This window comes from Syngnathus typhle, linkage group LG4 (genome assembly GCF_033458585.1).
Source record: "Syngnathus typhle isolate RoL2023-S1 ecotype Sweden linkage group LG4, RoL_Styp_1.0, whole genome shotgun sequence".
Lineage (NCBI taxonomy): Eukaryota > Metazoa > Chordata > Actinopteri > Syngnathiformes > Syngnathidae > Syngnathus > Syngnathus typhle.
Window position 1 is genome coordinate 17,766,584 of NC_083741.1, and position 109,772 is coordinate 17,876,355.

The 109,772-nt window shown below is 41.9% G+C and overlaps 6 protein-coding genes and 1 non-coding gene across 14 annotated transcripts; 5 read left to right on the forward strand and 2 right to left on the reverse strand.

The window, feature by feature from the left end:
- Nucleotides 1-41,031: 41,031 nt before the first annotated feature.
- styx (serine/threonine/tyrosine interacting protein) lies at nt 41,032-43,977 on the forward strand. 2 transcript variants are annotated; one of them, XM_061276935.1, is made up of 12 exons: nt 41,032-41,271; nt 41,528-41,560; nt 42,062-42,115; nt 42,191-42,288; nt 42,358-42,418; nt 42,523-42,559; nt 42,628-42,667; nt 42,909-42,959; nt 43,108-43,180; nt 43,254-43,344; nt 43,429-43,478; nt 43,804-43,977. In XM_061276935.1, the coding sequence occupies exons 1-12, from the start codon at nt 41,053-41,055 to the stop codon at nt 43,879-43,881; spliced, it is 885 nt and encodes a 294-aa protein (XP_061132919.1). In that variant the 5' UTR covers nt 41,032-41,052; the 3' UTR covers nt 43,882-43,977. The 2 variants fall into 2 exon arrangements, with proteins under 2 accessions (XP_061132919.1, XP_061132920.1); XM_061276936.1 differs by having other exon boundaries at nt 43,429-43,977.
- A 212-nt stretch (nt 43,978-44,189) lies between these two features.
- On the reverse strand, nt 44,190-47,188 carry gnpnat1 (glucosamine-phosphate N-acetyltransferase 1). Its single transcript, XM_061276937.1, has 6 exons — nt 46,993-47,188; nt 45,808-45,975; nt 45,658-45,720; nt 45,400-45,527; nt 45,203-45,264; nt 44,190-45,002 (listed from the first exon to the last, which is right to left on the reverse strand). Exons 2-6 carry the CDS (start codon nt 45,959-45,961, stop codon nt 44,855-44,857), a joined length of 555 nt encoding a protein of 184 aa, XP_061132921.1. The 5' UTR covers nt 45,962-45,975; nt 46,993-47,188; the 3' UTR covers nt 44,190-44,854.
- An 819-nt stretch (nt 47,189-48,007) lies between these two features.
- On the forward strand, nt 48,008-54,119 carry LOC133152832 (E3 ubiquitin-protein ligase AMFR-like). Of its 3 annotated transcripts, none has more exons than XM_061276741.1 (14): nt 48,008-48,171; nt 48,604-48,915; nt 49,119-49,211; nt 49,294-49,458; nt 50,152-50,304; nt 50,427-50,467; nt 50,652-50,784; nt 50,880-51,013; nt 51,101-51,211; nt 51,297-51,493; nt 51,570-51,673; nt 51,740-51,880; nt 52,310-52,509; nt 52,604-54,119. In XM_061276741.1, exons 2-14 carry the CDS (start codon nt 48,661-48,663, stop codon nt 52,761-52,763), a joined length of 1,887 nt encoding a protein of 628 aa, XP_061132725.1. In that variant the 5' UTR covers nt 48,008-48,171; nt 48,604-48,660; the 3' UTR covers nt 52,764-54,119. The 3 variants fall into 3 exon arrangements, with proteins under 3 accessions (XP_061132725.1, XP_061132728.1, XP_061132726.1); XM_061276744.1 differs by having other exon boundaries at nt 51,740-51,856; XM_061276742.1 differs by having other exon boundaries at nt 48,009-48,171; nt 52,334-52,509.
- Nucleotides 54,120-55,319: 1,200 nt separating this feature from the next.
- On the forward strand, nt 55,320-56,764 carry si:dkey-148a17.6 (uncharacterized protein LOC108190685 homolog). Its single transcript, XM_061276746.1, has one exon. It carries the CDS (start codon nt 55,397-55,399, stop codon nt 56,438-56,440), a length of 1,044 nt encoding a protein of 347 aa, XP_061132730.1. The 5' UTR covers nt 55,320-55,396; the 3' UTR covers nt 56,441-56,764.
- Nucleotides 56,765-57,361: 597 nt separating this feature from the next.
- On the forward strand, nt 57,362-70,704 carry esrp2 (epithelial splicing regulatory protein 2). 4 transcript variants are annotated; one of them, XM_061276740.1, is made up of 17 exons: nt 57,362-57,523; nt 57,703-57,855; nt 58,265-58,393; nt 61,996-62,109; nt 62,635-62,749; nt 62,869-62,964; nt 63,298-63,352; nt 63,578-63,688; nt 63,781-63,913; nt 64,482-64,524; nt 65,401-65,702; nt 65,768-65,995; nt 66,066-66,264; nt 66,784-66,970; nt 67,359-67,554; nt 69,017-69,117; nt 69,986-70,704. In XM_061276740.1, the coding sequence occupies exons 2-16, from the start codon at nt 57,724-57,726 to the stop codon at nt 69,101-69,103; spliced, it is 2,127 nt and encodes a 708-aa protein (XP_061132724.1). In that variant the 5' UTR covers nt 57,362-57,523; nt 57,703-57,723; the 3' UTR covers nt 69,104-69,117; nt 69,986-70,704. The 4 variants fall into 4 exon arrangements, with proteins under 4 accessions (XP_061132724.1, XP_061132723.1, XP_061132722.1 ...); XM_061276739.1 differs by having other exon boundaries at nt 57,364-57,855; nt 69,967-70,704; XM_061276737.1 differs by having other exon boundaries at nt 57,365-57,855.
- Nucleotides 70,705-72,642: 1,938 nt separating this feature from the next.
- nfatc3a (nuclear factor of activated T cells 3a) lies at nt 72,643-109,541 on the reverse strand. 2 transcript variants are annotated; one of them, XM_061276735.1, is made up of 10 exons: nt 108,991-109,541; nt 98,293-99,472; nt 95,294-95,456; nt 85,354-85,553; nt 84,794-84,966; nt 84,463-84,603; nt 82,203-82,258; nt 81,438-81,564; nt 79,043-80,140; nt 72,643-72,867 (listed from the first exon to the last, which is right to left on the reverse strand). In XM_061276735.1, exons 1-10 carry the CDS (start codon nt 109,079-109,081, stop codon nt 72,785-72,787), a joined length of 3,312 nt encoding a protein of 1,103 aa, XP_061132719.1. In that variant the 5' UTR covers nt 109,082-109,541; the 3' UTR covers nt 72,643-72,784. The 2 variants fall into 2 exon arrangements, with proteins under 2 accessions (XP_061132719.1, XP_061132720.1); XM_061276736.1 differs by lacking the exon at nt 108,991-109,541 and adding an exon at nt 104,869-105,013.
- trnas-cga (transfer RNA serine (anticodon CGA)) lies at nt 99,740-99,821 on the forward strand. The gene has a single exon. It is a non-coding gene; the product is annotated as a tRNA-Ser (tRNA).
- Nucleotides 109,542-109,772: the final 231 nt, after the last annotated feature.

Consider the following 109,772-nt stretch of genomic DNA (forward strand, 5'->3'; position numbering starts at 1 on the left):
TCCACTTTGGCAGCTTCTATATGGTCCAGAAAGGTTCCTGTGGTGGCCCAATGAAAGATGACGCCGAATCTGTGAGCTGTCATCGTTTGTATTGATCGGGTGACAGATGAGTCCCAGGAGGAAGTACGCAACGCCAGATTGGGTTTGCTTCTTGATTTTGCTCCCTGCTTTCTTGGCATGATGCAATTGACACAGAATCTATTGATCGGGAAATTAAAGGAGTGAACCGGCAAGGAAATATTATAGATCCCCTACCGGACCTTGCAAACGTTAGCTTGGACGCTCCGGAAAACCAACAAAGGCTTTAACTGAGAACATCATGAAATTGATTTCTGCTTGTCCCTAACAACTAGCTCATTAGCTTGCGCAGCAGCGGTGGTGAGCAATCCACTAGCACATATATGTATCGATTGGCGGTGAGGATGCAGAGACTAACCCACAAACTACTTGTTAGGACAAGAATTAACCGAGAGCTGAATTGTGTTGTGTCACTTGGAATTCTTTTCGATTATCTCAACGCCCTGTTGTCCAGCTGCTCAGCATTCAGGTGACCTCAATCAAAATGGCGAACGTGGCCACATATTGCAAGGCGAGTTGGAACAACATGGGGGCAAAGATTACTTCTAATGGTGCTCTTAAATCAGCCCGAGTGTCAGGGTGAGGGGCTTGTGTGGGCGCGACATCCACCAAACCGCATTACTCACTCTCCAGAGGCCCGCAGTGAGGGGACAGCGGCGCCATATAAAAGCCGCCTTAACTGGACGCTCTAATTGCCTGTTGTTCTTTAGTAACACTCGAGCTGGCGGAAAGGCGTTTAAAGACAAGGATTATAGCTTTTAGAAGCGCGATCGATGTGGGGAGGAGGAAGCAGGCACCTCTCATGTTCAGCGAAACCTGAGAATATTGACGCTGTCAAAGCCTGAGAGGTGTCCAGTGCAACTAAATTTACCTCGACTGGGTGAAGTTTAACAAGGTTGTCTTGGACTGAAGCAAATATTTTCCTGCGGTTGTAGCTCTTACTTACCAAAACAGATCATCCATTTTGTTGGACTGGGGAGAAGTGACACGTAATGAGAAAATAATGAGCGGCACAAGTAATGAGCCTTGCTCCAGCCATTGTGATCTTGTATATGAAAAAATATAAGTATTGACGGAGACGTGGTACTTTACTCACAAATAAATGACCCATCTAGATTTATAGCACCAAGAAAAGATGGAGTACATGTGCTAATTATGAACAATTATTATTAATATGTGCAGTGATTTAATGACTCTTTATTAGTCCTATTATGGGCTGGTAAGGTATGCCAGTGGTGGGAAATACAAAGTGCCAATCAGATGTTGATCACAATAATGGTAAGAGGGGAAGTCAATATATCTTAGGTTTTTTTTTATTTGAAATTTGCTCCAGAGTGCAAATCGTAGCATCAAAAAGTCATAACAGTAACACATTTTTGCCTCTCAGACAAGAAGGTCGACTGCATAAGCTATTGTGTCAAACTCAAGGCCGACGGTCAAGATCTGAACATTTGTTTTTTATGTGGCATGCAAAATCATGTTTGTCAACTATTATCCTTTAAGTTGATGTTTACACCTTTAGGAATAAAAGTTGAACTTTTCACATACACCAATGCATGAATAAAGATTGACCACTACAACATACATTTGAAGGGCGACAAAGAAAGACAGAGGTAACAGGCCATGGCCCCACACACTCACACACGCACACCTAGAGGCCGTGCTCTAGACATCCTCAAGAGTACAATGGGGGCAAGAGAGACAGTGATGGATTACAGGCACATCTGGGTTGTAATAAGTAGGTCCCACATCCCACCTGCATGCTGCAGGAGGCAGGAACCCTGCATAATGGCTGCACATAGTAAGGCCAGGTAGCCAAGGCTCTCTAATGCCTTGTCAGCATGCAGGCACGCATCTTGTCACGGCGGGATTTACCACTCAAAGAGGGCAGAATAAGGACTTGGGGTTTTTCATACTCTCTCTTTTGTTCAAATCGGAATTGAATTGAAAAGATGGTTTGAAAAATGTTTTGTTTAAGAAATGTAAGCATGTGCAGGGAGCCTCCAGCCTCATAATAGGGAAATATTATTATCATTATTAATTATTATTATCATCATTATCATTATCAGGTGAGCCACGCCTTCATCCATCAGCTGATAAAGACGCGTCACAACCACATCAGTGACACTCGGATGAAGGCGGAAGAACCCGCCAAAACATGTCAGGTAAATAAACCTAAAACAAATTGTTTGACATAGAAGAACCAGAGAAGTAATTGAAAAAGAAAAAACAAGATGAACCTAGTACAACCATTATCATTACCATTATTATTATTATTGTTGTTTTAAAATCATCCCTGTGCTGGCCAGCTCAAACAATCAGGAAATGATTTCCATAAAGTCTGACAATTGATATCTCTAAACTTTTTTGTGTTATTCCATCTACTCTGCTCTGCCATTTGCCTTAATTTCACCATCCATCCATCATCCATTTTCTATGGCACTTGTCCTCATTTAGGGTCACCGGTAATTGGAGCCTTTGCCAGTTGACTTTAGGCAAGACATGAACCTGCACTGGTTGCCAAGCGCAGCATAATTGCATTTTTATTTTTCCCTGTGCAAAACTCATCGACCCCATTAGTTCCTTTTACAAGCAAACTCATTGGCCCCATTAGTTCCTTGTACAAGCAAACTCATCGACCCCATTAGTTCTTTGTACAAGCAAAAAAAAAAACGCTCATAATGAAATCAGTGGCTGAACTATGACGAATAAAATAAATAATAAATCAAATATGATTTATAATGACAACATAACAATAAATAAATGAGCCAGGGATTTAAATTCATAAAGGTTAGTGTCGCCACATCTAAAGTATCTTCCCAGTGAGCTATTACCTTTCTCGCCAGAGAAGTAGAACAGACACCGTGTGTTCACGCTTCAGCACCCTGCTTGCTTCAGGAGCGCTGACCCCGTACGGCAGCTACCGGCCGGTGCTGATGAAGTGCTTGACGGCCGGTTGTAAGGCAGCTTGGATTAATTAGCACCAGGGCCAGATGCTGCTGTGGTCGTGTAAAGCCCTGACCTTTTTATGTTGGGGTGAAGTCAAACAGAATTGATCTTGCTGGGATCCCACTATCTGCCAAGCGTGGGTGTTAATAGATCTCCATCAGTGTTGTATGTCTTTGGCAAACAAAACATGGCCTGTTATGAACCATGATGACAAAAGTAGGCTGGAGGAAGGACAGGAATTCAACAGCGGTTCCATAATGCAGAGCTTAGACTTCCTGGAGAGGTGTTCATCTTTATTCTCTGCTCCTTCATGCTGGCAAGTGAGGGAGTCAGTGAGCTCGCCGCCGGTGGGAAAATGTACATCTCCAAGTTTGACACATTCCGAGTGAGACCCTCAACGAGCCTCCCACTCGGGAGCACAAGCACAGCTCTTGGCTACAATATCCAAGCTAGCATCACTCTATCGCGTTTGCAACAAGCCTTGTGACCTGAACTCAGTAAACCTAACACTATCCCAACTTTTTGGAGTGTCGATGCAGTGGGTGGCTGAATATTTCACCTTTTGAGGCGTCTCTTGCAAACTATGCAGTTAAAAAATAAATAGTTGAGCACTACTTCAATTCAGTTAGTCAAAAAGCCCGAAAAAATTGGATAGCTTTAAGGTCCCCTCACACCAGGACATTTCTATTGTAGTCTACCATGCTTCAACATAGAAATGATCCAAGTCTCTTGCCGCACCACATTAACAGTGCCCTAAAAATAAATGACAAAGTAAACAAACAAACAAATAAATAGAATCTCCCACCATGCTCAATCAAAATTGTGTGTTTTTGTACGGGCACTGTAGCTGATGTCTTGTGTTGGCTCTCATAAACTGTATTGGGTGTCTAATCCAATTTCCTAATTTACATGACATGCCGAATTGCTCCTGCAATATGCTACAAAGCAAAAAAAGCAACCAGGTGACAAATAGGTTGTGAACTTGTCCATCACTCTTGGACGTGTGTTGTTGTTCTACTTCTTCTTATGACTGAAGTCATATCAAATGTGTGCCATTCTCCATCTGGCCTGCTGGCTACAGATGCTGCTGCCAGATTTTTTTTCGGATCGGGCCATCTGGACCTCCCTTTGCAAGAGGAAAGTAAATATAGCATTGGAGATTTCTAGCCTCCCTGTTGCTTTTTTATGTGCAGACATCGAGAACTTGAACACACTTAAATGGAAGCCACGGTCAAATGAATACAGTGCTTGTCCTGTGTCATAGGGATACTTTGAATGAGTCACATTCAAAAGGAGGTCATTCGTTGAGGCCATACCATAGGAACTCTTTTGAAAGGATTGTCGAGAACTTTTGTAACTTAATCTTGGTCAGTCAGGGTGACGCCGCACCCATTCCTAACCTGAGAGTAAGCCCTGAAATTCTGCATCTTCAACCCTCAACGATTAATACATTGAGCATGACCTCAGAGAAGGACTTGCTGACTTTCAATCTGACATCTACACAGCCTGAAGTTTGAAAACCTTAAACTTGTATAATTTTGAGCTTGACTTTTTTGTAATAGTATCAAACCGATATCAGCCTTACTTCAAAGAATCGAGTACGACCGACAACACACGATACTTGTCACAGATACCAATGCGCCCTCATGTGGCTTTTTTATTATCAGGAAATAATGACGTGCCTGGCTGACAGAATTATTTTCTAAGTGGATTGTATCTCTATCAGTCATCTCTATGACCATTAATATTGTGAGTTCAGTCAGTATATGTATCTTTATAAGATTTATATTGATGCTTAGTAGGAATTAATCTAGATGTCTTGTTTTTTTACACACAACCTCAAATGTAAGTTTTTTTATTACATTGAGATGTCCATTCATGCTGACCCACCCACGATCATAAACATAAACATGCTGATAAAAAGCTCAATTTGGCTTGCTTTCATTTCCTGCGCAGTACATTTCATCCATCATTTCATATTGCTTTTCTCGTCATGACAGCCATTATTGAAACTTTACCCAAAGATGCAACGTGTCTGTTGAATTTGCGTTAGATAAACATGACGTCACAACTTTGTGACTTTGCTGAGAATTTTGCATTCACGCTATTTGTTTTCGTCACAATATTTGCCCTATCAGTGGGCAGATTAAGAAGACAAATTGACCAGATTACCACTGAAAACATATCAGGCACTTACCTCAACATTGTGGGAATATAATTCACTTGAGGCTCAAATCCTCCAAATAATCTCTAAACCCTGTGGCCAATCACCCCAAGATGCACTGTAGTGACCAGATAAGACGTGTGTGTGGAAAGTGTTCAAAAATAAGATTGGAGGGGGGGGGGGAGTGAACTGCACATCCTAGCAGAGAATCAAGTCCTTAAAAAAAGAATTAGTGAAGGAAAGAAGGGATCAGAGCAAAGTGCCACGGTCAGTCAGTTGTGGGAAGCTGGGTCGAGCAAAGCGGAGACAGATGGGAATGATGAGAGCTCGAGATTAGAGTAGTCATTAGCCACAGCTAGTTCTTTCTAAATGCTTTTTTTATTGCATTTCTGCTTTATCGCGTTGTGGAAGTTTGGATTGAATCAAAGAGTTAATAAATGCTCAATTCAAATACGTGAGGTGATTGCACAGGGAGCTTGCATGGCAGGAATTGCATAAATAAACAAGTTTTATTTAAATGCGCAGAGGATTTTTTTACCATTTATTTATTTATATATTTATTCATTTGTGTGGCAATGAAACCTTGCATGCTAATTTGCTTAGCATTTTTAATGAACCATTCAACAACGCCATTCACAAATGCATTCTACCAACACCAAGCTAACCTTAGCCCAGTGGTTCTTAACCTTGTTGGAGGTACCGAGCCCCACCAGTTTCATGTGCGCATTCACCGAACCCCTCTTCAGTGACATTTTTTTTTTCTTTTCAAATTTAAGACATTGATAGCCCCTCTCTTCCTGTGTCTACTCACAATCATGTAGTAATCACAGTCACCTACCTCTCGTTACTTGTATTTAAGTCCTGTTTTCCTGCAGTCCTGTTCGGATCGCTGATGTCTTGATGTCTTCTTGTCTCACGTCTTTGTCGGTCAGTTTCGTTTCTGTTCGCCAACCCTGTCGGTCGGTCAGTCCTGTTGTTTTGTTAGGAAGTTGTTAGTTTACCGGTTCTGTTGGTCTTGTTCCCCTCATCCTTCCTTCTAACTACCTTTTCCCTCAATTAACCCTGGTCCAAGCTGCATTTAATCCCCCTGCTCAATTCCGATCCGCAGTGGAGGCTCTGCCAAACCCCTGAGACCGACTCACCGGACCCCTAGGGTTCGATCAAACCCAGGTTAAGAACCACTGCCTTGGCCCATCCCATATTCATTTTCAAGCAACAATGTCAAACTACTTTGAAATCGAAAACTTCTCACGTCAACGTTTCAGACCATTTCTGATGTCTCCATATGTTCTGTTGATGTTGCTGCACAGGCTCACTTGAACTGCTGCATTAATGTTGTTTAGCACATTAGCACGGTAAGATCGCTAAAGTGGCTATTTCTTTACAAATGAGAATTAGTATTAAATCCCTCACCACATATATTGTAATATTTCACAAAAGGAACTTGGCCGCAAACCAATTTGCACTTTAACTTGAGTTCAGAGAAGTGCTGTGTACAAAGCAATTGTGTGCATTTCGGCATGTTATTTACTCGTGAATTATCTTCACACACACACACACACACGCATTGGCGCACGGCTACGAACATGGATGCGAACACACGCGCACACACTCAATTATCCCGGTCAGTTTGTGCAGACACTTTTAGTTGCGCTTATTAAACAAGAAAAACAGTTGCTTGTTTGATTAACATCAACACAAATTCTGCTTCTCATCTAACTAAGCAAAGCGACGGGCTCAGTGTGTTCCTGTCTGCCTCAATTTGAATCTCCACGCTTCCACCCGGGCGGCATCCTTTAATAAAGGCGCCTTGCCTGCTTGTCCTGTCTCTAGTGAGATGGTTAATAAAGGCGAGATGCTCTGCCCATATCCACAGGCTTTGAAATAAGAGGTGGGGTTGAGGGAGAGGGAAGGGTGTGCGGGGGATTCTTGACTATTATTCAGTCAAGAAAAACAAGGGGCTTTACATAGCGTCACCGCTGTAGGGGGGGCGGAGGAGGATAGCGCTGCACTTTCTTCCTCTTCCTTTTTAATGTGTTTTTCTCTTCCAGAGTCTAATAGCTTCCCTGGACCCAGACAGCTTCACATTAATTGGCCAAGGAAGCGATGCCAAGGCTATTCTGCTCAGGTCCTCTGGCGCTGCTGCCGCCAACTCGATATAGACCTTGAAGTTTGCTACTGTTCTCACACACACACAAGCACACACAAACATTTGCAATGCTTTCTTCTTCCTTTTTGTCTATGTATATATAGAAGATAGATGTATCACAGACTGTATGTGATTGCTTGTTTCCATCTTTGTGAGCAAACTAACACAGAGTGACTGATCGTTCCCTCCCTCTCTTCTTCTCAGTCTCCTTTCCTCAGGAGCATGTAAGCGAAGGGCTTCAGAGCGAGCCATGACTAATTTGGAGCCGGGACCCAGCGGGACTTGCTCTGAGGTCAGCCTAGCAGGACATGAGAGGCACCTGAAGCACTTCTTCCTCTCAGTTTCCTCTTGCTCTGCCCACACTTTGGTGTTCACAAGTAGAGAAGGTCTACAAGCAGAGCTGTGCAGGTGAGCTGACAGAGGTTATTTGGAGATGGGTTTTTTTCTTCATCATTTTCTGCCCTGCTGTGACCCGATCATTACTTAGCTAAATGCAGAATTCTTGTGTTTATACAAAAGTCACTATAAGGCGGTAGCAAAGAAAGATGCTGATGACTAGAGACAATTTAGTCACAAATTTAAAATAATGATGTTCCTTCTGCCATCTAGTAGAAGATAATTTAATTGTTCTGCTTGTAAATATTTGTCAATGGTATAAAAAGGTGAACAAAGAAAAAATAATAATTATCAGGCAAATTAAATGAAATTACATAACTGCCTGCTTGTTACCGTACTGCCTCCTTATGAACCTTTGCTATTTAAAACTGGATGTGGAGACAGTCACGCTGTCTGGACCCCTGTCCCACAGTGAGTGACGTCATGTTGGGAATGAAATAAATAACTAATGAAGACATATCTCGCTCTTCCTGCTCTTTGACCCGGTCTTTAAGTGATGCCTTCGAGAAAGTCTGCAGCTCCCGTCCGTATCCGGCTGCAACTCTGAGTCATACGCTAAGCAGAATACAAATATAATAATCGAATCACTCTTTTTCCTACAAACAGATGGCTGCTGAGTTAAACATCGTGTTCAGTTGGTGTTTCAGTCTATTTAGTGGAAACTCGACGACCCTCCAGTGAGTCGACAGCTATCGATCAAAGCGAGGCTGTCGGATGTTTGAGCGAGGAGCTTCCTCTGAAAGCTCTGCTAACGAGCTCTGTTTTCTAGCCCGCTGACATTTTTGATTCATTGGCAATTTGGGAGTGAGAACAAGATGTAAGAAATGTTCTCTGGTAAATGCTCAGCTTAGTGTCAAAATCAATGAAAACACCAAAGGCTCTCTAATTGTTGGAGACACACAAACACGCTTTGGCCAGATGAAATCGTTTTTGGGAGAGGAAGCAATAGGCTATTGAGATTTATTCGAATACCCTCAACGGGAGAGCCTCTGAATTGACCGTAATTTTGCAAGGTAAAATTAAGCAGATTTCTTCCCAAGTTAGCTCAGTGCAATTTAAAAATATTGAAGAACTTTACTCTAATACAACAGCTAACTTTTGATTATCAATAAAGTATGTAAACTAATAATAAGAAACTCTTGGACTGCTAATTCATACATCATCCATCCAACTGTTTTCTATAACGTATCCCAGATGACCATTAGACAAAGGCAAGGATAATATTTTATTCAAAGCTGCTGACAATTTAAAGCCTTGAATAAACCTAACAAGTACACAAAAAAGCCTAAGCCGAGATTCAAATCAGGAACTCTGAGCTGTGATGCAGACATGCTAATCACTTGACGAGGCCACCTTACATCACAAATATAGCCATTGTATTTTTGATTTTACTCATTATAATCATAATCAGTGATTGTGTCGTAGTACATAAGTCTCCTGATTTTGGCGTAGACTGGCGTGTTTTGAAGGAATCCCGCGGACATTAGCCCCCTGGCACATGTATGTGTCACACTGAAGCATTTTGAGGTATGGACGAATACCATTCAAAATATAAACATTTTATATTACCCACTTAATCATGAGTCTATCTCTGTATTTTGTACAGCGTTCATCCTCAAATGTGAGCCATAGGCTAGCCCATGTGACTTTGGGGTAGTGGCAGCGGTTTAACCTAGCATGAGAAAACCCACCCAAGCAGAGGAACAAGATGATAATCAATAATTAGAAGAAGAATCATCGAATCATCATTATAAGAATCATGTCCAACCCTATTGTTAAGTTTTGTGTAACATCCTTTTTTAATCATTAGCATTTGCTTGCTCCCTCATGCACACAACAAGATGAGTTCCACTGACCAGAAATGATGCGCTTGTGTCAGGCAGCAGGACAGACCTCCAATTAGCTTCTCTCCATCTCTTGGGATTTGACTGTGTGGGGGGTGGGGGGTTACTCTAAAAGGCTCTGGCTGCCTCCTAATGAGAGCACTGGAGACCACCAAGGCAAACCGTCACGTTATGCGATTTTGCTTTCGCACAAGCTTTAAACTGTTTGTCCCCACTGGCGTCATTTTTTCACCGATGTCATCTTTTCTCCAGGTATCCCTCCACTCAGGCAAAGCAGCACTATCAAAAAGAAAAAAGAAATAAATTACTGCTACTTGGTAAATTCCCAGAGAGCAGGTCTTAATCTGGAGTCATAGCAGGACTAAAAGTAGTAAATTACTTTAATATCTGAATGTCCAAGCCATTAATGTCACAGTTTGAAGGGGAGCAGCAGGTTTGTTGTGTTTTGATTAAACAACAGCCCTCATTAAAAGCTTCCCTCCAGTTAGTAATCAAGACCGTGTCGATATCTGGGAATTAGCTTGCCAAACAGTCTTCTCCTGCTGTTTTTCCACTCGCTTTGCCGCATCTCTACCGCTCATCCTCCCATCTCTCCTTTCCGCCTTGGTCATGTTTTTTCCGAGTTTTATTTAATCTCATTTTGCTGTCAAATTAACGGTGACGAACTTGTCCCGGTGGTGCTAGTTCAAACTCATCTGGAACAACAGGGTCGTCATAACTGCAGAAACCAAAAAGCTGCTAACTTTACTTAATTACTCATTGCAGACATCAAAATAAGTGCAGGATACTTAACTGTTGATCTAGTTTCAAATAGTTTGGTGAAAGCTTTTTAGATTTGTCTTGACAATGCCGACATTTAATTCATCCCGCTGGGAAATTATTTTGGGGATTTAATGTGGAAGCAATTGACAGACACAACAGAAAAGCCCTGACCTTTAAAAGGAATAGTTGATGATTTACACAAGATACTGTCGTCGAAGTCAGCTCATTTTTCAAACGCAACTCTCTGGTGAGGATGGTGCATTTTGAATTATGTGGATTTGGTGGGAAATGATGCAAACTTGAGTTGACTATTTACTAGCAATTGTTCGATTAACTGATTATAGTATCATATTGAACAGGGATATACAATAAATGTCAATAACTAGCAGCTTCTGATTGCAGATGATTACATTTATTACGATTAATGCGCATAGCCACGCTTACTTCGTTCCGTGGCTTTACGCGAACCTGATGGTCTATTTTTGGAAACTCAGACTTGAACTTCCAGCCTGCAACAACGTGCCGAGTAACAAACAGAAACATCAAGAATGCTGATGTGTTTTGCATCTATTAGCTGAAAATGTATCTGCCAGTTCTGAAAATGACTCATTCGGCTCCATTCCAAGCATTCCCGTGGCAGCCTTTACATTATATCAGTGTGTTAGTCACTGCATTGACCTTATCTTGTGTATTCATGAAAGCGCTCTTCCAAATTCCTTTGTATATTCATGCCCTTTGCTAATCACAGAACACCGAGCTCCATCGGTCCCATTAGAGACTCCCTCATCACTCGTCCATCTTTTTCACAGTTTAAGAGCGAATCGGCGCCATTGCCCCCTGGGGGGACTCAACCCCAGCCACTGTCTACTCATCCCCATCCTCTTGTGTAGACGTTGTTTTTGTGGACTGCACAAAACAACTACAAAGGGTTTTTTGCTTCACACTTTGTTGGCTAATTGCATCAAAGCTGTTGGAGGCCGCTGTCTCAGCTGCCGTGTTTGTAGCGGCATCAAAAGGGGGAGAGCTTCAGAATGCAGTGCCAGATATCTATCGAGGATTGAGCAGCACAGAAATGCAAAAGATGGAAAACCGTGATAGGGATGTGTGTGTAGCATTATTAGGATTAGCATCTAAACACATGACACTGATGACAGCCAGAGAAACTTGAAGAAGAACCATCAGGTAAGTATTCCGCGAGTCTCAAACTTCTATCAGTAAAGATAGCAAAGACAGTTTGAGTGACTAAAATAAGCGAGAGGTTGAAGGAGTTAGGAAGTGACAAGCCATTCAACAAGTAGCAAAAAGGCGAAGGAGAGCAGATTGAGACCGAGAAGAATGTCAACATCAATGCGTTCAGGTGTAGGAATGATGGCGGGAGACAGATTGTGTGTAAAACCCGACCGGGCTTGTTGAATATTCATGAAGGAGACGGCAGCAGAAGGAGAGTTCAAAGTCCGTTAGATGGACTCGGAGAGGAAATTGGAAGGGACATAGTCGCCCGTCTGATGAATAATGACGGTGGTGCCATCCCGGATTAAAGCCTTTGACCACCACTTCCTTGCTAAAACCACCTTGGGGAATTTGGACAATCAAAGCAGGAGAAAGCAAGGTAAAGCAATAAGAGTGCAGAGGGAAATTGCTGCTTGAGACAATAAACAGCCTTTGCAAATCAAGATGGCAGCGTGCTGAATAAGAATGAGAATAAGAGACAACTCACTCACAATCGGAGATCATTTCACCCAACAGTATTCATGTGGTTCATATCAGTAGTTATGAGGCAAACGTTTTGGAAATCTGTTACAGACCCCACACACAAAGTAGCACAGATAGTGTCGGGAAAATTAGAGCAGTGAGTTCCTTCTGGCAGGGATCCCCTCTTGGTTTACGAGAGCAAGAGAACAACATCTGGACAATACCATCCCACTGCGCCCAATACTGGCAACTAAAGATCTGGGTCCCTGCTGTGTCTAAGACGAGAGAACGGTAGAGCTCACTGCCCAGAATTACACATCAGTCGAGACAACTGGGGCCAAGTCACATGTCCAATCTAGTGGCACAGATACAGTAGATGGAGGACAGAGAAAGTTCAATTCCCGTGTGGAGAGAAGTTTTTGTACGTAATTTCCATGATGTTTCTTAAGTCAACGTTAAGTTTTCAGGACTGGAAGCAAAACAGGAAAATGGGTCAAACATGCATTGTTTTCATTGCCCAGTGGAGAAAGACCAAAACACTCAAAGCAATGCTCAACATTGTTATCCTCTTATGCTACCAGAAAAGAAACTCCCTCACTTGCCAGCAGTCTTTGTTGCACAGGCTCCGCCCACAAACCAGTTCACCCAGTCAAATTCAGACACTCGCCCATCCAAGCACATTCACTTGACACTTGATGTCCTCGGAGACAGCAACATTTGAAAACTTTGTGTCTGGTCTTATGTGTCGAAAGTTTTTTAAAGCATTTCCTCCTTGAAATACTTTGCAATATGTATTGCAGCACACCTGCACTTGTGTTACGTGGATTATTGCGAGACTTTACGTAATTGTCTTTGAGACCTTGAGCGTGTCTTTGATTTGTGATTGGATGACTGAGTCTGGGGTTGGGCCGATGAAGTAGGAAAAAGATTGCCAGCGAGCGTCTGTGGGAAGAAAACTGACAGTTTTCTTCTGTCCATTGACCATTTTCACTTCGTTGAACGCTCACTGCTTGTCTTTGTTTTATTTTCGTCTTTTGGTTGTCGCAAGAGGTCAATTTTCTGATGGGAAATGGCCTTTCGTATTTCTACCTCAAAGGTATTCAAAGTGCTTTAACACCGTCACCTCATTCACATATTGATGACACGCAGGATCAGAAACAACTGGGAGTTCAGGATATTGATCAAAGGTCGTTGACAAAAAAGTTTTTTTGTCAACGATGCTAATCAGCAATGTCTTTGGCGGAACAAGATGGCCCTATGGTAGTTGACTATGTGGAAATTCGCAAAAAAGGATCAATGAGGATCAATGTGAGCCTAATTCAACTGGACTTGGGTGTGCGATCCCTGAATTAACCTCACCGTTTAACGGGTTGCGGCAGCTCTCGAGCGACATATCACGCTCTGATGTCCAACGTTACCTTTAATTATCTCGCGGCGTGCGCTGCATATTGTTATCGGAGGATGATTAATTAGCTCCTGGCTGTCTGTCCCCCAGGTAACGTTGATGTCAGAGCTCCGTTGAAAATCGTCGGCGCGTTCAATCGTTGCCATTTTATCATCTCCCCCACTTTGCATGTCATGAAAGCTTAAGCGGCGCAAATAACATTTTCTGAAAATAGCTTTCTCTGTTTTGCTATTATGATGCGCTGCTCTCACAGGACATGTTTCTTGTCGGTGCGCTTCACCACAAAAAAAAAAAAAAGAGAACATGTAGTAAATATCTGCAGAAAGCCGGTTTTTGCTGTTTTTTTCCTTCCTATTTCATTAAAGCAGCACGGTCCCGCGGGAACCACAGAGCTGGTGACTGATTATAGATTCTGTCTGTTGACAAGCTTAGCATCAGTGTGAAATGTGCGGTTGCATAATTACCCATTTCATTATCGTCCATCAGTTGCTGCAACACAATATTTGGCTGCATCGCAGGAAGCCTTCGTGGGAGGCAGAGTTGTCACCGAGCATTAATGGCAAAGCTATTTAAAAGGATTTTGTGATGCTGACATGCCAACATTGCTAGTAAATCAAAAAGTTTTTTGTTTGCTCCCACATTTTTGGTGTCTTTGTTCAATGGTTTGAACATTTACTATGATTTTAATTGCGAGTGACGCGGTACTTGTAACAAATCTCACGAGTTAATGTCTGAGACGGAAATTTATATCGTTGCTCAAATTTCACCTTATTAACACACTGAGCACTTTAATTGGGTCTAAAGCTTCAATTAACCCTTTGGTCAAATCCATTTTACGCACTGTGCCGCAGCCTCATCCCCTCTTATTATGCAAATACATTTGCACAAGTCCTACAAGACAAATATGTAATTGACATCATTTTAATGAATATTAAAATAACCCCACTAGTCCAAACATTGTATTTTGAATTGTGTTATGTGAATAAGCTGATTAAACCGTGCATTTTCAGCTATCCCAAGACGCTGACATTTTATGCAGCACCGCTGACTAAGTTTAAAGGTCAGGATCCCATTTTGAAGTGATTACCATACACAAACGGCCATACACAGGCCAATGGGAAATTAAGCATAATTTGAAAGTGATCCAATTTCAAGTGTCACTTGTCAGACGGAGGAATTGGGTTTTTCCACGCCTGCCTAAACAGCACCTTAATTAGTCTTTGTTGTATCTTTTAATAAGGGCCTTTGAATGTTTGGCTTGTTCTCCACTAAAATGACTATGGATACAAGGCCTGTGTACATAAATGACTTGGTTTCTTAAAAGTAAACTACTGCATAACTATGAGTAGTACAGTAATATTTCTCTGTATTGGCTGTTCGAGGGAAGAGAGGATTACATGTCTTAATACTGAGGCTTAGCCCCGTTCTGTTTGCCAGGTTTCTGGGATTCACATGTCCTTGCATTATTATGAAGTGGCCTAAATGATTTAAACCCTTCCTTGGTCTAATCAAATAATTGCTTGGGGAAGATAACCAGTTTCTATGATTGCAAAAAGGATTTTATTTTACCCTCCCCGACATGTCCCGGCTTTACTCTCCAAGAGCTCTTTGCTCACCATATTTTCTGATTATATGTGGAGTGGAATAAAGAGGCTGGGATAGTTGATAATATTGGCCGTTTGGTTTTGTTTCATTCCATTTGTTCTAATGCATGGAACGTTTTTGTTATTGTTGCTGTGGGGCTAATGAGGCTTGACTGCAAGTTACTTGCTGCTTTATTGTCATCATCTGGAAGCTTATTTATAAAAGACACAGCGTAACCAACACGCTGACATATCTTTTTTTTTTATTGTTGTCTTTGTTTACATTTTTGTTACATTTTTGTCATGGGCCACATCAGTTAGGGTGCCGTCATGGCTGTGAAACTATATGTTAACCTCATATTATTAGGGAAAAAAAACAAATTGATGGAGAACTAGTTTCAAAATCAAAAGCATGTAAGTATTATTCATTTTATTTTAAAAGGAGACCAGGTAATGTTATTCTTGGAACATGACTCAAATGCCCACCCCTCAATGAAACACACCAAATCGATAATCCTAATTCACATTCAATGAAAATAGATTTGTTGTACTTCCTGTCATTTCCAAAGAAATTGAGTGACTAAATGTCACACATCAGCAAAATGAATAACAATGATTCCAGTAAAACAAGAATCTTTTTTCGAATCCTATTTTAAAATGTCTTTCATCGAGCTGTCGAAAAATGTCATCCCAAACGATGACTCAATTCCTTGACTCATAAATTAGCCGGGTTCATTATGCGAGTGTATTTGAAGAACAGCACGGTGGCGCATATCATCAACCTGAGCGCACAAGTGCATCTGTAAAGCAGAGGCTGAGATTAAAATGGCACCTCTGTAGAGTTTCATTGCAGTTATTCCCTCAAATTTACTTGCACAAAAAATCCAACCCCCCTCAACATGCTCCAAACTTTGTGTGTACTATTATTGTTTTCAAGCCTTTCCCTCTCATACCATCCTTCATTCCTCCCCATCATTTCACCTGAGAATAAACGGGCTGTCCCGATGTCAAAAAAAGTGACGCGCCTGTTGGCGATGCGGGCTGACTGTGACACGGTGTGTAATGAGGGACTGCCGCTTGAGCGGCGAGGCTAGACGGCGGTGACACGTCAGCATGTGAAATTCATCTAAATCCTATTACCAAACAATGGCCTGAAGGCGCGCATGGCTGGCTTGTCTGCCGCTGTTGGCTGGTAATAAACATTATAATCAAGCCCACCGTGCTGAATGGCTTCACAAGAAAGATGACAGTAAAGAGAAAGATGGGGAGGAAGCATGCTAATAATGCTGAAAGTTAAGACTGTACTGTACTAAGAAGAGGATTCAGACATGATAAAAAGATTTTTTTTAGTCAGATTAAATTAATTTAGTATTACACCACTTCACTGTTTATTTAATCTCTACCAGTATTTGACATTTCTATGTATTTTTTGTCTCCAAAAAAAAAAAATGAGAAAGTTTTACAACAGTAAGGAAATTTACGGATCACAGGATTCAGATATGATAAAAAAAACATTTTTTTACTTCACCACTTCATTGTTTATGTGATCTCTCCCAGTGATTATTGGACTTTTCAATGTATTTTTGTCTTCCATGAAAATGAGAAAGTTTTACAACAGTAAGAAAATTGCACCAACGTCATGTTCTTTATATGTCCACTTGAATATCTTGAGTTCTTTGAAATTGCCTTGATTCTAACTACCCTCGCAGCTAATAGCTCTAAGCTGCATAATATACTTGTCAGTGGCACTGACAGCGCAGTGACTCAGAGGAAATGTGACAGCAGCAGCAGGAGCCTGTGTTGACGTTTATACCACATTAGCACATTCAGCTTTCTTTCAAACACACGCGCACACACACAAAGTTCAAATCCAAGCTGGAGAGCGAGCGAGCGAGAGATAATTTTGTCCTCAAGAATAACATTGAGCATACCTGGAAGTTCACTCAAAGGCAATATCTTTTATATAACTGAATGATAGCTGAAAATAAAAATTGAAAATAAGACTAGAAAGTTGTTTTGACATTTTGTCTATTTCAGAGAAATGCGACTATCAGGAAATCCAACAATGAAAAAAATACAGACATCATCTGTTGGCGAGACTCCGGAAAGTCGCTCATAAATAACTTGTTTTTTCTTTCAAGGAATACTTCCCACCTCATTGCTGAGCTAAAATGTACGTGCACGATCTTATCTTTTTTTTTTTCTGCAGCTTTCAAATTCATTGGACCATTTAAGTGCTTACACAACTGGGAGATAAACATCACAGCCACTCAATATAACGTCTCTTTCTCTTTGACTCGTCTTAAGCCACCAGAGAAACTGAGGGTTAAGCGTGTTGCCCTCAAAAGCCTCTTGGCAAAAACACACGGGGTCAGTGAGTTTACAAGGCGGAACTCTCTAGAACCTTCTGGACAGGAATGAAATGAATGTAAAGCAGTGTGCCGTCCAAAGAGAATCACGATGGGTTTCCACAATGAAAATGATCCATTGGTAGAGTCATTACTTCAAAAGCGCCAAGGGTGTTTGCTCATTGGCGGCGCATTAGGATAAACGAAATTCATCTTTGATTGCTTGAGATGTTGACCTCTCCCTCAACCTCTATTCCCTTAATTCCAAGTGAAAGCCACTAAAGCCACAAAGGCTGAATTAAAAGTGAGATCTATTCAATAGTTGGGCCCACGCTTGGGGAGCTTGCAACCTCCTGACATTTAAGACCGGATTATGAAAGCCAAGACATATATGCCTAGTGACTGGTGTTAAGTGGAATGAAGCCCACAGAATCTGGGCAGGTTCTAACCCTTTGAAGCTGACAGGCTGGCTCCCTCCTGGCATGCCATGACTCCACTCTCTGCTTTATAGGTAATTTATTCAGCTGAATAATTAAAGGCCATTTGGCAGCAGAAAGCACGAATAGCAATAAGGTTCATTTTGCTTCTGCAGGTACAGTAAAGGCAGAATGCCCGCAAGCAAAGTTGTATCCAAAATGTTATTTGAGTCGATCCTGGGTGGTGATTAGAAAAACTACAGGGTTGTGGGGAGACTGCTGATGGGAATTAAAAATAAATAAACCACAGCAAAACCTAGAAAGTCAAATACAATGTCAAACATTTTCCAAAAAGTTGCATCATAAAACCTTACCTAAGCATACAGGAAACAAGTATAAACACAAGTTACCCTGGGTATGAATATAAAAATATAATATAATATAATATAATATAATATAATATCATATCATATCATATCATATCATATCATATCATATCATATCATATCATATCATATCATATCATATCATATCATATCATATCATATCATATCATATCATATCATATCATATCATATCATATCATATCATATCATATCATATAATATAATATAATATAAAAATATAAACAGCATTTTCACCAGCTGACAGCAAGTTGGTGAAAGGTGTCATTGGAGCAAACAGTATCGTTTTCTTGCATTTCCAATTTCAAAACTCATTTTCAAAACTAGAGTCGCTCTCAGTAGGGAAACAATTCTATTTCACAACTGCATCAAATTTAACACCTACAAAGATAAAACCATCTCCTTGCCATTCAAAGATGTGAGAAAATGATGAAAGCCTCAGACCTCATGCAGTGTGTGACATTTTAAAATTTTCATGACTGCCACTGTTATTTAGAAAGTCACGATAATAATATGGCCTGATGGTGTTCCAATGTCAGAATTTGGTGACATTGTGTCTTTCTTTCCCTTCTAGTAATAACATTTTGTTGATATCCTCGATGAATGATGCAAATTCATTATGCCATATCTTTAGATATCCACATTTCAACGTCTTTACCGCAATTTCATTATCACTTATAATTGTCAAATCAATGGATGAAATGGTCTGATCTGAGTGCTAACCCATTCTCGGATTATGACAACTTTGAATCCGTGTAAAACACATTACCCGTCTAATTCTCTCTGTTCCCCTCTGCGTGGACCTCGGTGAATATATCTCAACATTAAAAAGGCTTTGATCCAAGTCTAATCAAATCTAATAGAGCATTGCATCGCTCTTACATTTTTTTTGATCTTGTGGAATTCTCTTCATAATACTCAGTATAGATTTGAGACACGCTAGCAAGCTATCCAACTTAAAGGTCGGTTGAAACAATGGTCCTGTTTCTGTAAACAATTAGAGTTTCACTTCTTGTTTCATAGTTATTGTATTGCTTTGCCAGGTTGAGAATGACTCATGAAATCCGTCTCTCTTGCTGGTTATAAAAGTGCAGTGGAGGATAACCTATTACAATCCATAAACACTTCCTCATGGGTGTGATGTACACGAATCGAACGGATGTATACGTTTAGCAGGACAGAAAGCAGAAGCTTTGAGATAATATTGTCAATAAGTACAAAATGATAAAAAAAAAAAACCAGAAGCGGTTAGGTTAAATGAACCAGTCCATGACAACTTATTTGACTTTTGACCTGTTGGCCCTATTGGGTCGGATAGCCTTTAGGGTCGTACTTATTTTTGGCAGTAAATTTTAATATTTCAGTAGCATGAGAGAAGAAGCATTGTGTGAACATATTTTTTGTGGGTGACAAGTAACTAATGCATGTATGTGAGGGGACAGAGAGAGAGAGCGAGAGAGAGAGCGAGAGAGCGAGAGAGAGAGAGAGAGAGAGAGAGAGAGAGAGCGAGAGAGAGAGAGACAGAGAGAGAGAGAGACAGAGAGAGAGAGAGAGAGCGAGAGAGAGAGAGAGAGCGAGAGAGAGAGAGAGCGAGAGAGAGAGCGAGAGAGAGAGCGAGAGAGAGCGAGAGAGAGAGCGAGAGAGCGAGAGAGAGCGAGAGAGAGCGAGAGAGTGCGAGAGAGAGACAAGCGAATGATATAAATTTTTTAGCTACATCCAAGACTTCATTGATTTTTAAATATGTCCTTGTGGGCCTGGTTCACTTTGATGTGGTGCTGGTTGTGCCTACAATGCAACAGTAGTCTGCCAGAATAGTGAGGAAATAATTGAAACAGACACATGGATGGATCCACACATACACCCACACACACGTACACACACGTATACACCCACACAAAAAGTGTCTGCAATCCACGGGCATTTGTTCCCAGAAATTTCACTTTTCAATAAAACTTGCGCCGCCATTTCCTATTGTATGACGCTAAAGGAAAAATCCTCATTTTCTAAGACCAAGAGGAACGTATAAATATTATAAGTCGACATATCAAGACTGTCAAGAGGTCTTGGCCGATCCAAACATACACGCTGCCGCAATGTTGGTGTTTCAACCCACATACTGGCTGCTTTAAAGTGAGTTTTGAGTTTTTTGTCAAAGTGAGAAATTTGTTTCCTTCGCTTATGACGTTTTGGTTCAAGGTCTTGTTTTGTGACAACTTTAATGTATTTTAGAGGGAAAAAAAACACCTTGAAAGGAGAAATAGAACTCCCCAGGAGAACTCTCTCCTTCTCTCTCATATATACTTACACATATACACACTGAACACCGCTGCCCCCTATTGGTAGAAGCTTAGCTGGAACTTGACTAATACGTTACAAATCCACACCAAAGACAAAGAAGGTGGATAAGCAGTACGTGAAGGAGAGCCGCTTACAATGATCCAATTAAACAAGAGGAGCCTGAAGCTCAGTTATTGACCCGACATTTGCACATGTAGGATGTGGACATGATAAAAACAAATTTACCCCCATGCACTTTATAATATATATATATTCATAAACTGAAGGAAAAAGTATTTGCAATAATTTAAGCAACACACTTAAGCAAGGAAATAACTACTAAACAAATATGCCCTTTGCAAAACTGCGCCATCTGTTGGAAGTGTTGGGTCAGTGTCCAGTTCTGCATTTCGCTCCATAACCAGCAAGGCATTATTAGAGTTAAGCGCTATGTCTTACATTAAATTGGGAGTTTATCCATGTCAGCCTTCCAGAGACAGACCAGCCACAGGGATGAGCCTGTGGCTGTTAAATCTAAAAAAAAAAAAAAAAACTCCATCTGCCATATCTCAAGATGCCTTGGCCGATCGCGGCCCAATCCATATCCTCCGGCCACCATATCCTAGAGTAATCTTTCTTCCCTTCTTTGTAGTTCACCCCTATCCTGATATTCTTCATTGCCTCTGCCCATTTCCCCCCAATTCTCATTTCTCCACCGAGCTCCAGTGAAGCATTGTCCTTGCCCGGGTTTTGATGATGCCCCTAAATCACACCGTCACCTGGTCTGTTTCCCTGGCTCGCTTTGATATTGTGAGTTTTGAGCCCACTGGCGTTGGCTCGCCAGTTTGTTTACGAGGGTCTTTTTTTGCTACCATGAGCACGCACATCCCAAGATTATCGTCAGCATGCCTCGGAGAAGATAAATGGATGCTCTGTTGCATGGCCACGGGCTGGGAAAAGAATGTGGGATTGATGAATGACACAAGTAGAGGCAAACTACAAATTAAAGCCAGTCATGTTTACAATTATAAACCGAGTGTTACGACGAGATGGGCATATTATTAAATCATTTCAAATGAATCATATTTTCCTACCAATGAGTTAATCATCACATACCACAGAATCTAACGCACAAGTGGCGGATCCAGGTCTTCATTCCACTACCTGACCAAAGCTACTAATATTAACATAACCACGGCGGAAGCAATGCTATCAGTATTCTGCAGAAGAGCTTATGAGTCTGCAAGGAGGCCAAACTCTGTCTAACCCTCTCAACAAGTGTCTGTTCTCTTAATTGGAGCTGGGTGTTTGGAGGTCAGATCAACACTTCTGCACACACTCCAGGGAATCCTAGTAAATCAATAATTTGGTACGGTATGTTAAAGATCATGTGAGATTGCAGTTTCACAGTATTAGTCTGCTCATCTTCGTTTAGTTATTGATTTGATTATTCTCATATTAATATGGACTTGCATGTTAATCTCAAATTCTGCTATATATTGTTTTTTGATGTGGTGATGTTAAAGACCTAGGGGATAATAAATACAATCATTGACAGTGTATGGCTAAGTAATTTACAGAGAACGAGAGAGAGAACATGTCAGGTTGAAGAGAGGCGAAAAGACGTTTAGAGATTCATTAGTGTTCTCCACTCGTTCCATTCGTATAGGCAGATGGGGCTTTTACTTTTCCCATTATATTTCTCGGCCGCGCAATCCGAGCGGCACGGCTATTTTTTTGGTCTCTTTAGTTCACCACGTGTGAGACCTTAATAATAAGTAAGAGATAAAAAGCAAGGTGTCCAAATAACAAAAAAGACTTGAATAAAAGGACAGCCCAGCAAGACTCTATGTTCTATTCTAATGGCCTTAATGGGTTCTACGGATGGTTACTGATGATATTCCTTTTTATTCACACACATTGGGGAATCGTAAAATAGGACGAGCTTGCACAACATGCCCTCAAACCTTTGCTGTGTGATAATAAAGCACAAAGTTTCAAGCCAATAATTTTACGTGACCACTTATCACTTAAACCACGGGTGTCAAACTCAAGGCTCGGGGGCCAGATACGGCCCGCCACATGATTTTATGTGGCCCGCGAAGACAAATTGTGCATCGAATTTGTGTCATTACTAGAATTGCAAATTGTCTTCACTTTTAATAATATCTGTTTTTTCGAATACTTGACCATTTTTTTCTGATTTGAAAACGAGTTGTCAGTGTGTTTTGTAGCTTTTACTGTATATAATATGAGGTGCTCATGGTTGTCTGTCAGCTGACAAGACGCTTCCAACAGGAACTCGCCACCTGATCTGAAGTATATTCTGCTAAAGGACAAGTGAGCGAAACACCTTCTCAGACCTCCCACTGTGACATTTTCCCCCTGAGGTATGTAACCTTTATCAGGAAGCCGAGTCCAGTGTTGCTTCAGCTAACTACCGATCGCCTCCCAGGGAGCTCATTATCCAGTCGCACTCTCAACGGCCGTTCCCCAGACAGTCGAGCAATTAGGATCTTCACAAATAGAAGCGCTACCTGAGGACAGCTGGCAGCCGGGGAACGGCCGAGTGGCCGAGTGATGAAAGTTGAGTGTGACCCTTGGATGACTCACAGTCTGGGTCTTTTTGTGGGAACATGTCTGCTGCTTCAGGGCCTGTGGGAGCTTTGACTGTTTTTTTGGAACATTTTGCCGGTACTGTTCTGTCAAGGGGACATCATTTGGGTAATTTTAGTCGTTGTTTTTTGTATACAAATCGTATCTGGAGTATTAAGAGTGTGAAATTAAACAGTCAAGCAAATGTTTTGTTTTACGCCTACTTCTGAAAATGTGTCTGTCTGGCAAACCATTCAACTCTCTTTTACACAACGGTGTTTTTTTTTTTTTTTTAATCGTCCATGGATGGAAGCGTGTTAATTTTAAAGTCACAGCAATCTAGGTGGGACCGCAACCTACTTTTCAACTCTGTCATGGAGGGAAAAGTTCATTTTGCTACATGAAAAAGTCAGAATATTAGAAACATTGCAGACATTTTTCATTTGATACAGTCTACACCAAATTCATCTTTGTCTTTGTCTTTCAGGTATAAAAATAAAATGGAATAAAAGTAACTTTTAAGTTTTGATAAATAATAAAACAATAAAATAAAATGAAAACCAAAATAACTAATACAATGAAAAATAAACGGAATAAAAATAACTTAAGTTTTAATAAATAATAAAACAATAAAATAAAATGAAAAATAAAAGAACTAATACAATGAAAACAAAACTGAAGTTTTCATACCAAGCTGTAGATTCTTTTTTTCTCTTGAGATGAAAACTCGCCAATTCCAGACCAATTCACTGGCCCATTTAATGGAAGCTGCTCAGTATATAAGCGCAAAGCATCAGAGCAAATGACAGGTCGCCGGGCAGAAGTCAGGTGTCGCTGATGGCTCAGTGGGTTTTAGTGACACCCTCACCATAATTGCAGCAACTTTGAACTTCTGACAGCAACTTTTGCTATTACACCAGCGAATATGAAGCATCCAATTAGATGAACACGTTGAAATTCTGCAACTTTTAAATTGATGTTTTATTTTTTAAGATAAAAGCTGGACAAGACAGGTCCCTTAATGACAGCGTCAAAAGGCAAATAAAGTGTACGTATATCTGTCACAAGTCTGCACTATTAAAAAGTTGCCAAATTCTAAAGCCGCCATTAAGTCTTTTGGTGTGACAGAGACAAAGGCTGAAAAAAGAAGCGAGATAATGAGGGATGGATTTTAGTGAGCGCCTCGTAGGGACAAGGTGAGCTGATTGCCCCAATCCGACACAATGTGACATTCTTCATTAGGCCAGCCATCTCATTAGGCACACAGTGATGCACCCGGAGGCATGCGCCCTTATTAAAGGATGTAAGGCCAATTAGATGATTCTTTGTGAAGGAGTTCCTGCAGTCTCTACAATCCCTTAAATGATCCCATGTCTCATCGTCATGTCGATCGAACATAGGAAATATGTTTACCTTCTCCAAGAGGTTGAGTTTTTGCCTTGTTACAATTGTCACTCAAGAACGACTTGACTAATTTTGCCCAAACTTAATAGAGGGTGTGTGACGTGCGTCAAGAAAGAGTGTTTTGCACCTTCCACAGATACAGGATTTGTTTTTGTTTTTAATTATTGTGACAATTAAGTTGAACGCGGCCTTTTAAACATCATAAGGTAAACTGATTTTTCAAGATTTTAGGGTGGCCCGCTGCCCACTAGTTTGGACACATCATTTGGTGACCACCTGGTAAAACACTATGATGACAAGTTCTGAAAGTACAAAAAGAGGGATCATATTCTAGACTGACATCCTTGAATCTGGGTAACTAACGACTTTTGGGATTTCTTTTAATTTCGAAGTGTTTAAAGGACAAAATGAATCAAGTGGCATCTCCTGTTGATTGGACTGGTTGAAATATATTTGAGGTTTCAGTTCAGAGAGCCAATTGGAAAGTAGCAAACTCTGCTACGAACCCTCGAAGGGATTTTAATGTTTCAAACTCAGTGTCAGAAAGTAAGGTTTCCAGATCCTTCAGTGGAGCCAGCGTGACAAAGACAAAACTGTGAGTGACAAAACAAGTAAGACTATCTGTCAATCCATCTATCTATTTATCTATCTAGCCAGCTAGCTAGCTATCTATCTAGCTTTGTCTTCTAGGCCACGGGCTACGACTGAATAATTCTGTTTGAGATATGTGGAAAGAGTCGACAGGGAAGGAGGGTTGACATATAGACTGTCAAAACAGTTGTTGCATGGTGAGAACCATTCGGTCCGCTTGAGGTTGTGTCGGTGACTGGCGGCTCCATGAATGTGATGTTACCTTTGAAATGGTGAATTATGACGCTCAAGTCACAGCCTAGTGTTGTTTTGATGTATTGACACTGCTTGGTGGGAAGAATCATGCAATTCAAGAAAACATCAAACGTGTATCTCATTGGAGTTTTAGGTTGACTTGATAAAAATAGCAAAGTTTGAAAAACGAGTGTTAAAGAAAAGTTTTTTTTCTGCCGGCGGGGGAAAAAAAAATCAAAGTACTCAAGGTAAATGAATGATGGTGTGCAGTGAGTCAAGGTGAAATATTGACTGGCGTCAACCACTTCAAAGTATAGAGCGTGTCGGGATACAGAGATACAAAAGATCTTGGTTGTTGCTTACATGCTTCACAACAGGCTTACTGAGTCGTGTTACTGGTATTTTCCCACTCATGTCAGTTGAAAATAAGTTTAAAAGAAAGTTTGGATGTGTAAAGTTTGTATTCTATGTAGAGCCACAAAACACGTTCACAAAGCTAACCTTTTAATTCCCGTGAGTAAACCGAAGTCTCATTGAACCACTCCAGTTTCTACCCATTTTGTGTTTCTTTGTTGTTGGAGCAAGGCATCCAGTGAAAAGCCAAAGATTTCCCGAGGGAATCACCGAAAAGGTGATACATTTCACCAATGATGGCGAAAAAGGAAGCTGGGGGAAAATTAGCAGGAGGGTGAAGGGATGACGTCTGAGCGGATCCTCATTATCCCTCCAGTCGCCTTGTGATCCCTATTATCCGACGCTGATCCTTCTTCTGCCGCCCAGGAGAGCGGAAGTAAGATTTCTCATATTTCCTTAATTCCCACAATGTAGCCCCCAGTGTGCCTTCAAGACAACTGGATTTTATTGTTGTTTTGTTGCTGCTTTAAAAACCTGATCTCGAGGTTCTCTATCAAGGGAGAAGCTAGCTATAAATACCACAGATGAAATCTCTAAATAAGAGACAACTATTCAAGATTATTTTGGAAGACTTTTGGAACAAAATCAAACAGTTTACGAGCTATTCGGAATGGTAGTGCGAGTTAGAGTCGTTTTAAAGCAACACAGGGGGTTTTAAGTGGTTTTTTCCAAGAGACCACCATTATAAGCAAGAAGCAACTCGGGGACCACTGCTTTAACGGACTATTATTTTATTTTCCACCAAAGGAGGATAGACCTATACAGGCTATTAATTTACATGTCTATTTTGGGACTCTTAGACACAGCTAATATAATTTGGATGAGGAAATTATTCACAAAATTACCTGGAAAATTAATCAAGTCTAAATAATAAATCCAATTGTAATTGTAAATGTAATTATTTTTCATTTGGACCACCTGCAATACCACCATGGACCACTAGACGGCCGCAGACTACGGGTTGACGATCTCTGGCCTAGTGGTTAGTATGTCTGTCTCATGGTCAGGAGGTTCTGGGTTCCTGTGTAGCATTTGTATGATGTTGCTAGAGCGCTATTAAAAATGGGAAAAAGTTTGTTTGACATATCATGAATTTGGCATGGCAGTCGGAGGACTTTATAGAAAGTGAAATGGGCCCGGAAACATGGTTCCCCGCTGCAGTCACACATACTTTCACACATCACATTATGAGTCGAGGAGCTTACATGACAAACAAACGAGCACCAATTAAAAGCAGATTGTAACGACCTCATTAAAAAACGAGAGTTCACGTGGGTGTTATTGTGTTTGATGCAACAGATTCCGTAAATGAGCGAACAATCACAAGCGAAGCCGTCGTCTGCTTGTGCTAACTGGCAAACCGACATTGGCGAGCAGATGCGCTGTTAAAACATTCTCCGGGCCGCGGAACAACGATCATCAAGGTGACGTTAAAACCTTCTCAACTGCGACCGTGGTCGAGATTTGAGGACGTCTTCTTCTGTCAGCAGCTGCGTCATAATTTTCACTGTTGCATAGCGAAACAGGAGCACTAAACGCTGCAATTATGGCCCAACATCTGTCGGCAAAAAAATACTTGTTCTAAACTGATTTTTTTTAAAAATAGAAAGGTCGTCAAATGAAACTCAAAACAGACATCTTTGTGATATTTATTTATCAGTACATCTTTCCCCTTCATTAAATCTTTTGAGTGTGTTGACCTTTTGGGAAACCCACAGAGGTTCCGATGATTCTGATAGCGCCGGTCTTTTGAGTCCAAGTCACAGTCAATCCACGCAGCCCTCCAATTTCATCATGTGGATTGTAAAAGGTAGAAAAAAAGCCAGATATGTGTTGTTTACCAGACTATCTGTTTGGCTTATCTACAAGCGTCACCATTTGTTGCCAAAAAACAACAACAAAATTGTACGGGTGGAAATGTGTCCCCAAAAAACGCCATCCCTATGCCTGCTATCTGTCCAAGCTTAAAGCGCCAGTTGTTTTCAAGATGGGCGCCTCTGGGAGAGAAAGAAACAAGTGGGCGATTACACTTCTTTTATCCTCACAAGGATGCTCCTCTCTTCCAGGAGGTCTTTGCTGTCAGCCTTTTTCTCTTCCTGCCTTTAAGGAGGTTGTATTCATCTTTGGTCTCTCTCCTGCTCCATTGTATTCATCCATGTTATCTCGTTCTCTCTCTCTCTCTCTCTCTCTCTCTCTCTCTCTCTCTCTCTCTCTCTCTCTCTCTCTCTCTCTCTCTCTCTCTCTCTCTCTCTCTCTCTCTCTCGCTCGCTCGCTCCAAATGATGGTGTTGACTTCCAAATCTACTTTTCCCCAGACTTTTATTCCCTCTTTTCTGCATCTCTCTACCTCATTTTTTTTGGAGACTATGTATTGGGATTTTACATCATCAAGGTGGGTTTGTATTTTGAGATTTTTGTACAAGGATTAAATAAATTAATCAGTCAATAAATAAATGAATGAATAAATAAATTAAAATAATAATAATAAATAAATAAATAATTATACATACATACAAATAAATAAATGCACTTATAATGGATGGATGAATATCTGTATATCTTTCTCTGTGCAAGTATTCCTAATAGTAATTCATTGTATATTCAAAGTAGAGTTAATGTTACATTTAAGGAACCCGCATATGGCGCCTATATTATTGCAATCACTAAACATTTTGAGAGCTGAGTGCTATATCACACCCACTCACACGCTGGAGAAATAGCGAGCGTGCTTATGTAAAAGGACATGCATGTGTCGCTCTTGTGCCTTTTTTGTCACTTGTTCATCAGTCAAGTTGAAATTGGAGCTCTCCCACTCACTCACACAAACACACACATGTACACATCAGCTTTTGTGAAGCATCCTTGTCTGTATACTTGATTTACTCTTCTCATTATTATTCTAGTCCAATTTTCGAAGTGATGACCTGCTGCTTTAAATTCACATCCGTGTGGTTTGTAAAGACACGGCCAATCAAAGCGCGCACACACACACACACACCAGGATAATGACACATTCCATTACAAGCAAATGATGTTTGAAAGCTATAAAAGCACGATTCACAACATATCATGTGGCTGATTATGATGCTCAGTTGTTCCATAATAAACGCTTGCGTGCATTGCTTTATGTGTGCAACTGCCAGGTGACAATAAAGCACACTCCATCAAAAAGTAACTCACATTACTTGTACAATAACTGATTAAGTTTAAGATGCTGCAAAAAATAGTAGTTGTACTAGTTATAGTGGTATTCCTTTAGTAAATATTGAAATACTATTTAAATATATTTAATGCATCAACACCAGTATTGACACCTTAAAATAAAAATATAGATAATTCAAATTCTACTATTTCCATCCCCCAATAAATAGTAATACCGCGTTTTTGACCATTGTTGTTATTATTTCTAAACAAACTGAGGATGACACGGAGTCCCTGGACAGCGTTGATGTCCTTGTGAATTCACACCATCAAATAACACCACCCGCATGAAAAATGGCTTACGATTAGCGACAGGTGTTTTCACCCGCCGTTGGGGGAATTTGATGACAGGCTGCAAACTGTTGGGGACGTACTCGAACGTCGTTTCACACGTGTTATGTTTGTGCCGTTGCGCCCGCGTGCGTGTCGAGGGAAATCAGCCGGCAGTCAACTTGGGAATGATCTTGTAAATAAAAGTAAAAAGTGAGAAAGAAAAATGAGATGGAAAGTCTGTGATTGGCATATTGTTCCTTGAGACTTAAGATTGTCGACGGAGGTTTAGAGTTAGGGACTACAGAGTTGATGTCACAAGAACTAAAAAGAGGTCAAAATGAGCTACTAGCATTGAATTGAGGTCCATCCAGTCTGAATGCCCTTTTCGCTATTTGTCTTCTTTTCATCCAGCACTGTCGGCCTTCCATCTTTTACTCCTTCAAACGCAATGTCTGCCTTCCTCCTCTTTCTCTCTCTCTCTGCATGTCTCCCTCCTCACTCTTTTTGTATAAATGCACTTCTCACCCTGTGTCAAGTGGAAGAGAGGGGACACCTGGGTGTAAATTGCTCGGCTTGCTGTGGATGAAGAAAAGCGGAAAGCAATTCCCGACACCATTTCATGGCGGGGTCCGCTTTTGCCAAGGCGCCCTGCGGATGAGACAGTGAGAGACGATGCTGCTTAATGGGCAGCCAGTCAGCATGGATGAGATTAGGAGGAAAAAGAGCGACCGGAGCCGAAAGAGAACGACATTATCTCAGCTCGCATTTGACAAGCGGTCGGAGCAGCCAGATTACTGTTATTGCCCTCCATTTTAAACAGCTGCATACATATTGTGGCTCACAAGGCACAGCATAAACGGCACTTCACGCTCTATATTAAAAATAATGTTATTTTTGTGCAGACTTTTAAAGTGAACATTGTATGGAAAATTGACTTTTAAATCCCGTGTATACAAATAGGTGCGTGGTTTTGCTATTTCTGAAAATGTGTGTGCCCCACTGTTAGTTACACAACAGCTCCTTTACCTTGCGATCATGGCAACATAGAGAATTTGTTGACCCTTGACATGATCAGCTAGTCTGGGGAAAAATATAGAGTCACTTTCTGAAACATTGGTTTCACATGGGTGCAAGGTCAAAGCCAAAACTTAAGTAGCGTTTTATGAAGATTTGTTTGCCGTACAGATTAGCATTAGCTAACAGTGTTAGCTAATTGTTTCAGAAATTTTACTCTGCTTGACATGGTAGTGAAATCAATATTTGTATGTGGGGCATGAAGAAGTCCAGTTACTCACTTCCATAAAACAGCCCCCCAAACATGAGCTGATTTCATCAACACAAAAAACAGGGTGCGTAAAGTTGGCTCTAATTTTCTTTTCCCTTGAAATTCTTTTCCAGCCCTTCACTGCAGCTCATTTTTCTCACGGGCTTCACTAGCCTCAATTGTATAGAGAAGGTCTCTTTTAAGGATACTTTACTCAGTGCTAATGCTAAATCTTAACCCAGTCGTTACCGTCAGAATAAAAATCTCCTAGCAACAAGCGCCCAGCACACAGTGGACATTCGCAATCAATAGCGGTCTTCTCAAAGTAAATTGGGGTCCTGCTTTAACCTTCTCTCTCTCTATCTAATCTTTGAGAAATACCCAGTTGGCAGCAACAAAGTCTTACAGTACATCACCGCGGGGCCTGTTAAACGAGGACAACAGGATTGTAAAGGCGACAGCGTTGTTTATTTACAGCGCCGTCTTCTGGCAGAGTTGTTACGTGGCTCATAACTTCCAGCAGCTACTCACTTAGTCCATTAGGCAAACTGCATCTGTTTTAAAAACCGAGCCAAGCAGGCACACTTTGGCCCATAACTCAGAGCTGAGCTAATACGGTACACGGACGCCCACCAGGAGTCCGTCAGAGAGACGGCGAGGTCACGGAGGAGTGAAGGCCTCACCGGATGCTTTGTGACATCTAAACAAGAGTTTGAAAATCACTCATCGAGATTAAAAAGTCAGGCATAGTAGTGTTCCTACGGGAAACAAAACAATCTTGCTGCCCTGTTAACGTAATTGCCGACATCTTATGCATTCTGTTTCTATTGCACCCAGTCTCCGGGGATATTTGGAATACTTCTAATAGCATTTTAAAAATCTCGCCTGTCTGGATCACTTAGAGTCAGCCATATTGGCTGAGGATGGACAGCCTAAAGAAAGATGTCTTTTGTCAGGCTCCTTTTAGATACAGAACAATGTAGTCCTTAGAATATTTGCTGTGTATATTCACTATTTGGCTAACCAAAACAGCTGCACCAAAGCTAACAATGGAGGAATTCATTCAATTGTGGATATCGCATAACGTTCTCTGTAATAGTCCTTGACATGAATTATTTACCAGTAACATTAATCTGGATTTTATTTTTATATTAGTCCAACCATATTTTTAGTTTTGCAACAGGACACTTTTTATAGAAATGATCGTACTGCCTCGTAAGGTTAGTCTAATAATTTGCCATCATCTCATAAAAAAACTGATTAAAGGACAATTGAGTTCACTAGTGTTGACACTGCAGGTTGATCTTATTTATAAGTTATTTTTAGCAAGACTCATATTGGCCAGGCTTAAGGCCGGTGGCTCAACTCGTACTCTGCAGCCTTCTTACAGGATTCAGACAAAGACAAACAACTTCTTCTCTAAAGTAATGGAATCATCCAAGGATCTCTTGGCAGTCTCGACCTCTCACTCTCACTCTCTCCCCCTGGTTGTCTGATAATGTCTCTCAGTCTGCCTTCTTCCCGGAGTCATCGACTGCACTAAGTTGTCGTCCTCGCCGCTCTTGTCGCCCCACTTATCTCCTTCTCCCCTCCTCTGTTGAACCTCTCCATCACTGTCAGCCTTGCGCTCTACTTCGCTGGACGGCGGCCATTGACACTTTGCACACACATGCAAGACCACGCACATTTCCCCCATATTCACACACACGTGCAGATCATTCTTCTCTTTCTCTAGCAGTCTCTCTCATTCCCAATATACACATCACTGTGTCTCTCTGTCAATGTTGTGGAACGACTCAACTCGCTTCGAGGTGACCAAATTCATCCATCACTGCGACGTTCTCCAGCGTGTTGCTGCATTTGTAAACTTCTGGTCTTATCGAGTTTTTCTATTTGGGACATAGCGGCATTTACATATGGGTGGAAAATAATCTGCACTGAGGTGTGTTAGACCACATGTTGGTCATTTAGACATGCAAAAGACTGTGTTTAAGGAAAAGAGTGGTTTGCGCCGCTGTGGGCGTGAACACATCCAACTCAATTCGCCGCCAATCAAAGCAGATGTTGTTATTCACTTTAATTGTGGTGCTTTCACATTTCATGCGGAGACATGGAAAAGTACGCTGCATCCGTCCGTGCGTGGCCGTAGAATTGCCATTGAACTTAGCAACAGAAGTGGCTAACTGCTAGCCACTTAAATATCTGTGTAGCTCAGGAATCAATCCACACCGCGGCGATGTAATGTGATTCGGATGGATTTGAGATTGGGGTAGACAGATTCATATTTCGTCTACGAAAACACCAAAAGAAAAAAAACCTCCAACCATGCACACTTAGCTTTGTGATCAACTAGTCCTCCCATAATCTTATGAGAGCATCTGTTGATGCTGTCACATACACACCGAACACAACATATACATAGAGCGAGCTGTCATGCCATTGACACATAACTCAAGCATCAGTCTGTCTCTTGCATACATACTTAATGGAAACATCTGATCCTTCACATTTAGCGTTGTCACTCTCACTATCTCATTTGCTGGAAGTGTCAAAACATCCGCGCTGTACTCTAATGATCAACTCGACATGGCTCGGCCTCCGCGGGCTCTCATAAGTTGCGCAATTAACCATGCATTACGCGTGTTAACCTTTTATTTACGACTAACAAGCAGTTAACGAACGGTGATTTCCTCCATGACCGAGCGTATTGTCGGCTCTCAAAGGAAATTCGTCTGAGTTACAACAAGTTGATGGTGCTATTTCATAAAGTGACGGGTGAGCCAGGCGCAATAACGTTGATTTAAGTCGCTGTCGGGAGCAGCCAGCAGTCCACACTGCGACGGCGTATCGCTTTATCACACTCCGCATCCATCTCCCAACACCAAACAAGCTGCGGAATAAGCACAATAGAAGTTAAGTGGCACTAACGTTAAAGAGATGTTGATTTGCTGCCCGTCTAGCAGTTTGTGTCGGGGGAAGTCATAATAAATGATTAGGAAAAGGAACGGAAGATGGAGACGGGAATGAATACAGTGCGGCGAGGGGAGGCTAACGTTGGCTTCACGTTGCTGAAAATCATAATTTTGTTTTGCTCGAAGACTTTGAACAACAATCTAAAACGACAATTGCACTCAAAAACATAACGCCATGGGTGACTTTACTATTATAGAGGCATAGTGAGGGAAAAGATGAGGCACGCAGAGAATGCAAACGAGAGGGAAGAGCATAGCAGCAATGATTGCAGTGATTTCAATTATCATTAGTGTGTGTTGCTGGCAAGCAGTCTTCTCGTTAAGGTGGATGCTATCGTGCTAATTGTGGAGGATGTCGCACGGCAGCTTGCGGGTGGTTGTTGGTGGTGTGGAGGAATTAGAGGCGCAAACGTTTAGCGACTCAGGCAACCGCTGCAAATGGTACATGCTTTTAGCTGCTAAAATAAGGAAACATTTTTTCTAAAGGAAATAATCTCATTCAAATTAAATCTTCATCTGAAACCTGTTTTGCGCCTCTTTCATTTCCTTCCTCGTCAAGCTTCCACAGTAGCATCAAGGTTGATGAAGGTCCAATTATGTACCACGCAATCAACATCTGGGCCCATTTGCTGGCAATCTCCAAGGCATTTATATGAGGATGTTGTTTGGAAACATTCCAATTTCATCAATGCTTTTGCAGACATGAAGTTCAGCGAGTAAAGTTCCCCGAGGGACTAACAACCTATCTTAAATGTTGAATGTTTCTTTCAGAGGAGGTGGTAAACGCTGAGGAAGCTGAGGATGTTGTTTTGCCTCTGGCCTACACTGAGAGATGCTCATGTTCATTAATATGTAGCAAATAAGTCAAGTGACATTTTTGCAGGTTTTTGAGCTGCCTTACCAAACATAATTAGCCAAATGCAGCAGTCAAGTTGACAACACCCAAAAAACTTCACAAACTTCATAGCCACATGATGGTCTACTTACCCGTACAAAAACTTAACGGGTTTCTTCGGATAAGATTTTGAAGTTTACACTCTGTATCTATCCTTTTGACAAAAATAGTTGTAAGCCTCCAGTGATTTGTAAGCTTTCATCTGGCGCTGTGTTACAGAGCATGTCTTTAACACCAGGTAGTAAACAATATCGAGATTTCCGCCGAAAAATCAACCTTGGACATTGTGTATGGGTCGATTCCTCCAAACACAGTAACAGTAAGTTGTAGATCAGCTAGCAAGCTGTCAAAATATTTTGAAAATGCTATAATAAAGAAATGATGGTTCGAAAAAAGAAACATCCCAGAATGCATCGCTGCACGTAAGCGACCTATATGAACAATCCAACAAGTTTGAAGAGGAACTGGGAGCTGATTGGCAAACACACATAGAGGGACGGGGCCAAAGAATGATGATGCATCATCTGTTATCCTGTGGAAAGTCAAGTATGTTATTTCTTGTTATTTCTTAACTGAGCATGTTTGGCTTCATATCATGATCTGGTTTTTGACCTGAAAGAGGGACGATGACAACAATTTTACTGATTAGGACATTTTCGCTCACACTTGATAGCTTCACGGACTACAAAGATGTTCCACCGAGCGAGTAGGCGGCCTCTTTCGCTCCCACTGAGAAGCGACGCAAACAGACTCTTGGCAACGATATTTCATTACAAGAGTCCTCTCCTGAAGCTTCATCAAGCCTCTGATTTCAAGCGCGCCAGTGACCAAACAACTGCACTGATTGTACAATTTATCTCGCAATAGTGTTGTGATTGTCTACTAGTGACATCTGAATACAAATGCAAACAAACAAATATCCCATCAGTGTTGAATATATCAAGTTAGAAAGGTGGTCGAAGCTTTTCACGATTGTGCTTGAGCAGACAAAAAAAATTGTGATTTACTTTCACGTTCTCATTTTCTGTCCATCTTCCGGAGGAATTTTTGGGTTGATGCATGTGATAATCATTCATCAAGGCCAGCGCTAGCAAGATGTGACCTCAAGACACTTGCGGGAATAAAAAAAACAAGCAGTCGTGGCAAAACTGCACGCCTCTTCCATTATTCCAGCAATCAAGTGAATCTCAGGTGGCGGCGCACGAGTGGGCGACACTAAATAGGCACAACACATCTAATTAAGTCCTCCGGTTTTCCATTTTTATTGTGCCGAGCCTACAGGACTAACTAAGGCCTGGAGTTTCTTTGATTACTTTTATTAGTCAAAGCTTCCGGATTCACAAATTTTGCATAACTCTTTTTATGCACCTTGTAATCATGATGAATTGTTTTGTATCTCAAAAACAAATGTTAGGAGGAAGAAAGCGCAAGAAAAACGTCAAAGATACCTGCAGAGAAAAAAAGAAAGAAGAGAGGAAGCAGAGAAGGCCAGAGGGAGCGTGGGTTTGTTTGTAGAAGGGCACTCGCAGCTCTCACTGTGTTCTTTGGCGGCGTCCCGCTGTAGCAAAACAGGAGCAGGAGCCAAGCCGAGCAAGAACGAAACAGCAAAAGGGTGCGATACACAAACAGGGAAAAAAAAGACGGGAGTATCGCCAGTCTGAGACCGGGGCGCTCCACTTGTCAATCAAAGCTTGGAAAGCGAGCCTTCGCCGAGAGCAGTGTGTCAAAGCGTGTTAATGATTTGCTGCATCACTGCTTTCCTCGCAGCCGTCTGACAGCAGGCCGAAGCAGGGGGAACGTAAACAGTGGAATAAAACAGTCTGTCGTCGTCTACGGATATTAAACATTCCGCTACGCAACTTTTATCCAATTACGGCGGAACCTCCAAAGTCAGACACAATTCATTCGATTGATTGGCATAAATGCTCTAATTTTCTAATTGAAAATGAATCATTTAATTCAAAGACTTTAATTATATGTGCGAGCAATGTTTAAGTCACATTTAATTCGTGCCAATTATCATTAGAGGCAGAATTGCTGTTAAATATGATTTAAATGTCAACACCTGCTATCTTATTTTAAAAATGCATTACATTTTGGAGAAATAAAGGCCTCCAGCCTATAGTCGCCATTTGCATTTGAGTAAATAAACTAAAAACGGTATTTAAATTCCCTGATGAGTTGAAGTAATTGCACAAATATTTGCAGCCACTTGGAACAGGTTGACTTTGATTCGCTCTAATCGTTACTTAGCAAGAATTTGGCAGCGCCCGTTAGCCTAAGTGCCCCCTTTACGCTGAGAAGTTAATTAGTAAGAGGAGCAGCTGCGCGGACAAGTGGCTGATAATGAGGGGAGACGACGGAGCATCGACGAGGGCAGGGTCTGCGAGCTCGGATTCATTTGAGGATGAACGGGCTCCGCAAATATGGAGGCGAGGAAAGCTGTGAAGGTGTGAGGGATGTAGTTGAGGGGCGGGGCACGGTAACAGCAGGTAAAATGTAGGTGTGGATACCATTCGCCGGGAAAAAATGTGAGCGTCAAACCACTGAAGCGTTTTCAAGCTGTGAGCGCTCCAAAATGGCTGTCAATGAAGTGGAGGAAGAAGGAGACAGTAGGAAAAGTGGGGGTGTCGAACCCTCTCACCAGGAAAAGTCTGGGTGTCAAAAGCGGGACTGCAAGTAGCATAACATTTTCCAGATGGTGGCGTCTCAAAAAATGTTGTATAGAAAACGGCTGTCACAAATTAATCTCTATAGACTCGATTATCCTCTCGATTATTCCATCAATTACCGTAATTTCCGTACTATGAGCCGCACCTGAATATAAACCGCACCAGCTAAAATTAGGGAAAATCCTTTTTTAATTAATTTATACGCCGCACCGGACTATAAACCGCAAGTGTTTTAAATGAAATCTCCTAATTTCAATCACCTGTATTTCCAAAACAAATCCTTTTACAATATCACAAAAAGCAAAGCAAAAGGAATCGACTTATAGTCCGGAAATTACGGTAATCAGGAAATCAACAATATTTCTCAAGGAATTTTCAAATTGTATTATCGGCAGTCCACAATATCATCAAAAGATTCTGGCACGTTATAAACAGAAAAACACGACAAGAATGATGATGATGAGTGATGAAGCAAGGTCCCATTCAGCAAGCGCCGACCCTAAAACAGAAAAGAAAGTCCAAGTGCATCACTAAGTGGAATATTATTTTATGTATGACCAAATTACAAATCATCAGGGGTTGGAATTGCAGTCTGAAAGCTCAGTGGAGGATCACTAACTATATCACGTGAGTGACCTGCGGGGACCAAGTATGTTAGTTGGACCCCAGAGAAGTAAAAGACGGACTGTGAGTGAAATCCACCATGAAAGACATTTGGGGAAACATTTCAAACGCAGGCGCTTGAATAATGCATCGCGTCTCGTCTCTTCTGACGGCGGATATTCATGTGCATGAACACGTCTGCACGTGGAAAGCTTGTAATGTCTGAAGACGACGTTTCTGCAGACATGTTAAATTTCCCATAATGCACCCCAACCTAATGGCTTATTTATGCAAAGGGGACTCGACTTTGATTCTGAAAGTGCGTTTAACTTTTTGCCCTATTACAGGCGATATTCATCTGATGTTGTATGTAGGGCTCATTTCCAAAGAGCCCCGCAGTAATGAGAGATTGGTGGCGAGGTTTTATTATAGGCAATAAAACATGAGGATTGTGTGTCTGTTAATAAGACCTCCAGAGGATTGGAAACGAGGGGGAGAGCTCTAAATAAAATGTCCACCTGGACAAAAGTAGAGAGGTGAGACAAGGAGTGTGTGAACAAAAAGAAAATTGTAAAAAAAAATGTAATCATTAAAACTGTTTGCGAATGTCTGGTGAACATCTTTGGAGTCTTTTGAGACCTCAACCCAAAAAAAAAAAAAAAACATTCTCTACTATATGTTTGTTAGGTTCCAAGTTTTAGGTTTGCTCCCATTCTAGTAAATCTTAAATGGGACAATTTGTGACATGTATTCTTTTTTTAATGTGTGATTTGTTTGCCTTTTAAAAAACTAAAAATAATAGTCTTGTTTTTTTAACCAAATGTGACACAAACACAGAATTCCCAGGACAATTTCACAGATATTTATTGTAAAACCTCAATTTCATCTCTTCGGATTGATCAGGAAAAATAAAATGGTCTGTGGAGCAGCTGCGTTTTATGGGAGCTGAGCCATGCCAATTTATTTAGATTGACCTTGACTGATGCATGCCTTTAGTTGTGATTCTACGGGGAAGCCAAACATTCCGGGTAAATGAAAAAAAAAAAAGTGAGAGTCCTGCTTGCAAAAACTGGAACCAGCATCTTGGAAATGTGTGTTCTCCTGAAGGTTAATGCCGATCATCATTAAATTCGCATCCTAAATGAGCTTCACACTCTCCTGCGCGGCTTTTACACAGCAAAGGAGGAATCTCCGTGGAAACTGAAAGAAAGGCTCCAACAAAAGCGACAATTAACGCTCCACTCAATTACTCAATGTTGAATTGCTTGTTTTTAAACAGGCAATTTGCGGTGCTTTTTACTTGAACGTCCTTAAAATTCCTAAAGCGTTCCTACAGCTGACACAATGTTGATATATTATTGACTCAGTGTCTTCTGTCTGGCTGAAGCTCATTACCAGCATTTCTGATAAAATGTCAGCTTGTGGAGATTGAATCATATCACACAGAATGGAGTTGAAAATGATTTGCTCAAAGTCAAAACTTTTTTTTCCCAAATAATTTGCACAATGGAGCTCAACCGCCTCACAGTTTAGAGGCGCACGGTTTGAGTCCGTCTTTACTCAACTTTGCTTTGGCGCTGCTATAAAGTATTCACAGAGAGTGTGTGTCATTACAACATGAGCGCATTTGCGATGGAGTGAAGATGAGCGTGTGATATCACCTCCGGAAATGTTGGAGATTTGATCTGGGTTTGAACTTAGCGGCCCACAGGGAGCTGACTGCGAGGAGCTTGAGTGATCTCCCCATGCTTGCTTTGGTTTTTGGACAGCAGCGGGGAGGGATCAAACAGAGATTTTGCATTCCCAAAAAGCTGCGTTTTTCATAGGAAGTCAAAACTGATCATATATTAGTTCACATATTGTTTGTTTACGAGGCAACTCGTATCCCTGGTTGACATTTTTCAGGGATTCATAAGATTTGAAAAGAGTAAAGCAAAAGTAAAAGCAGAGAACATAGCATCTGTAAATATCTTGTAAATATCTGGAAGGAATGTTTTATGTATACATGGACAGATGGACGGACAGATAGACGAGATGGCTGGATTGTATATTATGTGTAAAGTTACATTATGAAGGAATCTATGAACTCTGCTTGGCAACAAAGCATATTACGTGACCAGGAGTAATTCAATCTATCCACATTTGTGTTCCTGGTGGATAGCAACAATTGCATTTCAGGTGTAAAGTTACATTATGAGAAACCGTCATCTGTGCCAGGCAACACAAACATGTTACCTGACCACAAGGAAGAATCTGAGCAATTGAGGTGACTAAACCGACATCAGATTGCATCTCTTGCAAGTAGTGTGCATGTGAAAGGATGCTAGGGGAGATGTGGTGATTCAATATTTTTTTACGAACCTAAATCAATCAGGTTAATCAGGATTTCTTCCCTGGGTGTACTTTTGTGAAGAGACCTGACTCATAAGTGGTCTGATGTTCAATGGTCTGCGTCCTTAATGAGGCAGGACTCCTCATGAGCAGCAAGGGGACGAAGGCCCTCCCAAAAAAAATAAGCAGTAAACACAATTAAGGGCCCATGAAACAGTGCGTCATTACTAAATCCCTTCAATAAAAAATAAACAACAACCTCCTCAGTATTGTTTTATGCAAAATTTGATGTAATCTGCTTGTTAGAATAAAGTTATATTCTCCCATTTGCGCATGTTAGCAGGATTTCAAAGTCAAAGTCAAAGTCAAAGTCAGCTTTATTGTCAATCTCTCCACGTCACAACACACAAAGAGACCGAAATTACGTTTTTCTCTATCCCACGGTGACGAGACACATAACACGATAGACATACAAGTACGCGACACAATATAAAAACAAGAAGGCAAAAAATTCAAACAATCAATAGTAAGAGTGATGAATAAATAATAAATAAACAGATAACACAATAAATAAGAGGAGCAAAACGGAGCCAGCAAGCATAGCGCAAAAGTAAAAAACATCATAAACAAAAAGGCACAAACAATAAATAATAAGAGTAATAATAAATAATAAATAAACAGATAACACAACAAATAAGAGCCAGTGTGCATACAGACAGTTCAGACAGTAAAAGTACAAGACGCTACGCAGAACGGGGGAGCGAGTTCAGGATCCTAACAGCCTGGTGTACGAAGCTGTTGGAGAGTCTGGTCGTGCGGGAGCGCAGGCTTCTGTACCTCTTCCCAGAGGGCAGAAGCTCGAACAAAGAGTGAGCGGGGTGACTCACATCACTCACAATCGTGGTCGCCTTGCGGGTGAGATGCATGGAGTTTGCCCATTTTTAATGATATTAATTAAAATCCCTAACCTTGAGTCAGACACAGGGGGCACTCAAACGTTCTAAACTTCCTGTTCCACATCATCGGCCAATTCTAAATTTGGGTGTCACCCCGTGCACCTCCTACATTTTCCTCTAGATGTCACTGTTGTTTTATTTATTTCGCCACCCACGCCGCTGTCGGCCGTTTGGTCACGTGATGCCCTCGGAGTGTCAGGGGGGAACAGCATGGCGGACATGCATGTGCAGGCTGGCGACGAACTACATCGACTGTCCAGCTAACCCCGTCCGTGAGATAAGAGCCAAATTGGGTTGCGACGAGCCAGGCCCGGTGAACGTGGCCGAACGCCTCAGCGGAATGGACGAGGAGATGAAGCTCCAGTTCCCGTCTCTGCCCGCCTCCAAGGAGGAGCTCCTGGTTGGTTCTGGACGGCTAGCTCACCTTAGCTAGCCACCGCTAACTACACTCTGTGTACAAATATGTCGTTTTGGGTGAACACTATTCCTTTAGTTTTGTCACGAGAGACGAATATTGTCTGAGGAAACATGAATTATTGTCAAATTTACCTAAAAGTCTGAATTAAAGAAAACACTCCTAGCATCTTAGCATTAGCCACATAACGTTTAATTGTGGCTCAAACTTCAATGTTTTCATTTTAAATATGTTTTTGCAGGACTGGGCTTATCCAATGAGACGCGAAATGCAGGTATGTTCATCTCGACAATACCTGTCATTAAACCTGTTGTCAAAATGGCCATTTAAAAAAAAAATAATAATCTCAGGAGTAGGTACTGAAATACAGGGTTTAGGATGTACTATTTGACAGCAGCCTTCTTGCAGTTTCTGAACAAATGTGTTAATTTGACTAAAAGTCTTAAGTTTTATTTGCTGTGGAATCTCCAAGGTAGACCTGTAAGCAAATGTTCCCAACATTGGATGCTGCCATGTTTGTCATCACTTCACAACCTGCAAATGTATCAATTTTCTATTAGCTATATTATTATATTTTAGACTTAATATCACTAAGTAGCTGAGCACCAGTCTGTGTTGTGCAGATAGTTGTTACCATCTTAACTTACACCACTGCCAATATATACCTTATTTTAATCACTGGACACTTTATTTGGTATTGTTGCACAATAGATTGAGGTGCTTAGATTATTCACAAAATGGCACCTGTGTCTTGTTTTGTTTTGTTATTTTATAGGAAATATTACCCGGACTGTTTTTAGGTCCTTATTCCGCTGCCATGAAAAGCAAGGTAATGTATTATTTATTACACAGTGGCACATGTTGATAAAATGAATGTTTAGTAATAAATTGTGTTGTGGTGTAGCTGCAGTCTTTGGAGCGACAAGGCATCACGCATGTTGTCTGTGTGCGCCAAGACATCGAAGCCAATTTTATTAAACCTAACTTCCCTCATACATTTAGGTAAGAATGGTGAATTCATACAGTAGTGTCTTGTCCCTATCTGACTCATGTTTTTTTTTTTTGGTGCAGATACCTTGTGCTAGATATTGCAGACAATCCAGTGGAGAATATCATAAGATTTTTTCCCATGGTGAGTTTGAACGCTTTTCATACCTTTTATGTTTAGGTGACATCACGTATTTATGTATTATCTGTTTTGTGACATCACGTATATGATTTGTTTTCTGTCTGCAGACTAAAGAGTTTATTGACGGCTGTTTAGCAACTGGAGGTGAGATCACATTGTAAAGTCACAGCACAAGCTTAAAAGATTGAGTTTGGTTTGGTTTTCCCTTTTAGGAAAGGTACTGGTTCACGGTAATGCAGGGATCTCAAGAAGGTACTGTTTTCAGGTTTTTTATTTATTTTTATTTAGTTTTTCTGTTTTGCAATCTTATTTGACAGCATGAAGTTGTACACCGTTTGCAATTCTATATGGCTTGTATGTTGTCAATTAGATTTTTTTTTGTCCAGTTATGATAAAAAAGTTCCTCTGCAATGAGAGGAAGACATAACAGCCACATGGGGAAAGCATAATTATAGATGGAGCGATGCAAATGTCAACATTTTTCCAATTTCAGTGCTGCCTTAGTGATTGCCTACCTAATGGAAACATTTGGAATGAAATACAGGTGAGTCTTTGTACTCCATTTTAACATTTTCAAAGGATCTGAAGAAATCACAATGATGCACCACGAGTGCTTCGGGGCTATTCATGCGGTCCTAGGCGGCTAGCTCGTACCCACCATGCTGCTCTTCTCACCTGTGCGCTCACTCTAGGGATGCATTCAGCCACATCCAGGAGAGGAGGTTCTGCATTAACCCCAACATGGGATTTGTGCATCAGCTTCAGGTGAGCTTCAGTTGTTTAACAAGTGACACGTTGAGCCTTACAAAGATGTGCTGGGGCACGTTTTGTTTTGCAGGAATATGAAGCAATCTACCTCGCCAAACTGACCATTAAGATGATGTCACCAATGCAGCTGGGCCGCTCCTTCTTACAAGCGGGCATGCCAGGTCCGTACAAGCAATGAATGTGATTGTCATTGAATGGTGTTTGACATTGGTTCAACGAAGCTGTCCTGTCTTTTCTTGAAACAGGAAGCCGTAAGCGCAGCCTGGAGGAAGATGACGACTTGGGAGCAATGCAGGTCACAGCAGCACAAAATGGATGAGCCTTGCTTACATTTAGCTACTTAGCGTGTTGCACTCTTTTTTTTTTTTTTTTTTTACATTTTTAATGGGATTAAAAATGTAGACGTTTGAACCTTTTTCTAAGTGGGGGAGGGATGGGAGACCGCTCATGTCTGAGACGTGGGGGTCTGTTGGGAATGAGTAAATTTGATAACTTTGTTCTTGTTTTTTGAGCTGAATGCACTGAAAAAAGTTTTGCAATTTTATAGTATTTAAAGCATTTTTGCATTTGCAGCGGGACAGTATTGCAATAATGCACTTTCGATACTTGAATTTGTGTAGATGACCGGAAGGGGGCAGGCAGGAAAAGGGAAAGTGGCCAGGACGTCGCCCATTGCAAGATTTAACCAAGAGAGATAGTTAAAGCCTTTATTTTGGTGTCATAGGATTAACAACTAATTTCAGGCTTAATGTTGGATAGGATTAAATTGTTACATAATAAAAGTTCTGACTGAATCCATTCGATTTTTTTTCATTTCCACCTTACCTAAGAAGTTAAGAGTCAGTTATTCACTGAAAATCTTTAAACTGTATTTGGAACATTATTTAGATGAGATACAAAAGTATGGAAAGAGCATGCAAAGAAGAGATTCTTGAGAAATGAGTTTCAGATTAAGAAGCATCTGTGCTGCCCTCAGATTTCAACCACAAAAAAAATAGACTGGTGGTATGCTGTATTTCACTGCTGTTTTATTTACTTTTGTACATATTTGGCAATAAATTACATTAAATACATTCCCAAAGCCCAACTAAAAAAAAGAAAATTCACTTAAATATGAATTTACAAATCTAACTTTTGAATAATCCGTCCCACCCATCACAAATGTAATCGTCGCAGCGTTACAAAAATAAACCGTTAATGACATTGAATATTCACAAACTTCTGTTGGTTTACACCGATTTTAAATCCTATGGGATTTACACCTTCACCGAGATCATTATCATTTTTCAGATCTGATTATTGTTCTTTGGTTACTTGCCTTTCACAATGATTTATTGGTGAATTATTGGATGCTTCAAGGAAATAGCTAAATGCCTGGCTGATTTCATTCAAAGTTTGTTACCATTGTAACAAAAAAAAAAAAAAAAAACATTTACAGACATTGATGATCCCGTGTTCAGTTCTGCTGTAGTGAGGTAGCCACGGTTACCCCAAAAAAAAAGGATGGGGTGGGGCGGGGGTTCAACACATGTTTTAGTTTACTTCAGCTGTGAAGTCAGGATGTTACTCTTCAAGATGACTCGGTTATGACGCACTCCGAATCACGATAATGTTCTCCTCGTCTGACGTCAGAGGTCAGCGTGGAAAGTTGCGCTCGGAGCCCAGAGTTCCTCAGTTGGAAAAGCGACACTGCATGTAAGTCTCGTCTGAAGCGCCGTAACCGAACTTTTGATAGAAAGCAACGTTTTTGGATGCGCATTCCAGTGTGATTTTATAGCAATTGAGTTTTTTGCTGAGTAGTGTCAGTGTGGACATTAACCTGTGGGAGAGAGAAAGACAGGGCGGAAATTAAAGGAGGAAGACAAACCAAGTCCTCTTCCGATAACCAAGCACAATACTTGTGCTGAGTATCCTTCAGCAACATTGATCATTTTCTCATGAGAAAAGTTTGTGGTCAAATATTAACATTTCCTTTTGGGGCGGAGGTAACAAAAGTGTGTGACCAAGTGGTACACTCACAATTTTCCCAGCTGTTTGCCTCTGCACGCGTCACTAACCACTACTTCCTCCACTCGGCCTCTCTGCAAACAAACACCCCCGCAAATTGAGTTCAAGCTCAACAGTCCACTTGTATGGAGCATTCGCACCTCAGGGTCTTCGGTCATCTCATTAGTATGAAGGTATTTAAATGCACTTTCATAAAGTCACAAACGTACCTTTGCACAAGAATGAATGAATTTATGCTCCGTGATTAAAGTGGCCGTTGCCACTATTTGTCCAAGATTGGTGTCCTCTACCACCACCACATAGTAGTCCCCTGTTTTCTTCATGTGTTCAAACTTTTCTGAAAGATAAAAAAAAATAGGAATTCCGCTTATTACGATTTCGGAAGAAATTTGAACAGATTTTCAGAGACACTATTAAGCTACCGCTGCTCAGGATCATTTTCATTGAGTCGAGTAACTTTGACTTACTTATAAACTGGTCTGCGGTGACATCACCCGTCTCGGTTAATTGAGATAGAACCTTAAAGAACCCTGGTGGACGAAAACGAGAAACATGTTGGAGTAAGAACCTCAAATTTGTGGGCCATTTTAGCGGATGGTTCATATAGGGTCACTCACCCCTGTTGAAGTCGGCAGGGCAGAGGGGTCTGAGCACCAAGCCTTGGCCCGGGTTGGAGGGCGAGATGAGGGGGGAGAAGGAGACACTGTTGTTGCTCCAATCTAACTCCCGAAGCAGACAAGGATCAAACAATGGAGTCTCGTCCAGCAGCATTCCACAACCTTGGCCTGGGAAACCCACAAGAATATAAATGAGCTCATGCAGAGAATACACACCCATGAATGTGCGTGTGTGTATGTGTAAAAGGATGACAGAGAATTTCCCAAAAAAACAACCGTGACTTTCAATAACGACTGCTTGTTTGAACCTTGACCTGTCACACAAATTCTCAGCCTGTTTAGGGTTCATACACCTTTATTGAGGTCAAATTCAAGCACTTTAACACATATGACACTCTGTACGGTATTTCACAATTAGGCAATAATACTTTGGATTTCTGCGTGACTTGTTTTATTTTAAAACAATTTCGTAGTTCCAATATTTCCTTTTTGGTAAAGTGACATAAGACTTTTTTACAAGCTAGTGTGCTCTACAATCAGTCATAAAATCCTATTTGTCTATACAGGATATGGGCCAGGTCCCAGAACAGGATAGCAACTGGGATATGAGCCCATCCCACAAAGACCTCATTCAGCACAACCATCACCACGAAACACTCAGCCGTTGATTTGAGGTTACCATAGCAACAGAATGTAGCGTGTTGCTGTTGACTCGTATGACTGTTCCACAGATACACCCCAACAAGACCAATACGATCAAATACAAACAGCCCTGCAATAAATTATCCTCAAAACTGATGTAATTAGGTGCTACTTAATGTTATCTAACTAACTGATATCTGTCAAATAAATTCGATAAAGCCTGAACAATAAAATCCTCAGGAGGGATAGGTTTTAACTTTATTAGTTGTTTGAAAGTCCAATGTGTTCAAAGTTCATTTTGTTTCCTTTCCCTTCAAGTACTGCCCGTTTTTGTTCGATCAAAACTATTTCCAAATAAAATCATTGGACCCCTTCTAGTTTGATGTTGAGTAGTAGCAACTCTCAATTCAAATATTAAATAAGAACCCATGAAACGAGTTCTAGATTGACACTAAATCATGGCAAAAACTGTCACCACTCCAAATGCCCACATTTATTTAAATGTAGATGCTAAGCGGCTAGCCGGCTAGCTAAAGTACTTACCGGTAAACAGCAACCAAGAATAAACGACCGAGTGGAATTTCCGCAACAAATTAAGGTAGCTTCGTAGTTAAACTCTTCTACAAAATGCCGAGTAGGTCAAGCAATATAATTCGCTTGCGAAATGAAGCATTTTTGAATGGCCACACCACCACGGTGGGTGTTTGCGTCTGACACACAGTGACGTGGCAAAGTTCCCAGTGGTTGCAGTCGCACCCTGATGACGTCATTATTTTATATATATATTTTTTAATTGCATTATTATTAAAAAAAAAAGAAGTTAAATGATTAATGAAACCAACCAAGCATTGCACAATACCCACCACGTATCATTTGGTACACAAATGAAATATGTACCTGTCGGAAGGCGTTGTAGTTTATCACTTATCAATTTCACTACGGTAGTTAAAAGTGAAATAAACATTTATATAAAAAATGTTCTTACAAAAATATCATTCTTATTTCTATTTATGAGCACATGCTGGTGCAGGCCCGTCGTAAATTGCGAGGCGTCTTTCCAATTATTGAAAAATATCGGAAATGACAGTCAGTATGTGATTATTAAAAATAAAAAACTGGGACAAAATCTAACACTAAAACTCTGCAGAATTAATCTGGCATTATGAAATTTGCAAAATAATACTGACAACGCACACCACTACACTCTGCAAATGTTCAAATGACATTATTACAGTTAAAATCAACTCCTACCAATTTAACCCTTAAATTCAAACACTACTGTTTTTTTTTCTGTACACAAACAAAGCACCAACACAGAGGTGTGTATTGTGTTTCATTATGAATTCAATGAAACTGAGTTCACATCTATAACCATAAATGGCTTTTTTTTTCTTAAGATATATATGGAAATAGTTATCCATAAATAGCTTTCTTTTCTCAAGATACATTTGGAAATAGTAAACGTAAGCAAACCAGATACGAATGATCGTAAGCAATTTTATTAATACTCCTGATGCGAACACATGTTTTGTGGGTGACGAGAGACGTCGATCTCGAAAATGATGACGTAGTGTCAACGCGCAGAAGACAGGAGCGTCCCCCTTCTTTGGCAGCTGCTCGGCGAAATAAACATGACGATGTTGACAATGCTTTTCATGGAAGACTCCTAAAACCCGCTGCGCTCGACACAACGCGCAGGTTGGACATTGTATATGAGATTGTGTAAGTGAAAGTTTAATGCGTGTCAATGTCTCATCTTGAACCATAGAGTGATTAGCAAAGTAGCTAATGTTAGCCAACTTAGAAGCTAGTGTTAGCTGACGTTAGCCGTGCGAAAAGCTCAAATCCAACATTGGATTCGGTATTATTCAGCGTGGCGCTGAGAAACTCACTTAGTTTATTTGAAAGGAGTGTAAATAAATGGGCTAAATATGTTCCGAAGGGGAGGGCTTGGTGCATGGATAAACTCGGCAGGCTAGGTCGTCGTGCTAACAGGTAAACGTCTCACCTGTTTAACGTCATTCTCAGCATTCCTAGCACAAAACGTATTCGTTTATCAGAACCAGCCCATCGTCAATGTAGTCATTCAATTGCAATCTGCATTTTACAAAAGTCCTGGATGCCACCTCAGTTAACGAACTTGTGCTTTTAAAGGTCTCAACTGGGGACAAACGACAGTTTTAACAAGGGGAAAGAACGCTCGGTGCAGAAATGCCTCTGCTATTTCTGGAGAGGTTCCCATGGCCCACGCTGGATACCTACACGGTGTTCACGGTGGTTCTGCTGGCGGGGAGCATCTTCAGCGCCTATACCATTGTGACCGATCCTGGCTTTGGATCTTTGGAAGCGGATGAGTCCCCAACACCCGCGGATATGGATCTAGAACATTTGGATAATGATATTAGTAACACAGAACTGGCAACCACTGTCTTATGGTTTCTGGTGACAGACAGCATCTTTGTATGGGTGAGTTTATAATTGGCCCGACATATTACACAATCGTTCCTGAATTTGTTTTTTATCTTTATGGCTATTTTGAGCAGAAATCAAGGGAACGTTGTGGCACCCATTATAAAACATGGAGGGCTGGATATGGCCCACAGACATTTAATGCAGAACCTGTGATTATATATATATATTTAAAATGTCTGCTTTTGTTCTCCTTTTAGGTGCTAGTGAACACAGTCTGCTGGTTTTTAATTTTAATCGCAAAAATGATCCAGTATTTGGTGTTTGGCCCTCTCAGAGTCAGTGAGAAACAGGTGAGTTTTCCATACTAATATCCCCAAGTCTAAGCAAAGATGAGTGTTGTTTCTGACTCTCTCTTAACTTGAACTCCACCAGCATCTCAAGGACAAGTTCTGGAACTTCATCTTCTACAAGTTTATATTCATTTTTGGCGTGCTGAACGTACAGACAGTGGAGGAGGTGGTTATGTGGTGTCTGTGGTTCTCAGCACTGGTTTTTCTTCATCTCATGGTGCAGCTCTGCAAAGACCGATTTGAATATGTAAGTTTTTAAACCAAATAAACCAAAGTTCCTGTAGATTACGTGATTTTACATTATCCGGAATTTATATTCCATTGTAAGACATTTCAAGTGTTTTCGGAGGTTTCCCTGTATTCCAAGACACCTCCAGCTAAGCATGGCTCCCCAAGCATCATATGATACTTTGTTTTCCACCATCTGATACAGGAGCGTGTTGCCCTGTAGCCAGGGAAAATGTAGGAGTGACCAAATAGGCTGCAACATTCTGGTGCTATTAATAGTGCTCAATGGGGTTCCGTCTTAGGCCTTACAGGGACCTCTGTCTGTCTTTTCGATTAAGAGTCTTGTTTACAATACTTCCTTCAAACAGCACTGGCGTTTGTGTCATTTTGTCTTTTCAACTTTATACTGAGCTGTGCAAAAGTGAAGTGTGGCTTGTGCACATACTGCGATGGCTACAAACATCTTGTCTAATCTTTGTTTGGGAGCCAACATTCAAATGTCAAACCTGAGTTGCGAGATAAATGTGCAATCTGGCAACCCACCATTTTGCCTTGGTGTTTTCTTAATGACAGTTAAAATAGCTATGAATCCAGCGAGTTGTTGTGCACACAAACATGAAAATTTGGTTGGGTTTAAAAAAAATATATAATAATAATAATCCTGTGGCAACCAACAGTCTACCCTTAACTGTCCTTGTCATTGTTGTTGTAGCTGTCCTTCTCGCCCTCCACTCCCATGAACAGCCACGTGCGAGTCATGTGTCTGCTTGTCTCCCTGCTGTTGGACTGCTGCGGTCTAGCAGTAGTCTGTGGTCTGATGGGGGAATCTCATGGAATGCACACTCTTTCTTTTATGGCCGCAGAGGTAAATGTCTCTCTCTTTCTCTCTCGCTCATCATCGCTTTTTTTTTTTTTTTTTTTTTTTTTTTTTTTGCACTTGATTTAATCTATATGGAGCAGACTAATATGTACGTCTGTTGGCTTCAGTGCCTGATGGTGACTGTTCGCACAGGACACGTCATCATGCGGTAAGTCCCTTTAAAGCCTGCTTAAGGCCGGTCAGTCTCCACATGATATTGCATGCGTGAATTGTCTTAGGAGCTTTTTCACTTGTTAATTTGGATGCAACTGATTAATAGTGGACATTGTCCCAGGATAACGGCCTTGAGTCATTTTCCTTGTCATGTTCCTTCTCTGTTTGTTCCTTTGTAGCTACTCCATCCACCTGTGGGACCTGAAGCACCCAGGAACATGGGAGAGTAAAGGAACTTATGTCTATTACACAGACTTTGTCATGGAGTTGGCAATGCTTTTTCTAGACCTCATGCATCACATTCATATGCTGGTGAGACAATAAGTGGAACTGAACAGACACATCCGCCTGCTTGTACCTCATCCTCCTGTAATGTTGTACCTTTTCGTTGATATGTGGCCCATCAGCTTTTCGGTAACATCTGGCTGTCCATGGCAAGCTTGGTCATCTTCATGCAGCTGCGATATCTCTTCCACGAGGTGCAGCGCCGCATCCGCAGACACAAAAATTACCTTCGTGTCATCAACAACATGGAGGCCAGGTGAAAAGAAATCAATTGTCCTGAAAGTATCATTTGCTATTTTTCCCTTTGAAACAAACTATTTAATTTCCATACGCTCTGATACAGATTTGCGGTTGCCACTGCCGAGGAGCTGACAGCGAATGATGATGATTGCGCAATTTGCTGGGATGCCATGGTGACAGCACGGAAGCTCCCCTGTGGTCATCTCTTCCACAAGTGAGATTGATTTTGTACTATTTTACGAGACCTAAAGAAAGAGTCCTTTCTGAGGTGTTTTGCATGTGTATTCTTTGTGTTCCAGCTCTTGTTTGCGCTCTTGGCTGGAGCAGGACACGTCGTGCCCCACTTGTCGCACGTCGCTCAACATCAACGACGAAGGCGAGCAGGCCAGAGGCCAGCAGCAGGGCCCCCGCATGGCTGACAACGCCGGCCCCGCCGGAGCCGCTGCAGATCCGAGACCGCACATCAATCAGCACAATCACTTCTTCCACTTTGACGGTCTGCCTGCACGCACAAAAATGCGCTTTCCACACAGTGTGTGAGCTAGTCACTTTAATCGAGGATTCTCTCACAGGCTCACGTATTGCCAGCTGGTTGCCCAGTTTCTCAGTAGAAGTGATGCACACCACCAACATCTTGGGGATTGCTCAGGCTAACAACTCTCAGCTGACAGCCATGGTAAGCTTCTCTATATATATTTTTTGAATACTCCCTGTGATTATTTTTGTACCTGTGTATCACCAGGCCCATCAGATCCAGGAGATGTTCCCTCAGGTGCCCTCCTACCTGGTTATGCAAGACCTCCAGCTAACCCGCTCTGTAGAGGTCACCACTGACAACATCCTGGAGGGACGAATCCAGGTGCCTTTCCCTCCACCTTCACAGGTCTGTCAGCTGTCAAATTTGAAGTATTCTCATTTAGCAAAGGCATGCCTATTATGTTGGTATTGGTCAACTTAAAATTCTCATTACAATTGCTTTATTATGATGTCGTTTTAAAAAATTATCTATCATTTGTTTGGGGGAAATTTCGGTACTTCAAGCTGACCTGAGTACTCGTACCGGTAACGATCTGGAAAAAAAAGTAGTATCGAACATCCCAACTTCTTTTGCATGTAGGTGGCACATGCATGCACATGGGTAAGTGCAGTGCCATGAAAAAGTACTTGTCCTCTTCTCAAATTCTTACCCAACTCTGATGGAGCTCATTAAGCAAGTGTAGATACTACACGAAGATAACCCGAGTAAAAATAAAATGCAGTTTTATTAAGGATTGCTTGAAGTTTACCATGAAAAGGTTGAATATGGTTGCAGGCCATTGAGCGCGGTGCATTGCAGGTGAGTCCTGCACTCGACGAACAGGCGGGACCCAGCGGAACCGCTGCCGTCGCCGCTGAGGGTCCCAGTGAGTCCGACAACACGGAAGCCAGAGGCGGTCGCTTCTCGAAGTCTGCTGAGGAGAGGCAGACAATGTTAAAGCAACGCAAAGAGGATCTGATCCAGCAAGCGCGCAGGTACAGTGGGACCTCGAAAACCAGAGGCGGGCAAATTTTGATGCATTTAAGCATTTTTACGTTTTATGCCCACACATTCATTCCACCGTTGCAGGAGATACCTGACCAAAAGTCCAGAGGAGAGGGTTGATGATATTCCCAACCTAGAGGACGAGGAGGAAGACTCTTTCTCACTTTTCGACTCTACAACGCTGAGGCGTCGATCCGCGGCGGCGGCCGCAGAGAGACGCATGCAACAGGAACCCGAGCCCTAAAAACCAAGCTCCAAATTTCAGCATCCACCGCTAAGGCATGACATGATGACAGTGTTTTTAACTCCTCCCCCTCACGATGTACATGCAGTACAATCGGCGGCCACCATCACTTCTTCTCGAGGCCGGACAATCGGGGCGGGCCTCGACGTCACTCTTCGCAGGTAAGCTACTGGGAGCATTGTCGATCCCAATGCTCTTTGTGTACGTGCCACACATTGAAAGCAGCAGCTTGAGCAGGCAGGGAGCTACAATGTAGTTGAGCTGTCGGCAGAGCAATTTTAAGAGCATGCGTTGCGTTCAGAGAAACCAAGTCTTTGAAAAGCTCTTTGGTGACTTGTTTTTCCCCTTCCAGAATTCTTATGTTCTCTTCCGGAAAACAAAAACATCTGATGTACTAGTGTGTTATTTTATGGCTTTCAACTGTGAACTGCAGTAAATGTAAGCAAAATCCTTTTTTTTTTTTTTTTGTTTGCTTCTTACCCTCATGTAAGAGAATGTCACTTTCGTATTTTTCAGTCTGGACATGAATGTTTTAATGCTGCAAACAGAAGTATTGATGTGTCAGGTGTATCATTTCCATCCGTTGTTATTTAACCAGCAAGGGGAGTATAATTAGGTGTGTACATTTTGGGGGAGTTCTAATATCTTCTCTTGTAAGCAACAAAGAGGAAGTATTGTTTTGTATAAGTGTGATGGGTTTCCTTTTTTGAACTACTCTCTCTGTTGATGAATTATTATCAGAGTATTTGGCATCTCATGTCTGATTTTAGCATTATCAAATAGGAAAAGGGTGAATAGAAATGGTTTGCCTTTTTTATTCACATAGGAAGGGGAGGGGGACATACCAGCAAGCAACATGATCACTATTTTTTTAATTTGGAGATGTTTTATTTTTCATCGATTAGTTTTTTTGTTTTGTTTTTAAATAACCGTTCGTCTGACGGTTGATTTGTTTTTGGAATTGAACAGTGCGCTGTGAATTGAGTGCTGTGTATGGCGGACAGCCTCCAGGTTCACCACCCTTGTTTGAAATGCTGATATGGGATGGTTCTTGCTCGCTATTTGGGGAAGGCTGTTTGGGATGTGACTTGGATTATTGAAACAAGAAGCATTTGGATTGGTTTTTTTAGTCACTTAACTCTTAATTTCTAACACATTTCTGAATTTATCAAAGATTAAAAGACATGTTTTTGGACTAAATGTTACCAGTGTAAATGTGCCTACAAAATAAGATGGTTTCATCATGGGTCAACCTGTAAATTCTTTTTTTTTTTTTTTTTTTTTTGTAAATGATATACAGAATACATACATATTCAATAAAAAGAAACAAGTGGCTGCAGCTTTTTAGCAAAATAATGTAACCGTGTTCCTCATTCTTAACAGGAACTACAAACATTTTTTTTAAAAATGTAATGCGGTTCAATAGAAAAAGCTAACCAACCAAATATTAATGCTGTAGATTTATTGTTTTAACTTTTATCTTCTCGAACTACAGGTACTACACTAGTAATCCCCATTCAAAAAAATACCAATGATCTATTAATGCTCATATGCTAATAGTATTTACCAGGAGGCTGCCTTCTCAATTAAATTATTTCATGTATGCTAGAAAGATCGAGATAGCAAGATAATGGCAAGCTAGCTAATTATGTGCCAAAGAGGCCTATTCTAACATTAGATCAACTCCATTTTTGCACCTGCACTTCTTCACTTTGAGAGAGACCAGTCAGCGCCATTTTCTTCCTCCTACTTTCCTTCCTTCTTATCATTGGGAAACATTGACATTCAAACAAAAAGAGTTTGGGCCAATGAGGTTATTTAACTCACAGAAGATACTGGTCAACAGTGAAAGTTGGACTGTTTGCATTGAAAAGAATGATGACATTCCAGAGTTTTGTTCAATAACTCGTGTCCTTTTGACCGTATTTTGTTATTTGCAGAGACTTTTTGTTAATTATTGTCTTGCATTATGAGTCGTGGATGGATCAGTCAGTTTATGTATAGCGCCACTGATTTTGAACAGAAGATTTAATTCTGGTCAGGGCAAACTTTTATGGAATCAAACTAAATCTGACTGTCTCTAAGAAGATTGACTTGTCTACTGTTGCGATTTGAGTTTAAAAATGTAGTCTCTCCCATTCTTAAATATTTATTTTAAGTGTTGACTTAACTCTGGTGAGTGTGGAGCTACACAAACACTGAAGAGGTGTTCAAATCAACTCTGCAGGAGTCAATTCAATAGTGGAGTGTTTACGTGTTCTTGCTCTCATACCATGAAATTAAATTTCCCTTAATCATTATCAGGAAAAATTGGGATATCAGATTATCTGAAGTTAGCAAATTAGTACTATACGGTGAGCAATAATTCAACAGAAGACCTTACCCATGCATTCTGTCATGTGCAATTTGAGATCATTTCATAATATGTTGAGTCGATGTGCATGAATGCATATTCTAAACCAATTGTTGATCTTATGGTGAAAGCATGAGTCACCCTTTACAGGAACTTGCCCACTTTTTCATGCAAAAAAAGAGGAAGTGAGGCCTTGCTGGTGCTGCACTTTGTTTTTGCTCTTGATGCAGACGCCAGTGTCAGCATCTCACATTTGAGCGAGCTCTCTCCTCTGGATGAGATGGCCGCTGAGGAATTTGAAGGCGGAATGGTGGCGGTCTGCGTGATCCTGGGCCTGTCCTTTTTGATCGGGACCCCCGGAAACCTGCTGGTGATTTGGACCATCCTGCGCCACGTCAAGCAACGCTCGCACACGGTGGTGCTGATTCTTCACCTGGCGGCCGCCGATCTGCTGGTGCTCGTCACCCTGCCCTTATGGATCTACTCATTGGTCCACTCTTGGGTGTTTGGAGAGGTCTCCTGCAAAGTCATGGGTTTCATGATCCATTCCTGTATGTACGGCAGCGTTTTTCTCATTACCCTCATGAGCGTGGAACGTTTTTTGGCCGTGCGCTATCCCTTCGCCTCGGCCGGATGGAAGAGGCAAAAGGCCCTGAGTAAAGCCTTGATGTGTCTGTGGACTGCGGCCTTCTTGTTCAGTGTGCCCGCACTCCTCACACGGGTTGTTGGTGAGGATTCAGGAGAGGACTACTGTTTGTACAACCAGTACTCTTCAACCACTCAGGAGCTGCTGTGTGTGCTGCTGGAGACTCTGGTAGGCTACGTTTTGCCGTTCTCCATCCTGGTGGTTTGCTACGGCTGCCTGTGCAGCCGCATTACTCAAATGACCTTCAAGTCCAAACGCAAGTCTACGGTTCTCATTGCCAGTGTGGTGGTGGTGTTCGCCATTTGCTGGACGCCCTACCACATAGGAAACATACTCTCGCTGATTATCCTCGCCACGGAGACGTCCTTCCCGCAGGTCGGAGAGCATTTGGAGAACGCGCGAAACAACATGACCTACATCAGCGGAGCCATGGTCTTTATCAGCAGCTCCATCAACCCGGTTCTCTACATGTTTGCCGCCCGCTCCTTCCGCAGCTCTTTGCGGGAGACGGGCATCGGGAAGCTCTTCCAGCACATCTCCAGCACCTCTCCAGGTGAGGGCAGCAGGGAATTCTCCTTTGTGTCCAAGAGACAGAACAGAACAGATCAGACCAGCAGCTCTCACTGTGACTCGGAGACAAAAGAGCAAACTAACATTTGTGAAAACAACCCATCATAGCCATGTGAACTAATACTCTATGGAACTGCTTGTACATACCAATATATCCCTGTTTTTACTTTAATGCATCTGAAATGTAACTATTTACGAGTACATGTATTGCCATGGAAATAAAGTACAGTCATATTTTGATTCCCACCAAAACATTAAGCTCTCACTGCAACGACTGTTAACCCAAACCACCATATTGATGACATTTCAAAGTGTCAAAAAATCTGCCTTATTTTAGTCTAAGCATTTTTTTGTGGTTATTTCTATCTTTGGGTAAGTTTTACAGCACCGTGTAAGTCAGATAATAAAAACTAGAGGGGGGATGGAATAGTACCAAGTTCCTTGTCAACAATTATTCTCAACAGTGTTATGACCAGTAGATGGCGGTGTTTGCACTACCTTTCTTTTATTGGTTACTTCCTACTCCTAGACATGATGATGGAGTTTGCTTCAACGTGGTAAAGGGCACCTCTGCATATCTACTATCCAATACAAGCCAAACCCCTTTTTGAAACCCCGACTGCTTAAATATTTTATCCAATTTTGGGATAGCTGTCAAACATTGTGACCTATTGGAGTATAAACGCGCTTTCTCCATTGGTTTATCCAGGACAAACAGGTGGAGTCTAAAAGATATATTTGTGTTGAGGTAACAAAACACGGAATTTGGAAATCTTAGAAATAATAACTTTTATGCTTAATGGAAATTCTCAAGTGTGAAATGTTACATCCATAGATGGATACAAATAATTACACATTAATTATTGGTTGGAATGCCTCATGGAGCCTTCTATTATAGCCTTTTTTTTTTCTTACTACTTCCTGATTAAACGACACTGACCAATCAGATAACATAATACGTCTCATTGTCCCGCCCTCACCTTTGTGAAACAGCCAATAAGATGACGCCTACGGCACTTGCCTGGCTCAAGGGTTGAGACACACACAGGTAACTAAGAAGAAAAAAAAAAAAAACCTGAAAAACCCTCCAAGGCTTGTTATGGAGTTCGTGTGAACGAAACGCGGCTTTCCACCCTTCTTTACCAGTCAAACCAGTATCGCTGGATAGAACATTCTCAAGTACAGCAACAGGTAGAGTGACTGGCCGCAAACTCTTTCGTGGCTCCCTCTGAAAATAATCTCCCCTCTTTTTTTTCTAACTCTCCCCTTACCTCAATTGAGTTTCCAGACCTTTTTGTTCGCTCTTCTTATCACTTGGAAAAAGGTGAACCCTCGTGTTGTTTTTAGTTTAATCTTTGCTTTAATTGTAGCTTTTACCCTTGTGGTCCCTGATGGCTTCGCACAGTGATACTCTGGTGGTGTTCTTTGGGGCAACAGCTGGTGCAAATGGGGGTAAACTGGGTTCGGATGAGAGGGAAATAATTCTCTTGGTGTGGCAAATTGTGGACCTACGTGAGAAAAAGGTACGGCCCGTTCCTTCGTCCAGTGTCTTGTACTCGGTCTGTGTACTTTTTAATTCGGTATCGTGTCTTTAACTTTTGGTTGACGTAAATCAACACGGTGTGTGCTAATGCTAGCTGTTTAGCACACCCTCTATACAGGTGTGCAGGTCAAATGTAGCTGGGGGTGATGGTGGTAGAGGGGGGGCTCTCTCTTTCTATTTTTTTCCCCCTTGGGTTTGAACTATTTGGAGCAAAAACACATCTTTTTGATTTACCATGTCAACTCATCTCTTGACTATTAAATCTCCTTTGCAACCACGTTGTCATTTTATTTCTTAATTGTCCAGTTCCTGTATGGGAGGTCAACCTGTTATAAATAGGTTGTTTCTAGTTACCGAGACATAAAATGCTAAAAGTTTGTTCCATTCAGGTGGGCAAGCTAAACAGATGTCTTGTCAAGCCAGACACTTTGGAGCTTGCAGATCAGTGCAAAGAGGAGACGGGCATCAGTTTGGACGACCTTGTCAACGCTGAGCCCCTGGATAACGTTCTGCAGCAGGTGAGTCTGGAAGACCCCTTGAGCGTTTTAAAATCATCTGCTGACCTCCGCCAGCACGTTCTCAAAGATGCAATGGAACCTTTCAATGAGACATAATTTTTTCCAGGGACGTATTTATTTAAAAAACAATTGTCTGTAGGTAATCAAGAATTTGCAGGAATCAAAATATTGCCACCTTTATGAACTCTAGAGGCAGTGTTTCAAGTAGCATTTTAATGTTCCAAAAATTCAATAATACCACTCAGAAATGAAAGAATTAGAATTTAAAGATGAGAAAGCATTAACCGTGTGAGTACAAAAGTAATCTTGCCACTGTCCTCTTTGTGTGGAGTTTTTATGCGTTCCCTGGTCTTGTGTAGTTTGTGCAAAACATGTGCTTTTGTAGCAAAAGGGGAAAAATGACTTTTAATATGTTCATAATGTACTGATGCAAAATCATAATGACTATTTTAGCAGCCAGCCTGTCATCCCCTCACTCGTTAGTTTCACAAGATGGTTTTCCCTCAACTTGAGAGAAATCTTCCCAAATTTGAGGAGCTTGTAGGGCTCTTTTAGTCCACAGATCTGTTTATGCTCTGATACAAGAACAGCAAATCTCCTCGATGACCTTTTATGGAGGCGGGTTGGCGCTAACGTCTGAAAGTGTCTACAAGTTCAGGATCTTGCGTTGCCCCAGGTTGTTAGAGATTATGCGTCATCGCAGGTCCGGTCTTGTCTTGGCTTGATGCATCCTGCAGACATCTGGAAGGATGGTTGTTTACCTGCGACCACACCTCTCTCTGAGCTGGAGAAGGGAGCGGACAGTAATTGTCCAAAAAAATTGAGCAACTTTGCAAACGTGTTTGTTTGCACTGGGTGCTCCTTTTTCCATCCTTGTCAGGGTTTCTTGAAAGTCTGTCTTGATCATGCTTTCATGGGTTTAATGCTAGCGCTGTTTTGTATTCATACTCAGCGTGAACTGCACAAGGACGGTTAAGTTTTCAATCGAGGAGGGTTCCCTCAGGTTAGTTTGTGTGCTGAACCTTCAAATATTAACCCAAGCAATCACTTGGGTCTTTTCATTCCTTTGTGTCACCTATTAATCTCTTGCCATTGGTCTGTTTGTGGATTGTTTTTACTCTGCTTCACCAAGGGAAGTTAAAAAAAAAAAATGCAATTGATGATATTGCTTGACATTTGCGTTGATGTTGTGCAATACTTAAGAGGTCCGTCCTCTTGTTCTGATTCAGTGAAAACCAAAGTGTCAGCCATCTTCCCCCAACTTTACTTTCTTAACCAGAGGTCCTTGAAGTTTGGTTTATCAAAACACAGCAACGAGTTCTTGTGTTGACTGAGTTGTGACAAGGAAAGGGCATAATAAGATTCTGCACCACTAAATGATTTTGTACAACTCCAACCAACACATCCACCCTACACTTACAATTTCAAGTTTATCACTGACAGCGACCGCAAGCATATGAAATTTGAAAACCTCTTCTGCTGATAGATGTGGTGGTGGTACTGTTAAAATATGCCATCGACATGTATGCAACTTCAATGATCTATTGTCGTTTTAGAAACGCGCATTGCAGTCGCATTGCTAAAAGTTGCTAACTTGGCGCATTTGCAGCATGTCACAGCCCGTTTGTTGAATCATGATTCTTTCTTAGGGTGAAAGAAAATCACTCTACCACCTTTCAACAAACACAACAACTCCCCGGGGAATTTCAGCCTAAATCAACATGTGAAGAGTCACAAAAGTCACTCAAATCAAACATGCATCACCTCTACTGGGAGTGTCATTAAGTATACATCTATTTAAAAAAAAAAAAAAAGTCATGCACATTTGGAAGTTCAATTTACTCTAGCCCTGAAATTCTCTGCATACCCTCTGTCTCGTTAGGTTGTGTCAAGTTTGATTACAAAAGTAGCGTCAATATTTAATGTTTGTTTGTCTAATAAATACCCTTTGTGGTGGTTCTTTAGATGCCCTTTAACACTTAAGGACTTCCATGACACACCCTGACGCTCTTATCGGCGTTTGTTGCAACCACCAGCAACAGCCTTCCTCTTACCTCCGCTTGAAAAACACTTCACTGGGGAGAGACTTGTGATAGGACCACGTTCAAAGGCCGTCTCCTCCCCCTCAATTGTGAAAATACCTTGTAGTTGCTTCAAGCATGTTGGAATGAAATCTGCGGTTGTATTGTTTGAGTCAGCTTACTACTTTTCTTTTTACGTTCTTCTTTTCTTCTCAGTCCTTGTTGAGACAGGTTGGGAAAATGTGTCGAGTTAATCTGGATGCTCGCTGAAGAGAGCTCTCCAACACATTTGTTCAGTTTGAATGAAAAATTGCAGGTGTGTCGCCGCTGCTGGAGAAACTTGCATATGGCCAGCCCGCTTAATCATTTGGCAAGCCTTGCCTTGTTATGAGGAAGTCTTGTCTGGTTGTCACTTGCCGTGTGAAGCGCAAAAAATTTTTTTGGTAACATCTATGTACCAATGCAGAATCTGCACTTGGTGATAATTGATCATGAACCCAAAACTTTTCATTCTGCTGTAGCTAATTTAGCTCAGGAATTCCCACTGGATTCTATTGACAACTTTATGATGCTTTATTGTTAACCAAACTTGTTCCCCCTATAATGTTACTCTCCATTTGTTAGCAGATATTTGGCCTGGCCACGTGGCCCCGCATTTTCTACACTGAGAAATGGGTCCAAACATGCACCTGCAACATTCGCCGTCTGATTATCAGTCATGTCGCCCGTGGCCACGTGAGACTTCTGCCTGTCAGCCAATTTCACTCGACCTAATTTATGTTGTCGCCTATGGCAGCTGTTGGGCTACAGAGGGTAGAATATTCCTTTCAGTTCCCCAGGCCAGGGGAACTTGAGAAAAAGCTTTTCTCATCTTAAGACCCAAATTGTAAGTTTAGAAACATAAGCTAGATCAAAATCCATTAAATGCTTAAATTAAAAAATAAATAAAAATGAAACCGGTTTTAATCGTCACCAATTTAATTAAATATTGTTGTCGTAGTGTGAATTGGCTTTACATAGACTCCAAAAAGGTAGCCAAAGTAATAGTGGGATTTATATTTTTCACATTGGTACTAAATAATTTCTAACATCGGGTTGACACTATAGTGTGTATCTGATCTTTGTGCAGGACACTGGCGTTCAGGATCGGGTTTTAGCATCGCTTAAACAAAGCGGGTTGGACCTGTATGGCCACTTGACAAGCGTGGTCACTCCCCTCCCCTTCCCTTCCACGCTTCACAAACAGTAAAACCTGTCGGACGAGCCTCGTTTGCGACGACAAACGCACGCAATCCAAACAACAAACATGGCACCGCCTTCCCTTGTCTGCCCTTCAATCTTTAGTTACTTCTCACTTTCCTCTTTGTTACCGCTGTTTGCACAGCAGTTGAATTGTACGCAAACTTTAAAATAAGCGTGTCAATCAATTACCGCAAGATACAGTGCCTGCACAATCTGACAATATTCTATGAGCTATTTCTCCTTTGAAAAAATAATTTACTTTATTAACAGTGACTACAAGCAAAATCGTTATCTGAGAAATTACAGTAAACGTTTTTTTGTCTGTGCTTGGTTTTGCAGTTCCAGCAGTCAGTGACATCGGAACTGAAGTGTCTCGACAGGAGCTCTTACACTCTTTGTGTCAACAGTCCCCTTGTCATCCGACAGGCTCTTCACCCCGAGGCTTCCAAAAAGGTAAATGGTTTCCCACACTGGCAAAAATAACAACTCCGCTGTTTATTTTTATTTTTTATTTTTTTTGTCTTTAAACTGGTTCATGAAATAGAAAGTAAGAGATAGGTGCCGGAAAAAGATGCAAGCTGATCAAGTTCCAGATAAAATACTTTTCTTTTTCCTTCCTTTTTTTTGTGCCCCAGTAGCAAATGATTGACAGCCTTGTCATTGGACGTAAATGTACACATTTTATTTAGCTCATTGCAAAAATAAAACATGACTAAGTTAAGGTGTGGTTGACATCATGTAAGAGAACATAAAACTTTTGACAGTTGCACTTTCATTAGAGATCAAACAAAAGTTTTTGAATCTGAAGAGACTTGCTGCTCTGCCTTCGAGCACCATCACACTTCTGGCACAAGTTCTTTTATCCCATATTAGGTATATATTGAAAAGAAAAGAAAAAAAAAAAACACTGTTCCTTTGTTATAATGTTGAACTCCTGTTGCCTGCCCGAGCACATTATTGTGGTCTCTTGCAACACAGAATCTCATCCTTCCCGAGTGTTTCTTCTCATTTGTGGACTTGAGAAAAGAGTTTGAAAAATGCTGCCCCAACGCCGACCCAGCAAACAAGCTGGATCTCCCTTCCATGTTGGAACGTATCTTTTGCAAAACAGTTAAATTATGGAGATTTTATTTAATTTATTCTTGAACTAACGCGCACTGGGATTCTTTGGTCAAAGAAATACCCGTAGCATATCTTTAACCGGGCGTGCAGATGTGGGTCTCGCTGCTGTGTCAGAGCAGCTGATGGGGGTGAGGGAAGTGAGCAGCATGGTGCAGCTGATCCTCTGCATCCTGGCTGAGCCTTACAGTAAGTATCCACCACCCTTGGCATCATCTCTACTCACTTGTGGTGCTTTCTACGTGTGGTGATCTACGAGCATCCGGACATTTGCAGAAAGGCACCCGTCGAGCATAATTGAAGTGTCGTCGGTAATTAGCACATAGCTGTTAACCTTCCTGAGCTAACCACCTTATTGTTTGGGTTTCTGTAATTGTCACTTTTGGCAAACAACCTGTCTTGCTTGTTTTAGCAGAACTAGCCCAACTTGAATGTCCAACAGGAAGAATGTACACTTACTCGTTGAGCAGTTGTAAACTTGAGCTGTGTGATGTCTTTTTGATAGATTTTCTCTCTGTTTAGATCACAATTTTTCCTGCGTGGAGACTGTGAAGTACAAATTTGATTCTGGCACGTGGTAAGTTTATAAGCCTTTCGACGCACAAACGTCTTGTTTCTGTCACGCCTTGAAACTGGCTGCAGGGCATAAGTTTCAGCAGAAACTGTAGCACGTGTTATTAAAGTTTTTATAAATCTTTGCTGTCAAGCACTTGTCCATCTGTCCCACGCCACAGTGACATTTAAACTCGCCGTCATTGAGCGTGATGTGAACTAGAATTTCTCGTGCTGTCTCCCCCCACAGCAGTAAGACAGAGCCGGTAGACAACGAGACAATCATCAGAGCGCGAGGACTTCCGTGGCAGTCTTCAGACCAAGACATTGCTCGCTTCTTCAAAGGCCTCAATATAGCCAAGTAAGTGAAACTGTCGGGATTCTGCACAAAGTAGACCATGTACTACTTTGGTAGCAAGTTGGACAGATTTGAAAGATGCTCATATGTTTCAGAGGGGGTGTGGCCTTATGCCTCAATGCTCAGGGCAGGAGGAATGGCGAGGCCTTGGTTCGCTTCATCAACTCGGAACACAGAGACTTGGCGCTGGAACGCCACAAGCACCACATGGGCAGCCGCTACATCGAGGTCAGCTTGAACGCGCATTCCACAGGACGTGTAATAGTGTTTGTTTTTCTGTCAAGTCTTTAATAAGCAGTTTGAGATTGTTAAATAGCTTGTCCAAAACAAAACAAGCCTCAAGTTCTGCTGCATCACTGTGAAAAGTCAAACTAGACCATCATCTTGTCGTGGTTCCTGTATTTTCTCCCATGTGCTGTCTCGAATAGCGACCCTGACAGGCTGCTGACAGGTCAGCTTGGCCCTCAGTTGAAAAAGAGCCGTGTATAGAGAGTGGTCATGCATTTCTCGTGCAGGCTGCAAAGTTCTCCTCTTTGGTCACAGGCTCTTTTACTGGCTGTTTTGTTAGCTCGGCTCGCTGTTTAACTCCTATTGGTTGGAGTTATGTCGTTTTTTTTTTCTCTGCATGTCGGGACTTGTGGTGTAATAAATATTCTGGGAGGAACCACGCAGTCACCACCTTAATATCTACTGCATCAGTTGTGTGGCAAAACACTGATAAAACACTCTCAGATTCATACAGAGCGTGTTCAATCTTCCGGTTTATGACTAAATTCACATTTCCTCCTTGTTTCAGGTCTACAAGGCCACAGGAGAGGAATTCCTCAAGATTGCAGGAGGTCAGATTGAATTTTATTCTCCCTTCTGCACTGCGTGCAGGAGGCGTCATTGTGAAAACCTTTCTGTTTTGGTGCAGGTCTTCTAAATAGTTTTTTTTTTAAACGGAGGAAACAAGCCCCCCCCACAAACACACACACACACACACATCTCTCAAAGAGTGATTCTTTTAATGGCAGTAAAGGAAGGTTTCTTCTTTAGCTTTCTCCTGTTACCTGTGTGCCTGTCTCATCCCAGTGATCTCCAGCAGCTTATCTTGGACTCATAAAAGATGCTTTGTGAGAAGCTAAGCCCACCCCACCCCTCCCCTCCATTCCACATTGCGCACCCTTCCTCATCTCTTCAACCCTTGCAGACTAGTGGGACAGAAATTGTACCCTCACCTGTTCTGCTCCACCTCAAAGTCCACATTCCCCTGAGGGGGGAGCAGGCTGACGACCGCTGCAAAGTGCAGTCCAGTGCTGACACAAAGCGGGTGTGAAGAGACAAAGCCGGGGCCGAGGGCCTCCGGTGCGCGGCGTACTCGTAACACGAGAGAGATAGCTCGCAAAGAAATTCAGTGGACTTTCATCGGAACGAGCGCAGATCGATGTAGACTGTCACACATTGGCCTTTAAGTAAATACTTCAAGCAAACTACGTCATTTATGAAAAGTGATACAATCACAAAACAACACAGTTAACTCCAAAAAAATACCCTTTACACAATGTAAATATTTTTTTCAAGTTACCATTTTTGCAGTGTAAAATCAAATACAGAAGCAACTGGAGACAAGTACAGCTTCGCTGTCAATGTACCGTAGAAGAAGTGCTATTTAGAGTATATACACTCATTCAGAAGATAGCTAAGCTCAGAGGCTTCTTCACTTTGATCTCCAGGCACGTCAAATGAGGTGACACAGTTCCTGTCCAAAGAAAACCAGGTGATCATCCGCATGCGAGGTCTGCCCTTCACTGCCACGACACAGGAAGTCCTGGACTTCCTCGGTCCCGAGAGCCCGGTCACAGACGGCGCAGAGGGTCTGCTGTTTGTGAAATACCCAGACGGAAGACCAACGGGCGATGCCTTTGTGCTTTTCTCCTGTGACGAGTACGCCCAAAACGCCATGAAAAAGCACAGGCAGATCCTGGGCAAGCGCTATATCGAGCTCTTTCGCAGCACTGCTGCTGAGGTGCAACAGGTCAGTTAAGATGGTCTAAAACCGACCACTGCTTTCTTCTTCACACTGATTTTTGTGTCTGCCAGGTGCTGACTCGCTACCTGTCGACCCCCCTGATATCCACGCTGCCCGCCGCGCCAATAGTCCCCGTCCTCGCCACGCCGCCTTTCCTCCCGACGGCCAGCGGCACTCGCGACTGCGTCCGCCTCCGCGGCCTGCCGTACACGGCCGGCATCGAAGACATCCTGGAGTTCATGGGCGAGCACACGACTGACATCAAACCGCACGGAGTCCACATGGTCCTCAATCAGCAGGTGAGACCGAGGTTGGACCTCGTGAGCACGGGACTTAAGAACAAAACTGATTGCTCGGCTCCCCTCTCAGGGTCGACCCTCGGGCGACGCCTTCATTCAGATGAAATCCCCGGACAAGGCTTTTATGGTGTCCCAGAAGTGTCACAAGAAGACCATGAAGGACCGCTACGTGGAGGTGTTCCAGTGTTCCACGGAGGAGATGAGCATTGTACTGATGGGCGGAACCTTGAACCGCAGCGGCCTTTCGCCACCGCCTTGCAAACTCCCCTGTAAGTAGAGTCTGCTGAGCACTTCAAACTATTGTGATAGTCTGAAAGAAATCCTTTTGGCCTGCATACTGTAAATTGCCTTAAGATTCATGTACCATTTTGTGGGTTCATTTCTCAAATCAGAATGAATGATTCTGAAGAGAGGATGCCACTTTTGACTACATGGAGGCAAATTGCACTTTGCCCTTTGCTCTCTCTCTCTTTCTGGTAGAGATTAGATTGGTAGCTGGATTTTTTTTTTTTTCCCCTCCAACTGTTTCTGTCCTATGGCGTCCTTTCAATGTGCCCATAGCCTCTGACTCGATCGCAGCTGTTTATATGTAAATATGCCCATGCTGCCATTTAACTGTTTATTTTGTGACAATGGCAGCCTGATGGACAAAGTCAACTTTATGAATAAAATAGCAGGCATGTACAAAGTGATTAAAATCCCCGTTTTGAAAGGGAAAGAAACGATCATTCGAGAAGTTTCTCATGAAAAGTTGCTGTTAAATGGATCTTTGTCCTTCACTCTTTTAGGTTTATCGCCTCCTGCAGCCTACGCCTTCCCCACCTCACCTGCCATCTTGTCAGAGGCAGGCCTCTACCAGCCCCCCCTGCTGGCCGCTCCCAGACCTCTTCAGGCCACACACAGCCCCGCCTTGGCCTACTACCAACCTCAACCTCACCTCTACATGAACATGAACTACACAGCTTACTATCCCAGGTATGCTTGTCACCTTTTTGCTCAATTCTGATTCCGTTGTCTTGATGAGCTCTTATGGTTATAAACAGATCATTTTTTACGTAATGTATGGGTTTCTGTAGAACAAGTCTGTTTGTTGTTTTTTTTTTGAGTTTTTTGTTTTTTCCACAAAAATATAAAAAAAAAAAGAAAATCAAATATTTTTGCAAGTGTCTGTGCGTTTTGACCAAGCAATGGGGCTGGATCAACAGCACCATCTGCTGGTTACTGACAAACACTGCCTGTTTTTTACTATCCAGTGTTTCCCAAGCTTTGTTTGAGCTAGGTACATCTTGTCAACTTCCTGAAATAATGAACAGAATGAGCAGCAGTACCACTAAGTTATTTAACTGCCTGGTTCTCTCTGCAGCCCCCCAGTGTCCCCCTCCACAATGAGCTACTTCGCAACCTCCCCATCAGTGGTGGCCCAACCTCACCATGCGGCCGCGGCGGCAGCGGCCGCCTCGTCTCCGGTGCTGCCCCAACCTGGAGCTCTGGTGCGAATGCAGGGCCTCCCCTACAACACCGGCGTCAAAGACATCCTCAGCTTTTTCCAGGGCTACCAGGTCAGTCTCTGCTGCTACCACGTTGAGCCGCACGAGTGTGTTCAAGAGATGTGAGGGTTTTAGTCGAGGTCTTCATGCTGATGCCGAGATTGGTGTGAACGATGGCCATGTGATTTTTGGTGTTGTCACTGCACTCTTGGTTTCAAGTGCCTCTTTGCCTCCCATAATCCTTTGCTGCCAGGCCGATTGAGGTGGAGTTGTGAGGTTTGACTTGACCAGCTAGAAAGGATGGCTGGACTTTAGGTGGAGGGTTTTTTGTTCTTGGTGTTTGCCTCTGCTCTCTTTGAATTGTGTGTGATAGCTGACTTTGCTTCTGACTCTCAGCAATTAGGGATGGGGATAATTTGTTTAAAATTATGGATTTGTTTATTTTAGTCTTCTTGTGGATAATGTGGCATTCACTATGTTTTCAACTAATTTTGAATGGAAATAATTTTTCGCTGTTTCAAGTATGAAACTTGAGATTTGAAGATATTTTTAGTACATGGGATGGAAGACCTGGGATGGAAATAGTTTCACCCACATGCCACTTCTCTAATCAGGCCATTATTGATATCAGGAGTCCTGTAATATTTGGCCATTCATTTAACAGCTTCCCTGAAAGTTAAGTGAAATGTATTCTGAACAATTCATTCATCTAAATGAATCATTTTAAGCCCAAAGCTTCTCTCACTTACCAACTCTAACAACCTTTCCGTTTGTGTCTTTGTTTTTGCTCATATGCCCATCACTATTGGCCACAGGATCTTGTTCAGTTGTGCCTTGACTTATGAATTCAATGCATTCTGTCACCACATGCAAATCATCACTCCCCATTGAGATGAAAACGACACATCTTTGTAGCATGGTTTTTTTTCTTTTTCAACAAGGACAAAATGCACTGTGCAGAACAGATAAAAACAAACAAAATTGTAATAAATAGATTGTAGAGAATTTATGCTTCAATGCCCATTGACATTTTGCGCCTTATAGTATGCGTGCTTCGGCCACCAGGTAGCAGTAAAATAGACATTCAGAAATTAAGAATTTCTCAGCTCGGTAAACGGCAGTAACATTGTTTCTCTGAGAACCGATACATACGTAAGAATAGTTTTCAGTTCAAGTAGCTGCTGCTTAAATGGTTTTAAAGTTTCGTTTGCCTTTCTGTTGCAGGATAAGCGATGCAGAAAATGAATGGATGTTAGCCATAGTGCAATTTTGTTTTCTTTGTTTTAATTTCAATGTGGAACACTAAACACTTTAAAGCAAGCATTTGAGCTCTAATTTGGATAATTCGTCACTATTACTGAAACTCTTAAGTTGGGTCATTTGTAAGTCAAGGTACCACTGGATTTACATTGCAGGTTTAATTTCTTTCTTTCAGTGTGAGTGTCATCATTTAGTGTGTACGTGTGCGTGTGTTCACGTAATAGTAAATGCATGAGTGTCAGGCTGACTGTGTTGGTTACCATGCTATGTGTAGTACGCCCCCGAGGAGTACGGCAGCTTGGTTCAGATGAGCGAACAGGCCAGGAGTCTGATTCAGCCCAAAGAATGGCTTTGCCTGTAGGGGCTGACCCCAAGGTAAGCCGTCTCGGACCCCCGCGGGACGAGACGCCGCGTTGCTTCGCTCTTTGTGCTCTCTGACTCAGCTTGCTGGCTTGCATGTTTCCCCAAATGAATCCTTGCCGCTTTTTAGAGTAGTTCTGAGTGTTGATTGCTGAATAAACTGCAAGGGTCCCTCCCGTCAATATAAACGAGGAGTGGCCCTTGCTGGTTTTCCCAAAAATATATACATTATGGTAACCGGTATAACTTTTTAATACTTTCTTGACGTGCTTGCTGCTGTTGCGTTGGAAAAGTCATCATTTAATTTGTCTTGGTTGCATGAATCACAGTTTCCTCGCTAGTCAAGCCGAATAGATGCTTGATACTCTGCAGTTGACGCAAAACAACCCTGCATGTGATTATCTTGATAAATGCTTTTACCCACTGCAAGTTGAAAAAAAAAAATCAATTATGTATAGCATTTATCCTGAACTGGTTGCCAGTCAATCGCAAGGCACATATACACAAACAACCATTCATGCTCACGATCACACCTACAATTTGGAGTTCTCAATCGGCCTACCATGCATGTGTTTGGCGTGTTACTTAGCAACTTCCTGGGAGCAGTTTGTCCTGTCGCCTCCAGCTTCTTTTCTCCTTTTCGCTGCTGTGGAAAGCATGCTAGTTAACTAACCCAAATAGATCAATCTGAGCTGTGTTCTTCTGGGATCAAAATGACCTCTCATAACATTGCCATCGCCTCCCTTCCTCCTCTTCTCAGGAGTGTGAAATCATCCTCACTCACACTCGCTGGCGCCCTCTGGTGTTTGGCATAAGATTGAAACCTAAATATCTAGACATATGAGCAGGTGGAGTTTTTTTTAGTTTGTTTCTTGCTGCGCAGCTCCAGCCGGACGCCGTCCTCATCCTGTACAACTTCAACGGCCAGTGCAGCGGTGAGGCCTTGGTCACCTTCCCCAGCGAGGAGGCGGCGTGCCGGGCTGTGGCCGAGCGCTCCAGTCACGTCTTCTACGGCCAGCAGGTCCACTTGGCCTTCTGCAACTGACTCCAAATGCGCGTGTACATGGCTGCTTCCTTCTTACCAAAGCCTTTGTCTGCACTTAAACGCTTTTTTTTTTTTTTTTTTTTTTTTTTTTTTTTTTTTTTTGGTCGTCCAAATCAACAATTATTTTGTGCCAGCTTGAGCAGCCAAAAGCCATACAGTCAAGTGGAAGAACGGCGTTTTGAATACCCGCTTTTCTGCAATTGGAACCATCCGACCTCACCTCCGGATTTCATATTGCTGCTTAACAAACGTGCGATGAACCAACTTTTGCATTCCGTTTGGACTCTGCAGCTCCAATGAAAACGTTAAGGACAACAAGGCAACTTTTTGACTTTGTGTGACCAAAATACTGATTTTGTCCCCCCCCCCCCCCCCCACACACACACAATGTGCCTAGATTAGCCAGAGTGCAACACTAGCACTCCTATTGTTAAACCTCCAAAAAGGGAGGATATATATATATATACATTTTTTTTTGTTTCATTTTTTTTCTTTGCCATATATATATATATATAAGAATTGTGAATAAGTGTTAAAAATAAAAATGTTATTGATGAGTGAGCACTTCCTTTTCTGTCTACATAGTGCGGCTCAAGTTAAGCTAAGTTAGCTCAAAAGTCATTTTTATTTCAGCTTTTAGCTGGCAACCAGTCCACTGTGTAAATCAGTTGGGATGGGCTCCAGCTCATGAGCGGTAGCAAAAACGGTTTGTCTGCATGCAGTTTTCGTCAATCGACATTTTTTTTTGTGTGTGTGTGACAAAAAAAATGTTAAAATACATCAATGAATGACTCCATAAAGGAAAAAAGAAATAGAGTGAAAATCAGTGAAAAATAGACAGGGTGAAGTATTTTTTTTGTCATTTTATTGATAGTCACTACTTTTGAAAACCTACAGCATGATGCAAGTTATTCCCTTTGAATAATTTCCAAAAGCACTGCAGTCGTAGAAGTTACCAAAAAAAAAAAAATCCTTTAACATACAAAATATACAACTGTTGACAATACAAGGCTTGGTAAACATCAGCTAAACCTGCATTTCCCTTTTTAAATTTCTGTACAAAACAGTTTGTATACAGATGGGTAACACATGAAAGGAAAAAAAAAAAGCTGCAAAGGCGGTCAACGTCATATACGTGTCATCCTTTTAATTTGTCATATATCTATCGCGTTCAATATTCATACAGTATGTCCCCAATCTTTTTTTTAAGGAATGACATGACATCCATTTGTATCAAAAATAGAGTTGAGTAGTTTTTTTTTTGTTTGTTTTTTGTCAAGTGGGAACACGCTGTATTGTTCACTCTTTGGTTGCGGCCGAAGATGACACTGTTTCTTGATTTGTTTTGATGCTTTAAAAAACAACCAACGTAAAAACATCCCGCCCCCTGGAAAAAACAAATCCAACAACACACGCTGACAAAACGAGTTAAGGCATCCTAAAAAAATGTCATTCTGCTGCTGTGAAGTTAAAGTAACTCCTTTGTCATATTTATTGTACTTTGCATAGCCTTAGATACACGTGTGCTTTAAAATAGGACTAGAAACTCCTCTCTTTCTCTCTCTCTCACACACACACACACACACGCACAATAGTGGCCTTGGCTGTCTCAAGGTCTCTGTCAGGGGTGGGTTTCTTCAGTTCTCATTAAGTCATCAGATAGCTGTCGTGAATTCCTCAAAAGACCGACGAGGTGGGCTGAGATCATTTGCTCCGTCCGGTGGGTCATATATGGCCAACGAGCCGCAGGTTGCCCACCCCTGTGCTACAGGTTTCATATTTCGGGCTTGTGAAGGCTTATCAGGCTGAAGGTGAATGCATAGACTCATTATCATCATCATTATCATCATCATAAGACCAGCAGGGAGAAAAATGGTCCAGTTCAAGTGATATTGCTGGGGTTGGTTTTGGTTAAAAAAATCTTCACATCCAGACCTTGGACATTTTGTGGACTATATTATTAGAAAATACTTTTGTCTCATTGCAAACAAGGCACATGGGGAGATTTTTTTTTTTTCTGTCAAATTATTGCACAGAGAAAATGAACAGCCATCTTATATCTTGTGAATAAAATGGAGATTTCAGGTCATTTGGTTGGAAAGGGAACTTTGCTGCCATTCAATGCTAGTACCAGGTAATAGTGATAAATAATACAGTGACTTTTGCTCATTTGTGGTTCGGCATCTGCCATTTTTCTTTTTAACCTATCTGATATTTTTTTGCGCTCAGGCCAAAGCCATCCCTAATGTAAAAAATATCACTTTGGCGCCATCTGCTGACATCTAAGTGCCAAGCAACTGTTTAAGGAGTATAGGGTGGAGCTTCGTCTAATAGAAAAAATGGTATCTACTGCCAACATATGGCATCTATATATCAAGAACAACAACAGGTATTGCCAGCAGGGGGCGTGAGTGATGTCCAGAGCTTTACATGTGATTGACAGTTGCGGAATGTTGAGCTGCTTCTTCTCCTCAAAGGGATCGTAAATGCTTTGATCGTTTCAAAAAAGGGTGATTTTTGTGAAAAAGAAAATCAAATCACCCACATTCATGCTCTTGATGCATGTATACAGTATATTGAGCAGGCCTGACAGGAGTTGAAGTACCCTGGTGTTGGGACTGCCATCCGGTCGGTTGGCTACGACTGTGTGCCGTGGGCCGTTCGGACGGCGCCACGGCCGCTGGGTGACTGTGACATGTCTCGGCCGATGATCTCGTTAACTGCGGAAAAGAAAGGATGAAAATGTACATGTTTTATAACTGAAATTTCAGGCCCATTCCAGAATACGATTGCTGAACTTGGTGGATTCTTATTTAATTTCTTTTGTAATTCTGAAATGAGTATTTCCTGAAATTATAGCAGAAGGCTCATGAATTTTCTCAGCCAATCAGATGGGACTAAATCCTACATGTCGTTCGCTTGTACGAATAAGTTGAACGTTTAACTCGTTCCCGTGCGGCGGCATGTCGGCGCCGAGGCTGGATGGACTGGTTTGGTGCTGGAAGACGACTCCAGCTAGTCTGTTGGCTGATCAAGGAAACACGCATTGCATTCTTTTGGCCTTGGTTGTCACCTTTAAAAAAAAAACGCGGCAAAACAAGACCCCGCGTGCTGTAACTCATTTGAATAAAAGTCATTCCACAAAGCTGCTCCAACAAAGATTTGCGTGTAGAATGAAATATATGGTATTCCTACTCTAAAGTTGTTTTTTTTCCTAATCATTGCCACTAAATGTAACAACAAAGTCAAGTTATTGCCGTGTCGCATGTGCTTTCCGTGCCTGGCCACCATGGGTCGTGTCATCCTGTTGGCGTGGGAGGCTCTTCCTTCTCTATGTCAACCCAACCACAAGCTCGCTCGCACTGGGCTTGTGTGCGACGATGCATATATTTGAAAACATAACTACTCATGATCATAATGCGTCTTTCAGAGTACCCTAAGAAACAAAAGAACAACTTTATAACTATGTATAAAAAAAGATGAATCAAGTGAAAAAAATTAATCTGTGTCAAAATTTCACACGTAAAATTTCATTTATAGCTTGGTGCAGATTCCGTTGTCGTTACTTTACCCTTAACTAATTTGTTCCTTGTCAAAACTACATTTCTTTTTCAAAAGGATGGAACCCATGCAGGGGCATTAAATATATATGTAAAAAAAAAGCTGAGGCCCTATAATTGAGCCCTGTGGAACACCATAAGAAGAACAGAGCCTTGATTTGACTGCGAGACAGGTTCTAAAGTAATCCAGAGTGCTACCAGTAAAGGTTCCATAAGTTTAAACTATCCAAAAGTTGCCACTATAAAGCTAAAATGTATCATTCAATATTTTATGTTTGTTGATATATTTACAAAGATAAATGGAACCAAAAATAAATTAGACCAAAAACCCCTGGTCAAGTATAATTTGGATTAGCACATCTTGAATATTATATAATAATACATTTCCAAACAAAAGCCAGTTGCACAGAGGGTTAAAAGAAGGCAGTTTGTTTTGTTCACACAAATATCAACGTGTGACAATCAAAGTGGTCAGTGGAAGACATGCCGTGTCCTGTGGGTGTTTGCAGAAACAATCACTAATTTTCCCACTGCACCAAATTTCAACTTGTTTATTGAGAAAAAGTTGTGACACCCCTTTTAGACTTCCACTGTATGTGATTGTGAAATGTCATGCGTCATAAGCTCTGACCTATGACTGCTCAATGAGTGTGCTGCAAAGGTAACTTAGTGACATTTGACATCATCAACAGATTCTTTTGAATTCGTTGCCAGAAAGCCACAAGTGAAAGAGAGATTTGAGTAAAGTTTGGTTTACTGTTGCCCCACTCACGTACATTACTGGTAGAATGCTTTCCCCTGAACCGGAGGGAGACCCTCTACAGATGACTTGCAGGGGGGGGGGGGGGGGGGGGGCTCCCTATTTGTAAAACACCATGAGGCAATCCACAGCTTCAGTTGAATAACAGTTGATTGCACAAATCTCAGGAAATTATACACATTGAGATATAGAAAAAAAAAATGTCCCTGCTTTTTTAGAGCAAGAAGACGGCAAACACTAGTCGTGATCTTGAGGTTTGAAATTGTACGTATGTACAAGCGTATTTGTGGTAGCGTTCTGGATTGGTTTGAATCTTATGTTATGGCATTCCGCAGGGTTCAATGTTAAGCCCTCTACTACTCCTTCTATTCGTTACCACTGGGTTCCATCTTGAGAAAGCATGGGATTTCCTTCAATCACTATGCTGATGACAGTCCGATTTATGATCCACCGAAGATGGCCTCTCCAAAAAGCCAGCGCTCTCTGTTCTGCATTAAGCAGTCTTCATTTTCACTCATGTGCAGTGACCAACTGACTATGCCACATTTTCAAAAGTGTCGGTTGAGACCGGCACAGTGGTCTAAGGAAATAAATAGCCACAATGGAAAAGCTTTGCGCAGAAGAGGCTTGATTTGCCCACAAAAAGGGGGGGGGGGGGTATCTGAGGAGAGTTTCCACTTTGCAGGGCTTTGTTAATGACGTCTTTTGCAAACGGTCAAACCAAAAGCCAGCATTGTTGTTCTCTTTAAAAAACTAATTCCTTTGCCCAAAGTGGCTTTCTTGAAGTTGATGGATTTTTCTTTCTTGACATGATTCTTGCCTAGTAAACTGTTGAATAACTTGAAACAGTCTCCAACAACTGTCATAATGACCGACAATGTCCTTAAGCCTTTAGCCTCTATTATAGAAGATAATCACAGTGTGTGACAATTGTCTCCTGACAGCTAATTGTAACTTCTGTTCCTACATGTCATCATTCCAAGTAGACAAAACAAAATCATCAGTGCACATCTTCTCACGTTTGCATTCATGTGACTCCCACGCACATTATGTGCATTGTATGCATTTCTCCGCTTTTGGAACTCTTGTAAGGCTAATGAGTGACAACAGCCGCAACAACTTGTTTAGCGTTTGAGGAAGAACGCAAGCATGGTTTGAATTTAGTATGTGCGTGCTCATGGAGGTCTTTCCATCCTCCTGTCTGGAAGGCTGAGGAAGCACTGGCGCCATTTTCCTAAGCTTTTGCCTCTGTGAGACCTTCATGGTATGGAAAGATGACACATGACGTCCATTTCCATTTCTTTCAAAGGGGAACAGAGCCGCAAATGTTTGTTATTGGCTTTAATTTGATGGAAATATGTTTTTTTTTTCCCCATCCTGTTTCCAAGGTTCTTTTAATGTCAGCCAATCAGGAGGTTTGCTAGCCAAATCTATTAGTGAACTCAGTCACGCACAGAGGCAGCAAAAGAAATATGTTACTAAAAAGTCAATTTTGTAGAATTGCTATACTTTCTAATTATTTTGTTATATATGGATTTTTAGTCAATATTTTTTGTAAATATAGATCTGCAAAAATGTCTGGAATGAAATAAGCCTGATCGTTCGTTTGATAGTTTCTGTGCTTTTGTGATCATGAAAACAAAATTGTCTGAATGCTCTCAATAAATTCATGGGAGCTCGGTATATTTTTGGGTGGTAGTTTGATAACTTGTGCACTAAGGATTAAGTTTAAATGTGCTTGAAGCATGTGGTTAAAAAAAAAAAAAGTTTGTTAGAAAATCTGTGTATCGATAAACATTGGATCAGTGATAGCTTTGATGTCAGAGGTTGTCTCGTCTATACGCTTCACTTGCTGTGTGTACATTTGTGCCACGACGATCTATCTGAGGCGGACCTTCTGTTATGATGGCAGCTGAGTAGGACAAACAGAAAAACCGGTGTGGACGATAACGTAACAAGTATTTCTGCCGACAAAGACGGCAGAGTAAACTCAATTGTGCACTTCGTTACGTGCAACGACTAAGAAAGCGGCACGTTTTGAAAAAGAGCAGCTGTGCTTCATTTCGTACGTCTGAAGCCGAGAACGTTCCAAATTGAGTGTCTCGGCTGTGGTGCCGTGCTGAGTGATTGGACGTTAAAGTTGCCCGCCCATCTGTCTGTCAGTCTGTCACCTTACCTCCTGTGTGTCTGTGGTTTTGTGTGGCATACACACACACACACACACACACAATACTGCAACAAAATAGAGATGGGTTTGGCTCATTAATTTCATTGGTTAATAATTCCATCAACTCGTTTGTTGCGCTAAATGTAACAGCATGGAAGGAGGAGTTCCAAACAATAAAAAAAAAAAAATTCTTAACAACAATATTGAAAAGTTAGCCTTAAAGACACAAAATCTCTCTCTTTCTCTCTCTCTCTCTCTCTCTCGCTCTCTCTCGCTCTCTCTCGCTCTCTCTCGCTCTCTCTCTTGCTCTTTCTCTACACAAGCCTGTACGTCACAAGGGCCATCTGCTAGCTAACAAGGGCAGTTTTTCTACACACACTCCGGGTCCTATTTACGTTTCAGGTGCAATTGTCGTGCAGAGCGCAGTCTATATGTATATTTTAATTTTGTCTTTAATTTTGACCTATGGAAAGCTTATGCTATACTTATTTTACCATGCGTTGTAATATATAGTTATGAAGTTTCCGAAAAAAATCTACCTGTTGCAGAACATAACCTCGAATTTATAAATCCCGGAATGTAAACATGGATGCACACGATATTGTGAAGCGACCACCTGTCCGGGTCGACTGGAATGCTGTCTCGGCATAATGTACAATAACTCCTTGATCAGCGTTGGAAGATGTTTTTGGGTCAGCAACTACAACTTGTTTTTAATCTACTGCCATATGTTGCAGTTCAGTTGTATTTAACTTTTTTGCAAAAATTGTTTACATTGATTCAGGTACAATTGTGAGTTGACTTTCGGCCAAGCAGTTGCACGTGTGTAAAATTGCCAGCCATTGACCAGGTATTTGTCATAATTTAGAAAGAAACACCTGTTTGTACATGCTTGTTGCCATGTAAACGTACTTTTAGTCACGACTCAGCAGAAAGCCTTGCATGGAGTGCTGGTGAATACACTCAGTGATGCTGCGTCTGTCAATGGCACAGAGTGAATCCGATCTTACTTAGTGAGCAGGCAGTGACCTCTTAAAAACAGAGCGGGGCCAGGCTCCATGTTGCTACTTCAAAACATGGCCTACAGAGCCCGGGCTGGCACACAAAGCTATTTTTAGCCACAGGCTCAAAGGGGGAGCTCACATTCCCGGCTGAACTGTGTCACTCTCAAACTTTTTCGTAAAAGAGCACAATGTACTTTTCCCCTCCGGAAAGTACGCAAGTGTGACAAAAACGAATTGAAGAAACAAGGCAAACTTTAATACACTTTAATGTTCAAATTAAAATTGGAGATTTTTTTTTTATTTTATTTTTTTTTTAACCCTGCACACAGCCAACTCAGTGGCGTGTGCGCTTGCATAAACACGGCTCCCCGATGAACCTCACTGGATTTTCACACATGACTTATTGACAAGCAGCCTGTGTTAATTAGGCTGACCCGTGCTAGCACACAATGTAACAACAGAATCTCGACAGGCTATTTATTAACCCCCCCCCCCCCCCGTCCCGTACGACCCTGATTTGAATATGGCGAACTAGCCAAGTTCCTGACAGGCAGATAAGGGGCTGTTGGGAGACATGTACTTCAGATAAAAGAAATCCAGGGGGGGTAAAAGCCAGTGGTGTCATGCTTTGCACTGAGTTGACTGCTAATTGTTAAGTCAACATGTTCTCTTGAGCATCCCAATTAGACTTGTGAAAACACACACGTGTACACAGGATTGAACAACCGCAGCACACACAATCTGTTTTTGCTGTTCTGCTATGGACCGTACGATTCATGACCAAATTTATATTCCTCGTTCTGCAACTCTATCCAGATTGGAGCCAGAATCGAATGGATTTACTATAGCCGAAGCTAACAAATGACAAGAGTAACCCCTCGTCTGGTGGAGGTAATTAGTCTCCTAATGTCCGCCATAGATCTAATAGAATTGGAGCCTTTAATCTGATGCTTCGCTTATCAGCCCTGTGGGTCTTTCGTAATCAATAAAGTCCTGCCTCTCAGTCTGTGGCCACACTGACAGATGAAACCCTATCACTGTAATCAAACACCAAGGATTTAGCTCACAGAACATAAAGTGATGCTGACGAGTATTGTTTTACATCATGGGGTATGGCTTTGCCTCGCATGTCACATGATGTAATTGAATCCCCGAGCGGTGTCTTGTTTTAGACGTGGACGCTTGCTGTAATCTATGCAACCACTTGTTGTGAATGGCCTTGACTATCTCTCAAAGATTCATCTGGAAAGCAGCTGAACTCTTATGTGCGTGCTCTTCAACCTGACTATGATGCATGCCAATTTCAGCCGAGAATCAACCGGTTGTTTGGTACTTGTGTCTCCCTTTTTGCAATTACTGGCACAAAACCGTATTTGAACTCCAAATATCATTTGAATATCTTACCATCATCCAGCGTGATGTCTTGTAGGCCTATCGTGCGGAAGGTGGGCTCCCCGTCCTCCGGCTCTTCTTTGATGTTCAGCCTCTCCACTTCTGATGTGAAAGGCCCCTGGGGGGGACTTAGCGGGTGCACTAAAGGCCCCGTAGCGGTCGGGGACAAGCCGGCCATGACCGGGCTAGCCGCCTGAGGAGAAGGTTGTCCTGAGTGCGGATGCTGCAAAGGGCCCAAGGGACTGTTACCTGGCGAAGAGGAAGTGGGAGACTGGTAGGGCAGTGAGTGGAGCTGAGGGGATGAAGGCCCCGATTGGGCCGATGGGATCATATGTGGAGGAGGGGCAGTGGACGGCGTGGGGCAGGAGGCTGAGCGTTGACTCACTGGGTGGTAAGCCATGGCTCGCTGCAGCTGGGAAGTGTGGGGCCCCACGAGTGGGTGGCCGGTAGGTGAGGACACCTGAGTGGGATTCGGGGAGCAGTGGTAGCCTCCGAGCGTGTGAAGGTGAGGGGATGAGGGGGCCAGGAGTGGTTGGTGGCTCTGCGGGGAACCGGCGATAGGGCCCGACGACACGGGCGTCGACGGGGACGACGAGCAGGGGGAGGAGGAATACACCATCCCCATGCCCAACGGGTGTGACACCGCACCGGGACTCTGCTGGAAAGGCATCCTGTCGTAGCTCTGAGGAGAAAAGCTGGATTGACCGTTGAAGGACAGGTTATGAGCGTAACTCTGGTTGCGCTGCATGGGCTGGTAAGCGGCCCGAGAGGGCGAGGAGGAGGCAGGAAGGGGAACAGGAGAGGAGCTCGGGTGGAACGGCATGTGGCAGTCGGCGGGGGCGTGGTGCAAACCGCGACCCTGGAGGTGAGGCAGGTGCTGGAAGGACGGGGAGCCCAGTGTGGGGCAGGGAGACTGCAGGGGCAGCAGGACGGGTCCCGAGCTCGAGGCCAGGCCGTGCGGGGAGGTGGACAGAAGGTTATCCGATGGGTGGCCCTGATCGGGGGAAGGCAGCTGAGGGCGCACCAGGCTGGCAGTGTGTGTCAGAGGCATGGACATGGCAGGTACAGCCGGATGGTCCAGCTCATCCCGGTGCTCCTGCTTCACCATCGCTGAAGATTAGGAGAAAGAAGGAGATAGTGTACATCCATCAAGTCGGTACTTTTAAAGCTGCAATGATCATTTTTCAGAAATGCAGAGACAGTGTACATATGTCTTTCCAAAATGTTCCTACTAAGTTGGACTGACAGATAGATAGAAAATTCAAATTTAAATAAAGGCCACATTTTCCATTTATACAATGAAGTTGTTAGTTATTAGTATTTTCATCCAGCTCAGACTCAGAGGGCGACCATATGCTGCCGGTCAGTCTGGACGGCATCACGTGAAATGCTGTGTGACAGGCTGAATGCCCGAATGCCCCCCAGCACGGACCAGAGCAATAGAACAAACGAGTTCATTGATCTCACGCCCTCGACTCACCCCATCAAGCCTCTGGGATGGAGGGACGAGTGGTTACAAAAAAAACAAAGCTATCGTCCCGACGCATTTACAGACATCTAAATTAAAAGGAATAATTAATCTGATGTTGACGGGAAAAGACTTTTTCTACAACAGGATATATTTATTTTTTCTAATAGTACATTTCCTTTCTTGCGTAACTTTATCAAACGGACTAAATGAGGGATCGTTACGACCCAGCTCACAACAAGACAGGAAACATGACCTATTAGACAGGAAACATGACTTATTAGAAGACCACCACCCCCTGCACCCACAAGCACACACACAATAAAGCAGGTGGTGTCTGCGGTGCCTCTGATGGTGTCAGCAAACCTGCTTTTGCGAGCAAACAGAGCAGGGTTTACTCTGCTCTGCTGTCATTGGCTGCCCCGAACTGTCAAAAGAGAACAGGAACCGGAACTGCCTGAGTGGGCGTGCTCGCAAATAGAGAGAGCAGGTGGGTGGAGGGGCGCGATGTCGTGTATAGTCACACACACACACACACACACACACACACACACACACACATACACACACCGGGAGACACTCAAATGTTGGCATTCGAGTCTCAGGAGTCTCCGCCCACCACATTGAGCAGAAAAAGACTGAGGACGAAAAGAGGCTTTGGAGTTAGAGAAGGTTTGACAAAATCAACAGCAAGCAGGTGTTTGTGTCATTGTGGTACTTCACTGCGTCACAGTCAGGTTCAAAATGGTTTCGTGATACAATAGTGTGTTGCCGTCTTAAATGTACTCTGGAACTATTAGAGTGGGACGAAACAGGAAGCCACAAACAAAAAGGATTGCATCATGTCTGTGCAGAAATGTAATTGGTTCAAGAGCATATAGAAATTGCGACATTAAAAAAAAAAAATCTGAAAATAAAGATCATATTTTTTAAGCTCACCTGAAAGGTAGGTGAAGCGTTGGGATTGGCTCCTTTTTCGTTTTCCATTGCAGACATAAAACTGCACTTGCACAGCCGAGCTCACCGTCTTACTGTGGTAGGGAGGGACTTCCACGACAATACACGACTGTGGGGAAAAGCAAAACAATGCACATTATTTCAACTCACTTTATGTACTTGGTAACAAAAAATCTGTATAGTAAATTCAATTAAATTCGGTGGTTCAACCAATAGCAAATTTTGGTGCACCTCAATTAGTCAGTGGATGACTACGGGTAGATATTGCTTCTTTTTAGTCATGGTTAGCATTCTTACAACTTTTATCTTGGGACGTTTCTACTTTCGTTTCCCTTCCAGAGCAGATGATCAAGCTCGCAGCCGGTATTGTCTGAACTTTTGATTTGACTTTGACCAGTCCATTCTCTTGTTACAAGAAGTAGCGCTTAGTGTCGACCGCTACATTAGTTTTTCGGTCACTAGTAATCCAAAGGAAGAATTTAATGTATGTTTTACATTTACAATTTACATTACATTACCGGTTGATGTGTATACACTGTGACAGTGAGTCTAAACATATGTGGGATATGGATTACCTCCCCACATTTGTCTTTACCATTCTAAGATTCTGCTTTTGTGTGTGAGGTTGTTTGTATTGATGCTTTAAAACTGTTGAATTAATTTTTAAAAATTATTCTAAATTTCTGCTGAACAGACCAGATTGCGTTCCACTCGATTTACAGTTTAGGTCACAAAAAGACTACTCACGCCTTGAGTTTGCTCCCGAATGATTTTGGCTTCCACTTCCCACTGTGGCCGCCCATCTAGAAGACAGTAATGAAAAAAGAGGGGAGAAAACATTTTTACTTTTACCATCTGCACAATCGAATGGGTCCACACAATTTGTTATTGACGTGTCCTTTCAGAGTCCACGTGGAGAAAATCTGAGTGGTGACTACTCGATTCACAATCAAATGTCCAAGTAATCCTCCCATTTGTCTTGCCTGGCTGACATTTTAAAGAGCACAGTGGAATCACTGTATTTATTTAAACTGCTGAAAAACATCCTTTGCCGTTTTCCTATGATGGATTTAATTATTTGGCTAGACACGGTAGGGAACACTGACAGGCCCCTGTGGTTGGAAGACACTGCAGCCATTGACTCAAAGTTTATTTGATTTGCTATGTTAGTACAGAATGTAGATTCGAGCTACATTATTTGAAGGCCACATTTTAATGATGTTACCGCAGTCTGCACCTGCGTAGCGTCTTCCCCAAAACACCAAAGGGATCCTTCATAATTCCCGAAACAGCACGGAGGGTGAGACTTTGTGGACCTTGAGTCCACTCTCTAATCTCAGGAACATTTTAGGCTTTTCAATTTTCTGTAGCTTTAAAGCTAACCTTCAAGTAATTGTAATTGAAGATAAGAACGAACGCATTGGATGTGGTAATGCAATAGACAGTCACGTATCCACTGAGAGAAAAAATTTCCTTCCAGATGAAGAAATGACCTTGAATGTCTTGGTAGCTGACAGCAGTGCATTATTGCTTCACGTCTTGTTGACATTCAACAGGCTGGAGCAAGGGCCCCACATGCTCCGTCAGACGACAAGCACCAACAAGAAGCTCATACCTAGCTAGGAAAATGACTCGGATCAGGCAGATGCGACTTCTGTGCCAGATGATCAAATAATTAAAGTTTGTCTTTTACTAAAGAGAAGAAAACGAGCGAGTGTGTCTGTCACCGCTCTGCAGTCGCTGCTTAGTCTCATTTATAAACACTTCCATCCTTGTAAAGTTGATATATTTTATTTAGTCTTAGCTTGAATGTCTGATGAAGTGTGGTTATTTTACTATTCTATTCGAAAGAAATACTAAAGATGTGCGTACGCAAATAGTAGAAGAATTGTTTATCAGTGCTATCCAATGAGGAAAATATTTTATTGCTAATCTGCAACAGGTGAAATAAGGACACTAGACTTTTCTTGTTTGTTTCAAAACATGTCAGTTCTTATCCAAAAGGATTCCTTAGATCTTGATCTAGTGGTGTCGACTCCTCAAAGTCTTGGGTTGGATTTGGTACAAGATCCATCAAAGTCCTGATCTGGGTCTCAACTCTCAAAGTCTTGGAATAGATTTTGTCTCAAGCCCCTAACAGTCTTTGTCTGGATGTGGTCTCAATTTATCCAAGTCTTGGCCTGAGTTCCACAAAGTCTGGAATCTTCTCAATTTTTCAATGTCTTGGTCTGGACTTAGTCTTGACTTCTCAAAGTATTCCTCTGAATTTGATCTGAAATCATCGGTCTTGACTAAAAATCTACAAACGAAATGTCAAATTTTCCCCAGTTAGATCACATGTGCTCGGAGGCAAGAGATCAGTGTCAGACTCAAGCCATTTATGGTAGCCATCCTATAATAATCATGCAACTTCTGTTGTTTTTCAGTTAAGGAAAATGGAAAAATATCAGTCACTGCCTTCCATTCTTTCTTATTTCTTCCACTACGACAATTACTCCAATCAGGGCCTTTCTGAACTAAAGCGGGCAGATTAGTAGGGATGAGGGGGTTCGTTTAAACAATCCCCAATCATCATCATCGTCATGTTCCATTCCCTGTTGGCACATAGTCATTCTACCTTCTTTAACAGTCCACTTCCCAGCTTTCTCTCTGAGGTTTCCCTTTGCTCCTGTGTTTTGGACTTGACCGTTCAAATCACGCTGCATCTCTACGCCATGCTTCGCCGCATAGCCCTCAAAGAGCTGAAGACATTCCTGTGTGCCTTATTTCTCTCAGAGATCTTTAAAAGGGTCTCCCACTCACACGACTTTACTTTTTGTCACGTGTGAACTTGATTTTAACACAGCAGAACAATAGTAATTGGGGCAGGCAGCGACTGGCTCAGGGGATGCTCTATTTACTTGTTCTCTTTAGAGAACAGAAGTGAATTGATCTTTTTTACTTCTGAAAGCTGTGTTTTTTAATTTTAGCTTTAGCACTCGAAAAAAAAAAACAACGGAGCTCTTACCAGGGCCTTTCTCTAAAAAGATGACTTTGGACTCTGGAAAAAAGTTGCTCCCAGTGATGGCCATCTCCTCTCCCCCACTGACCAGACAACTGGTCAGACTGGATTTGTCAACCTGGGGCAGCTCTTGAGCCGAACGCTGGGCTGGGCGAGACGCAGCAGAGGTTACAGACAAAAGAGAGTTTACTAAGTCATCGTTGTTCACGTATACACAGGAACATTTTGACATTTCAGAAGTATATTTACATTTTCACCAAAAGAAAAGGTGGCTTACGTCAGTGAGAGAAACCTGATTGATAGTGTGTGTGTGTGTGTGTGTGTGTTTACGACTCACAGCATTCTACAGGAATGGAGGAAGCCTGCAGCGACAGAACCTTCCCGTTCGGCTGAGGGATGTGAACCCGGAACACTACGCGTACCCTTGTGTTCTTTCTTCCTATGTCCGTTTCCCCCTTCCGCAGCTCAATGTCTGAGTTCCGTAGCTTAAGGATGCCCGCGCAGTCGATACTGTGGGAAGAGGAAGGGAAAGCAGTTGGAAGTAAATTGTGAAATCCGGAAGAAAAAAAAATACAAGCACGGCAGGGTTTTGGAAGAATTATGTTCAATTTAGAATGTAAAATGAGTGGGAAAGTCCAGACCACATCCTTTCCATTTAAATCCAGTGTAAACAAACGAAGCCGGGCCTTACGCAAATATTGTCCTGATGCTGAATTTTAAATAGTCACATTAAGTTTATTTCTCTACTCTTTTGGTGTTCACCACTTTATGTTGGTTTAAATTAAAAATACATAAAAACTCACATTGGAAGAAGCCCATAAACAGGGTTGGACTTCCCTCACGGCGGGAGCTCGTAAATGAAAAATGCAGCCTGGAAGAAATACTTGTGACATGTACCTGGCGGACATGTTGTTTTCAGGCAGCAGAGGAATTTCAAGAACTTTCGTGCTGGTGATCACAATCTCCTGGCTGGCTGTGGCCACCGTTTTCCCAGTGATGCGGTGCACTTGGTAAAACGCGTGCGGCCTCAGGTAGCGGTCATCTGCTGTTCCGATGAACATCTGCAGGTTGACAGGCTTCTCGTTGTAGCCAACCAGCTGAAACATGACAGAAAGTGGAATCAAACTCGGGAGTGCCGATCCAGATGTAAGGTGTGAACAAAGAAACAGTCAGCAGTCAGACTTTTGTTTGGGAGGGATTTCAAATGGTGGCTCAAGGTTGTTATAGTTTTGGCAAAGGCACCGGAGATTCATCTGGCATTTTGACGTTCTGATGATTCACTTAATAGGCCTCAATGTTTTTTTCCAATTCCACACCTGGCCCAGGAGACGGTAATGCCTCACACCTAGTAGTTCCCCAGAAGTTTACCTGGTGCGACTGTGGTAAAGCAGAATATGACTTCAAGAAAAGAAATACAGGCAATCTCGCTACCATAACAGAATCCATACCTTCTACGTGACTCATGACTGATTGAAAAGAGCCACAATGTGTACTGACTAACTAATTGAATACTAAGCAAAGGGAACTAAGGATTTATTGTCACGTACCTCTCAGAGTACCGGCTCAGAGACAAGCCATGGTTACCCAAAGAGTAGACTGTGTCTAAAGTCCGTTCATAGTTGAAATGAGTATGACAAGGAGAGAAAATTGCCAGTAATAACGTTGTCGGCCTTTTCAAATCTCGTGTCTAACGCCTGCCAACCGTGTTGGCTTTGCACACCCGCCAAACAGCTGCTTTCTCCATTTGTCCTGAGAGTTGGCACCCTGGTTTCCACTCAAGAAGACAGGTGAGATATTTGACGGCGGAAAGTGTTGCGTGTCTGGTAGAGTCGAGGGCAAGATGGAAATGAGAGCTGGACCTTATTCTGAAACAATCCCACTACTGTTGTAAATGTTGTGCTTGGCAGACTCGGTGACGGCGGGATGGCACCCCCGCTCACATTTGCACGCCTTGTCCTGCCCTCGTAGACCCCCCCCCCCCAACCAAACCCCAGTTTAGATGGAGGGCAGCTCTTCGAGGCTAGAGGAGAACAAGGTCTTTCAGTGTTGTTTTCACCCTGCGAACTGCCAAGCCTCAACCGAGCTACAGCTGGTTACTGACCCCATCTTCTTCTGAGCTTTGCGTCACACGCCACCGCGTCAACGCTCCGTCCAATACTGTGGTAACAGGAGTGAGAGCAAGTAGGATTTGTCACATGCTGTTCCAAAACCAACCTGAGTGAAAAGGCTTGTGTGAATAGTCACGACCATGCCTTGGATTACATTGATTTATGTGACTACAACAAGCTTAATCAAAAGGCAAACCATTACTTATCACAACCAAAGTACCAGAATTATAATTCAAAGGTACGCCCTAAAAAAACTGTTATTGTCGTTATCCCCATTATGCACCTTTTTCCACTCAGCTTGCCCTGGCTCTACTGGCTACGTACGTCACTTTTATTGGCAATTGGTGGTACTACCAGTCTAAACCATATGGGTGGTATAAACCACTTCTGGTCACTCACAGCTAAAACCAGAAATGAGAAAAATAAACACAGATGCTAACGTTAGCATACCCTGCTGCTCTGCCGTTGGTTTTTGGCATTGCAGTGCCCAACTCCTTCGTCAACATTTTACTGCGTTCCATTTTCTTGCTGCCCTCAGTATCTCCCATGATATGATTTGTCTACTAATGTCGAAAGGATGAGTAGAACTGAACCAAGCTAGTCCTGTGAAAATACCGTGTAACTAATCTTATACTCCCCAACTATTTGCATTGAATCTTGAGATTGATACCGTGTGTTCTAGAACTGTCCTCTTTTGGGAGTCACATGCTATTTGTGTGAATCCCTCAAATTTATCATTGCCTTTAAAAGACATTAATGACCACAACCAGATAATATAATGCAAACCAGACAGTGATGTTATCTTTATTTCAAAGCGTAGATATTTCAAGGGTTATTTGCAGCAATATCTGGATATTGCTCAACAAGAAATACAGAACGAAACCTCTGTTGATACTTTTTAGGCGCCACTTAAATCCATTCATTTGCTCAAAGTGTTTCGATTTCAGCTACAAGTTCCCATGCCTTCGGTTGGAAAGCAAAGACCGGAGAGATGTTTATACAGAGTTCGTGTACTTCACCAGATCTTTTCATTGCGTTTCGCAATGGAAGCATGACGGGATAAATATGACGGACTACTTATTTATGTGTGTGCTGAGTTGGAACTAGAGCTTACAATCTGACACCAGAGAATTAACTTCTGGTGTAGCATATATTGAAGAGAATCCCACTCCCTGTTGTAAAATACAGTATCTGGCACTTGAAATGTATTCGGAAGGAAGTTATAGGAAGGAACAGCATGTGGCCTCCATAATAACCAGTAATGGGTTCATCTTTGGCAACCGCATTGGATCTTAAGAACCACATGAAAGCATAAATCATGCTAGTAACAAGCTAACAGGTCATTATGCACCCCAGTCTGAATGGTCCACGAGTATAAATGACATGATTTTAGAATTCGGAAAACCACACGCTCGCACTTGCTTTGCCCAGATGGTCAGCGCTTGCTCACAAAGGATTTATCAGCAGCAGCAGCACATGTTTCGCAGACAATATAAAACGAGTTAAGAGTTGCATGTGGAAAGACAAGAAACCTCACCAAAACTGATGAAGTTCAACATCATGTGATGCTTTGCCACATGCCGCAGTTGTTTTTTCCACTGCTGTGCCCGTTAAATCATCAACTGATCATTTTGAAGCCCCCTTGAAATTGCCTCTTCTAAATCGCCCTCGTAATGGCTTTGCAATATTTAAGGTGAATCTTTTTCAGGTAGATCTCACAGGTGAGACTACAGGTGGCCTTCTTTGGAAATGCCAAACCTTAAGTCAGCTTCACAAAGCAACATAATGAAATAGGCATGTCCATTAAGAGTAGAACCAACTACAAGTCTTGAAAAGCCATGTGTGAAAAAATGAAAGGAAGTCTGCCACTTGGGGAAATCAACTATTTTGAATACTTTTTGGCTTAGTACTTCAATGACTAACTTGACAGTTTGTCTAATTGCAACTAAGTTGGATGAATGACAATGAAACACAAAACTCGAGTATACTGAACTGACTCGCAGCTTCATAAAACTCTGTATATCCGTCTGAAATATACAGACATTGCGCTAGTCAGGTTTGGAATTCCGCTAAATGGATCCATTATGTCCTCGGGCTACTGTTTCAATTGTAATGGCTGAAAGGGTTGCAAGGCCCGTTCGTTACTCCTTGAAGTTTTAATTTATGTCGTTATGAATTGGTCTGACGTGTTGACAAAAACACAAGCCAGTTTTTGTCTTTTCAAGCAAGCAGGAAACCGTGATAAGAGGGCAAAAAAAAGACTCATTTTATGTTGCAATGACGCTTGAAAATCGCCGTTTATTCAAATATCCAACCGTTTCTAAAAAGCTGATTATTTTTAATTGACTTTCGCTTTGATTTGCAAATTTGATTATTTTCAATTTACTCTGGCTTTGATTTAAAAAATTCAAATTAGTTCTGAAAGGGCGCTTCAAATATCCACAAAAGTGTCTCTGTTAACTTAAAATAAACACATGAGCCATAAAAGGAAGGTTGCTGGAAGAATAACATTTACTTTAAAAACAAGAGCTGAAGCGCGGTTGCGTCGCTCATAAGGGTAAACGCTACACAAATGACGGGGGAAAAGTGTGCGGTTCTGGAAAAAAAAGTTGCGCTTTTCCAAAGACAAGAAGTATGAATAAGTCACATAACTTCACATCACACATGATGTGGGTTCAAAGCCATTTCTGGTACAACTTGATTTTCCCTCAAAACTTTTAGATTCCTAGTCTATTATGTTCCCCTGTTCTGCACCACCATTGACGAGCTAGTGCCCAGCGACAAATTTCAAGCATAGAGACAGTCTCAAACTGGATTGGCTCTCAAAGTATAAACAGTGCTAAAAAAAAAACAATTTGTTGCACCATGTTGAGCTACATGCTGGTGTGTTTCTGCATCTATCAAATTGAGACAGCCTGTAAATGACATCAAACGCGGTAAAGACACTCCGCTACGTCTTTTATGACACGGACTATTTTAGTACAAACATTTGCCTTCAGATATTTATGCGCCAAATGGAAAATCAACCCTAGTTTGGACTTGGCCCGTGTTAATTTTAGACCTTGTGCAAGTCATCTGCCACTAGCGCTCTGGCTTGAACACAATGTGTTTATGCAACAACAAAAGACGAACGGTGGCTTCTTTGTAGAAGGGTAAAAAGAGGACTCCTGCTTGAGGATGTATCTCGACAACACAAAAAAAACAAAAACAAACACCGCATGCACTCTTGACTTGTCTCACATTCCGGAGTCACCTCCTAAATCTGCGCTAAGTGTGAAATACCGCACGAGCGTGGTCTTTGCAGCAAACTGTACTGACTTTGCTAGCTTGGTCAGCAAAAAAATGGATCTTAAAAAAAAAAAAAAAACCAGATCACTTCTATATTAAATGCCATTAAGCAACTTGTAAGGGCTGCTGCCTCTGAGTCGACTGAATTTGGGCTGGGGATGAACTCTCTCCCCTAAAATAAAATAGCTGGATACAGTTACATATTCAGCTCCCACTAAATTTATTTTTGGCCTTCATCTGTTCCACTAGTCCAGTAATAAGGGCAACAAGCTCAGGGGCAAAAACATCCTCCAGCACTGCGTGTAAACATGATATTGTACACGCGGCCAAGATGTGTTCAAGGTAATACCTGGACGAAAGACAAATTGGCTATCCGTGTTCGCTCTTGAAAGGTCATATCATTTGGAATTCAAATTGAATCAGCATACGTATATGACTTCATCTGCTATCCCGATTTTGCTTGGTGACTCTTGTCACAAGTCAGCGTCCACCTCGGCTCAGACCGTAACTCGACACTTTCTTACATCCAGCGCCTGACTCGGCTAAATGTTTCCCTGTGTTGCTGTACCGTTGCCATGGTGAGACTTTTTGTGTATGCAATGGAGTATGCGCGTGTGCGTATGTATGGGAGTGAGCGAGGGGCTTCTTACGCACATAAGCTGCCGCTCTTCAAATTCAACTAGAGAGGAGAACGAGGGGGGTGGAGCCATTTGACTTTGGTGTAAATTCAGGGGTTAATAGTCGGGTCATTTTTTTTATCGGGCTGTAGTCTGTCAGGCGAGACTTTCGCAAGACACGGGAGACTTCCTGTGAATAATTTTGCTTGTGTATTTTGGTGTTTGAGTCAGATGAGAAAGTGTGAAGATAATCATAACCTTTTACTTTTTGTGACCTACAAAAAGGGTCGAGCCTCTGACTATGATACGAGCAGTACAACATATATACAATATTTGTTTTGTTTTTATTCCTGCAAATAAGCTCACGATAAGATCCCTTTGCAAAACATCTCCCTGTTCCTCCCCTTTATATTAACAGCTTTACTTTAATTCAGCTTTACTTAGTTGGAGCACTTGTGCCTCACAGTTTCAAGGTTTGAAATTGGAATCTCGCTTCAGACCTTCTTGTGGAGTTTGCATATACCACAGTTCTTTAGTTAGTATTACACTGCAGCTAACAATAACATCTTTAAATTTGTATGACAATTTGGACTTTTATAATGTTACTTAAAACATTAACTGTACAGTAAATCGAAATTGAATAATGCCAAAAGTTGGATGATTTGCTTCCTAATATGGAGGGAACTTGTTTAAAAAGCTGCTCTTTTATCTGTCAGTCTTTTTCTTTCATGCATATGTACTGCGTTCATCTCAAAGGCTCGCTGTTTGCCCAGCACGCCAGGGCGGGCAGCGGGAGCCAGGGGGCCAGTTGACTGTTTGTTTAAACAAGGTCAATACATGTGCACACACGCGCACAAGCATTTACTGTATACTGCATCAGAGCTGTATATGGCCTTGGAGGACGGCTCTGCGCTCACTCCTTCCTGTACCCCCCCCCTCCCCCATTCTATCCTCCCCCGACCTTTCTATGAAACTCATACTCCTTGTGACTTTTCTCCTCGCTGTGCGCTAAGCCTGATTCTGACCAATGGCTCCCATCTTGGTTACATCAAAAAAAGCCCGGTGGCAAAGCAACAGCAGCTTCAAGTGAAAAGCTTTGAATTGTTGTTGTCTGCACACCACTTATGGCAACCGGTCTATTTAGAGAAACGGCACGTAGAAATAAACAGAGTGCAAAATATAAAAGGGGGTTGAGAGAAGAGGGGCAATCAAAACAATAAATCAGAATCAGCTAGAATAGTTGGAGGCATTCACGGTCAAAGTGAACAGATGTATGAACTCTTGATTTCATTGCCAACTGTCCATGAAGTCACGGCATTTGGAGTTTAAACAAAATTCTGTGGAGAAACAAAAACTGGAGGACTGAATCATCTTTAACTTTGCGTTTTTTTGGTTTGGTTTTTTAATAATATAATATAATATAATATAATATAATATAATATAATATAATATAATATAATATAATATAATATAATATAATATAATATAATATAATATAATATAATATAATATAATATAATATAATATAATATAATATAGGGTGACCCCAAACTTTTGAACGGTAGTGTATATATTTATTTAGATAATTATTTCTAGATTATATATATAATCTTCTGTGTAAAAAATCTTATAATATATATGTATACTTATATTCATAGATTATATATAATCTTATACAAATATAAAATATAATTTATAATATTTAATTCATAATATTTTATTATAATATTTACACTACTGTTCAAAAGTTTGGGGTCACCCAAACAATTTTGTGACCCCAAACTTTTGAACGGTAGTGTATATAAATAATGATATAAATAATTTAATCTTTTACAAAGTATTCATAATCAGCCTTTCAATTAATTTTACATTTGTATAAAGTGTCTTTGGCAAGCTTCCCTTTACTTACGTCAGTCCACTGTCATTATAATGCCTGAATCATTTTATTTAACGTCATTATTCGGTGGACCTGTACAAGGAACGGTTATTTCATTTTCATGGGTAAAAAATGTTTTGGACGATGAACACAGATCCACAGGCATCCTTGAACTCATGCTCGACCTTGGAAGTTTCATACATTCTACCAAGACGTTTTTTTTGTGTGTGTAATGACACCGTACGCACTTGCTGAACAATGCTGTGTAATAATTTGAATGAATTGCATGTTCTTTTTATCATATCGGCACCCTGCTCGCATCCATCCTTGGTCCGGCAGGTATTACTAAAGTACTCCTTGTATTTGTGTGGGCGCAGCAGCACTCAATTAAGCTGGTTAAATACGCACAAGGATACCTCAGCCAGCCAGAGAGGCTTTGGACTTACATGTCTCCTAGCAACAGGTTCACCGATTGTGATCTGTGCCTAGCCCCTGAGAAATGGCTAACACAGCCACAGTCATTACATAGAGAAAGATCTGATGTTCAGCAATATTGTTACTCAAACTCCAAAAATCCACTTTTATAAGATACTAGCCACAGTTTTACAACACATTTATCTAGTTTTTATTTAGCAGTCAAAACAAAAGTGCTATCTATAGGTGGATAAACACACACATGACCTACAGTTCCTGTTCTCACTCCTTTTCTGTTGATGCAGCAGCTCAGCAGTGCCCAGCACAGTCACAAAAGGAAGTGACGGCCATGCCCATATGGCAGCCGTGGCATCATCGGGTGACATCACACCACTAGAGTCAAGCTCCACGGAGAATATAGTGCAGGGCTCACAGGAATGAGACGGGGGAATTTGTAACGGCGCTGTTGGTGCTGCTTCTGCTGGAGTACTTTGTGTGTGGAATATAACAAGACAAGTAGTAGAAAAAAAACGGCATTGTGTCATCCTCTTTGTAACTCTTACCGTATAATTTGTAACATAAATTGTGGCTTTTTTTTTTATTTTTAATTGCACGGCGGGATGACTGTGATTAGGTTTTGCAAGCGCAAGTGTTATTGTGCCTTCGGGGAATAGCACTATCCACACCTTGGGTGCACCTGGGAAACACGATATGCACATGCTTGTTTACACTCGCATGAGCTCTGACCCCCTTGTGACCACTGGAGTGGGTCAAGTAACTTGAAGTTAACCCTTGATTAGCTTTTGAGCAGTTTTAACCTATATGTCCTAATACGAAGTAGTTTCTGCAAAAGCACAGTGTGTGTGTGTGTTTTGGGAATAACAAGAATGATGTCACATGGTAATGACGTTGAATTAAGATGAAGATGAGATGTTTAGTCAACAATATGAGAGCTGAAGGGCAAGTTTTGATAAGAAAATCTCTTTGATTTGACGTGCCGGTCTATTAAAAATGCAACGACATACAGAAAGAGATATTTCAAGAATAGCAGCTAATTCTGGAACTGCTGTCTTTTTAAAGGCCATACGTAGCGAGGTAAGAGCCCAAACAAACGACGAGAAATTAGGGCATGTGCGCAGCAAGGCTTGGTTGACAAACTTTGACCGCTAAATTATGCATCGTCACATATGGGAGGATAGAATCTTGGTCACGCTGAGATTGAAATGGTTAATTATCAGCCTGAAGGGTTGCCTGCCTGCCTGCCTGCCTGAATGTGTGAGAACAGACAGAGGCCGTTTCTTAAGACTTTGGTCTTCTGGGTTCATTTCAAGAGAGTTCATGCCGACAGCTGTTTGACCTTTCCGACTGGAACTCGGTTATCCTCTTCTAAACTTGGTTATGATTGTTACATGTCGTGCTTGCTCTGCATACTTAACGCATCGCTGAGCTTTTAAAAGCTTGTTAGCCAACAAAAGATGACACGCAAGAAATGCCCAAGACAGAAAGACCACAAACACGTGAGTCAGCGTTAGAATTGACAAAACGCAAAGACACGTCGCCGAAGTCAAACTGCCACTTTTGAAACGTCAAATTCCTATTCAGGCTTTTTTTCTTTACTGTCCAACAAGTAAACTACTGTTAACAGTAAAATGTTGCTTCAAATAAAAGTCTTACTTCAACAAATTTAAAGCTAATGTGCCCCATGTGTAAAAAAAAAAAAAAAAAAAAATCATAAAAATCAAACAAACTTTCAGAAGTAATGCATTTGATACCAGCTGAATAGATGTACCTTGTCGTCTTGTGTAATATGCTGATAAGACATCACGGCTTTTGTTCTACTTTTGACGCATGGTAGAAAATAAGACTTTCAATCAAATATGATTACAGTGTGAATGTACCATTGTGAGATGAAGTTATGTGACGTATGCCGTGTTCCTGATGGGCTGATAAGGCCACTCACTATTAAAGCTCTTAGCAGGTATTCCGCCTTTGTTAAGTTTCACAACAGGTTCTACTTGAATCCCACGGGGGGGGATGCTTGTTACGTGTGTGTTGCTTGGAATGAGATCTCATGCTTCCTCAAGATATGCTTTTCTCTAAACGGCCGGTGACAAAATTAATCTTAATATGTGCATGTAAAATAAAACAGCAAATTTAACAGTCAAATGATTGGTAAGAACTACTTAGGGAACACCAGGAGGCATTCAAAGAAAAATAGTCCCGATACATTATCAGTTACTGCCATCGCAAGTATGAAAAGTATTCCAAGTGCAAAAGGGACTTTCTAGGCTTGCAGTGAACGCACACTGTGTCTGAAAAGCGGAAGGAAATCCCTGAAAAGTGGTGAAACAGACTCTGAGGAAGTGGCTGCTGAATTCAGCCAGTAACTTCGGCTCAGACGGTTTTATTGTATGTGAACAACTTCAGAACTTAAGGGTGCAGGAGTTGAACTCTCGGGTATGTGGTTTTTAAATAGGCATTGGAATAGTGTCAGGCACAACAATGTGCTGGTGTCAAAATGTTAACTGCGCTACCTTGACAATGGGATGGCCACTTGACGCCGCTTTGACAGCTCCTCTGCTGCCCTCGGTCTCGTAGTGGGCTCGGTGGTGTGCTTTGGGTTGCACCTCGATCTTCAGTTCATATTGGCCGAACTGACTTGGCAGCGGCCAGTCTAGGGGAGGAAGTGAGGAGGTCCTGAGGAGACAAGACCAAACACACACGAAGAAAAATCATTCAAACTAAAATGGTAGTGAGATGGCAGCCAAAAAAAAACATTACGAACGTTTCAAGAAGGTAGTGACGCAAATAGTTCAAATTTTTGACTTGAATCTGCACCAAAACTTTTAATTCTTCTAAAAAATTGACTGGAAATAATTTACTGGGCACCAACAAGAAAACAACTGTTTTGCCCTGTCAGCGGTAACATTGTGCAAAACATTGCGTAAATGGTCTGCTGAGAAAATCAAATCAAGGCGGTAACATCATTTACGTCAATAACATACCATTTATTAATTTAGATTAAATGGTATGTTATCATAATAAACAAACCGGAAACATTTGGCCAGAAAAAAATGGCAAAGGCAAATCTTGGAGATGGCACCAAAGTACATTGTTTTGCTTTTTCTTTGTCTTTTTACAGTTTTTATGATGTTACATAAGAAGTAAAGCGTGATGATCACCATAGAACAAGAATCTGTGGCAAAATTTGCAGCAGCTCACAATAACAACACCGCAAGGCACTTTTTGTTCCCAAGCTGCCTTCTATGGTGTTGTGCGCCATTTCTCCCCCTGACCCCCCCCCCCCTTTTTTTTTTTTTAATTTCCGTGGTGACAATTATATTTGAACAACCGCACTTGAAAAAATACAGCTTCTCCACTGGAACTCTCCTCAAGTGAATTTAATCATTTAAGCTCCAATTTTGCAATCACAGCCATGAATCATTAACATCAACCCAGTCACTGACAATTGAAAGGGATTTGTGATGTTATTCTTTGTATTTATATTAAATTAGAGTAAAAAAGGGAATGTGGTGATACCTAAATAAGCCCATGTGGTGTTTTGGGTTGTGGATGGGTCAGATAAACACCAGACGTTTTCCCAGGAGGAACATGACCATCGCAAAGTTTTTTTCCGACTTTTACTCTTTCCAAGTCATTCAATAAGTCACCATTGTACGGGCAATTTGTTAATCTGTAGGTTTTCTTGAGAGCAGCCATTACATAACCACCTGATCAAGTGTGACTTGTAAGGCTGTCACGGTAACAGAAGAAGAGAAGGCCAGATGAAACGTGAGAAGAGACAGAGGTTTGGCCTCTCGTTTGTCTCAGCATAACCTTTCTCTAATGTCCATGTCCTACTGGAGTGGCTCCTGGTCCAATCACGTAACTCCTATTACTCTAGATATATACAACAAACTTCTATAACATAAATTCACGTGAACTACTACTACACAAAAAAGATAATTGAATTCATAAATAACTCCATTCTGGCAATTTATCTGTAGTGTGTTTTGTCCAATTTCTACTTCAAGGTTGTTTACTAGATTCCGGACTTGAGTTGACTAAATGTGTCCCAATTCAGAGGCCGCATCCTTTGAGGGTTGACAATGTCATAACGGTGCACAAAAGCTGCTCCAATTTGAAGGCTACCTTGAATGTAGCCTCCCTTTTGTGTTTATTTCCTGCAGAATGAATCATTCCCAGTGATGTAAATCCCTCAGTGCCTTAGAAAACAACTAGAATACGGCTGGCCAAAGATAATGATCACGTTTTTACCCATTTGAACGTCATGTCAGTCATGAGACGGGAGTAATGGGAAGATAAAGCCACCTAACAATCCACTAATTGATTTGTTATTTGTTCAGAATTGTGTTGACTGTCAATTAATAATTTCTTTAGTCAAATGAAGCACTAAAGACATCAATAGCTGAGCTACTTCCCTGGAAAGCATTATTCCTCTCACAACAGCAGTGTGAAAACAGGAGTTTAGAATATTCTGGATAATTTAATTGGACGTTGTTGTTGTCTAGAAAGTAGCTCGCACGAGCAAGCGCGTTATGTCATCTGCACGTGTTGACATCAGTCTATCTTCGTAACGACGGGTGGGTGTTGTTGACCTTGCTACCATATATACCCTTTGCTGCCTTCATATAGCGAACACACAGCAGACTTTTAGCCGAATAAAATACATCATGAACGCCCTTTAATGCAGATAATATTTAGAAGACCTCTCCTCATAGATATTATAGCATAAGTACTGTATTATGAGATTTAAATAACTCAAAAGTTTCTTTATTGGATTTATTGGATTCTGAGATTTAAATAACTCAAAAGTTTCTTTATTGGATTCTGGAACAGAGTTCCGATCAAAGAGGATCGAGTCAAACAATGTTCTCCCTGGTTTTACTGCACTGTTATTTGTCTTGAAGATTAAAACGTTCAATCTTTATGGCAGCTAGCGACAGTGCACAAACTTTGTTTATGGGTCCTTTTTGTGGCCTTGACCAATTAATTGCCTTTCAAATCTTAAGAAGTAGTGATAGCGTTCATAATCATCAAAGAGATAACTGTAGTCCGCTAAGTGCGTGAAATTGCCGACTCGGAGGAAAATTCCCAATATTTCTTCAAGTAAAAATCGACTGGGATGGGTATTGCAAGGACACTGCATTGGTGGGTGTTACTGTTTTAGTGAGCGGAGCTTAAAAAGAGACAGCGGGTTGACTGTTTAACATCTGTGTCCAAATTTATGTCTGCGTCCTGCAGACCAAATTTGAAGGCCACATTACAAAAATTCCAGCGCGTCTTGAGCGCATGCCGGCATTCGAATCAAATCCGACCTTTGTTTCCATGAAGATGGGCCCTGAAGATGGCTACACCACTATTCTTTGAGACATCTCGTCTACATGCTAAGCACATTGCGGCCATCTTGCGGCGATACAAAGGACAATCAAGGGAGAGTCCTTAGCCTGTCCAGATTTGCCACGGTTTAATTCTATGCCACAACACAATATCCTCCTTGATTTTATGTTACCTGAATATAGGTGTGTGTCCAGGCTTGGGTTTATTCCATGAAAAATGGGAGGGCACGGAGAGGAACTGTTCCCCGTGCACATCCTTCTTGAGACTGTGGAGCGCCTCTTCTGAGGGAGAGTCTAGAATCTGAGGCATATTTCCTTTGTCATCTATGCCCAAATCTCCTTTTGCTGGAGGCTGCATGGCTGTGGTATCTTGCGAGGTCTTCCGTGTCTTAGATGGGATGTCCGCCTCGGACGGGCAGCACTGAAAGGGTGACATTCCGATAGAGGGACTGCCAGCCCAGGTGTCCTCTGTCACACTCCCCCGAGGTGAAGGTCCTGGCGTGGGTGAGGGAGAGTGATGTGGCGACACGGAGCCAGGATAGCAGATGTCCGCACTGGAGTGGCGCCTCTTCCCGCAGGGTGAGGTGGGACGCGAGGAGGGCCGAGAAGGTGGCCGTGGGCTAAGCCAGTTCTCGTCAGTGACACTGGTGCGTGGTGAGTGGCAGGGGGACTGTCGAGGTGACAGCGTGATGGAGTGTTGGACGAAGGAGGGGTGAGGGTGCTGCCACTGCGGCTGCTCCTCCAGATTGCCGACTCCCGTTTGAGGGGAGACGCAGCCCGGGGACGTGAGCGGCGAGCCCAGGGTGAAGCGAGCGGCGGCTTCATTGAGCTCAGCATCAACATCGTCATATACGTGGGAAAATGATTCGCAGGAGGAGGCGTCGGAAAACCAGCTCCGAGATGAGAGGCTACTGCCTGGGCTCGGGCTGAGAGAAGAGTCCCGGTACGAATGGTCGAGAGGCAAATACAGGTGGTCTCTGGACAGAGGCCTCTCACTGTGGTACTCCCTATCAGGACCATTGGCCCTCAGGTCTTGTTCATTGGCATCCATCTCCTGCTGGCAGCTCGGGGAGATGGAGGTAATCTGAATACTGGGGCATTCAAAGGCTTTTGGTGCCTCCACCGGGGCTGAATGGAGCAAGGGGGAGGAGCCATACTTTGAGTCTTGGGCCTCATAAGTCAGGTGCACGGGTCCGTGTTTATGTGACTGAAGGCGAGGTGAAGTGCTGATGAGCGGGGAGTGCGACTGCATGCCATGACGGGGGAGGCTGATTGACTGGTGGTTCGTGACCACTGATGGGGGTTGCCCCATGTTTAGAATGTAGAACGAAGTGTTGTCATCTGGCTCCAGATCTAATAGGAGACACAAAATGAAATATTAACACACAGTTTTTTTGCCAGAATTATTTTAAGAGCGCTTATTTCTCCTCATCGGGGTTGAGGGTGAGCCTATCCTGACCTAACCTTACCGACAACCTTTATTAAAATGCTTTCTTTGAGACTGTGGGGGGGTATCCACAGGGATAACAAAAAAAGTTTTCAAACGCGTTTGTGATGTCTCAGGGCCAGGCATGTGTGTGAGCTGGACATTTATATAAGATTACTGGGTCACCTTAATCAGCTGCGATGGCCGAGAGGTTAAGGCGTTGGACTCGAAATCCAATGGGATATTCCCGCGCAGGTTCGAACCCTGCTCGCAGCGTAAAATTTATTGCTATTATAAGAACAATGAGTTCCCTTGAAAAGCTCAACCCTGTTCCAACGCCGCAGGGAAAGTCACCAATGGACAAAGTGTTAAATTCATGAAAAAGATGAGTTATTATTGCTCATGACCAACTATCTCTAAATTCGAACAAATTGTTGAAACAGATTAAGGTTCGAGACTTTCCACTGTACTCTGAAAAAAGAATTGATCCAGCAATTCTGCTAACTGGAACTCATTTCTCCTCCAGAGATTCAATCCACTAGTGAGTCCAACAACAGGAGAGAAATTGCAGAGTGTTACCACATCTGCCTTACAGGCATGGTTTCAAGAGGGATAACCAATGAACAAAACTACTCAGGAAACAAATTCACACAATGGTGCGTGCTGTCAGCTGTCATCACACTGCACTGGGCAGGCTATTTATACCCAAAGTCATTCAGCACAGGGAGCATGTACACACACACACACACATGCACACACAAACACACACAAACAAATAGACAAGAGCACATTGGCTCTACATGGTTGGTATTTATTGATAAACTCCCACTGGATGCACTGGATGCACTCCGCAGCAACTATTAGGTTTCCCCAATGACCCCGCCAATAACTTCTCTACTAGTTTGATGGCGAGTGTTAATATTGTAAATTACGGAAACGGATCATGAAAAAGCAGATTAGACGCAAGATGACTGAGGCATTTGTAGGTACTCGGAAAAGTGGAAAAAACAGCTAGCTACTTTCAAGTACGATGTCATAAGACAGTCGAATGCAACTCAGCAAGTAATCAACAACCCTTCAATAAAAGCAATATCTTAAACCTTTCGGCAGAGATCAGACAGAAAACGTAATGGGTTCTTCCTTTGCTCAAAAATTTCTGTGGAAATCAGTAACGTAGTTTTTCCAGTTACACTGGTAACAAACCACACAACCTTCAGAGAAAAAGAGCTTTGCTATGTCGAGTAGGAACAAATATCTTTTGTTTTTTCTACCTGAGAAATTAAAGTGTAAAACCAGCATAACCCTAAATTCCAGATGATTCCAGATTGTGTTCTGCATAGAAGAGCCAAAATTAAACATTGGCTTGTGTTCTAACTGTAAGGTTAACTTCCAACGTTCTTTCAGTTTCTAATCACAACGGCCTGTCAAATCAGAGATTGCGGTTAAAAGACAGCGAGGGACACTGGCCCCTCTAAACTCCCTTCCTAACAACAGCAACAGCAGGAGCCGTAGCAAGCTTTCTATTTAGAGCTGCTCAGCTTCACACTGGGCCAGGCCCGCCTGTCACAAAACCTGAGCATTGGCTCCTCCGACGGCAGCATCTTACACAGAACTGAGGCAAGCGGAAGACGCTCTGTGGAAAAAACAAAGCTGCAAATTTCATAATGAAGACGCTTGTGACTATAGCTGAGTCTCAAAGCAAACGCGAGTAGTCACCTTTTAAGGTCTGTCTTTTTACCACTCTAGTCTGTAAGATTACAAAACCTTTTGTTGTCTCCTTCAAATGTTCACTGCCGTGATCTCTAAATTATACCTTGAAATGTGGCTTTTGAGAAATTGCCGTGGGGCTTTCTCTCACTTTTCATGACAAGCCGTCAAAGTCAGCAGGTTCGTGTTTTTCTGCTGAGAGACATTTTCAGGCGTCAAGTGGCAGCGTTGCAAAGTCGAGTGTCATACAGGGGACTGCCGTCGCTACCTGGTCCTGGATATTATTAGCCTGTGACCTAAAACCTCCAGAGTGGGGAAAGGAGCGGGTGATGGGGAATCCCCCCTATCAAAGCTCATTCACCTTAGGAGAGGGCACAGGGAAGAAATGGAAAAGAGTGGAGGTTCCAGGTTTTTTTTTAAGCGACGGCTTTCGAGTGAATCTCCAATGTAGGTCTAGAAAAACCAGTGCGTCACACACGACTCAAGTATCCATACATCACAGCCAATCCGTTTAAATAAAGAACTCTAAGAGGATTTGCTGTACCTCAGTTATTAATAGCTTAACCACACCGTTTCATTGTAGCACAATGTTTGTAAAGCAAAAACAAAAAACGATCATAACAACAGGGAAACTTTGTCGCTGACATCCACCTGGGTTTATTGTTACAAATTTCACTAAACCTCGGAATGATTGTAACATTGGGGATTCTTGCTTGGGGATAAGGCCACGGGGACTTTGTTCCTTTTTTTTTTCTTTTTTTTTTCTTTTTTTTTAAAATGTATTTATTATTTATTAGTTATTGTTTGTGCCTTCTTGTTTTTATTTTGTGTCGTCTACTTGTATGTTTATCGTGTACTGTGTCTCGTCACCGTGGGATGGAGGAAACAGAATTTCGGTTTCTTTGTGTGTCTTGACATATGAAGGGATTGACAATAAAGCTGACTTTGACTTTGACTTTCCTCCTCCGCCTCCTCACTGAAGTGTGTCAGGGTCCTGTGACCGACAGTGACATACAAGCCCATATTCTGAGAAAGTCCAGTTAACAACAGAGCGGTAGGGTTAGTCTCACTCAGAGCAGATTCAGGTTAATGCTGTTTCCTCATTTAGAAACACATTTACCTTTTTGGGCAATAGTTCTACAAATGTAGCTCATTGGATTCGCCTGCATTCTAATCAGTACGACACGAACTCTTCCAAGTCAACAAAGAGCTAGAACAGCATTAAATGTACCATTTGTGCACGTATGTTCATGCATCAAGACATATCATGGTCTAGGATTACACATTTGCCACAAAACCATGTGGCAGAGGAGCGAGAGGGTAACCTAAGACCAGGTTCCCTTATTGGTGGGTACGCAACTTGATTAGAACCAGATCTGCTTACACCCCACGTACAAAAGGCTTTGTATTCTGACCAGTGGCCCTGGCTCCTCTTTCTACCCACGTCGGGAGGTGCTGGACGAAGGCTTGCAGCAGAATTATGGCCCAAACAATGACTCTAGACTAGAGGATAACCAATTAGACCACTTCAATTTTGATATTTCCCCGATGAGTTTAGTGGACTGACACGACTTTTTCAAAAAGCGTGAAAACAGCAATGTTTTTCCTACCTCAGCATATTCAGGTCGATTCTTTCATTGTTTGAACTAGATGAGCTTTTTAAGTATGTTAAGTGTGGTTATTTGAGTCCACTGCAAAACCAAAAATCATGTCAAGCAAAGATGTAGAGCTCATCAAAACACAAGATTTGATCATGACACTGACTTTGACATTCTACTTGTAGTAGGTCATTCCCAATCATTAAGTAACAAATCACCTACCACGTAGTTTCACAAAGCTTTGTTTTTTTAGATCTCGTGGGCTGTCTGCTGGCCTACTTTTCTATAACGGGACCTTGTGACGCACATACAAAGGTGTGACAAAGGTTTGCCGTCACCTGTGGCTTAAAACCTTCCTGCCTGGGTTTGTGCCAAGCCTGCTGGGGTTCCCTGTATCTGCTGAGTCTGAATATAAATCTCGGATGGTAGTGGCAGGAGATTAGTCTGGGTGAATTAGACTCTTAAGTTTTTTTGCTCTCTGTTTAATTTCCACTTGTTTTTCTTTTTGCGCGTTATGTCATGTTAACGCGAGTGTGACTTCATAAAGCTTTCCCGTGCCGTCACAGAAAATTCACTAGCCAACAGAGGCTCGCCCTAAGCCACCGTTAACATACGCCGGCAGCTAAATCAGGCTCCTAATTAACAATCTCATGCCGAGATAACATTATGGGATAAAGACTCAGTGCCAAACAACAACCGGAAGTAAATACCCACGATTGTCTTAAAGATGCATTAACGTGTTTTACTGATAAACACTAAGAAAGCTTCTTACTTGTAGCTAATCGGATACAATCTGGTAATGTGCCACAACTAAAATACGCAGAGACTCTAAAGTTTAGAGTCTAAACAAAGCAAGCATGGAAGAGTCACCTTGCACCATAAGCAACATGCTTTGCTTCAAATAGGAAAACGGGAATCTTCAAAGGACGGATGTTGGGAAGCTGGATGTTGTTTATGACGATGAGAGGAGGAATAGCTGGTGCATATGGCTGGAACTCTCATCGCAGTTGGTGCAAAATTCTATTTTTGCCCAGCTGTCAGAGTCCACATGGTCCACATTCCCGGTTATGACCCATGTAGTAGGGTCGGCAAAACCTTATGGGCCGCAGATGGAATGTGGACCATCATCCTGTGATAATCTTCATGAGTGGCAAATGAAATTTACTCTCATTATGGATCCTAAATTTATTTTCTTGTCAAAGGGAAACAGTTCTTACTTTGGCTCAATCATTGGCGACTGGCGCTAAAGATGACAATAGCAACTGGTTGCTGGACTGAAATACATCCGAAAGGTGGCTCCTAAAATAATTCCGATTCAAACTACTGTAATCCCTGTGCCCCTCGGTACAAAGGGAACAGTGAGGAGAAAGAAACAAATGAAAGGAGATCCAGGAGTTAAAACAGCTTTCTCTCCGGTGTAATGCAGCCTCTGATATGTTGATACAGCACAGCCAGCAGTAGCTTCAGTTACACTAAATTTAAACTAGACAAATGCCTCACATTGTTAGTCATGCCTCGCCCTGGGGAAACAAACGTCTCATTCATCACACATGGTACTGGGACCCCCCCCACCCCAAAGTTCAGAAGGGTTAGGGGACACCCGCATGGTGGTCTGCTCCCACATGTTGACCTTGTGCATGACTCTCTGGCCGCTGACTTCGTTGCCTTTGACATTTTCGTGACGATTGTGGCCACTTAAAAGTCTCTTTTAAATTTCATCCAGCAAAAATTCTACAGAGGAAAAATTACAAATGAAAAACATATAACAACTTTAATCCAAGAGAGATTTCAATGATATGCTCTCCAGGAAAGTCATACCATCCCAAATTGCTGAGACGGTAACAAAAATGGATTATAGTTTAGTTCATAGGTCATTCACTGTCGCTGACTCAGGTCCAGCTTTGCGGGAAGCTAGAATGATTTCCAACAGACGTCATAAGGTCGTACTTGCATGGTTTTAGTCATTGCTAGACATACTCACACACCTGGCTAGAGTCTGTGAGTGCCGACACACTCACCTGGAGATGCGGCGCACAGCATTCTTCTACACCTATCCTCGTTAAGATCATGGAAGTGTCCAAGCGGTTAGAAAATATTTTAAAAAATGGCTGCTAGGACGAGACAGATCCTCCCGCACCGACTATGATCGAGTCACCAGAAACTGCCGTCTGCCCTGTGCCGCTCTCTTTTGGGAGCTCAAAATAGTTCACCATGAGAGCGATGTAATTTCAGTCGTTCAGTCGTTCCCCCGAATGAGGAGGACTGCGAGGGAATCGGTTCAGATAATCAATTTGAAAGAAATTGCTTAATTCCTTAAGGTCAATCAATATTTTTAATGTCAGGTGGCTGTATTGCTATATGTCATGTATGATGACAACCATAGAATTTGAAATGAAATTTATTGTGATATTGGAGTTTAGCAACGAATATGGTACCTGAGTAACCGGTACTGTGTGGCTTAGTAAACAAGAACCAAAAAGTTGTACAAAACCCAAAACGTTGAGTCAAGATCATTTATTTCTTACCCAAATTGGCTTATTTTAGACAAAAGTAGCAATTTTGTTGATTTTAGACGCTTCATCTGGTTTAAGAAAATCTTGCCTTTCCAATCAGAATTTGCATTTTGAAAGCTTTTTATGTTTAGCCAATCCTGTCGTATGATTGATGATAGTGGCATAAAAAAAATCAAAAAGCCCCCAAAAAAATTATATTGTCCTCCCTCAGAATAATTTGATGGACGTTCCATTTGTAGTTACTTTATGGAAACAAAAGAACTTTCAGTACTCCATTATCTTAATTTCCCCGTTTCCGCAACCGTCCTCCATTTAATTTTTTGTTTTGGGGGCAACCCACCAAATACTCTGTTATTCTCCGATCTTTAATTTTTTTCCCCCATATAAATGTCCCTACCTACAGCAGAGTTCTAATTAGGCTCGAGGGTAGCTCTATTCATCCCATTTCCAGAGGATTTCAGGGAAAATCCCGACCGGTAGAATTTGCATCTAAATAATAACGCTGACATATTTCAATTTCACCTCGTGCGTCGTATCCTGAGCAACGAAGAACTCATAAAGAGCATGATAAAGAAACGGTAGAAAGACGGATAATTAGAGGACGAGCAGGATGGGAAGAGCAAAGCGGAGGCTGGAGGGCAGTGTAGGGAAATGCACACTACTACTCAGATTTAAATTAGTATGAATGCCTGACGTGTTTACTTATGCAAGTAGAAAAGCGGCATAACAGTTTAGAGTTGAGATTACGGTAAAAGTGACTTCCCTAGTAAATAAGAGGAGAAAAGAAAGCATTGGACTTAATTGGACCTCAAGTAGCAAGATGAAGTAGAAAAATATGCACCAAAAGTTTGATTTAGCTGAACGTTTCCAAGGGCTGTATTTTTAGTTTGTGAATGTTTCATGTCACGATGAATGGAGATGATTGCAAGAAGCCATGTTAGCAGACGAAACAGAAGTGTGTCTTCTGTTGAGTCCGGCTTTTATTTTGATAGGTTCCTACTTCCTGTTTTTTTCTTCTGTTCCCTTTGGCTCTCACCCTGAGCTTTTTCTGAACTAAAGACTTTGATTTGGATTTTATGATGTGCTGCTTTTAAGACCATCCATTTGTGTGATTGAAATGTTAAGTAAAGATTTAAACTGCTATGTTAGCTTCTCGTGCTATGCTTCGACTGGACCGGTTGATTTTATTAATCATTGACACAACGTTTCGTAACCCGCTCATACATTCCTCATTAAAAAGTGTTTCAGATTTTGTAGATTTTTAACAGATTATTAATAAACGGAAAGGACTACTTCCACTTTTATAACCATTATTGAGGTCGCTGTAAATTACAGTATTGCCTGTACAGCTAACAAATAATTTTATAACAATTGGAACTCTGGAACTAAGTATCCTATATAAACTGTAGGTGATCTTAGTGGGAAATGTTGTTTTGAACCATCAACCAGCGTCATAAAGCTCTTGTTATTTTTTGCTTCTGGCAACGCAACCTCTATATTTTTACAAGACTGAAATTCCAAATTGTGAAATAACATCAGCCCAGGTCCGCAAGAGGCGATGGAACAAAACCACGTTTTGTAGAAACATGTTTGAAACATTGTCGTTCACGAGCTTGTTACTAAAAAAAAGAAAGAAAATGAAAACAAGCCATGACATGAGTGTTGCCTTCAGAGAAAGGAGAAAATAGGTTGACACTCCCTCTTAGTGTGATCCTACTTTTACGCTCTGCTTATTCATTTAAACAGGGACAAACCCCCCCCCCCCCCACCTCCCTTTTTTGGCCAAGTTGGGCTATCCAAACACAATTAAAATCACTTTCCTTACAACAGAGCTTAATTCAAAGTAGTGTAATTTTTCTCCCTCGAGCCATCTGCACTTCAAACAATTCCAACCAGGGAAAAAAACGGATTCAATCTTGCAGCAGCTATTCCGTGAATATACATACAGTATTCCAGAATTTAAGAAAAATAACACAGTGGCAGCATTCATTGGTTCTGCTGGTTTGGAGTCAATGACAGAACCAATAAGCAACACAGTGTGGATGAATAGAGGAAAGAAAAAGCTCTCAAACCATCAACTTTTACTCAGTCTTCGTGGCATGTCGATGATCACTCTATGAAAATGCAGAACTTGAATCAATCATGACTCAAATAATGACGATCACACAGATTGGTTAGTATGGCTCAAATGTGTTGTTTTTAAATAGGTGCAAACTTGCATCATTTGGGAGTATTTTACATGTGCAAAACATCCGACGCCTACTCACATCCTCTGTGAAGCAAGTCAAAGCGTTATTATTAAAACCGCTTTGTTTTTGTTTTTTGGCGAGTAAACCTTGATTTATTAAGTTCTATTAATATAGTGTGATATAGAGCAACTAATGTATTCTAGCACCCGTATGGCACTTATGAGCGATAAAAAAGCATGATGCATGACGTTGACTATCTTCTATAGTCTTTGAATGAGTGAGTAATTAACGATATTTAAATTTTTATATGGATTTTATAATACAGCGGTTCTTTATCCTCAGTTAGTAATGATATTACCTTTTAGGTTAATAAAGGTTTTAGAATACGACAGTGACAATATTGATGCTGAGGTTAAATCAGTGTCAGAAATGTTGCAGGACTGGTGTCACAAAAAAATATCTCACAAAATGTTTTTTCCCCTTTGACTTAAGTAATATTTACACACTCTGCCACGCCCCTCGGAATCCGCCACAACTTGTGTCATCCATGATTTCATAAAGAATCCCCTTGATGCCCACTTTGAGCTCATAAAGGAAAGAAAAAAGAAAAATAAATCACACAATATTAAGGCTGCTTGTGCACGACAAGTTGTTTTTTCTGCCAGGAACTGTTGGATGCTCAGCTACAAATTGTCCCGCCACACCTCTCACCATTTCTTGCACAGTGAATGAAGCAAACGCAGCACGATCTTTTATAAGACATGCTTGTTGATCATCTGGCTCACGTTGAAGAAAAAGACTTTTAGCGCGGAGTTGGCTTTGAACCTTTGTGACACCAAGAGTGGAACTTTTTGGACTCATCTTGTGCAGGAACTCGCAGGGATCAATTTGACTATGGGACAAATCCTTTCTATTTCTATTAGGGAAATATAGTTCTGAAACATGAACTGTGTATGAATGGTAAATAGCACCATTTAACGTATTTAAGCATGCATGCAAACCCTGTACACTCTGTACAGTATATGCACATATAATAATAACAAATAACTATTAAGTAGTAATAAGTAATACACCATGTAATTACATTGTAATTATTTCTGTATCTTCAGTAAACCTGTTCTTGTTTATATTTTCAAACAATGCATGAACAGCAAAGCAAAAAGCACTCAACTTTTTGAGGCAATAACACTTCCACTACCAGTTAGCACGTCAGGCTAATGACAGCTGCTGTTATTCTCTGGCTGGCGGCCATAGACAAGTGATGTGTAAACATTTGACTTTCTCAAGCACAACTAACGAGGTTAAATTCACAGGGTTAAATGGTGAAGTAGCAGGGGAAGGGGTGGGGGGTGAAGTAAAAAAAAAAAAAAAAAAAAACACGCAAATACGGGAGTTGAGTATGCATAGGGGAAAACGCGCACCGGGCAAGCACACTGACCTGCGGGGCCCAACTGCTGCTGCAGTCCGTCCTCCCCGAAGATGAGTCGGAAGTCCAGCTCCTCATTACCGGGGCAGTTTGCCGCCGTCATCGGGTTTGACAGCTCGGCTCAGTAGTCTCTGAAACCCCCCCACGCCGCCGATCGACTGTCGAAGCAGGCAGGGTTTACGCTCTCCGAAAACGTCGCAACATTTACCGAGTGGCACGACGCCGAAGCCCAACTTCAACTTTGCTTCATTTGGTGCTTGATCGAACCACGCAACCAAAGTGTCCTTCGTTATTTCTGCAAATCCAAAATAGTCTTTGGCAAAAAAAAAAAGAAAAAGGGAGGGGGGGTAACTTAGGAGAAAGTCTATGCCACGCTTTCTCAATATAAACAAAAAGAAGCGTTGTCTCCCGTTTGTCGTAATCGCAGCCAATGGTCGGGTAATGTTTAGCCCGGTTTCGCTGCCTCTGCGCCGGCCTGACTTGTGTCTCTCTCTCTCGCCCTGTGGAGCTCCGATCCCAACTTTTACTAACCCCGCGTGACAAGGCACTTCCAGCTGTGATGTCAGCAGACACAACACACACACACACACATGCACGCGTGCACGCGCGAACACGCGCTTGTTGCTGTGACGACTGCACGCTTAAAGATGGATTTGTAATGACACTGGACAACAGCAAATTTCCATCGTAAATGGCTTTATATGCCCCTAAATGTATTTTTTTTACGTCTTTAATTTTTTACCTTTTTAAAGTTTGCCATATTGCACAATACGTGTTTTACCACGCGTTGTAAT

Bases quoted from the DNA above. Each gene is read 5' to 3' on its own strand.
- esrp2 (XM_061276740.1), top strand. From the start codon at position 57,724: ATGGCTTCGCACAGTGATACTCTGGTGGTGTTCTTTGGGGCAACAGCT. The intron at 64,525-65,400 runs GTCAGATTGAAT...TTTGATCTCCAG, and splicing joins ATTCCTCAAGATTGCAGGAG to GCACGTCAAATGAGGTGACA. The intron at 66,971-67,358 runs GTATGCTTGTCA...TTCTCTCTGCAG, and splicing joins TACACAGCTTACTATCCCAG to CCCCCCAGTGTCCCCCTCCA.
- si:dkey-148a17.6 (XM_061276746.1), top strand. From the start codon at position 55,397: ATGGCCGCTGAGGAATTTGAAGGCGGAATGGTGGCGGTCTGCGTGATC.
- LOC133152832 (XM_061276741.1), top strand. From the start codon at position 48,661: ATGCCTCTGCTATTTCTGGAGAGGTTCCCATGGCCCACGCTGGATACC. The intron at 48,916-49,118 runs GTGAGTTTATAA...TTCTCCTTTTAG, and splicing joins CAGACAGCATCTTTGTATGG to GTGCTAGTGAACACAGTCTG. The intron at 51,494-51,569 runs GTCTGCCTGCAC...ATTCTCTCACAG, and splicing joins TCACTTCTTCCACTTTGACG to GCTCACGTATTGCCAGCTGG.
- styx (XM_061276935.1), top strand. From the start codon at position 41,053: ATGCCCTCGGAGTGTCAGGGGGGAACAGCATGGCGGACATGCATGTGC. The intron at 41,272-41,527 runs GTTGGTTCTGGA...ATGTTTTTGCAG, and splicing joins CCTCCAAGGAGGAGCTCCTG to GACTGGGCTTATCCAATGAG. The intron at 42,419-42,522 runs GTGAGTTTGAAC...TTCTGTCTGCAG, and splicing joins TCATAAGATTTTTTCCCATG to ACTAAAGAGTTTATTGACGG.
- gnpnat1 (XM_061276937.1), bottom strand. From the start codon at position 45,961: ATGCTGCTGGACGAGACTCCATTGTTTGATCCTTGTCTGCTTCGGGAG. The intron at 45,721-45,807 runs GTGAGTGACCCT...TTCGTCCACCAG, and splicing joins CCCTGCCGACTTCAACAGGG to GGTTCTTTAAGGTTCTATCT. The intron at 45,003-45,202 runs GTGAGTGTACCA...TCTCTCCCACAG, and splicing joins GGCAAACAGCTGGGAAAATT to GTTAATGTCCACACTGACAC.
- nfatc3a (XM_061276735.1), bottom strand. From the start codon at position 109,081: ATGACGGCGGCAAACTGCCCCGGTAATGAGGAGCTGGACTTCCGACTC. The intron at 84,967-85,353 runs GTACATGTCACA...CTCTTCCCACAG, and splicing joins GAAAACAACATGTCCGCCAG to TATCGACTGCGCGGGCATCC. The intron at 80,141-81,437 runs GTGAGCTTAAAA...CCTAATCTTCAG, and splicing joins ACGCTTCACCTACCTTTCAG to CGATGGTGAAGCAGGAGCAC.